The 140686-nt window shown below is 47.3% G+C and overlaps 6 protein-coding genes, 1 long non-coding RNA gene and 1 other non-coding gene across 9 annotated transcripts; 5 read left to right on the top strand and 3 right to left on the bottom strand.

Moving 5' to 3' along the window:
- The first annotated feature begins 10690 nt into the window (after positions 1-10690).
- LOC122212544 lies at positions 10691-10797 on the top strand. Its single transcript, XR_006199213.1, has one exon. It is a non-coding gene; the product is annotated as a U6 spliceosomal RNA (small nuclear RNA).
- Positions 10798-24808: 14011 nt separating this feature from the next.
- Positions 24809-33353, top strand: IL19 (interleukin 19). 2 transcript variants are annotated; one of them, XM_042925795.1, is made up of 6 exons: positions 24809-24905; positions 27116-27262; positions 27424-27489; positions 30186-30338; positions 31284-31358; positions 32834-33353. In XM_042925795.1, exons 2-6 carry the CDS (start codon positions 27119-27121, stop codon positions 32927-32929), a joined length of 534 nt encoding a protein of 177 aa, XP_042781729.1. In that variant the 5' UTR covers positions 24809-24905; positions 27116-27118; the 3' UTR covers positions 32930-33353. The 2 variants fall into 2 exon arrangements, with proteins under 2 accessions (XP_042781729.1, XP_042781730.1); XM_042925796.1 differs by lacking the exon at positions 24809-24905 and adding an exon at positions 26244-26317.
- A 13518-nt stretch (positions 33354-46871) lies between these two features.
- Positions 46872-49410, top strand: IL20 (interleukin 20). The gene is made up of 5 exons (XM_042924777.1): positions 46872-47030; positions 47325-47390; positions 47485-47637; positions 48223-48297; positions 49333-49410. Exons 1-5 carry the CDS (start codon positions 46872-46874, stop codon positions 49408-49410), a joined length of 531 nt encoding a protein of 176 aa, XP_042780711.1.
- A 21413-nt stretch (positions 49411-70823) lies between these two features.
- IL24 (interleukin 24) lies at positions 70824-75352 on the top strand. Its single transcript, XM_042925126.1, has 5 exons — positions 70824-71047; positions 72174-72236; positions 72896-73054; positions 73726-73800; positions 74733-75352. Exons 1-5 carry the CDS (start codon positions 70877-70879, stop codon positions 74814-74816), a joined length of 552 nt encoding a protein of 183 aa, XP_042781060.1. The 5' UTR covers positions 70824-70876; the 3' UTR covers positions 74817-75352.
- Positions 75353-76431: 1079 nt separating this feature from the next.
- Positions 76432-91704, bottom strand: FCMR (Fc fragment of IgM receptor). The gene is made up of 8 exons (XM_042925193.1): positions 91540-91704; positions 84053-84388; positions 83165-83296; positions 81990-82212; positions 80427-80557; positions 79876-80031; positions 79576-79634; positions 76432-77244 (listed from the first exon to the last, which is right to left on the bottom strand). The coding sequence occupies exons 1-8, from the start codon at positions 91574-91576 to the stop codon at positions 77068-77070; spliced, it is 1251 nt and encodes a 416-aa protein (XP_042781127.1). The 5' UTR covers positions 91577-91704; the 3' UTR covers positions 76432-77067.
- Positions 85376-102566, top strand: LOC122211783. Its single transcript, XR_006198833.1, has 4 exons — positions 85376-85875; positions 93708-93745; positions 93979-94028; positions 102281-102566. It is a non-coding gene; the product is annotated as an uncharacterized LOC122211783 (long non-coding RNA).
- PIGR (polymeric immunoglobulin receptor) lies at positions 97100-115891 on the bottom strand. Its single transcript, XM_042925192.1, has 11 exons — positions 115749-115891; positions 107271-107367; positions 106214-106558; positions 104192-104845; positions 102579-102911; positions 101690-102013; positions 100593-100764; positions 100125-100246; positions 99366-99497; positions 99184-99242; positions 97100-98156 (listed from the first exon to the last, which is right to left on the bottom strand). Exons 2-11 carry the CDS (start codon positions 107311-107313, stop codon positions 98061-98063), a joined length of 2280 nt encoding a protein of 759 aa, XP_042781126.1. The 5' UTR covers positions 107314-107367; positions 115749-115891; the 3' UTR covers positions 97100-98060.
- Positions 115892-126952: 11061 nt separating this feature from the next.
- On the bottom strand, positions 126953-138521 carry FCAMR (Fc fragment of IgA and IgM receptor). The gene is made up of 7 exons (XM_042925745.1): positions 138483-138521; positions 135522-135594; positions 133895-134038; positions 130616-130954; positions 128737-129496; positions 127991-128109; positions 126953-127388 (listed from the first exon to the last, which is right to left on the bottom strand). Exons 1-7 carry the CDS (start codon positions 138519-138521, stop codon positions 127207-127209), a joined length of 1656 nt encoding a protein of 551 aa, XP_042781679.1. The 3' UTR covers positions 126953-127206.
- Positions 138522-140686: the final 2165 nt, after the last annotated feature.

The raw sequence follows: 140686 nt of genomic DNA, 5'->3' as shown, positions 1-140686 counted from the left end.
AGGCAGGGGGCATGGGTATCATGAGTGAAAGGGTGCATGACGATCCTGGATGACAGGAAAGGAAGGCAGAAGGTTCTGGAGACAAACTTCCATGACTCCTTATGAACCCAAGAGTAGGGTCTCGTTTAGGGGGAACAAGCAAAGCTGCTCTCTATTCCTGAAAAGCAATCATTAATGTGTGCTTTTTTAAAAGTAAACTCTATCCCCAATGTGGTTCTTGAACTCATGACCCCGAGATCAAGAGTCACACCATCTTTATGTATGTTGATAAAGATGTCCCTCAAGGTGGCTCCATGGGTGCTGCTGCCTGCAGACCAGGGCATCTTAAGGAATAGAGAAGAGAAACAGATGTAGCATCTTCAGGCAGAAGATCTGGGCTGGATTACCTGTCACTGCCATTTTGTATCTATTTAACCTCAAGCTAGTTCAATATCTTAAGGATGCTTTCATTGAAAGGAAGGGATGATGAATGACCCCCAAATCTTTATGTGTGATCCCATATGTAGCAAGCTCTGGGATCTGTCATGTCAGCTATACTTGGTCCTGGTGAATGTGGGTGTAGCGGGGAGGATGTGAGCCTCTGGAAACACTGTTTGTGGGCCTGGCCTCCATTGGTTTGTCTTGCCACGTCTTCACTTTCACTCAGCCTCAAAGAAAGACTACTGGCCAGCTGAGTAGAACATTCTTCTTCTCAGTCCTCAGCTTTGGTAGAGACTTTAAAACATGATTTTATTTTTCACCTTGTCTCTGAGAAATTCTGCAACCTATCCATTCCCAACCTCTGAATATGTATCTAGTTTTAGAAGAATCACTAGAAAACATGAATCTTTGCTTTGTTTACCACCTGTTGAAAGTAGCGTGTGAGAAGATAAGGTTCAATGAGCAATTGCCACTAGATGGCACCATAGGAGTCTCGGTGCATCACATGAGACCTGCTTTAGACCAATACAGTAGCTATATGGAAGCAACCCACGTATCCATGGATAGATGAATGGATAAAGAAGTTGTGTTTCTCAGGATCCACATAAGAGTGAAACCATATGGCATCTGTCTTTCTCTGTATGGCTTATTTCACTTAGCATCACACTCTCCAGTTCCATCCACGTTGCTACAAAAGGCCATATTTCATTCTTTCTCATTGCCACGTAGTATTCCATTGTGTATATAAACCACGATTTCTTTATCCATTCATCAGTTGATGGGCATTTAGGCTCTTTCCATAATTTGGCTATTGTTGAGAGTGCTGCTATAAACCAATTTGACAATAAACTTCATATATTGAAAAAAAAAAAATAAATAATAAAACAAAATTCAACTACATACTGCTTATAAAATGATCAATGAAATAAAAATGACTCAGAAATATTGAAAAAAAAAGAAGTTGTGGTATGTATATATACACACACAATGAAATATTACTCAGCCATAAAAAAGGATGAGATCTTGCCATTTGCAACAACATGGATGGACCTTGAGGGTATTAAGCTAAGTAAAATAAATCAGAAAGAGGAAGATAAATAACATGATTTCATTTATATGTGGAATCTAAAACAAAACAAATCAAAACAAAAAAAGTGAATAAACAAAGAAAAAGCAGAAACAGATCCATAAATTCGGAGAACAAACTAATGGCTGCCAGATTGGAGGAGGGTGGAAGGATGGGTAAAATGGATGTAGGGGAGGGGGAGGTATAGGCTTTCAGTTGTGAAATAAATAAGTCGCAGTGATAAAATATACAGCATAGGGAAGATAGTCAATGGTGTTATCATAGCATTATATGGGGACAGACAGAGCTACACTACACGTGTGGTGAGCATAGCGTAATGCATAGACTGGTTGAATCACTATGTTGTGCACTTGAAACTAAAGTAAAAGTATGTGTCAACTATACTTCAATTTTTTAAAATATAGTAACTGTAGGACTGGGATGGGGGTGGTGGAAGGATATATTTCCTTTAAATGACTTTCAGGATACTTCCCTTTGTTTCTATATTGAGAGGAATCTCCCCAGATCAATCAGTGGTTGGTGGGTTGCAGCTCAGCAATTGCCAGGTATGGAATCAACCATCCCATCCATGTTTTTGGAAACCTTACAGCTACTTCACCTGGGGCAGTTGCCTTCAAGGGGTCTTCTTCTCAAGACCCATCACAACCATTCTTTGTTGCCACTAGACTTATTAGTGGAGTCAAATAGCGTTCTTTAGGGGGGAATAGTACAAACTCTGACTCAGAGGAAGTAATTTATCTGCTAAAAGAAATACAAGATTTTATAATACAAATTGGCAGAAACCTGGGAAATATATGTAGAAGTGTGTTCTATGGGCTCTAGACCAAGGATGATAGAATATAGAACTGGATCAGATCAAATTTATTGGGTGCATTTATCAGACACTCTGTTTAATGTGTTAGTTCTTGCAACTGAAGGTGGCAAAAATTTCTTGGTTGGCTGACAGAACCTTGGACTCAATAGTGGAATGTGCTTAATAAGGTTGGAATGCTAGAACTTCCCTGACATGACGTAGAAGAAGGCATCCAGGACAGGAAGAAAGGAATGATAAAGTGACCTTATCGCATGAGATCTGCACACCTACCCCCCAAGCACATCAACCAGAGGGCCCAGAGGACAAAACATTGAGAAATGCATTGCTGATATTAGCACTTGCATCTCTAAAAGACTCTAGGGGCGCCTGAGTGGCTCAGTCCATTGGGCGTCCAACTTCAGCTCAGGTCATGATCTCACACTCCATGAGTTCGAGCCCCGCGTCGGGCTCTGTGCTGACAGCTCATAGTCTGGAGCCTGCTTCAGATTCTGTATCTCCCTCTCTCTCTGCCCTTCCTCTGTTCATGCTCTGTCTCTCTCTATCTCAAAAATAAATAAAAACATTAAAAAAAATTTTTTTAAATAAAAGACTCTACAGTGGTGGCTGTTTTTCTCTAAGCCAGATATAGTGGTGAAGATACCTACATTGAATTGGGCCCGCTGATGTCAATGGGAATGAAGGGATTCCCACATAGCAGAGGCCAAATGACAGAACTTAGCCACCAAAGACAAGGGGACATTTACCATAAAAAACAACATGAACGTAGTGGTAATCAAACTGTTTTGAGACTAGGAATCTTTAGTTGGACAACTGATCATGGTGCACCTAGGAATGAAAAAGATGGATAGACTACCAGAATGTTGTTTGATCTATATAAAAAGACTGGTGGCCAAAAATTTAACTTGACTGTCCTCTCATCCAATTTCTAGACCCAAGTCAGTTACAGATGAAGAGTCCCTTGGTTGGAGGGGGACAAAATGACCTATCTTGTGGACTTCAGTTAACATCTTTCTCCAGTTATTCCAGTGCCTGTTTAATGGATCTGTATATAAAGTGGCTGTAATGGCAGGGATGGGAGTATGTGTAGGCTCAACAACAGGAACTTGCCCTAATCAAGGTTTTTCTGCCCAGCAATGCTGCTTAATGCCTAACTTGCCAGTTACGCAAAGCCCCTGATATGACACCATTCCCTAATGAGCCCAACCAGCCCACAGGGGTGAGTTGACTGTTCCCTTCTGTCATGGAGGAGAGCAAAATTTTTTCCTCCTTGGAGGAGATATGTATTCTGAGTACACGCTTCCTGCCCAACAATCTTCTGCCAGCATCATCTGCGATTACAAAATATGGCATCCTGTATGCAAGATTGTTTCTGATCAAGAAAGTCATTTCAGCAATGGATTCATGCCCGTGGAATTCACTGGTATAACCACATCCCCCACTACCCAGAAGCAGCTGATTTGTAGGAAGATTTAACGGCCTACTGAAGGTATGGTACCAGTCGAGAGATTATATCCTGAAAGGACAGTTCTTCCTCAAGAGACGTAGATTATACTTAGGATCATAGATAAATATGTAGTTCTGAATGTCCCATAGCCTATCTACATGGGTCTGGGAATGAGAGGTAGAAGCGGACTGGCTCTTCTCACTACTAGATCTCAGAGCCTGCCCACAGACGTTTGGTTTCCAATCCCTGTGACTCTGACCTCTGTTCGTTTGGAGTCTTGATTCCCAAAAATCAAACGCTTCTTCTAGAGCATATATCAATCCTGCGTTGATTTGGAAAATGAGACTGCCACCTGATCATTTTGTGTTCCTCATGCTACTAAACCCACAGGCGAAGAGGAGAGTTACTCTACTGGCTGGGGTGATTGATATTGATTAACAAATAAAAATCAGGTACTGCGTCTCGATGGGGAGGATTATATTTGGAATCCAGGGCGTTCTCAGGGGTGACTTTAGTATTTTCATGCCAACAGTAAAAGTTAATAGAAGATGACAATTTTCCCACCCACCCTTGCCAAAGACATATCCAGTGATGATTCAGACCCTTTAGGCAAGATGGATTACCCCACGATAAAAACAAAAACAAAACAAAGAAACAACAAAAAACCAACTATCTGAGGTACTGGATGAAGACAAAGGAAATATAAAAATGGATAGTGAAAGAAGGAAGTTGTAAACATCATTTGTGGCCTCACGCCCAATTACTTGCTTATTACGTATATATGTGTGTTTATATATAATTGTATATATTATTTTATTGTTCTCTCTCTTTCTTATCCTTACTATTTTCTCAAGTGTTATTGGAAGTTAATTTTATAATTGCATTTTTAGAAAACATATGTCCAGATGAAATTGAATTTGAAAAATAACAAATGTTGCTCAGAGACAGGGGTGCAATGGTAGTCAGGACTTTACAGATTTGAATTTGGTAAGAAGGCAACACTGTCTTAGTTTGTAGGCAGAAAAGTTGCCTTTTGGGGGGAGAACAAAGGTTTTTGGGGTAATGTCAAAGTTCAAAATTTGTAGAGTAGTGTTATGGATGCTGAATAGCCAGCCAAAGGAATGGACTGTATCAGTTATTATGTTATTGCCTCTCAGTTTCAAACCGGTTTTTAAAATGGGAAAATGACTTTATTTTGTCTGGTGAAGTGGGCAGGCATGTAGTCTCAGAACTTCTGGGATTGCTTCATGCTGGCAGCCTTGGTAACCTTGAGCACCAAGGATCCTAGAGCTGGGACTCTTAAAGCCATATTTTGCTTTTCCAGTTGGCTCTGCCATTTGGTCACTAGATGGAGACTACAAGGCTGGAGGAGAAACAAGAAGTGTGCTCCTTGCTGTATATTTGCTGAGGGTTTTTTGTCTGCTTGTGTTTCCTATAAGTATTACCCCAGCAAAACTTCGTCATCATAGCATAAGCATTTTCTCCCTGGAATGGCAAAGGAATCCGCTTTGCAGTTATTCTAACACCTACGGAATCACCTTCATTGTGTCTCCTTGGGGACACCAACAACAGCCAGCCACTGCCCTTCCACAAAGAACTGGGTCCCAGTGACCTAAGTCCCCTCTTCTGAACTCAGACAACTAATACTGGCTGAGCAATGCCTCCTACTCAGAGGTCTGAGTTTCAGTTCCTCATGGCCTATCTACTAGGTTTCTAAGTTTTAATAATTTAATCTTTGTTTTGCTTCCTCAGAGCCCTGCAGTTGCAACTTCCATGATATTTTACAACTCTCTTTTATCCCTTTGTTTACTGTGATGGTTAGTTTTATGTGTCAACTGGGCCTGGTCTATAGTACCCAGTTATCTGATGAACACTAATGCAGGTGTTGCTGTTAGGATATGTTCTAGATGTGATGGACATCCACAATCAGTTCCCTTTAGATCAAGGACATTACCGTCAATAATGTGGGTGGTCCTCATCTACTCAGGTGAAAGACTCTAGGAGCAAAGCCTGAGGTTTCCTGGAGGCAGAAGAAATTCTGCTTCACGACTGCAACCTTAGCTCTTGCCGGAGAACTTCCAGCTTGCTGACCAGCTCTACAGGTTTCAGATCTGCTAGCCCTCATAATTATGTAAGTCAGTTCCTTGAAATAAATCTATTAAGAGGTTTTGGTTCTGCTTCTCCGGAGAGACATACTGGTACAGTTATCAAGTCAGGATCTTTGGATGTATTAATATATATTAGACTCTCTGGATCCAAATAACGGGCACGGTTTTGGTCTTCTGAGGGAACCTTAACTTATTCAGTGATGCAGAATTGGTGCAAGTTTTAAATAAAGACTCCTATTCTAAATGTGAGTTTAAAAAGCTAACGTGGGTATATATTACAGCCAGTAAATAGAACATTGCTTAGTCAGAGAAAATAGACGACAACGTAGAATGTGTTGGTTAGAAAACTTAGCAAGAGACAATGATGAACATGCAGAGCCCGTGGAGTGTAATGGAGGGAAACAGCTGTATAAAAACCAGTTAATAGAGCCATAATTAGAATACACTTGAAACACACAGATTTGAAGAATAAGTGCTTTCTACAAATCGTGTGAGTTCTCTAGAAGGACAGGGTTATTCTGGAGCAGAAGGAAAAAAGAGCAGAACACCTTAGGTCATATAAAAGATTAGAAGTTGGAAAAGAGGAAACCGCAGTAGATCGGAGCAGAAGCTACTTGTCTGAGACACTGGTTTAGAATCCAGTTCTTTAGGGAGGACGTTCTCTTTATCTATTTCTATGTAACAAATCATGTAAGAACATAGAAGTTTAAAACAATAAGCTTTCATTTTGCTCACAAATCTGAAGTTTGGGCATGGCTCAGTGCAGACAATTTATTTCTGTTCCACACCATACTAGCTATAACAGCTAGCCTGGGGTTGGCAGATCAACTTTCAAAATGTGTTACTCATATGGCTGGTGCTGGCTCTCTGGGAGCTCAGCCAAAGTGATGGGCTGTGAGCCTTCTCTCCATATGGGCCTCTCTCCAGGCAGTTTAGGGCTACTTATGGCAGAATGGCTGGGATCAAAGAACAGGCATCTTAAGAAACAAAAAGAAACTGACAGGGTCTGAAAGTCTGAGCCCAGAAATTGGCACAGTGGTGCTTCTGCTGCAAGCCACTAGTCAAGTGGTCACAGAACCCAGTTTCAAGGACAAAAGATATAGATCTCTCTTCTCAGTGGGAAGAATGTCAAAGAATCTGGGGCAGGGTCATGTTTTAAAACAGTAATAGTAGAAGAAGCAATCAAAATTTTACTATTAAGAATACCTACTTGGCCAAGTTAACTGGTAACTTGGCCAAGGTAACTGGTTACCTACTGGTAAGTTAACTGGTTAAAGTACAGCCCCTTTTTTGGGATGGCTGGCTGGCTCAGTCAGTAGAGCAAGCGACTCTTGGTTTCAGGGTCGTGAGTTCAAGCCCCACATTGGGCATGGAGCTTACTTTGAAGAAATAAATAAAATATTTTTTAAAAGTATACCCCCTTTTTAATTGTTATATACATGGCTTTCTTGGTGACATCAATCCTACCTGAATATCAACATGATTTGGGGGATTAGACAGCAAAATGGGAATAGCATAAATCCTATGGAAAAATAGTCTTAACATTGACACCAAGGCAAATCATAATCAAACATAGCTTAGAAGGAATGAGGTAAAAAAAAAAAAAAAAGACAAGTTATGTACAGAGGAACAAAGATAAAAATGATAGCAGATCACTCATTGTAAAGAGTGCAAGCGAAAAGACAGCAGAGCATTATCTTTAAAGTACTGAAAGCAAAAAAAGTATGCGTCAATCTAGAATTCTGTACTCAGTGAAAATATTTTTCAAAACAGAGGTAAAATAAAGCTTTTTTCAAAAATGCAAAAGTTAGAAGAATTTATTGCCAGAAGACCTGCATTACAAGAACTGTTAAAGTCTTTCAGGCAGGAGAAAAATGATACCAGATGGAAATCTGAATGTACACAAAGAAATAAAGAGCAATGGAAATGGAACTACATAAATAAATGTATCAGATTATTTTTTTAAGACTCTCTTTAAACAATAACTATTTACAAAATAGCAAAGATGTTATTTTAGAGTTCATTACATCAGTGCAGGTAAAACATGACAATAATCACATAAAGGCTGGGAAGGGAGAAACAAAGTTTGCTACTGTATGGTTTTATAGTTTACATGAAGTGATATAATATGATCTGAAGGAAGCATGTAATAACTCAAAGAGGTATGCTAAAATCTAGGCAACAACTAACATAAGAAAACAAAGATTTACACGTAATAAGTCAACAAAGAAGATAAAATGGAATAATAATAAACTCAATGAAATCAAAAGGAGGCAGAAAAAGAGGGGGAAGTATTAACAAACAGATGGTACAAATAGAAAACAAATAGCTGAAGGGTAGACTTATACCTAACCATATCAATAATCACATGAAACGTAAATGGTCTAAATACCCCAGTTAAAAGGGAGTACTCATCAGATTGGATTTAAAACAAACAAACAAGGGGCGCCTGGGTGGCTCAGTCGGTTGGGCGTCTGACGTCGGCTCAGGTCACGATCTCACGGTCCGTGAGTTCAAGCCCCGCGTCAGGCTCTGTGCTGACTGCTCAGAGCCTGGAGCTTGTTTGAGATTCTGTGTCTCCCTCTCTTTCTGACCCTCCCCCGTTCATGCTTTGTCTCTCTCTGTCTCAAAAATAAATAAACGTTAAAAAAAATTAAAACAAACAAACAAACACCAACCATATGCTGTCCACAAGGAACACACAAATAGGTTAAGTGTAAAAAAAATGTGGAAAAAGATATACTGTACTAATACTAGTCAAAAGTAAATTGAAGATCACATACACACACACACACACATGCATATGTTTTCTGACCACAATGGAATTAAATTAGAAATCAGTAAGAAAAAGACATCTGAAGAATCCACAAATATTTGGAAAGTAAATAATGTACTTCTAAAACAACAACAACAACAACAAAACCCTGGATCAAAGAAGAAATCAAAAGAGGGATTAGAAAGTGTTTTGAACTGAATGAATACAAAAATACCACATGTCAGAATTTGTGGAATGCTAATAAAACAATACTTAGGGTGAAATTTATAGCACCAAGTGATTATTTGAAGAGAATTTCATCAGTTTACTAAAGGCCACCTATGAAAAACCTACAGCTAACATTATACTTAATGAAAAAAGACTGAATACTTTCTCCCCAGTATCAGAAACAATACAAGGATATTCCTTCTCACCACACATCTTTAACATTGTATTTGAGATCCTAGTCATTGCAATAAGGCAAAAACATAAATAAAATAAGGCATCCAGATTGGAAAGGAAGAAGTAAAACTGTCTTTATTCATAGCCTACATAGACAATTCTATAGAATCTACAAAAAGGCTATGGAACTAGTAGGTGAGTCAAGCAAGACTGCAGAACACAAGATTAATACACAAAAAAATTGTGCTTCTAAATGTACAAAAATCAATTGTGTTTCTGTATACCAGGAATGAACAATCAGAAATTGAAGTTGAAAACTGCAATTTACAATAGCATAAAAACGTGAAATACCAAAGTTTAAATTTGACAAAAAATATGAAAAGCTACAGTGAAAACTAGAAAGCAGACCTAAATAAATGGAAAGATGTACCTTGTTTGTGGATCAGAAGACTCGGTGTTATTAATATAGCAGTTCTCCCCAAATTGATCTATAGATTCAACAAATATTAACCAAAATTCCAATAGATACTTTTTATAGAAATTGACAAGCTGATTTATGAAATTCAGGGACACTTGGGTAGCTCAGTCGGTTAAGCATTCGTCTTCAGGTCAGGTCATGATCTCACAGTTCGTGGGTTCAAGCCCCACGTCAGGCTCTGTGCTCACAGCTCGGAGCTTAGAGCCTGCTTCAGATTCTGTGTCTCCCTCTCTCTCTGCCCCTCCCTCACTCACGTACTGTCTGTATTTCTCAAAAATGAATACACATTTAAAATATTTTTTTAAATAAATAAAATTAAAATTAAATTTATGAAATTCAAAGGACTAAGAGTAACTGAAATAGCTTTGAAAAAGAATAAATGTAGAGGACTAACATAACCTGACTTCAAGACATATCATAAAGCTATAGTAATCAAGACAGTGTGTAAAGATAAACAGATCAGTGAGACAGACTAAGGAGTCTAGAAATACATCTATATACATATGGATAACTGATTTTTGACAAAGACGTAAAGTCTTTTCGTGAAGAAGGGGTAGTCTTTTCAGCAAATCGGGCTGTAATAATTAGACATCTATTGTTTTTTCAGGGGGTGGGGAGGAGCACCTGGGTGGCTCAATTGGTTAAGCGTCCAAATCTTGATTTCGGCTCAGGTCATGATCTCACGATTGGTGAGTTCAAGCCCCACATCACTGTTAGTACAGAGCATCCTTGGGTTCTCTGTCTCCCTCTTTTTCTGTCCCTCCCCTGCTCACTCTGTATCTCTCTCTCTCCAAAATAAATAAACATTTTGAATAAATAAATAATAAATTTTGTTCCCTACTACACATCATACACAAAAATGGATCATAAATTTAAGTATACAACTTAAAATTATAAAACTTCTAGAAGAAAACATAGGAGAAAGCCTTTGTGATTTTGGCTTAACCAAGATCCCATAGATACGATGCCAAGAGCACAGTCCATAAAAAGAATAAGTTGATAAATAGGACTTTGCAAAATTAAAAACTTCTGCTTTTCAGAAGTCACTTCTAATAAGAGAATGAATGTAAAGACCAGCCACAGAACGGGAGGTAATATTTGCAAAGCTCATATCTAATAAAAGACTTGTATCCAGAAAACATAAAGTGCCCCCTAAATTTTATATTAAGAAACAAACAATTTGTGCTGGCTTCAGAAGCACATATACTAAAATTGGAACAATACAGAGAAGATCAGCATGGCCCTTGCACAAGGGTAACATGCAAATCTGTGAAGTGTCCCATTTTTGTTTTTTTTTTTTATGCCATGACCTCACAGGGCAATAAAGGGTTCACATTAAAAGAGAAAAACAGAAATTGTGGTTTATACACACAATGGAATACTACTTGGCAACGAGAAAGAATGAAATATGGCCTTTTGTAGCAACGTGGATGGAACTGGAGAGTGTGATGCTAAGTGAAATAAGCCATACAGAGAAAGACAGATACCATACGTTTTCACTCTTATGTGGATCCTGAGAAACTTAACAGAAGACCATTGGGGAGGGGAAGGGAAAAAAAAAAGTTAGAGAGGGAGGGAACCAAACCGTAAGAAACTGTTAAAAAACTGAGAATAAACTGAGGGTTGATGAGGGGGTGGGAGGGAGGGGAGGGTGGGTGATGGACACTGAGGAGGGCACCTGTTGGGATGAGCACTGGGTGTTGTATGGAAACCAGTTTGACGATAAATTTCATATTTAAAAAAAGAAAGAAAGAAAAACTGGGGGCGCCTGGGTGACTCAGTCCCTTAAGTGTCCCACTTTTGATATCAGCTTCAGGTCATGATTTCACAGGTGTGAAATTGAGCCCGGCATCGGGCTCGGTGTTGAGCTCTCTCTCTCTCTCTCTCTCAAAATAAATAAATAAACATTTCTAAAAAATAAAATCTTTAAAAAAAAACAGAAAAGAAACAATTCAATTTAAAAACAGAGCATAAAATTTGAACATATTCTTCACCAAAAATTCTTTAAAAACTAAACAGACATCTACAACATGATCCAACCATTTTCCCAAGAGAAAAGAAAGCATATATGTCCATACATACAATACAATTAATTACAATGAAAATTGCCGTTTCTCAGTTGCAATAGGCCCAAAAAGGGGCTCAGTAGTGCTTTCACTCCATGTGGCATCAGCTGGGGTGGCTTGAAGGACAGCTGGGGACAGGCACAGTGAGGGTCCTCTGACACAAGCTCATGAAGTACAAACTCTGAGGGTCTCGTAATCTTGCCTCATTTCATCCTGCCTCCCTCCGCCCCACCCTACTTCCAAGCTCTACCCATGTTGATCAACAGGTATTTCCCAGACTTACCATTCTCAGGCATCTCCAGGTCTCGGTCTAACATGGTTTTTTCTTCTCTCTCCTTGACTAACTCCTATGCATCCTTGAAGACTCTGTCAAGGTGTCACCTCCCCCAGGAAGCCTCCTCTGATACCCCCTATCCCCACACACTTCAGTTTGCATTAAGTAACCCTCCATTATATTCCCACAGCATGTGTTTCCCTTCTTTAAAGCACTTCTCCCTCTGTGATGGATTATTCCTTTTATTTCCCTGTCTCTCCCACTAGACTCTCCACTCTTTAAGAGAAGAAACTTGTCTTCTCAGTGTGTGGGATATGGTAAATGCTCAGTATGCTGAATCAGTGAAGGATGTGACTATAAAAAAGATTCTGTAAATGAAAATGGTGTCAAAATACCAGATTAGCAGCAGGGCCCAGCACCTGTAAAAGGCCTCAGTGAAGCAGGTTCTCCTGGACCCAAGATGAGTTGAGTTCAAGTGTATAAAGCATTCTTGAGCAGTGCCTCATGTGCAGTAAGCAGGTCTTCAGAGGAAGAGCTGACCTTGTTAAAAATTCTTTCTGCTCCTCCATTAAGCGTTTCCCTAGAATGAGACCTTGAGTGAGTGACTTCAGCACCTTTCCACCTGTTACTCTTCCTCCTCAGGCTCTGGGAGTTCCCTGAGGTTAGAATTCCCGAAAGAGGAATCCTCTGGAAGAGGAAGTATTCAAGGCTTACAGTCTGGGTGTGTCTTTCTCTTGGCAAAAGCATAGTCCCTGTGCCAGTGCCGTTGGCTTCTTTCTCCTACTGGCTTCCATTGCAACAGGTGGATGCGGGCATTGCCACCTGCCAGGTGTTTCTGAGCTTCCCCAGGCCTGGCAGCGCTGAGGAGAGGCAGAAGCGAGTCAGTGACACCTGTCCCTGGTATCTGCCACCCTGGAATCAGCACCCACCTTCTCTTTGGGTCATTGGGGTGCAGTGGACCCTCTGGAATGAAAGCCAGTTACCCCTGGGGAGAAGGCTTGGTCTGCGCCTCACTTTGGAGGAAGTGCCAGGTTCTTCAAGTTCCCTCAGGCCTGACTCTTGCCCTGCCTTTCTGGGGTGACCGAGTGCTGAAAAGTCCCAGATTCCTCCTCATACCATTCCTGCCCCACCCTCCCAGGAATTTGGGGAAACTTGAGCATGGCAGTTTTAGCCTGAAATGTGATTAATATTTGGTGTTGGGAAAGCCAGAATTCCGAGCTAAGCTTGAAATTTTGGGGATGAGGGGAGGAAAGGGGAATTTCCAAGATGGCCCTGACAGGAATGAGGGCAGGGTCCTGGGTAAGAAGCTTGAGTGCAGAGAGGGGGTCTGAGAAGGGTTGATGGGGAAACACCCCAGGATAGAAGGGCTGAGAAGGAAGGCATGTGAGAATGGCAGACGTAGGGTCTTAAAGAACCATGCTAGGGGCAAAGATAGAGGGAGACTCCTGAGGAGGGATGCTAGAGTCTGGTGGGTGATCTGGAGGAAAGAATGGAATTTGGTACTTCTGTCCTGTGTTTTCAGGTCAACCTCACTTTCTCAGGAGCTCTTCTCTGATCACACAGGGTCTCCCAGGGCAACACTGTTCTAATCCTCACCCCACGCCAGAGTCAGACTCTGTGGGTGCAGACCCCAGCTTTTCCATGACTAGCTCTATGGCCCTTGTCCAAATATTTAAGCTCTTTTCCCCTAAATTCCCTCAATCTGTGTAATGTGGCCGAGAATGGTATCTCCTCACAGGGCTATAAAGAGGAAATAAAACAATACATTGAAAGTGTTTAGCTCAGAGGTCAGCTCTTGAGTGGTAAGGGCAACGTGATGGCAATGACTGGTTAGCCATCTGTTTCTTCTACCACTGAGAGGCCTGTGGGGAGCCAGGGCTGCGTGTGTTGTCTACTACCGTGTCCTCAGAACCTAGCACAGTGCCTGGCACATGACAGGGGCCCAGTGGGTATTTGTTGAATGACTGCATAAGTGACTAAGGTGAGCTCAGGTTAGGGCCCTTGTGGGGGTTGGGGCACAGGGTTATAGGTCACTGTGTGTACCCTCCATTTTTCTCTCGGTGACCCCAAGTTAAAACAAAAACAACAGACATCGAGGTTATTCCTGGATAGAAGGCCTGTGAGCAACCACTTTTCTTTCCTTCTTTTTCTCTGTTGTCTCCACAATTTTTCCCTAGCAGAGCAAGGATTATTTTTCTAATGGTTAAAAAAGAGAAAATGCTCGTAGAGCTTTGTTTCCAGTAGAGCAGAATGTCTTCCCCCTCCTCTCCCGTCCCCTCTTTCCCCACCCTCACCGGCCCACACTGGTAAGGACGCTTGTTTTTTAAAAAACTCATGTTAAGGGACACCTGGGTGGCTCAATCAGTGAGGCGTCTGACTTCAGCTCAGCTCATGTCAGAATCTCGAGATTCGTGAGTTTGAGCCCCACATGGGGCTCTGTGCTGAGAGCTCAGAGCCTGGAGGCTGCTTCAGATTCTGTGCCTCCCTCTCTCTCTGCCCCTCCCCTGCTCATAACCTCTCTCTCTTAAAATAAAATAAAATAAAATAAAATAAAATAAAATAAGATAAGATAAGATAAGATAAAATAAAATAAAATAAAATAAAATAAAATAAAATAAAATCTCATGTTAATAAAATCCTGAAGGTGGTACAAAAAAGAAAAAGAGGGTGAGAGAGAGAGAGAGAGAGAGAGAGAATGCTGTTAAACAAACCTAACACTGAACAAGATCTGGAAGGGACAAGACGGAGAAGCGACTGAAGGAAACACGTGGGTAGGTAATTCGGGGAATGGATCCTGTTTCTGCACTCCTGCCCATCACCCTCTCAGCCCCCCAGTGCCCCTTGGGGGTCTCACTAGCTGCTTCCTAACAAGGGAATTCTCAAAGCACAAAGCCATGGGGATGAGGCTCCTGCTTTTCTTAAGAAGGATCTGACTGAAGCAGGATCTGACTGTAAAAGGATCTTTGTGGGGGCACCTGGGTGACTCTGTCGGTTAAAAGTCCAACTCCTGATCTCGGCTCAGGTCATGTTCTCATGGTTCGTGAGTTCAAGCCCCACATTGGACTTTGTACGGACATCGTGGAGCCTACTTGGGATTCTCTCTCTCTCTTTTTCTCTCTCTCTTTCTCTCTCTCTCTCCCTCCTTCCCCTGCTCATGCTCTCTCTCTCTCAAAATAAGTAAAGAAACTTAAAAAAATAAATACAAGAATCTCCATGTGTTTAGAGGGAAAGAGTATTTTCAGCCCTAAATCTTATGGTGCTCAGCAAGGAGCATGAACATGTGTGGCGAGGAGTGAAATGTCTCCTGGTGCCCACCAGGACACTGCCACTTGGTGGCCATAGAGTATTAGTCTCCAGAGACCCGCCACCCAGGCTGGGGGAAGCACTAGGGGCTGCCTGTGGGGGAAGGAAGGAGAGTGGTCTGGAGGGAAGGCACCTGGGCTAAGAGTTGGGGTGCTCATGTTGGAGGGCTGGCTCGACGTGGCTGCATGACCCTCCAGTCACTGAGCCTCAGTTTCCCACCTGGAAAATGATGATGGGAACATCTTCCCTACTTTTGAGGAATCTGGAATATAAGCAATACCACATGTGAAAATGCTTTGGAGAGTGTGAAACGGTGACAGACTTCCGTTGGTGAAGGGGAAGGGTGTTGGTGGAGAAGCGCAAAGCATGGGCTCCCCTCAGGGAGTTACGCTCCTGTTGCTTGCATTTTGAAATTAGAAAGTGTCTATTGAGTTCCCCCCGTCAGCTAGGAGCGGCCCTATATATTATGTAGTTTCGTCCTCATTTGCCCCAAGTTCTAGATGAGAACACTGAGGCTAACAGAAGCCAGACTTATGGGACTTGCCCACAGTTGTACAGCGGGCAAGCCACAGAGCCAGGTCTCAAATCTGGCCTGTTTTTCTCAGTCTGACTCAGAGTGAGCAGTTTGTGTTGGTTTGCCCAGGACTTTTCCATCTTTCAGACTGAAAATTCCGTGTCCCAGGAAAAGTCTCAGTCCCAGGCAACGTGGGATGGTTGGTCAGTCCAAGTTCGGGGCTTATTCCATAATTCAGCATTGTTTGACTCCTGGTGGGGTTTTAGACCCATGGAAGCCAGAAATTATTCACCTGCTTCTTCCTGAGGGAGGGATGGTTCAAGTTCCCCACCTTGGGAAGACCCCTCTGCAGGTAGGACTAACATGAAGGAACTCAACCAAGAGGCCAAGTGGCGGCTCCCTCCCAGTATCGGACTTGTGTCTCTGTTTCTGTGACTTCCACCACAGAGCATGTTGTAGCTTGCTCTTAGATAAATAGGTAGAGAGAAAAGGCAATTCTTCCTTTCCAGATGAATGCCCCTCCCTGGGCACCTTGTCAACCCTTACACATGTATGCAGCACATGATTTGTAACACAGGGCAAGAATGGTCAATCCCATTTCTCCCAATGAGGAAAGCGAGGCACAGAGAGGTTCACTTGTCCAAAGTTACAGAGCCAACAACTGTCAAAATTAGACCCAAGCCACGTCTTTTAAGGTTTAAAATTTAGAGTGTATGGACTTCTGAATGTTCATAGGTGGACATCAGAAAGGTTGTATGTTCTGTACATTGGAGGGCTTCATTCCATATACTTCATGAATTTCTCAAAGGAACATAGCAGACATCTTGGATCTGTAGTCTGGGCATGATTAACTTTTTCTGTGCTTAAACATTGATGGTGCTACAAGCTTTAGGGATGGCAAGTTACTCTGACACTTACAATGTGCTTCAGTGTTATTGTGCTTCAAGTGCATTGGACAAAGCGATTAATTTTACTTGGATACAACTGGTTACATTGAATTTTTTTCTCTTCTTGTTTGATAATTCTTTAATATCTGTAAAATATCATGTTCACAATTTTTTTCTTCCGGTACCACATTTGGTTTAATCTCCAAGATAGGTGCACACACCGAAAGAGAAAGAGCTATACAATTCAACTCTTCCATGGCGAAGGTTGCTTGTCTCTACATCTTCCCAGGGGCTGATTGTCATGGACACTGGGAGAGAATCATGTAAAGCCTTTGGGCCTGACCTCTCTGATTTTTCTACGTTAGGACTTTACCTAAGGGGCACCAAAGAAAAGTGTTTCTATGGAACGAATCCAGGAGCCCTTTCCTACTGGGCAACCCACTTAGTGGGCAAGCTCTTTGCATTAAACTCACCCTTATAGGTGCCTGTGGGGAAACACAAAAAAACTCTGCAATCGTGTATGCTTTTGGAAGTTCCTATTATCTGCCATTCATTCCTTCACTCATTCAATAGACATTTATGCAGTATCTACTACGTGTTACATTTTGGATGCAAAATAATGAACAAGACAGACAAGATCTCTGACATTATGGAATTTATACCCAGGCAAGAACTTGACCTTATGTTCTCTAACTGAAAGACGGATTTACCAAAGGAGAACCATCCAGTTGCTAGCTGGAATGCAGTCCTCTGATGAAGGAAACAGTGCTGAGAGGAGACCAAGCAGAAAAGAGTGAAGTGGGGGGGGGGGGGGGGCAAGAGGATTTCTGGAGGAATTGTAACATGCTTTAAATTTGAGCTTTCAGCTGAAAATCCTAGCTCACTTCTAAGAGATACCAACGGCTGGCTCCCACTCAACATGCCAAATGGAATGAATCCGTACCTGGAATATGGTGGAGGTTTAACCCAGCCACTGGAGATAATCCTCTGGGATTAGTAAATTTAAGCAAAACCTCTGGCTTTCTGGATAGACCGGATCCTAAGAGTTGCGATAATACCACAACAGAGTGCTACTGGCTGGGGTCTTCGTGCCTGCCTGCTCTCCCACCTATATTCAGAGTATTTCAGATCCATCAGCCTGTTAACTTTGTTAACTTCATTAACTTTGTTGCCTATTAACTATAACTATGCAGTAAGCCAACAGCCACCAGACCAACCTCCTCCTCCCCTCAGGTCTCCTGAGAAGAAGCTCTCCCCAGGAACTCCCTGGATCCCAGTGCCTGTGGGAACAGCTGTCTTCAGATGACATGGTTCATTTTACCAATGAGGGAAAAACCACATCCGATTTCTACAGAATCAGTTTCTGCTGACACGCCTGGATTTGTTGATTGGGAAGGGTGCTCTCAAGCCATATTGTATACTATTTGCTGTTCCGCTTTTCTTTGCTTGGAGGAAAGAGGTGCCTTTCTTTCTTTCTTTCTTCTTTCTTTGTATGAAGTTTCTGTATTTGTAGGAAGAAGCCAGAAGTGGTAAGTGATAAAGTTCATGTGAAGGAAAAGAGCACTGGACTGAGAGTTCAGAGATATGGGTCCCCAATCTACCACTTTTCAGCAGACAAGACACTTCTTTCTTCTCTGAGCCTCAGCTGTTTCCTCATCTGCAAATGAGAAGCCCGGACCAGATGCTTCTTCATGGCTGGTAGAATGCAGTGGTTAAGAGTGGGGGTGCTGCCTCAATGGCATTCAACTCCGCCACCTACTCCCCAGCTGCCCTTGGGCGAAGCACTTGTCAGGGATCAGCTTCCACAGCTAAAACAATAGACACACAAACATAGCATGGACCTCGTGGAACAGGTAGAACTTCAAAAGGGATAGTGCATATAGGTGCTTAATACCGTGCCCGGGGTGATAAATGTGCTTAATAGTTGTTAGCTACTCTTGCTAATCTAGCTCCTTCAGTCTGTGAATTCTGAGTTTGGACCATGAGAAATGTAAGGTAATGCAATGAAAAGCACATCAAACATTTGAATCTGATACTATTCTTCTGGTTCTTCCTGGAGCAAATTGAGACAGAAGGGCCAGAGAGCAGGACTTTGCCTTCTCCCAATGGCTCATGCCTCCTTGGGTAGACTTTTGTGACAAGTTGCCTCAAAAGAAGTGCAATTGTGATATGTTTATACTGGTGGGATGGGGCAGGGAAGCAAGCATATTTATATGGGGTGCTGTACAAGAACTACATTTTTATCTTCTATTGTAGTTAGCTGATAGATCATTTCTAAAATGAAGAGTATGAAATAGCGATAAATGCGTGTCCTTTAGAATTATGGAGCTGTGTGGCAGAAAAGGAAGCTAAATGTTGACAGGTGTTGCCTACAGGGCATAGGAATAGAGGGTAGAGAGAGCTGGGGCAACTGTTTGCCGTTTTCATCACATATATGCCTTCTAAAATTATATACGCAGAAATCTTTGATTAAAAATTAAAATTAAATTCCAAATACAAATAAATGAAATGTATTATCTTAGAGTCTGTGGTCAGTGGGGATTTACTGCTTAGCTAAGGAAGTTTAAGCTTTGGATCTCTCCCTTACATGTGCTCCCTCCAAGTCTCTGGAAGAGTCTTAGCAATGTATCCACATGTCATAGGGTCTTAGAAAATTCAAGAGAGGAAGGTATGTTAGCTGTAATCAGTTAAGATCAGTGTCCTTGTTCATTCTGACTTCCCCTCCTGGCAGGTGATGTTAGAGAAGCCACAGTATGTGGGAGATCTGGCTAAGGAGCAGTTGATTTGGGGATGCATTTGGCTTTTAGCGATATATATTTCCATGGCTTCTAATCACATCTGTGTGTGGTTAAAATTTTGCTAGCCATCCTGGTGTGAGAACAACACCCGGGACAGTCCTTCCACCCACAGTGTCGACTCTTGTTACTGGAAGTATGCAAGCAGTAGAAGAGAAACAAGGTTTGAGATGTATGGAGACAGAAGGAAGCATATTAAAAATTCTTCCGGCCATCAGACTGGAAGCCAAAGATTGGGTTTGCATTAAAATCAAGTCAACATAGAAATACTTATTCAATAATAAATATGATTAGAAATGAATCACATACTTTTTTATCTTCTGATGGGAACCTTGTAAAACAGAAATTATCAGAATTTTCATGTTTGTAGGGTACGAACCTGTCACATACGTCATGCATTCCACCTATCATCAACAAAAACCCGATTCTGGACAACCATATCAGAGGAAATACAGACTTATCTTTTTATTCTCTTCATAGAAAATAACACTCAAAAAAAAATCATTGTTGGGGCGCCTGGATGGTTCAGTCGGTTGAGTGTTAGACTTTGGCTCAGATCATGATCTCACAGTTCGTGAGTTCAAGTCCTGCATTGGGCTCACTGCTATCAGTGCAGAGCCCGCTTTGGATCCTCTGTCCTCCTCTCACTCTGTCCCTTCTCCGCTTGCTTTCTCTCTCTCAAAAATAAATAAAAGCATCAAAAAAATATTATTTCCAGAGAAGAAGCAAACAAAGAGATGTTACATAGTTAATTTATAAAAGTGTTCAGTTATCTTCCTGGATTTCTTCGTATGTGGTACCTGTCAGCTTTTAAAATTTGTAATTTGTTTTTTCTTTTGTCATTCTTTTTTTTTAATTTTTAATGTTTATTTATTTATTTATTTATTTAACATTTATTTATTTTTGAGACAGAGAGAGACAGAGCATGAACAGGGGAGGATCAGAGAGAGAGGGAGGCACAGAATCCGAAACAGGCTCCGGGCTCTGAGCTGTCAGCACAGAGCCCGACGCGGGGCGCGAACCCACGGACCGCGAGATCATGACCTGAGCCGAAGTCGGACGCCCAACCGACTGAGCCACCCAGGCGCCCCAATGTTTATTTATTTTTGAGGGACAGAGAGAGAGAGCGCGCAAGCAGGGGAGGGGCAGGGAAAGCAGGAGACACAGAATCCAAAGCAGGATCCAGGCTCTGAGCTGTCAGCGCAGAGCCTGATGCAGGGCTTGAACTCGTTAACTGCAAGATCATGACCTGAGCCGAAGTTGGATGCTCAACTGAGTCACCCAGGCGCCCCTCTTTTATCATTCTAAATAAAGATTCACTTTCGTCTCAGTTTTTTACTTTTATTTTAAAGTTTCGTTTCTTCAGAAGTACTCTCCCTCCCTGATCGTATGAGCTATAGGCCTCATACAAACTGGGTCTGGCCCTGGCCGGGGTTGACCATCTATCTATCGAGGGTTCAGTGTAAGGTTGCCAGATTTAGCAAATAAAAATACAGGAGCCCAGTTAACTGTGAATTTCAGACGGAAAAGCACCGAAATGTGTTTATCTGAAATTCGAAGTTAACTCGGCATCTGGTATCCATTCAGTGGGAATATGAAAGAAAGAGGAATCAACTCAACCAGGGTGGAGGTAGGCAGGGTAGAGGAGAGAAGGGGGCAGAGGGAAAGGAAGAAGGGAGAGACTTCACACAGGAAGTCACCCAGAGTTAAGTCTTGAAAGCTGGATAGCATTTGCAAAGCAGAAAAGCAAGGGGAGTGCTTTCTAGGTGAAAGGAGTCAGTGAGGTGTCTGTCTGGGGCTCTCAAGAGAGATGAGGTTGGAAATGTGGACAAGGTCCTGATTGTGATAGTTCTAAAGTTCTATGGAGAGAGGCTTACCCTTTATCCTGGAGGCCCCTGGGAGGCATGCTGGAAGTTTTAGACTGAGCAGCACCAAGACTGGGTTTGCATTTTAGAAAATCTGGCTGCCTGGGAGATGATGGGTTGTTGGGAATGAGACCAGATCAGTGATCCAGGAAAGGAATGGGGAGGCAATGCTTGGACTCTTTCCATCACCCATCCTTGGTTTCTCCTCTCCAGTCTCTATAGAGGTTGTTTCATGCCATTTGACCCGTAGAATCCATTGGCATAAGGTGGCTCTAGATCAGCAGGACTTGACTGAGAGCCCTGCAGGTGAAAAAGAAGGCGTGGCCAGGTGTTTGTAGCATAGGTGCCCAATTTGTCCTTCCTTCCCCCACTAGGCAGGATCAGCCAGTTCAAATTTCCTTAGGTCATGGACTTCCTAGGAGAAGGCAAGTCTGTACAGCTTGCCTTGGGAGAGTTACATCACCTCCCCTGCTAAACAAGCTTGAGGTTCCCCATAGCTTTGTGTTCTATTCCACTCCACCTGCTATTAAAATGAGAGGGCAGCGTGGGGTTAGAAAGGGCACTGAGCTAGAAGCCAAGAGATGGAGGTTTGGGGACAGAGGGACACTTCCTTGGCATGTGGCAGGAGGGCTGGTTCATGCTTCCATTTGTTCATGGCTATAATGGGAATGCTGAGCTGGGTGCTCTCTGCGTTTCTCACTCTTCTTTCTCTATCCCAAACAAAGGAGAACATTTTTAGGTTTAAAGTCCCCAAGAACTGGGAGATTTATCCTTTTTTTGCTTTATCTTCAAAGCTATATACAAATCCCAAATGTACCCTTACAATCCAAATGTATTTATCAACACATTTAAGCATTTATATTCTTTCTGTGTTTAAGTTCTTATTTACTTCCCAGATGGAATATCTATTCATCAACATCAACATTTCTTTCTTTGGCAGATCATTTCTCTATCATTCTTTCTAGTGTTGTAAAGTCCTCACAACGATATGCACAAAGTTATTCATACTGACCTAATCCATTTTGTCCAGATCACTCAGTAGGGCCACACGACTCAACACCATGGAGCCTCACTGCCGTAAAAGGCAATGGGCATGGTGCCCTCTGGAGTTGTGCAATGCTTGGCTCATTTTTTGTCTGAGCTCCAGGACTTAGCACTCAGAGGAGTGGGCTGACTGCACTCTTTTATGGAGAAGAAATCGCCCTTGCACTACCATGAATGGTTCATGATGTTGGAGTGGATAGTGGGTAGGGACAGGGGATTGGAAGGCATGAGAGAGCTGTGCCCAGCACATGTCAAACTCAGAACATTGTCCATTCTGGCTCAAAAGCCTTCCTTCACATGCTTTCTGCTTCCCCATGTACCAAATGGAAAATGGAGCTCTGGTATTCTAATGGTTGAGTCAACTGGTTCTAGAAGACCCAATTCTAAGCCTAGACATAGCTCTAGATTTATGGATCAAATCTATAATTTGACTGCTGTCCTGGAAGGGATACCATTCCATTTCAATCTATATTCTTACTTTTTATATTAACTGTTAGGCAGCAAGGCTTAGGATGGAGGAAAATAATTTCTTATTGTCCCTCTTCACTCCAAGTTTAGGGGCTCAAAAAGGGATTGTAAAATTAAAAGGCAAAGTTATCATTTTTTAATCTCCTATTATGTATACACCAGACCCTGTGCTAAGGGCTTATATATTTAATCACTCAATCTCCACACCCTGCCCACATGGTGAGTATTTAGTAGGCACAATTAACACCACTTTGCAGATGCATACACAGAGGCACAGAGATGAGCTGGCTTGCCTTCATTCTGACATTCAGCCTAAGCCAGGCTGCCTGCAGAGCAAGGTCCTAGCTGCGATGATAACGCTGTGTGCCGGAGGGGAGCTATAAACATATCACATATTTTTCCTTCCTTTGCAAGTTTCCTGATATGACATCTCTGCCCTGAAATGTAAGCTGGGTCAGGACATTCAGTCTGAGCACAAGGGGATGAATACAGGGTGAGAGCCAGCACGGACAGTTTTGCAATCATCTAGAAGGTGGAGCTGGGTCACCATCTGTGAGCTATGAACCAGGCAGCTCAGGCTGTGCTGGGAAAACAGCACCCACCTTCCTGTCCACCCCTTCTGTGGGGAAGCAGGGATGTGAGGGTGGGGGCGCAGAGCTCTAGACTCAGAAGAGCTTCTTTCTCCCTGTCGGAAGGAACAGAGAGAAACCTATTAACTCCCAATGAAGGTGTCTTCTCCTTTTCCAGGCACCTGGCACACAGCATCAGAATAAATAGTATTTATTGAGGACTTACCATGGATCAAGTCCATTAGCTCATTTAGATCCTCATAGTTCATGTTAACTATTTTATTGAGCTTCAGAAAAGTCTCAACTGGCTCGTCTAGTGTCCAACAGAGAAGAGGGAAAGTCAGGACTTAAATCTAGAGCCACACTGCGGCCACATAAATCTGCAGCCACACTGTGGCCACAAGAATCCACTGTTTCTTACAGCACATATTATTTCATTGAGTCCAAGATGTTGGACAACAAGATTTTTAGCCCCCAGAACTCCTTTCCCTTGCTCTTACCTCATAAAAAGTCCCCAGGCTTCCCTGTCCCTCTTTCTTCTCTGCCAGGGACTCTTTCTCTTCTGCCAGTGATCTGCCCATCACTCCCCAGTCTGCTACATGCAAGGTCTGCTCCAGCCCATTGTCCAAGGAGCCCAGTGGGTCTCTTATAATTGCACCCCATCCTAGAATCGCTTCATTTGGTAGAAACAAGTTCTGCTCAGTTTGGGATTTCATGTTTGGGGAGGGAATTTTTTATATCTCTTCTTTCCCTCACCATCACTTCAAACCCTGGTCCTTGGAGAAGTCATGGTGTAGAGTGTGTACAAATAAAGTGATTTAGATGGGGGCTCTTCTCTTCCAAGGGCAAGGACTCTAGGCTCTGTTCTTGACCCTGCCCCTGGCTGCTCAGCCCCTCTACGTCCTAGCTTCATTTTCTCCCCCCTGCACGAATCAAAATGAAGCAGCTCTCCAAGGGAAATGACAAAGAGGGAAGAGGTAATGTCCAAATACATGGTTGCATTTCCGAGGGGAAGAAAATGTTTCTCATAAAGTTAAACAAAATAACGCAGGCAGAGCACTTAGCTAGCGTCTAGCACAAGGAGGTGCTCAACAGCTGTACGAGGCATCTGGCAGATGGAGTGAGCCAGGACCAGGGGCACCTGTAGAGTCTCCTGAGACTGGCTGCTGTCAGGGTGTGGCCATCAGGAGAGAACTTTCCTGAGTTTGCCTGCAGGGTACAGTTGGTGGTGTGCCACAGCAGTCAAGAAAGTGACCTAACTTGGATTTTTCTGCCTGGACACAGAATTGCAAGAAATTCTCATTTGCATGGAAATCGGGAGTTTATTCTTCCTAGAAGCCGCATGTCAAGACCCAGAAGAAAGAGGCATTTCTTAATAATGATTAATCAGCTATATCTCAAGGAAGCAAGAAAAGAGAACAATTAAGGAAATGAGATGCTAAGGAAACAAGGGAGAAAAAAAAAAAAACAATTTCCCAAGGGGGGGACCCACCCAGTAAACCTTGACAGCATTTCCTTGTATCCACCTGCATAAAAGTGACCGGCCCTTTCCAACTGGCAAAGAGCACCGAGACAGAAGACACAAGAGCAGCCTGGGAGCACCCACTGAGAGGTGAGGTTCCCCTGGGCCCTCACTGGAGGCTTTTAGCCAAACCGCCCTAGCCCTCGTCCCTCACTGCTGCAGACAGGTGACCCGTTGTCATTGTGTCTGGCCTGTGACGTCCTAGGCCCTGGTATTTTGTGGGATGGGGAGGGCTACTCCGTGCAGAGGATAAACCTTCTGGTACCTTATTCTCAATAAGAAAAGATAGAGAATGGGGAAGAAGGAGGGCAGGAAGGAAGGGAAGGGGCAGGAAACTAATATTTACCTTTTGTTCTAGGAGCCTGTGCTGGGCACTTGATTTTTTTTTTTTTTTTAAGACTTTGCAGTATTAAATAGCTTTTTAAATGTAAAGAGGTTCAGTGGGAGCCCATCGGAGAGGTGCTCCTGTCTGTCTGCTGTGAGCAGATCGGCTGGGATGTCTGGCCGAGGCCCCGACAGGATGGTGCTGTAAGTGGGATGGTGTGGTGGTGAGGACAGCTGGCTTGTCCTCCAGTCCTGACTCCACCACTGGTCGCTGGATGCCTATCTTGGGCAGCTTTCTTCAGTCCTCTGTCTCAGTTTCTTCTTGAACAGAATGCAGGCGGAGATAACCTGCCTCACAGGGTGGTTGTGAGCATTAGATAATTATGGAAAATGCTTGGCACAGTGCCCAGCACATGGGGCACATACGAGAAACATCAGATACTACTGGGATGTGAGTCTGCCAAGATGTCTGGGATGGCCTAGGCAAGCTAAGGGAGGCATCTTTCTCCTCTGCACAACGGGGTTCAGGCATGGGGTGATCGGACAACGTTCCCCTGCTTCTGAGAGGTGCCTTGTCAGGAGAAAAACTGGGCTCTCCTCCTAGCCACTTGGCTTTCCAGAAGCATCCTAGTTGCCTTGAGAGGAGCTAGAGCTGAGGGGGACTCTACAGTCTTGCCGGCCAGTGGCGGGGGGCGGGGGGGGGGGTCTCTTTTCCTGTTTTGCCAGAAGAGAGGCTAGAAAAAGAGGAATCCAGGCCTTTGGCCGATGCCTGCCCCTGGGTGAGGCCTCATCTGACACCCGTGCGCTCACGGGGAATGACCGAACGTGGAGTGGAGAAGACAGGAGGCCAAATGGTTTTCTAAACAGGACTTGCTGTCTCTTGGCCTTCTGGAGCCCAGGAATCCCAAGGGAGACTGGGGAGGGGCGGCGGGGCGTGGGGGCCGCCGAGGCTCGCACCCACGCACATGTGCTTCATAGCTGTGGCAGTGGGAGCCAGGGCGAGGAGTTGGGTGCGGGGGCTCTGCGGTCCCCCCGGCTGGCGTCCTGTCTCCCGCCCTGCCACACGCGACGCTCACGCCGGCGCACACGCAGCTTCACGGAGCGCAGCGCGGGTCGAGTCACACGCCGCGTCCTGAGGCTCCCCTTTAAGACGAAGCCCTGGGCCGGTGCCGAGGAAGGTCAGGGAAAGAGAGTCCACAAGCTGGGCGATCACATCGTGTGCACTTTTCTCAGCGCGTCTGGGTGACACCGTGAAAGGGGTTTAAGGGCAGAGGCAGAGAGAAGGAGGAAGGCAGGGAGGGTGATGGGATGAGGAAAGACGGCGCGTCCGAGCCTGGCCCTGCCGAGGGCTAGCTTAGCTGCGGACATGTCCCTCACAGCCCCTGGCTCGGTGGGTGACAGGGCGGGAGCCCCCAGTTTGGCCTCCTCTCTCGCTTCATGGTGGCCAATGGGTTGTTCTCCAGAAGAAGGTGACACCTTCAGAGATGGCTTCAAACGAATGATTTTAAGCGGATACACGTGGAGGGTTTATACTAAAAGGGTGTCGCCTATTTCGGGAGCAAACATAAAAAAACCAAATGTGCTTTTAGGGTTTCTCAGATCTGTTGCCTAATCCCTAGGGCGTATTACCAACCCTGTTTTTCCTATTTAATTTATTAAAAACAATGCTTTTCAACACTGTTGACAAAATGAGCACGTTGAGTCATAATGAAGTGATATCCACACGAATCTACTCTCTGGGACTTGAGAGAGCACTGTCGTGTGCTTTCTGGGGTGAAGGTGGGGGCTCATTCAATTGATTCAAGAAAACCAGAGGAGGAGACACATGACCATGAACACCACAAGGCTGAGGTAGTGAGTCTTGTTTTCTTGGTTGCCATCTGGGTTGCCTTGCAAGGTCCAAAGGACAGCTCAGTCAAGGGTCTCTACTGCTTTCCACTCTCAGCTCGGCAGTTGACTTCCATCCTTTCCTGCAGGATATGAAGGCACAGCGTGTTTCCCTCTTGCTCGTGGCTGCTGTGCTCTTCCTGTGCTCAGTGCATGCCCGAGGTCTGAGAAGATGTCTGGTTTCCATGGACATGCGCCATGTAGTAGAGAGTTTCCAAGAAATCAAAAAAGCCATCGTGAGTATGGGCTCAGGGTGAAGGTGTGGGCAAGGGGGTGTATCTCAGCTTACATCTTAACTTGAAGAATGAGTTCTTTTTCATTATTTTTTGTGCCTCGGGGGGGGGGGGGGACATGGAATATTCATTGCTCGTGTCTGTTCGTCTGTTTCTCTCCATAGCAAGCTAAGGACACCTTCCAAAATGTCACCATCCTGTCCACATCGGAGACCCTGCACAGAATTAAGGTATTGGCCCCAATCTGCTTTTCCCTGTATTGTTATTTTTATGGAGAAGTAGCTCCAGGCTGAGAAAGAAATCCCCACCCTGTTTTCTCTTGTCTAATCTCCTGTATTTAATACTCTAAATATTCCCGGTTGCTCACTTGCCAGCTGATGCGTTAGGGCACCCTTGTGTCTCAGGGACGTGGAAGCCTCGTAGGAGGGATCGAAGAAGGATTACTTACCTAGAGAGAGATTGGGGGTACCACACGCTCAGATGGGACAGGCTGTCTGTGGCTCAGGTGATTCTGGAAGGTTTCATGGAGGAGGTGAGAAAATGAGCAGTGACTTAAAAGATGAGTTGGCTGCGGGTCAGTGGAAAAGGGAGAAAGGAGTCTGGAGATCAGGGAGAATATGTGTGAGATCAGTGAATGTGTGTCAGGGGGCGGTGAGGTAGCCAGGTTTGTGGCGTGAGGGACACGCAGGTGAATGAGGTGAATGGAAGAGGATGAGATACACTAGAGTCATTTTACCAAGAACCTTAAAAGTCAGGCTGAGCGTCGACCTTGTAATAATGCAGGCAATAGGGAGTCACTGTGGGTTTTTGAGCTGAAGACTGTATGACCCCAAGACCTTTTAGAAAGGCAGTCTGGTGATGTTCTTTACAATGGAGAATGTGAGGCAGGGGAGGCAGTAAGGAGATCAGCCCAACGGTCCAGATGAGAGGTCTTGAGGGTGTGTTAACAAAACAGTTGACTTATGAGGTGAGAATTCGCTCTACAGAAGGAGCCACTGGGAAGTGCCTTTAAAAATGAACTCCTCCAGGGACGCCTGGGTGGCTCAGTTGGTTAAGTGTCCAGCTCTTGATTTTGGCTCAGGTCACGGTCTCGTGGGATCGAGCCCCATGTCCTGCGCTGATTGTGCAGAACCTGCTTGGGGTTCTTTCTCTCTCCCTCTCTCTCTGTCCCTCCCCTGTTCATGCTGTCTCTATCAGAATAAATAAATAAACATTAAAAAAAAAAAAAAGATCTCCTCCAGTCCTAGTAAGCATTCTAGAAAGATCCAGTTTTTTTCAGATATTTACCTCCCAGAGAAGGACAGATAGCTGCAATGAGTTACTCTTTTTTTTTTTTTTTTTTTGGCTTCTCTGAGTGAAATGGTTCTTCTAGGAAGTATTGGGCCTGACTTATTTGTAGTAAACAGATGTAGCCACTTACTAAATACTATTCCAGTCAACCGTATAAGAGATTCACAAGATATCCAAGCTGGAAGGGACCCAAAAGGCCACCTATTCCAAAACGAACATTTTCAAATGAGCAAATTGATAGATAACTTGGGCAAAAAAATGACCAGTCGGTGGTTGAGCCAGTGGTTGAACCCCCAAGCTCTCTCTGTCTCCAGATTCTTTCTCTTCTCAAGGTCTAGAAATAGCTGATGTTGGCATAAGGAAAGGGGTCGGTTGGGAGGCAGGTCTTTATCATGTTTTCTCCTTCTCTCCCTGGTCAAACAAAGGTGTGCAACGTTTTGCCCCTTTGGTTGAGGGAACCAACAGGAGAGAAGGAGGAGAAGGGTTTTGCGTTGCAGGTAGAGCTTGTCGTCTAGGAAAAGCTGCTTGCGGGGCCAAGGAAGCTTTGTCGCTTTAATGCTAATGAAGATAGATGCACTGTTCCACACTCTTCCCTTCTCAGACTGAGCTACAAATCTCCTGCAGAGCAGCTCACTGACTGGAGGGCAGGGTGTAAATTGCTAGAAGAAAACTCAGCCTAGCCAGCTGCTCTGAGCTGTGTCCTAGGAATTCAACACCGTCACCCCCCCCCCCCCCCCGCCCCCTTAGAGAGATATGCACTCTGCCAGCTGCGGACCTGCCCAGATGTGCATTTCTGCAGCTGTCAGTTTCCATCCTTGCAAATCTAAGCTCCATTCAAATGATCCCTGCAGTTTAAAAAGAACAGACCTGTGGTGGGGTGGGGGGCATCTGGGTGGCTCAGTAGGTTGAGCATCCGACTTCAGCTCAGGTCATGATCTCATGGTTTGTGAGTTCAAGCCCCATGTCCGGCTCTGTGCTGACAGCTCCGAGCCCGGAGCCTGCTTCGGATTCTGTGTCTCCCTCATTCTCTGCCCCTCCCCGGCTCATGCTCTGTCTCTCCCTCTCTCAAAAATGAATAAACATTAAAAAAAAATTTTAAAGGACAGATTGGGGTGGTGGGGGAAGCAGAACAGGATAAATGCAATGTCATTACAATGGTAGGAATGTGTGCCCAGTGCACACCCGGTGTGCAATAGCTATTGATAGTTATGTATATATATGTGTGTGTGTGTGTGTGTGTGTGTGTGTGTGTGTATTTATATACATGTTGATGGATGGGAGATGGAACAGAGGAGCAAACTGAAGCAGAACATAAGGAAGTACTTTTCCAGAAAGCTGCCCAGGCATGGATCCTCTCAAAAGGCAGGTGCCTAATTCTGTGGCTGGGCTCCATCACTTGTTACCGTACTTCCTGGCCATCAGAAAGAGGAGGTGAACCGCAATCTCTCCTCAGTGCCTTCGTCACAAGTAGCTTTGATGTGGTAAGAGGAGTGGGATGCTCTGAGACCGATAGGAATTTGAGAAACTTCACTTTTAGCTGTTTCATTCCTTGACGCCCCTACTCAAAAAGGTTGCTGTGGCCCTAAGACAGTAAGAGAAGAGGGCTTCTGGAGCTCTCTCTAATTTGTGTCTGTAGCCCTTAGATGTATGCTGTGTGACCAAGAACCTCCTGGCATTTTACGTGGACAAGGTATTCAAGGACCATCAGGAGCTGAACCCCCAAATCTTGAGAAAACTCAGCAGCATTGCCAACTTTTTCCTCTACATGCAGAAGGCTTTGCAGCCATGTGTGAGTTGCCACATCAGGGCCCGGAACATCTGTCCCCCGTCTGCCCCAGGACATGCTGGGCCCAGTCGGCTCTCTGACATGGCTCTTGGACCAAAGGAAATCCCCTGCCCTATCATCCACGGGGAGAACTGTCCAGAATCTCTTCCTCAGGACTTCCTCCCCTCTGATACCCCATCAGACCCGGTTTCCTCACAGATAATCCTCCTGGGGTGACCACTTATATCAAAGTACTCTTCAAGTAGTCTCAGGGCTGGCTTGTGAGAGAGGCAGGCCCTCGAGTTCAGGCTTATCATAAGCATCTCCCTATCTCTGTAGTTTCTTTGTTTGGGACCCTTTGGGGTTTTCATACCAATTAACCTCTACATTGTTCCCTCCTATAGTCCATCCCCAAGGGTTACCTATAAATTCATTGTGATCTGTTAAAAACAAACACCAGAAATAAAACTAAACCCAAACGAACCAACGAAAACTTAGACCAGGAGAAATCCTGGGTTCTAGCGCTGTCCCTGCCAACGATCACCTGCGGTGACTTTGTGGCAAATCACCTCTCCTTTCTGTGCCTCGGATTCTAAAATTGTGAGAAGAAGTCATGACCCCTGCCGTACTTGCATTAAGATTCGTTTCATCAATTACTTCCTTAGCTAATCTGATAAATACTTAGGGCCTCCCCTGTGGGGTGTTGCATTCACAGAGTGGTGACCAGACAGATTTGGCGCCTACTTCCCTGGCCCTTCCCGTCAGGTGAGCTGTAAACCCAGAAAAAGAGCAAAAGCCCTGGCAAACACAGGGTGACTCTACAAACAGACTCTACTCCCCCTTACTGCTCCAACCTGAGTTTACCTACCGGACCCATGTTGGGGAGAAGGAGGAATGTCACCCAGCAGGCGGAAAGAGCGGGCTGGGTGGCAAGGTCCTCTGATGGGTCCTTCCTTCTCTCGATCACAGCAGGAGCAGAGGCAGTGCCACTGCAGGGAGGAAGCCACCAACGCCACCAGAATCATCCACGACAACTACGATCAGGTAAGGATGGGAGGGGGAGGACGCGGAAGGCGGAGGTGGAAGGTGGCACCCTGGCTGGGAGGGGGCCGACCCTTCGGCCCCCACTCCCCCCGTCGCTCATGGACTCAACAAGAGTTTATTGCCGGTCTTCCCCATCCTGTGTGTCAGCAGAGTGTGTTGGTCTTACCCCCTTTGCTGATTTGCTGGGCCCCCCTTCTCCATCACGCCTCCACAATCTTCTTCTGACCTCACATATCAGAACTAACCTGCGTTCAGTTTTGAGGGAAAGCACACACTACCTCCGATGGGTGTGATCCACAGAGGGAACAAAGATCCCCAGCGAACCGTAAGCTGCGGTGCACGGAACATGTTACCTGCCAGGTGTCACTGTGGGAGGTGACTGCCGCCAGCACCCTGGGGGCGACAAAGAGCAGTGCTTCTCCGGTACGCGCAGATGTAGAATGCACATCTCATACAGAGGTAGAGGGTACAGCCTGTGCTCCTTACAGGCATCCTCCGGAGACTTTGTCAAAATCAAATGCAGGTTCTGGCTTAGGAAGTCTGGAACGAGGCCTGAAATTCTGCATTTCAACCACCCTGCCAAATGATGCCAATGCTTTGAGTCAGAGCGAGAAGGCGAGAGGCTGCTCACAGCCTCCTCGTGGAGAGGCTCCATAGAATAATATTGTACAATGGCTAAGACTTTGTATTGTTCTTACCACGAGCCAGCTGTTGTTCCGACACAGTACAGGTATTAACACATGGGTTGCTCATAACCGTGCTGTGAGCCATTATCTACATTTGACAAATGAGGGAGCCGAGGCACAAACAGGTGAAGTAATTTGACGAATGTAACCACTGCAGCCAAGTGGTGGGTAGGACTCGATCCCGTGCTCCCTGGCTCCACAGGATATACTTTTGGATCTTACCATCTCCTTGCCGTCTGCTGGAAAGGGGCGGAATATGTCAGGAGACCCGAGTTCTAGTTCCCGTTCTGCGACCGACTGTCTGTGTGACGTTGGGGAGGACACTTGTCCTTAGGGGCTTTGGTGCCTTCGTAGGTCAGATGGGGACAACGTGTTACCCTACCCACGGGAGAGCACCGCTGGGGTTGAGACTTCCTCAGGGAGAAGTAAGGCAAGCTGATGGGAAAAGGAAAACAAGCAAAAGAACTGGCCAGTAAGGCCTGTGTGTGTGTGTGTGTGTGTGTGTGTGTTTCTATGAAAAAAAAAAAAAAAAAACACAGGAAAAAGAAAAACAGAAGGCAAAGAATGAAGAGTTTTTCATTTTATTTATAAGTTGCTGACATGATATAACCGCTTGTTTGGGGGAAACAATTTGGGTTGGCTGCTAGAAAAATAATTTGGGGTGTGAACGCTCTGCCAATATAATTGATGAATGAAAGGAAAGCCTCACGGGGCCTGGAACATGGGGAAAGCGTTGCCGACTACAAAGCCTAGAAAGGCAAGTTCTGACGATGATTTGCCTGGTTGCAGCTGGAGGTCCGATCAGCGGCCATTAAGTCTCTGGGAGAACTGGACGTCCTTCTGGCCTGGCTTGACAAGAATCATCAAGAAAATTCTGCTGCCTGAGGACCCACCTGGGAACCTGAAGGCCCAGGGAGGAGCGCGCCCCCCCACTGCCAGGCTTTCTGAGGGGAGGGAGAAGGGGGAAGACCCCGTTTTTATGCAGATGAGGGTGATTTTGAAAAGACCTCCCTTGAGCTTTCGAATTCTCTCCCCTGGGGCTGGGGTATTGCAGGGAAAAATCTAGGTTTCAAGGATCTGATTGCACTCGCCAGGCCCACCGGCTGGGCCCGGGGACTGCTGATCCCACCTGAAAGTAACCAAATGGTCTGCTGTCATATTTATGATAAATAGGTCTGCCGAAACGTCCCGAGGGCCACCACGGAGGGGATGGGTCGGCTTCCCCCTAATTTATTGTGCAGTTGTTTTTCCCATGACTGTGATGGGAACAGAACGATACCTTGTAGTGCATATTGTACTGACCGGTTTTTCCTGAATAAACTCCGTCCTCTCTCAGTTAGTGGAAGTGTCTTCTCATTCATCGAGGGCCAGTCAAGGAAGCGTAGTGGTGAAGATTAGAAGTGAAAGAAGCCTTATGGGGCGCCTGGGTGGCTGGGTGGGTTCAGTGATGGCTCAGGTCACGATCTCCCAGTTCGCGAGTGCGAGCCCCGCATCTGGCTCTGTGTTGCTTGAGATTCGCTGTCTCCCTCTCTCTCCGCCCCTCCCTTGCTAGCTCTCTCTCTCTCCCTGTCTCTCAAAATGAAGAAATAAATACTTTTAAAAAAGTGAAAAGGCTCTTAAAGAATGCACATAGGTGGGGAAACTGAGGCTAGAGAAGGCTAAGAATCACTGAGTCCCAAAGTGAGTCAGTGAAGAGATGGGCTCCACACTGGGTCTCTGAAGCCTCCATCCAGCACCTGTCCTCCCTCCACCAATGATCAAGGAGATGGATGTGGGGCTCCGACCACCAGCAGGTTGGTATCTCTCCTCTTCTGAGCTCCATTCTCCTCTCTCTCTCTCTCTCTCTCTCTCTCTCTTCCCATTTCTTTCTTACTGCTCCCAGCCTAGATACCTCTTCTCTGACCCTCAATTCACCCTCCATGGGTATATATGTTGTGCTAGAGAGAAGGTGTTTCCAACAGAGGGATGACTGTCCCGGCGAAAAAGTACATCAAGTATTTCAGCAAGTACAGCCCAGAGCAGGGGGTATCGGGCACCATCTTCTAGAAGGGCATTCCTCACATGGCTAATGGCAGTAACAACCGTCACTGAGCACCTGCCATATGCCAGGTGCTGAAAGAAGCACTTTATATGCACTACCCTGGGTCAGCATCTATGGTGGAACTGGCCGGCTGAAGCATCCTTTCTTCCTGAGGAAGAGATCTCACAGAACATGCTATAGTGCACAGAGCAGGATCTCTGCAGTCGGACGGACCTGGTTTCAATCCTGTGTGACTCTGAACAAGCTACTTAAGGTCTCTAAGTCTCAGTGTCCTCTTCTGTAAAAGGGGGACCATGACAGCAATCTCCAAGTGTTGCTGAGAGCACCAAGTATGGTGAAGGGTCCCCAGGAGCCCCAGCAGGGCGGGGGCCACACAGCATGGTGTAAAGAGTGCCAACCAGGAGTCATGACCTGGTGTCGAGGCTTCTCCTGCCATGAACTGCCCAGGGCAGGTCACTAAATTTCTTTGGTCCTTAGTTGTCTGGAAGGTGGACACAGATCCCTTTAACAATCTACTGCATGTGATCATTCGAAAGCCAGAGCCATAGGATGGTCTAGAGAGCCCTACTGTCTGTACACCCTGCCTCCCCAGCTCCGTTTCCTCTGTGTCCCTAGTGCTGGTTGGGGTTCACTCCCACCCAGCCACACTGGCCTCCTCTGCGTTCTTCAGACACACTGGGCACGTTCTCATTTTAGGGCCTTTGCACTTTGTGGGCACACACGCATGTAAACGGAGGTAGGGTTAAAAAAACAAACCCAGGGGCGCCTGGGTGGCTCAGTTGGCTAAGTGTCCGACTTCAGCTCAGGTCACGATCTCGCGATCTCACGGTCCATGAGTTCGAGCCCCGCGTCGGGCTCTGGGCTGATGGCTCAGAGCCTGGAGCCTGCTTCCGATTCTGTGTCTCCCTCTCTCTCTGCTCCTCCCCCGTTCATGGTCTGTCTCTCTCTCTGTCTCAAAAATAAATAAATGTTAAAAAAAAAAAAAACCCAATGTTATGCTCTGATGGGATTAATAGGCTGTTAAGAGAAAGCAGGACGGTCTGCAGAGGACTCCACCTTTCAAGGTGACCTCGGATGAACATCCATCCTAAGCCAGCTGGACAGCTGGATGCGGGCGGGACCAGCTTCGTCATAGCATTTCTGATCTCGCGTGCCCACTCAGGGGTGCACTTGACCCCGGACAGCTGCACAGCTTGCAACTCCTCCTCCTTTAAGCCTTCGTTAAAAGCTATCTTATGTTATCTTCTATAAAACCCCTATTTCCACCTTCAGCACATCTTACACCCCTTTCCTGCTTCCCCAACGTCCTATTTTATTATCCATTTCCCCGCTCAGATGTAAGCTCCAGGAGGGTGAGGATAGTTTGGTTTCTTCACTGCCTGGCACTTAGTAGATGTTAAATTCACATTTCTTGAATAAATGATCTATACGAACTTAATAATAGCAAACATTTATACAGTGCTTTCTGTATACCAGGGAATAGTCTTTTTTTTAATACAAAATACATGTCCTGTATTATAATATGAATATACATGTTTTATTTTATTCTCACAACAATCCTATAGCAGTTCTGAGAAGGAAATGAAATGAACAAAAGGCCACTGCTTTGAATCCTAGCAATACAGATCATTAAACCCGAAGGAGGAAACCGGGGCACAGAGGGGTTAAGTAACTTACCCAAGGTCACACAGCTCACAAGAGCCAGAGAACCTGGTTTCAAGAATGAACTATAATGTCAACGACACTGTACACATGTTGGATGCTCACCACGTCCCAGGCACCGAGGTGAAAACTTTACATATGCTTTTTCCTTTACTCCTCACGATGCTTTTCCGAGGTAAAGATTACCGACCAACCCAATCCTACAGGTGAAATCTAAAGCTTGGTGAGGTTCCTCAACACGCTTTGGTTCACGCAGCTGGTTGTGGAGCTGGGATCCAAGCTGAGGGCGTCTTGCTCCAAAATCCGGGCCCTCAGTCAGGATGGAATATCCCCGCTGATGCATTTGGCATGCGTGGTGGGAGGCTGCAAGCGAAGGCCCCGCACCTGCGTTCCCGCAAGGTTGTAGAAGTAGCAGACGAGGAGGAGGCGATGGGGCGGGAGGGGGAGGGAGAAATACGGAAGTGCCTTCCATCTTTCCTTCCATAGGTCTTGTCTGCTTCTTTCACCTTTCCACTTCGCTGGTTCACCTGCCCTTTCTTTCCTTCCAGACTCGAAGAACGTATCCTGACTCTTTTGTAGCCCCCGGAGGGCCCGGAACAGGGCTGGATTTTTATTTTTGGCATGGTCGTTTTCGTCTTTTCGTTTTCTGCTTTCGCAGAGCTGGTGCCTGAGAAATATCTGCTGATGTCGCTCAAGCCCCAGAGGAGCCGAGGATGTCAGAGGCGATCGGTGTGATCAGTCAAAGCGTCTGAGGCTCAGGAAGGTGGGAGACTTGCCCAAAGTCACGCGGCTAAGGCATGGCAGATCTAGACAGTAAATCATGGTGTAGTGCTCTCTGCCCTGGCTGCCGGGGGAGTTCACTCTATTTTGGCCAAGACCATATAATCCAGGGCCTAGATTACCGTGCTGGATGCCAGCAACACAGATCATTAAACCCAGATGTACAAAAAGGGGCCTGGGCTGACTCGCAACAATCCTGTGAAGTCACACACTACTTAACGGTCCAACACTGAGTGAAAAGGCAGAGGCTGACTTCCGAATGTGTTGCACGATGTTCCCGGTCCAGCTGAGGGTCTGGGCTCCTTCCTGAGGACACTCTCTCCTTCTTCCATCCTCCAGAGCAAATCGTGGGCAGCCACACATGCTCTGGGCAACCGTCTTTGAGAACTATGGTCTTGCCCAGAAGATTGGCCAAAAGGTTAAGAGGATAGACTTTTGTGTGGAATCGTGCTCCTTCCCCTTTCTGTGTGACGCTGAACAATCTACTTAACGCGAGCGTCAGTTTCCTCATCGGTGCCAATGAAGGAGAAAGCTGCTTCGCAGAACTGTCGTGGGGATTCAGAATACTGTCCAAAGCAGATGTGTACAATAGATGTGTAGCAGGTACTCATTAAAAAGGATGGTTGAGGGGTGCCTGGGCGGCTCAGTCGGTTGGGCATCCGACTTCGGCTCAGGTCATGATCTCACAGTTCGTGAGTTCAAGCCCCCGTCGGGCTCTGTGCTGACAGCTCGCTTCGGATTCTGTGTCTCCCTCTCTCTCTGCCCCATCCCCACTCACGCTCTATCTCTCTCTGTCTTAAAAACAAATAAAACATTAAAAATAAAAGTTTAAAAAGGACGGTTGCTCCTATTTGAGGATTCCCAATTGCTCTAATCTGATTTCCCAGAAAACACTGTCATTTCGGGAAAGCCTCCTTCTTACATGTTTTTTTTAAACTGGCAAGTGAGACAAGAGGAGAGGCTGTGTTTTCCTCTGGGTCTGCATCTCCAGGAGGCTGTCAGTCGAGTCCCCAAGAAATGACTTGCAGTTTCTGTGCAGCCGGCCAGGCTCCAGCTGTCTTCCTGAATCTCTCTGCTATTCAGATACCCTCCTGCAGGCTCGCCCTTACTCCTCTTTCTTCAGTCACAGATTTACCCCAATGTGGGACCCCTCTCTTAATCGGTCCAGACCTCACCTCATTCATGCCCAGCGCAATCGCTGGTACATACAAATCACATGCTATCTCCCAGACAACCGGGAATGAATGCGTGATCAGTGGCAGAGACAAACTCATTCCGGGAGGTAGGTTCAGGGGCCAGCATATTGCGTTTGGCCAAGGAGTTGGGGGAGGATAAATTTTTAAACAGCTGTTATGAGCTCTAGAGCATTCTAGAGAGAGCCTACACGTCCAGTTCTGTTTCTGAGAGCCAGCCTCAGACCTCTGCCATGGAACCACCATCCGTAGGTTCGAGTGTCATAAAAGAAGCCTCCTCCAGGCAGGCACAAGGTTTGATCCAGTCACCGTGCCCGGAGAGGGTTGAGGATCTAGCTTTTACCTGGAAGAACGTTTGCCCCAGCATGCTCTTAGTCTGGATACCTCTGTCTGGTCACTTTCCTAGGCACTAAGTAGACTCCGTGGCTCAGTTCACCGTGCCCGGAGAGGGTTGAGGATCTAGCTTTTACCTGGAAGTACGTTTGCCCCAGCATGCTCTTAGTCTGGATACCTCTGTCTGGTCACTTTCCTAGGCACTAAGTAGACTCCGTGGCTCAGTTTCCTTATTTGGAAAATGAAAAGAATAATCATATCTACGTCAAGGGTTGCCTGAGGACAGAATGAGTTAACATTTTATGAAGTATTCAGTGCCTGGCATTCAGTGAGGGCTACAAACAACAAAAGAGCCATTGGTCATGCTCTGTTGCTGTTCTATCTCTGCCCTGGCCTAGGCTTCACTTCCCAAGAACCATAGCTCCACCCTTGGGGCAGAAAGCAGTCTTCCTCTTGTTCCTTCTTCTCCACCACACCCTACTTCCATTTGTGTTCCCTGGGACCCAGGTCCCAGGTCTTGACAAGTCAGAGATCCCTTAGGGCCCATCTCCTCTCTCCAGACTGCTCTCTTCAGGGACAACCAAGCCGTGAACAGCCGCACTCAGGACATAAACATTCCTTGAGTAAATTAATACATATATACGGAGCAAAGCCGATCTCAGATGTCTAGGCAGCTCCTTCTTGGAAGAAACCTATGGCTTTGCTTTTTGGCTTTAGGACACTCTTGGGTTTCCTTGACCTCTAAGGACACATCTGTTTGGTGTTCCTGTTTCTAGCCTAGAGCGAGGAGTCAGTTTTCCCCTTTGTCTGGCCTCCCTGGCTTTGGTTTTGATTTTGCCCAGATTGTTGTCTTATGGTCTTTAACTCCACATCCTGAAGCCAGAAGGTCAGTGTCTCTCATCACTTTCCTGGACTGGCCAGCCCTTTGGGTATCTTGCTAACCCGGGTCCCTGCTCATCTGCAAGCATCATGGTCTTGACTGTGCAGGCTGTGGGGTGCTGTCTGCTCTGACAGGGCCAGAAGTAGCACCTTCCCTCTCGGGCAGGGAGTTCTCAGTTTTGTTGGGCCAGCAGTCCTGTGAGCAGGGAGAAAGAACTCCAGAAGTACCGACTCAACCTCTTCTTCACTTCCTCAATGCCTCCAAATCCCCCACATCTAGCCCGAGAAGAGCATAGTGCAACTCTGGATGAGCTGCCCCTTGGCAGTGACCTCTGGAGGGACTGGGTTGAGGAAATGGGATTATACCCAGGGAGCTAGACATGATGTCCAGTGGAACAGTTATTCGATATCAGAGAGCTTCATCTCTGTAGGGAACCAGAGCCTGAAAAAGCATTTTGAATCCAAAAGTTAGGGGAATACATAGGTAAGCAAGTCTGATGTGTGCAACATTGACCTAGATGTCACCAAAGGAAACCAGACATCGGTTATTAGAAATGGAAGGTTTCAGAGTGCACTTCCTCAGACTGATGTTCAAATCACACTGTCTCCAAGAAAACAACTCAGACAAGAAGTAATCTCTACCCCCCAACCCTCAATGCCCATCGTGAGCACAGACTGAACTTTCTAAGAAACTCCTGACAACAAGCAGTCTCTCCCATCATCTCCAGAAATAGCTTTCTTCTTCTCTCACTTCACGTCACAATCGGGAAGGTGAGGTTGACATACCCATGTGCCTTTGTTCTTGCCATTAGAGCCGGGGATCTCAACCTTCTGTGTGCTTTGGACCCCTTTGGCACACAGCAAAGCTTGTGGACCCTACTCAGGATAATGTTTCTAAATGCATAAAATAAAGTACGTGGAATTATAAAAGAAATCAATTATATTAAAATACAGCTATCAAAATATAGAATGACAATAGGCAATATATAATAAATGTGCTTCTTTATTAATGCATTAATTAATAAGATCTAGCAGCAGGCAGGCTTACAAACTACCAACATCCCTCTTATTTATTTGTTTGTTTATTTATTTATTTAGAGATAGAGAGCATGAGCACAGGAGGGGAAAGGGGGTGGGGGGAGACAGAATTCCAAGCAGGCTCCATGCTATCAGAGCAGACCCCAACACGGGGCTCAATTTCACCACTGTGAGATCACGACCTGAGCTGAAATCAAGGATTGGGTGCTCATCTGACTGAGCCACCCAGGCGCCCCCAAACTACGGACATTCCTAAGTAGTGATGAGTATAAATGTTATTTTGAAGTGTCTGAAACAACTCTAATGTGATACAAAAATATTTGTGATTTCTATCAGTGACAAAGTCACCGGTACTTCTAATACTATTGTGATTTATATTTGTTTCCCATGCTCGTAATCAAAGAGAATGTTAAATGTTAATTAGAGGTTTGTGAAAAGAGGTGTTTTTTCCCCATCCGCCTTCTCCCAGGTTAGGATCTCCCACATTAGAGGTTCTGTTCCCCTACAATGCTCTGGAATCCCACAAGAGGTTCCAAGAGACCATGTCTTTTCACTGGGGTACCTTGGGGTCATCCAGCTCAGTGCTGGATTCCCCAACGTGGGGAATTAAAAGGCAATGAATGAAGTTCGTCTCTAGTCTCCTAGATGAGGAAACTTAATTCAAGGCCATGTGTGGATTTTTTCCTCCCAGATTCCAGTCAAAGCGAGGCTTCTCCTAGGGACTCCTGCTTTGCAGGCAGAGGCTGGGAGGAATTAGCCAATACTGGGGACCCAACTATGTCATAGGAAATCTCGAGAGCAAGGGTGGCAGCGAGTCAAGTGGGTTAAACAGAGCATGTTGGAAAAACGCAGGAAAAGGAAATGACGTCACCCACTTGGTAGGCTCTGAGGACAGGGAACTGAAAATGTACCCTTCAGAGAGCAGTCAGCTGCCCCGCCCATCTCCATCCGGCAGGCAGGCGGGTAGCAGGGGAGGTACCAGGGGCTGCAGGCCCGCAAAGCTCCCACATTGCAGGCCCAGGAGTGAGAACAGTCTCTACTTGCCCACTCAGGGAGCTAAGGTTCTTCCTTCAGCAGAACCTGAACACCCAGCGTTTCCGTGCAAGGTGATGCAACTCGGCAGGAAGCCATGTGCTAGCAACTATGACGTTGTTGCAGACAGGAAAACCCTGAGCTGTGAACGCAGGACTTGCCGTGGGAAAAAAGGAGCGGCTGGGTTTTAGTCCTGGTTTCTAGAAAGTCGTTTCCTGCCCCAAAATGGCTTGGTTGGGAAGCTGAATTTATTTCCTAAGAAGGGATTCTTTTTTCTCTCCTCTGCCCAGCTTACCTTTACAATCACACTGGCTCTGATTATATGCTGATTCCCGGTTTTGAAACCCTATCTCCCAGTGTTGGCTTGATGCGCTCAGGAAATGTACCCCCCATTTCTCCACCACAGCCGCATCATCCCCCAACTACTTTGTTCAGATCACTAACAACGTGCCAGGCACTCTGCCGCCCTTGAAGCTCTCATGGTTGGTACAGTTACCTTCCCCCACCATGATATTTCACATTTCAAAAGGGCTCCTTATTGCTTTACTGTGGGGGGGGGGGGGGGGAGGGGGGCAGGAGGGGGGGTAAAGAATTAAAGTATCAAAAGGCAGAATTGGAAAGACCTTAAGTCACTTAATGAATTTCTTCATAATTTACAGATGAGGAAACTGAGGTCCAAAGAAGGGAAGCAGTTTCCCCAAGACCACACGGTGGGCTGAAGATAAAGCTAGAGCTAGAACACAGCTTTCTGGACTCCAGGTCCACGTTCATTTTCCTTGGCATGAGATCCCTGATGCTATTTCCAACTTGATCTCCCACCTGCCCCTCTACACGAATCCAGCTCCTGCCGGCCAATCTATTGCTGGTGTTCAAAGACGTGGTGAGCTTTGCTGTGCTAGTTCTCGCTGTGGCGAAAGCCCTTCCTCGGACCCTATTCGTCCTCCCTGTCTTCTCCGCCTCAGGTGGATTTTCTAGTGTGCCTATCCAATCACATGGCTCCTTGCTGAAAGCCTGCATAACTCTCTGCTATTGGATTCAATCCAAATTCCTTAACATGACCAATATTACTTCTGACTTCAAACTGGCTTATCTTTTACCCTCATCTCCCCATCCTCCTATCTCTCTCTGATTTTAGGCCATTTGGTGATGACTGATTGCTTTGTATGTCTCCATTTTTAGGTTCAGCCAAGCCTAAGATCCTGTGGCTTTGGGATACAACATAAAGAAAAAAATATTGAAAAAAAATTTTTAATGTCTATTTATTTATTTTTGAGAGTGGGGAGAGGGGACAGAGGGAGAAGGAGAGAGACTCCCAAGCAGGCTCTGTGCTGTCTGCGCAGAGCTCCAGGCAGGGCTCGATCTCATGAACCATGAGATCATGACCTGAGCCAAAATCAAGAGTCTTGGCCAGTTAACTGACTGAGCCACCCAGGCACCCCCCAAAAAATGATTTTATAAAATTTTTTTAATGTTCATTTACTCTTGAGAGAGAGAGAGAGACAGAGTGTGGGCAGGGGGAGGGGCAGAGAGAGAGACAAGGAAACACAGAATCCGAAGCAGACTCCTGGCTCCTCGCCATCAGCACAGAGCCCTGATGAGGGGCTTGAATTCACAAACTGCAAGATCATGATCTGAGCTGAAGTCCAACGCTTAACCAACTGAGTCACCCAGGTGCCCATTGGAAAAATGATTTTAATCGTTATGTTCATTCAATAGTCAAGTATTAACTGAGCACCCACCAGGAGACGTTGAGTCTTGGAACCACAGAAATGAACGTGGAGTCTCAGGCTAGCGAGAGATCTAGATATGCAACCAAAAAACTGCAATGAACTGTGATAAGTACAAAAGAAGTATATGCAAAGTAAAGCGGAGGTCCACCAGTGAGGGACCAATTTTGCCCTGGGAAATGGGAATGGAGAGAGAGGTTAGGGTGAGGCAGGTACAGTTTTGTAGAGGAGGAGAGTTGAATTGGTGTCTGTACAGAGAGCGGAATGGGATCTAGTCAATGGATTTAAAGAGAAGAAAGTATTTCAATGTAGGAAAAGGAGAGATTCATTTATTGCAGTAGAATCAGGATTGCACATGAATAAGTTTAATTAATCATTACAGGTGACTTCAAACAAAGCTATTGGGTCCTTCTTGCTTAAAGGAAAGGAATTGACTGGCATGGGAACGGCTTATATTATCGGAAGGTTTTGACGTCAAGTATTTTTGTCAGACCGTGTTTCTCATTACTTTAATCATGGTTATGGATGATCATGAGAAATAGTTTATTTAGCATCAATGATGAAAAAACAGGCATGAGTTCAAGAGATATTTAGATATTCGCACATATTTTCAGCATTTATCAAGCATTACAACGAAAAGTTAGAGTCTTCATTTTAAAGGAAATTCTGGAAAACATTAAAAAGAATGCTCTGACCCAAAAGGTAGAAAAGCAGAGAATCATAGTGACATTGAATATAATTGGAAAAGATCTTGTACGTTACCTATTCTATTACTTTCATTTTACAGATATATAAACTGAAATCCAGAAAAATGAAAGAATATGGGAAATTCACCCTGTAAACCATGGACTCCCTGAACTCAAGTACAGGATCTCAGAGTCTTAGATATTAAGATAAGAGCTGAGAAGAAATATAGTATAATCTCTACTATCTTGATATTTTTCAAAGATTGTGTATAGTTAATCCCAGGTGCTTTGATTTAATCTTGCCAGGAGGTGTTGTCCTACCGATGGATTAGTCCCTAAGAAAATCTTCCAGTATCCTTAGGGAGAAAAGGCTAAGATTCATGAAGAAAAAGGGCGGCAATATTAGACTCTCTCATGTGCCAAAGATATATCTGTGATTGGAAGTCTGAGAAGGAAAGGATTGGTGCGGCCTGGAATAATTCAAAACTAAAGAATTGGGATCCACTCTTTGATGATGAATGGAGGGAAAGAAGGGCAGCCATTGGTGAAGGGAAATGGTGGAAATAACAAAAGCAAAGGAGAAACGGCAGGAGTGAGCCCATGGTGTCTGCGCTGGGGAGAAACATGGTTAAGGAGAAGTGGATTTAAAGTGGGGGTGGGTGCCTGGCTGGCTCAGTTGGTAACACATGAGACTCTTGATCTTGGGGTTGTGAGTTTGAGCACCATGAACAGCACGTTGGGCGTGGAGATTACTTAAAAATAAAATCTTACAAAATATGAAGTAAAAAAAAAAAATAATGAAGGAGCAAAAGCAGCTTTTGGACTTCTCTTCCAGTTATGTAATTCAGGGATCTTTCCTGTCCTGATTACCATTTTACCTTCCTTCTGGAAGGCAGGTGGGAAGAAAGAGGCACATCTTTTTTTTTTTTTTTTTAATTTTTAAAAAATATTTATTTATTTGTTTGTTCATTTATTTATTTATTTATTTTGAGAGAGAGAGAGAGAGAGAGAGAGCACAAGTAGGGGAGGGGCAGAGAGAAGGAGACAGAGGATCTGAAGCAGGCTCAGCACTTGAGCACAGTGCCCAATGTGGGCTCGAACCCATGAACGGGGAGATCATGACCTGAGCTGAAATCAAGAGTCGGTTGCTTAATTGACTGAGACACCCAGGCGCCCCCCAGGCATATCCTCTATCTAAAAACTATAACTAGATAAACTATAACTTTGTCTAAAACTATAACTAGCAGTCTCCTAGGAAGGAAACTTTAGGAGGAAAGTGTTGAGGTAATGCAGCCTGAGATTAATCTGCCTTAGAATGGGAGGAAGTGCGATGCCACCAGAGAAATTCCAAGGGAGTTCCAGCCCTCACCTGCAGGAGTTCACTTCCTTTCTGTGACCTGTATATAAAACTGGAAGCCTCTTGGCTTGAGACAGACTCCTAGGTGAGCAGAAGCAGCAGCCTTTCCTGAACTCAGGTAAGAGAATTCCCTTTCTCTACACTACTCACACAGTTCTGGAGGTCAGCCTGGTTCTTCCAATCATTTACCCAAGTGTGTTCAGGGCCACGTCTAAAGGAGCCCTTTCCAACAGTACAAAATATCCTGAGGATAGAGAATTATCATGTTTATCTTCACACACCAGTACCTAGCACAATATTTTAGATGGTGCTCAATAGGGGTGCCTGGGTGATTCAGTCAGTTGGGAGCCCGACTTCAGCTCGGATCATGATCTCATGGTTCGTGAGTTTGAGCCCCACGTCAGGCTCTGTGCTGACAGCTCAGAGCCTGGAGCCTGCTTCAGATTCTGTGTCCCCCTCTCTCTCTGCCCCTCCCCTCCTCACACTCTATCTCTCAAAAATGAATAAAGATTTAAAAAAAATTTTAATTAAAATAATCATTTAAAAAGATGGTGCTCAAGAAATGCTAATCAAATTGTTGAATTTAAAGTATATTTACTATATACCCTCTATGCTCAAGGCAGCTAACAGCATTCTCTATTTAAAATTAATTGATCACTCGCTATATTTTAGGTGTGTAAATCATGCATCATTGTCTTTAAATGTCAAAACAAGCTTCTAGGGTAAGTGTGATTGTTTCATTTGGGGGGCTAAGAAAACAAAACTCAAAGAGGTGAGTTTACCTGTCCAGAGTCACATAGACGTAGGGTGACTACCTCATTCAGGTTTACCTATGACTTTTCCAGTTTTAAAACTAAAATCCCTGTGTCCTGGGACACCCCCCTTCCCCCCCTCCCCCGCCGCCCAGTCCTGAGCAAATAGGGACAACCTAGTTTGATGGGAACTTGTAGCCAATATGTCTCAGCATGGCACTGGCAGATTCACTCGTTATTTAAAATGTTGATATGTGGTTCATCATGGATATGTTTTTCATTAATTTTGATATCACATGAAAATATTATTTGTCTTGTTGATTGAGACTTTTAGTGCCCACTTATATTCGGTGCCTGAGATGAGTACTCCATTCTCCTTACACTAATCCCAGCTCATTACAATTTATCTTCAAACTCAGGAGACACTATAAAGTGCCCTCCTATGGAGCCGTCTATTCCAGGAAGAAATGAGTTCCCTTCCTGCCTTTCTTCTCTTTCTTTTGGGACCTGGGCAGAGCCAGAAAGAGCCCGCTCTTGCGTCCCTCTCCGGTGTGCCTGACTATAGTCTTCCTGTAGAGGGCGCTGTGGAGCACAGACACCTCGGGAGAGAGAAGTGCTAGGTGTAACTGGGCTGATTGCCCATCAGATCTTGCCTTTCCCTGGCAGTAAGATTGTTATGAAATCATTGACTTTCTATTTGCCTTTGGGGCTGAAATAAATCTATTATCCCGAAATAACCAACCCGATCCCAGACAAATACCAAACAGCTAGGCTCTTCTGCCCTGGGGGTAGCCATAAAATCCAGACAATTTTCCCCCAAGTGTTTTCGGTGGCTCAGCAACAGCTTCTGTAAGGTTCTGTTTTCCCACAGTTCCCCTGTGGGCTTAAGGGGACCAGAAGAGTGAGCTACACTGGCATTCTGGAAGGGAAGACTGTATACGTCAATTGGGCAAAACAAGTTTTAACATTTTCCCCGAAATGTAATCCTCTGTCTACTCACTGCAAGTGCCTGCTGCTCCAGGCCTTACCTGCTGGGCAATGACGATGGGGCTGGGATGGGGACAGAATAAAGGAGTCGGGACCTGTAGCACCAGCTCACAGACCCTGAACGAGCAGCCGAAGTCTCTCCTTCCGGGACAGCAGCTCAGCAGCTTTTCTTAGTAAGTTAGATGAATGGGCCAGACCGTCCAAACCCAGACAAAGCTATTGAGTTTCACAAGGGGACACCTGGGGAAAGCATGTCCCTGGACTGAATTGGCTTCTTCAGACATGACATTGGGAAAATCAGTAAGTCATGCTCTTTCCTTTGAATTCCTAGCTCCCGTGGTCTTCAGATTCTGGCACAAGATGAAAGCGTCTGGTCTTCCCATCTGCCTTCTCTCTGCTGTGTTTTATCTCTTCTGGACACCTTCCGCTGGGCTGAAGACACTCCATTTGGGAAGTTGTGTGATCACCACAAACCTTCAGGCAATGCGAAACGGGTTTTCTGAGATACGGGACAGTGTGGTAAGCGAAGGAGGCAACCCCTCCCTGCCCCTGTGGCTGCCTCTCTCCTTCTCTACTTGTCCTTCTCTGTCCTCTGGGAGCCCGGCAGTAGCATCACAAAAAGAGACAGGCTGGGGACCCCATACCAGGAGGATGCATTCCCAAGAAAGAGCTGTAGTTCAAAACTGAAAAGTGTTTTGGCAAGAGACGTTGTCCACTGGGCTGTGGCAAGGAAAAGTTGAGAGAGGTCTTGATGTCTAACACCCGGCAGCAGTCCCTGACCTGTCCTTTCCTGCCTTGCCTTCTTCCACTTAGCAAGCCAAAGATGAAATCATTGACATCAGAATCTTGAGGAAGACTGAGTCTTTGCAAGACACCAAGGTATGTGCTTGGTCCATAAAACTGTGGGAGGAAATATAAATTGGAGGCATCTCCACCACCACGGGTGCCACCAACATACTAGTCTCCTTTGTAGCCTGCAGATCAGTGCTGCCTCCTGCGCCATGTACTGAGACTCTACCTGGACAGGGTTTTCAAAAACTATCAGACCCCTGACCACCATATCCTCCGGAAGACCAGCAGTCTTGCCAACTCTTTTCTTACCATCAAGAAGGACCTCCGGCTCTGCGTGAGTAAAGGTCTTGGGTAAAAGGACCCATCGCCGCACATAGTTCAATGACTTAGCAACCAAGCTCTTTCTTATCCCCATTTACTGGCTAGAAAAACTGAAACCAAACGTTCTCATAATCGGTATTGTACCATGTGACAGGTCATAAGAACTCAGTTTTGCTGTCTTTGGGGTATAGGCCCTATGCAAAAAGTCTACATAACTGCAAAATGCTATTTCATGTTAATGATAATTATCTATTATCCATGAATTACGCGTTACACTGTAGGTGAAGGGTCCTACAGTACATTAGTGTACCCTCAGCCTCTCAGCGGGCCGTGGGGCTGAATATCAAGACAAGGTCTGAATAGGACCTAGGTATCCAACAAAGAGCTCCCTATGTGAGCCTACAAAGCTGGCCTCCTCTTCTGGCTGGTGAGTAGTTTACTGATCCAAAATGATGAGGTCTGAAAAGGCTTTCCATAAGAATGGAGTAGGTACAGGAACGCAGGTGAAAGAGTAGAATTCTCCTTACTTCGTGGCAGTGGTGAGGGCAGATAATCAGAATCTTTAATAAAATCCATCATTCTGCGGCATTCTTTTCAGCATGCCCACATGACATGCCCTTGTGGGGAGGAAGCAGTGGAGAAATACAGCCAGATTCTGAGTCACTTCGAAGAGGTATATGCAATTTGGGCCTCGGTAGGGATGGGTGTGTTTTTCGAACTGAGATCACCACTGGGTGGGATAGATATTCATACCGGTAGAAATCCTGTAGCCCTCAACAATTGCCCTCTGAGGTCATGTGGACCATCCCTCTGCTTTAACCCAGGGGACACCCATCCAGGCTCTAGAAGGGTGTGGTCTCTGGAAGACGCTCTGGGATTCAAGAGGGCATGGCCTTAATTCCATCAAGTCACTCCAGAGACATCTGTGTCTTCCAGCTGTACAAACAAGAAGCAGTAGTTTTCCAACATTACCCACTTATACGTACCCTCAAAAACAGTCACAATTTCACACACGCCCATGCCATGCTGTTCCTCACCTTGGTGCCTTTGCACATCTGCCAGGAAGGCTTGAAGTCCACTCCTCACTGACTAATTCCTACTCATCCTTTAAGACTCACCCTAAGCATCACCTCCAGGAAGGTACTGGCTATGTCTCTCAGAGGTAGGTGCCTCTTCCGTCATCCTGTGGAGACTCCAGCCTCCATCCACCACACTACATTTTAGTTGTCTGCTTCTGTCTCCTTCACTCGACTGAATTCCCTGTGGGTAGGCATTGTGCCATTTATCTCTGAATCCTTAGCCAGCCCAGTGCTTAACACAATAAACATTTGCTCGGTTAAAGTTGCACAGTAGGCAACTCCTAACACACACACACACACACACACACACACACACACACACACATCTTTCTTTAAGAAAAAACCCAACCCAACAGTCTAATTACTTTGATCTCTGTGATTCAAGACGCTTGGGTTATACTCCAAACTCTGCCACCTTCTGGGCTTCAGTTTCCCTATGCAATGGACTCCAGGATTTTCCTTCCTCTTGTGAGATCTTGAGATTCCATAACGTCTTTCACGCTCCCCATCTTGAAGAGAATACTGGGCTCGCAATGCCCAGCAGACCTACCAGTGAAAGGAGAGCATTAACCCGGGAGTACATGTTGTCCCTTTATGAGATGCTCAGCACAGAAGTGTGTGTCTTTCAGCTTACGCCTCAGGCAGCGGTGGCGAAGGCTTTGGGAGAGCTGGACATTCTCCTGCAGTGGATGGAGGAGCTGGCCTAGGAGGAGGGTGACGACCCCGCTGGCAATAGTGCTGGCCAAGAGTCCCAGTCCTCGGTACCCGCGAAGGCGTGACCCCCAACCACCGTCTCGCTGCTGTACAACGTAGTGCTGGCCACTGTGGAGATTATTTATTTATTTATTATTTGCTTCCTTATTGTGGTTGTCCCCAGGAGTTCGCACTCTGAACGGAGACCATGGTTTTATAAGATTTTGATGAGATCTTTTCCACCGTGGGGTGTATTTATTACTTAATATATTTATTTATTTTTGCTATTTAACTTATTTATTTTTGTATGTGAAGACAAGACTTAAAAAATTCACGGGTTATATTTATCACCTATGAGTTTTCGTACAGTAAACAAACCCTCTAAATTCCTGAGGGGTGGCTAAGGGTGTTATTCATTTTTATTAAATCAAGGACATGTGTATCTCACTCTGTGAGATATTTAGAAGTGAACTAATGGCTACTAAGTGTGGGCTGTAGAAGAATTTCTGATGTGAAATTGTAGACTTGTCTCACAATTACTGACCACCTCCACTCACCTCCCCAACCCCATACTTGCTACGGAATCTTGTATGGCAAAAATGCACTTCTACAAATAAAGTTTTCTTTGCATGATAAATATCTTCTTGGAGTTTGCGAATGCTTCAGGAGCAAAAACAATGGCGCGGAGAGCTTGAATCTCGTATCACCTAGGGACTTCTTGCTCCTCTGGGGAAGAAAGATGCCAGTGGGAACCTGGACCTTTTCCCTGCTACTGAATGCATCCCCAATTCGATTCTTAATTCACTCACATCTCTGATGCCATGACTCTGCCCTTCACATAAAGGGACGATGACTGAGTGAAGGGCTTCAGTTATCCCTGCCCTCCCCTTGTTAGCTTTGAGCACTGTCCTCTCTGAAACTGCTTTTCTTTCTCACTTTGGGTTTTGCGTCAGGAGACGATTGCAACACAAAGTACGATGGGCAGGAGGTTCTATTATAAGGGTTAAGAACACACAGGTGCAAAGTTTAATTACTGAGCCTTGCCCAGAGAGGTTCGTGAACCTTCTCTTGAGGCTCTTCCACTTTGTATTCCAGCCAGCGCCCAGGGTCTAGCTCGTTTCTGGGTCGAGTCTTTGTCTTTATGACCAACTACTAAGTCAGCATTCTCTGTTCAGGTCCCTTTCATATTGCCCTTCCCTGGGCTCTTCTGGCATGGGCTTCTTGCCTCCTTCCTCCCCACCTTGCTTGGAACTGCACCCCCAGTGGCAGTTTAGTTTTCCCACTTTCATGAAAAGCAGACTAATGCTGATGCCCTGGTTCCCAAAGCCAGCTCCCCTCACTGCCTCGGGTTTCCGCTCCCAATCCTCAGCTTGGGTCTTGATGAAGTTTAAATGACTTTATTAGTTTCTTTTCTCATACAATTAACAACTACCCAGCAGAGAAAATTTGGCAAATACAGAGAAACATAAAGAAGATTGTTTAAATCACCTAGAATCCGCTCTTAAACATTTAGGTGTATTTTTCCAAGATCTTTTTTCTTGGATCCAAATCATGACTCAGCCCTCATTACCTGAGAGATTTGGGCTGTAAAACTTAACCTTCTTGGAATTTAGTTTCTTCCTCTGGAAAACAGGATGATAGTGTCTACCTTTCAGAAGGATGGAAGACATGGGTTTTTTATGTTCCTTTGAAAACAAGACATCTTCTGCTTTCATATTCCACATAATTATCACCTATTTGCTATCAGATTTTTGCTCCATCTCACCTGTCTTCTGTCATATTTTCTAGTTGCATGTGTCCTGGTTTTCTCTGACCAGTCTGACAAACAATTTAGCTTCAACTCTCCAGGAATAGCCAAGTGCACTGAACTCAGTGTTAAAATCACGATAACCACCTCCAAGAAACATTGGAAAGCAGTGAGGAGGTCATTTTATCTGCCAAGGGTGTGAGTTTTCCAGATGGGTGCGTTACAGGTTGACCCACAGCTAAGGATGAAATTTCTCTACTGTTTGTTTTCTGGGAGACATTTCTGACTCTTCTGGCAGTCTGGGCCATGGGAAGCCTGGGTCTTTGGGGACTGCAAAGTACCATGTTCGTACTGACTTGTTACCTCTTTGTCTGTTCCTTTTCTCAACAGGACCCTGGTCTCTTCTCTTCTTGACCTGTCATAGTACCAACAACAGCAAATTCAGCAGTGAAGAAGTCAAGTCAGGTTGTGAAAACCTCAAGGGAAAATTTCATAAAGGTGGGGCCATTGAGGGACAGACTCTAAAGAATGGTTTATAATGGTCACTTCCAACTCCAACAATTAAAATGATGATTATTATTATTTATTAAGTACTCCTCATGTGTCAGGCACTGTACTGGGAATTTCACATATATTACATTGCTTAATTCTTAAGACAACCCCGTGAGTTAGATAGTATTATTACCAGTTTTCAAAGGACAGAGTGCTCAGAGATGGTAAGTAATTTGTATAAGGGGGCAGAACCAAGAGTTGAATGTGAGCACTCTGATCCCACAGCCGTATATGCTTCTCACTCTACTGTTTACTTTCCCAACAATGACATCTTGTGTTCAGAGGCACAGTAGGAAGGAAAACCGTGTTATGACTTCATAGAGATATGAGTAAAAATCTTGGCTCTGACCATCACTATCTTGGGCAGGTGACATCACTCTCCTTGGTTTCTTATTCTGCAAAGTGTGGGTTACACACTTACCACACTGTTGGTGTGGACACTAAACGGGATTGTCATAGCTAACTTGAACAAACACTTATTATATATTAGGTGCTGTTATAACTGTGTTGTAAGTGCCCACTCATTTAATTTGTATAAGAGCATGATGAGATAGCTGTTGATTATTCCCATTTTACATATGATGAAGCTGAAGACCAGAAAGCTAAAGTATCTTAAGTTCACACAGCTAACAATGATGGAGGTAAAATATGAACACAGTAGGCAGACTGGAGAATCACGCATGTAACCACTTCACCTTGCTGGTTGGATGGGAATGTCCAGCAAATAGAGCACACTTAGCAGAATCTCTGGCTGTAGCAGTGGTTCTGCCTTGAGAGGAAAGTGATGAGCCTTCCTGCCAAGCTGTGGTGCTGACTTTAACTTCCTGGTGCTACTTCCTGCTCTTTATGACATCTGTGTTGAACTTCATTTTTCCATGATCGAAACCTTGTCTCTTCAACAAGCAGAATGTAAGTTCCTTTGGAGGTCACAAGGCAAATGTGCTGAACCTCATGTTGACCTGTCAGTTCTAGTTACTCTGCCTCTCCGGGCCTCCGATTCTGATGAGAGACTGAATACCCAAATGGAGAGTGGCTAGACAATACGTAAAAATAGAATTCCAATCCACAATCTGCAGCCCAGGAAACCGACCCATTTCTGATAGTACCCAGCCCAGGAAGCCAGTCTTCTATCTATAAGTTGGATTTGTATGAAGCCAGACTACTATCTGTCTATCTATGGAAGCCAAACCATAACCCCTGTAACAATTGGCCCCAAATGGTCAGGAATGATTGGTAACTGACAGCGTCCCTACTTTTTGTCCCACTTTCAATGTAGCATGAGTCAGAAAAGCTAAATACGCACTCCTAAGTAATCACGTAGGATTCCCAGCTTCTAGCTGCCCACCAACAGCTTCCCCATTCCAAAGCATATCCAAAGCCTTCCTTATTTTCTACTTTAAAGCTTTCCCACTCATGCAGTCCTGTGAATCTGTGCCAAAACACAAGTAATGGTAGATGACTTCTTTGCTATAGCAAACTCTGAATAAATAAACTTTCCCTGTTTTCATTTGGTCGGTCTTCATTTATTCCCACACTGCATTTGCAAAATGAAAAGAATTGAAACAGATCTAGAAATTCTAGTACATCTAGAAATCAGATGTACTACAACTGACTCAGAGGATCAGATGTAGCTTCAGCTGCCCTTCATTGCCAGAAAGAGTTTGCTGGTTCCTGTATCACTAGGTTTGGCTTCAGAATTTGGGGTTAGCACATCTGATTGGGCAGGCTGGAATGATGCCCCAGATGCATCTTCCTTGCCAGGAAGGCTAGGAAAATCTTTCCTCTGTTGGGGGGTGGGCTCCTTCTCAGAATGAGTGATATCTCCCAAACCTAGAAATGGGATCTAGGTGCAGGGTAAATCAAAAGAATAAAAAAGTCCACTGTATCTCTTATTCCCATCATAGCTTGGAGTTGCCCAAATTCTTTATTTTCAAAGATCCAGGCCTTCTCCCACATAGTCTAGTGTAGCTTTGTCTGCCCATCCCTCTCCCAAAAGGAAGTAGACAGAATGAACCATCGCCCTGGTGGACTCAAGTTCCTGAAGGATAGAACTCTGTCTTTTCAGCTTTTTAGCCTACCTTATCTCAGCATAACATTACATCCTTGATGAGGATTGAATTCAAAAACAAAAGGCTGGAACATGTATAAAGACAAAACTTTAAAAAGTACTAAATGAAATTGCTGTTTCTATGTATGTTGGCTCCCACCTTTTTTTTTTTTTTTTTTTTTTTTTTTCAGGAGTTAAATGCTTTAGCTTTTGCTAGAACACACATAACCCACCCCACAGACTGGGCTTTGCCAATAGGAGGCAGCAGAACAAATGGTAAAAGGATAACTGAATACAGCCACTCCCCTACTTCACTGGAAGATTGGGAGGAGAGGAGGTGACACCCTCCAGTTCAACTCAACTGTCCTGAGCACGATGAGTCAATTGCTTAACGGGAAGAAGGTAGGACTCAGAAGCCCGGGGGCAGGAAGCCCTGGATTACAACTAGAAATGCTAAGACCTTTCAGAAAACATTATTTGTCTGACTGAATGTTAGAAGTGGGAGAGGATATAGATCATTTTACAGGGCGACTGGGGCTCAGAGAGGAAAGTGACTTGCCAAAGTTTACACAATGAGTTATGGCAGAGCTGGCATTAAAACTCAGGTCCCTGTACTTCCAAGATTACTAAACCTCAATTCGATTCAAGAAGAAATAAGTCATCGATAGTGGAAATGAAGTAAAATGGCCTTTATTCATAGATGATGTGCATTGCCTGGGTAGAAATATATCTACAAAAATCTCCTAGAACTAATAAAGTTTCCTTTGGTAGGAGAATATAAGATCAATGTACAAAGATCAATTGTATTTCCCATGCCATTAACACACAATTAGAACTTGAAATTATATATATATATATATATATATATATATATATATATTACAAATAATACTAGAAGTCAATAATGTGTAAGTAATATATATGTGTATGTATCTATTACATATGTGTGTACATTAAAATAATATAATAATATATATAAATAGTATATAATATACACACACACATATATACACACTAGTGACCAGAGCAGAAAAAAATCTGAAACGCTTGGGGATAAATCAGGCAAAAGATCTGAAAGATTTCTGTCTTGAAAACTACAAACCATTGCAGGGAGCAAGAAAAGATGATCAAAATAATGGAAAGACATCATATTCAAGGATTGGAAGTCTCAATATTATTATTAATATTTGCATTGATCTACAAATTCAGTGAAATCACTATAAAATTTTCAGCAGCCTTTCTTTTAAGGTAGAAATTGATAAATTCACTTTAAAATTCCTACTAAAATACAACAGACTGAAAATAGTCTTCTGAAAGAGAAGAACAAAATTGACTGATTAATATTATCTAATCTCAAGACTTATATAAAGCTATGGCCATTAAGAGCATGTGGTATTAGTATAAAAGTAGATCAATGGAACGGAAAAGAAAGACTAGAAAAAGACCCACACATTTATGGGCAATTGATTTTTAACAAAATTATAGAGGCAATTCAGTGGAGATAGAACAGCCTTTTTTAAGAAATAGAGTCCTAAAATAATTAGGTATTTTATGGAGAAAAATGAACTTGGACCTATACCTTACTCCACATAAAAAAATTAACCCAGGGGTGCCTGGGTGGCTCGGTCAGTTGAGCATCTGACTTCGGCTCAGGTCATGATCTCACCATTCGTGAGTTCGAGCCCCGCGTCGGGCTCTGTGCTGACAGCTCAGAACCTGGAGCCTGCTTCAGATTCTGTGTCTCATTCTCTCTCTTCCCCTCCCCCAGTCGTGCTTTGTCTCCCTCTGTCTCTCAAAAGGAAATAAATGTAAAAAAAAAAAATTTTTTTAATTAACCCAAAATGGACCATAGATCTAAACACACAATCTATAAAAAAATTAAGCAAGATATATGATGAGACACCGAAGAAGATACACAAACAAACATACGAAACGCATGAAAAGATGCTCACCGTCATTTGTCATTAGGTAAATGCAAATTAAAACCACAATGAGATACTACCACCTACCAGTTAGAATGGCTAAACGTCAAAAGATTGGCCATACTAGGTGTTGGAGAGGATGTAGAGGAACTGAAACTATCATATACAGCTGTGGGGATTGTAAAATGATAAAAAACACCTCGAAACCGGTTTGTAAAAGGTAAGCAAACATCCGCCGTATGACCCAGCCAATCTACTTTTATGAATTTATCCCAAAGAAAGCATATGTCCGTACAAAGACTTGCGCGTGAATGCTCATAGCATCTTTTTTTAAAAAAAATAAGATCTTGAAACAACCTAAATGTCCACCAATAAATGAATGGCTAGCGTGTGGATGTGTTTATTATCGTGATGGCGGTGATGGTTTTACGGCTGTACACATAAGCCAAGCTGATCAAACTGTACATTGTACATATGCACAGTTTATCGTATGACAATGATACATCAGTGAAGCTGTGACAAAATAATTCAATTTCAGGCAGTTTCTCTTTCTAGGCACTGTGGAGGTTACAGGCATATAGGGAGAATGAGGGAGGCAGGGCAAGACACTGTCCAGCAATACGTAACCCAATATGATTAAGGAGAGACACTTGTGTGGAGGGACCAGAGAAGGCTTTCCAAAGGAGAGATCCTTGGATTAGACCTTGAAGGATAAGCAAGGATGCCAGCAAGTGGCATGAGAAGACAAAGGACCTTGAAGTCCCGCTACTCCAGGGAAGTGGTTGGATCTTGTGCTAATATCCACATTTCTTTTTGCTGGTATAGTATATGGCAGTTTAAAATACCCTTGTTTAACTTATTTTATTTACTTATTTATCTCCCACCTCCTATCGAAGCGATTTAGCGTGGCTTATAAAGATACTTCCAATACAAGATTGAAAGAAAGTAGATGAAATCCTTGGAACACGGACCACATAATGAAGTTGAACTAGGACTTTTTCCACAAAAGACGGATCATAAGTTTCTGAATCATAAGTTGCTAGAAGGCTCTAAATTTGGCTCCGTGCTTTATACAGGCTGGAACAAATTGGGAAATGATTATTACAGACTCACTAAGCACTTGGTCTAGGTTATCTCATTGAACCCTCACAGACCCTGTACGGTGGGGTGTCCCTCCTCCCCACGACAGAGGACAGAGATTTTTCCGAAGCTGTTGGGAGCTGATGAATATGTGGAAGTTTCTTCCTCCTCATCCGTTCTACGTGAAGAAGGAACTAGCTGTTGGCCTTTAAATGAAACTTCTCACTGAGAAGACTCCAAGAAAAATTGGAAAAATCAGGAAGTCCGACAAGGTATTGGAAGGTGTTAGGGAGTTAATAGGACAGACATAATTACAGAGTCGGGGTCTGGGTAATGGCAATCCACTCAGTGCTGGGCTCCACACTGGACATGACTTTCCCCGCAGGGAGTTCATCTAAATTGAGAAACGTTAATGAAAGGTTGGGAGACTGAGAAGGTGTGTGGAATTCAATACAAATTTACAGGATGGGGGCCACAAAATAGGTGCTCAGAGCCTCCCGAAGAAGCGCCTTCCTAACTCCCTGCTGAGATCCCAGGGAGAAATCAGCTTTGAATCATCTCAATTTACCAAAGCATTCTGAGTAATTGAAGTAATCTGAGGTAACCAATCCCTTACACCTCAGAGGAAAATGATATTCTAAGCTTGAAATTATCTTTATAGTTTTTCAAATACAATGACTGGAAATGTTCAGAATAGGCAAACACATAAGAACGGAAAATAAATCAGTGGTTTCCAGGCACTAAGGGCAGGGGGAATGGGGAATGACTGAGAATGAGTAGGACGTTTCTTTGTGGGGGGATAAAGATGTTTTGGAATTAGATATCAGTGCTGGTTGCACAACTCTGGGAATATACCCAACACCACTTTTAAAGGGTGAATTTTACGGGACATGAGTTACATCTCAATAAAGCTATTACATGAAGACAAAATAAAAAACATTTCAGGTCAACTAACGTTAGCAGAAAGCAGGAATAGCTGTTTAAGGCATAATGATTTCAGCACAAAATGATCGGGCTTATTAGGAAATGATTTAGTTCTCATTTACTTTCATTATAAATGTTAATTAAAAAAACCCAGCCCACTCAATGAATTCTGGTCCTGAGGTTTCCATATCATATTCTCACATGATTTCTCTTGGGGCTGAACTATTTATCATTTTTTAAAGCAATTTTGCAGGCATTGTAAACAGACGATAGAAACTGGGATTAACCACAGTATATTCTATTGTTTCTATATGGGATACTATTATAAACACTATTTTTATTCCTCCTAAGTGGAAGAGCATATAGATAAAGAATAAGAACTTATTTGTATCAATCTCAAGCTTTTTTATTAATAAAATGTATTAAATATGTCATGATAATAAAAATATTAGTAATATTTTAATAGTAGCTTTTTCAACTCTTTTTAACATTTATTCATTTTTGAGAGACAGAGAGAGACAGAATGTGGGGGAGGAGGGGCAAAGAGAGAGGGAGACACAGAATCTGAAGCAGGCTCCAGGCTCTGAGCTGTCAGTACAGAGCCCAACGTGGGACTCGAACCCAAGAACCGCGAGATCATGACCTGAGCTGAAGTTGGATGCTTAACTGACTGAGCCACCCAGGCGCCCCTAACTCTTTCTTATACATACATGTCGAGCTCTGTCTTCTACGTGCTTTGCATGTATGTTCTCATTTAACCTTCACAAAAACCTGTGATGTGGGTAGTTCCTTTTTATTCTCACTTCATAGATGAAGAAACTGAAGCATAGAGGAATTAAGGGACTTATCCAAGGTCACACAGCTAGTAAATTACAGAGCCAGGAATGCAAACACAAAGTGTGAGTCCATGGCTGCATGTCTTCAGGTGCACTGTGCCACTGACTTTCATACACTCAGGCTTGGAGTCAGAGTCCTGGGGTCAAGTCTAGGCAGCGCCATTTACTAGCCCTATGAGCTTAGGCAAATCATTAAACTTCTCTTTGCCTTGGCTTTCTTTTTTTGTTTTTTAAGTTTTAAAATTTACTCTGAGGGGGTGGGGAGTGCAGAGAGAGAGAGAATCCTAAGCAGACTCCATGCCGCCAACGTGGACCCCGACGCGGGGCTCTGTCTCACTAACTGGGAGATCATGACCTGAGCCCAAATCAAGAGTTGGATGCTCCACTGACTGAGCCACCCAGGCGCCCCTGCCTTGGCTTTCTAATCCATAAAATGGAGAGAATGATGTCTGCTCTGTCCCGCGGGGTTTTCGTGAATATCCAATTGTGGAAGAACTTTGTAAACTACAATGCAACAGGCTGGCTTGTTGGACTAGAGTTGTGACCTAACCCCAACCCCTGCCTCCCCAAAGAAATAATGAATTCCAGTTCCAGGCTACCAGAAGTTGCCCCCAAACAAATCGTCCACGGGCACCCTGGTGTGTGGCCAAGAATGGCTTTCAGTACAAATTGGGAAAGCTGTTTCACTGAACTCTGTAACACTTTGGGCCAACAATCCCATTAGTGGTGAGTGAGAGCTTTCGACATTTTTTGGCTGGGGCACATTGGCTCTGAGAACCTGGGGAGGAAAATCCCATTGTCACCATCACTGGGGCAGCAGCCAGAGCTTATAATAGCTGGCTTGGCCAGCCCAGATGGTACACACTGGTGCATGGATGTGCTTAGGAGACATACTCCGTTGGGAATTCTCAAGACCTTCTGGAGAGTGGGACTGTGTAAGAACCTCCGATGTTTACAGGGGTATTTGGGACCACAGAACTTTGCGGTACTTAATTTCTAATTTTTTAATTTTTTTTAATGTTTATTCATTTTTTAGAGACAAAAACAGAGCATGAGTGGGGGAGGGGTAGAGAGAGAGGGAGACACAGCATCCGAGGCAGGCTCCAGGCTCTGGGCTGTCGGCACAGAGCCCGATGTGGGGCTCGAACCCACGAACTGTGAGATCGTGACCTGAGCTGAAGTTGGATGCTCAACCAGCTGAGCCACCCAGGCGCCCCTAATTTCTAATTTGTAATCACAGTCACTGAACATGAACATTCAGGTTTTGCTATTCCCCAGGTTATTTTTATTACTATTTATTGTGGGAAAGAGGCATTCACTCAACCAGGCTTAAGCTGTTAGATCCATTACACCTCTTTTCTTGTAGGGCTATCTCTCTGGCCTGGGAAAAGGAATGGTGACTTTTCAAGGCAGGAAATACTCCCCAGAGGGAAATACCCTCTCTTCATTTTCATGAGTCATACATGAGGATATTTTTCGGAAGTTGATGGCAGAATGGACAATGAGCCCCACCCACTGTAGCTGGAAGCAGCTTCTACTCTTCATCAGTCCTTTGGCTTTTGATGATTCCTTGGATTTGACTGTTTATCCGGTAGGGAAAAGCTGGAGATAAGGAGCCACACACATACACATTTTTTTTTTGGTTTAAGACCCCAAGTCATTTTGCTTTTCAAGCACCATATGCAAGCCCTTTCAGGGACACAGTTTCTAGTTTCTCATATTCCGGGGCAAGCTCAGACCTGCCAGGCCTTAGCCTGCCTTTTTTTGCCAGGTTTAAAATCCAAGCGGTAAGTGAGTATGTGGGTAGAAGTGTATACGTGTGTGTGTCTGTCTGTGTGTCTGTCTGTTGTTGGCTCGTCCAAAACTTTTTACTGGCACCTACAAGTAGAAGGGTCCTCTCCACCGCCCCTGCCAGGAGCGCAAGGCTCTCTCTTGCAGGGAGGCTTTCACACTTCTATCCATCTTGCATTCTGGAGCTGTTGTCCCATCATGTGACTCCCGAATGACTGAGCAGTCGGTTCCTGGAGCCCAAAGTGGTCAGCGTCATGCCACAACCTGACCTCATCCTGCTGAATGCATCGCTTGCTTCGTGCTTTAGGAGAAAGCAGTGTTTTCCATCAAAGGATTTTGGAGAACCTCTGACTTATAATGAGTTGTCTAAATAGCTTATAGACTACCAGTTTTTCCTAGCTCAGGGTCTAAATTCATTTTCTGTGGGTTGGAAGGGTCTTTAAAACATTTCAGTTCTCTTACATTAACCAGGTGGGGCTAACCAGGTTAGGCTAAGTTATGCTGCAGTGATAAACAACGCCTTCGTTTCTCTCAGTGTCTTATTACAACAGAAGTGATTTCTCACTTATTTTGCACATTCAGTACATGTTAGCACGAAGCTCCGCCCATCATGAACACTCAGGGGGCCAGGCTCAAGAAAGAAAATGCTTCTACCCTGTAATGCTGCCGTCTCAACACAAGCAGGACATGACAGAGTATGGAGCAGTATGCACACGCCCAAAGTGACACGTTTCTTCCACTTCAAAACAGTCACATGGCCCATCTAACTTCAATGGAGCAGGGAAGTGTGATTTTCCCGTGTTCTAGGAAGAGGGAAGCTGTAACTATGAGGAACGACTGGAATGTCTGCCATACTTTACTTTTTAAATTTTTTAATATGTATTTATTTTTGAAAGAGAGAGAGTGGGGGGGGAGGGGAAGAGAGAGAGGGAGACACAGAATCTGAAGCAGGCATGGAACTTGAACCTATGAACCATGAGATCGTGATCTGAGCTGAAGTCAGATGCCTAACAGGCTGAGCCACCCAGGCGCCCCTTGTCTGCCATACATTAAGGTGGATATCCAATTTATTTTTTTTTTAATTTTTTTTTCAACGTTTTTTACTTATTTTTTTGGGACAGAGAGACAGAGCATGAACGGGGGAGGGGCAGAGAGAGAGGGAGACACAGAATCGGAAACAGGCTCCAGGCTCCGAGCCATCAGCCCAGAGCCTGACGCGGGGCTCGAACTCACGGACCGCGAGATAGTGACCTGGCTGAAGTCGGACGCTTAACCGACTGTGCCACCCAGGCGCCCCCAGGTGGATATCCAATTTAGAGTGCATTCAGAGATTTAAAATTTTAATTCATGTGCTGAGTTAACCCAACCAAATGCCGATTTCGAATCATTCTGAACAGTTTCATATTGAGTATCATAGTCACTATTTATTTATTCAGTAACCTATTCTTCTTTGCTGAGCAGTGTAAGGAAAAGAGAAGGATACAAGATCTATCGCTTTGCCCTCCCAAGACCTTAGTTCAGGAGAGAGAGAGAGAGAGAGAGAGAGAGGGAGAGAAACTTATTTCAAAATAAGTGTCCTTAACAGGATGTGTGTGTGTATTATATATGTGTATATATATGCATATACATGTGCAATCTGCTTTTGACAATCAACAATATATCATGGCCATCTTTCTATCATCTTTCTATGTCAAGGTGATAGGTGGTGGTTAGGGTTTGGCAGGTGGTAAGGACATCCCAGATTGTGAACAGAGGGGCGGAAGCCAGAGGTAGGGATGAGCAGCTCAGTTGGGCTGGGATCACAGTGTGCAGAGGTGTGGGAAAACGAATGGACCAGGTCTCAGAGATTGTACATTTCCAGGTCAGGGAATTTCAGTAATTTTCAGTGAGCAATGGTGAAAACTAATGATTTATTTAAATTAAAAATAACTTAAAATTTCTTTAATATTTATTTTTGAAAGAGACAGAGCACGAGCAGGGGAGGGGCAGAGAGAGGGAGACACAGAATCCGAAGCAGACTCCAGGCTCTGAGCTGTCAGCACAGAGCCCAACGTGGGGCTCAAACTCACGAACCGTAAGATCATGACCTGAGTGAATGAAGTCAGATGCTCAACCGACTAAACCACCCAGGAACCCCCAAAATAACGCTTAAAGAACCTTGCACTTATATTCAGCTTGTATAAACTTGGAAAATACAGAAAAGCTATAGAGAAGAAAAGCACCCATTATCTCACCACTCAAAGATAATTCTGTTAACATCTTTGTATTTATAGCTCTTGGTCATTTTCAACATATATGCCCACTTTTTTGTAAAAAAAAATGGGATCATACTGCATATATCATTCTGTTTTTAAACCTGAAATGTTATAAAAATTTTTAAGATGGTAAATATAAATTATTAGTGGCTGAACAAGCATTCCATTACATGGACTTTTACCCATAAATAATCAGTTGAGAATCACACAAAAGTAAAAAATCAATTTAATTTAATTTATCCCCCCCTTAAATGCATTCCATTTACCTGATTTTGAAATTAATAATTGATTATAGAACAACCACATTTACTGGACGCTCAGTAAGTGGAAGTGCTAGGCACCTGATGGGATACAGAAATGGAAAAGAAGAGTGATGGGTGAGAGTGGGGAAGGGAGAGTGTTCTTACCAGAAACCAAAGATGATTTGGGGTTTGAGGAGGAATATAATCGACTTGTGCATTTAGAAGGATCTCCTAGAGTAGCAAGCATTCTGTTTTAAAGAGGAATGAGACAGGAAAAGTCTGTAAGACTCCCTTTTTCCTCACTTTCTTTTTCCCTTCCTTTCCTCCTTCCTTCCTGCTTCCCTCCTTTCCTTCCTTTCTTAAAACAAAAAACAAAAACAAAAAACAGAAAACAGAAAAAACACCTCCATTTGGAAAAGCCACTGGGGATGTCAAAGAGTGACACAAGAAAAAGGACAATCCTACACCTGGATCTATTCAAGAGACCGTAACTATCATTTTTCCCAACCTGTGTACTGTCATGTCTTTAAAGTATTCACGTCTTTGGGACTCAAAGCTGATGTTTTGCAGGCTGTGGGAGGGTACAGGAGTCTGGCTTCTGGGAAGCAGGGGCAGTTCTCAGGACTGGATGTCTCCTGTGGTTCTGTTTCCTGTGGTTGGCCAAAAACCTTGGCTTAGAAAGTGAGGACCTCCCTCTTCCTCCCACTTGTCCATTCTTGCCTGAAGCTCTGAGGGATCAGCAGCACCCCAGGCCCTTTTTCATGCTCTTAAGTGGTATTGAGATCGCTGTTCCCCGTTGATTTCCATGAATCATTAACCAAAAGAACTATCTGTGGTGGTACCTCTTCTAGCAGCTTCCAGATCCTTCTTTTCCTTGGTCCCCTACAGTAGTTGTATGGCCATGGGATTTGTGAGGGTCACAGTGGTCTCAGGCAGGTACCCTCCCTTTGTTTTTGCTGATTAACTCCTGCTCAAGCTTCAAGCCTCAGATGAAACATCACCCCTACTGGAAAGACTCTCCACCCCTTCCAGCACTGTTCCAAGACTATGAGAGATTCTGCCTCATGTGACATGATGTGTCCATGAGGTCCATCCTTCTGTTCAGGGCACCCAAGACACAGTGTGACAGTTATTCCGTTTCGTAGTGTATCTCCACTTTACTGATACATTAGAGCCCAGAGGACTTCATCTGAATTTATTTTTTAGCAGCTTTATTGAGATAAATTTATACACCCTAGAGTTCACCTAGTGAACGTGTACAATTTGGCAGCTTGTAGAGCGTAACTCCATAATCAAACTTTAGAATATTTTCTTCACCGCCCAAAAGAAACCTCGAACTCGTTAGCTGTCACATCCATTCCTCCTATCCACCCAGAAGCCAAATCCAAACCCTAGGCAACCACAACTCTCTTTACTGTCTCTATAGATTTGTCTCTTCTGGACATTTGTATAGAAATATTGTTATGGTAATTCTTTTTTTTTTTTTTTTTTTTTTTTTTTTTTTTTGTATAGCCTCTTCTGGCACTCAGTAGTGGTTAGGAAATGTTTCTTCGGTAAATGAATGCACGACTGCGTGATTGAGAAGTTGCACGGAAGGGTGGTACAGGGCAAGGAGTTGTGGACTAAAAGCCAGAAGATCTCTAATCCAGTCTGGTTCTGTTGTTTATTTACATGTCCTAGGGAAAATCATTTGACTCTTCTGACTCTTAGTTTTCTTTTTTTTCTTATGTCTATTTATTTATTTTGAGAGAGAGAGAGCACATGAGCAGGGGAGGAGCAGAGAGAGAGGGGGAGAGAGAATCCCAAGAAGGCTCTGTGCTGTCAGTGCAGAGCCCAATATGGGGCTCCATCTCATGAACCCGTGAGATCATGACCTGAGCTGAAATCAAAAGTCAGATGTGTAACCCACTGAGCCACCCAGGCACCCTCTGACTCTCAGTTTTCTAATCCACAGAGAAATAATACCTGTCCTCCTTATCTCAAAAGGTTACAGTGAATGTCAGATGAGAACATTTATTTGGCAGCATTTTGTAGATGTATGCATGCTGTAGAGATGTAAAAAGAATTTGTTTGCTTTTACTTTAATCTCTTGAAATGTCTATGATAATAAATCATTTACTCCATCAACTAAAGAGGAGAAGGTAGAATGGCAGAGTGCCAGTCTAAGGGGGTTAACCCGTGGACACCCATGTTTCATGTCTGTGTCTGGAATGGTAGCAGCTGAGACAGAGAAAGAGCTGACAAAGCTCCCAGGTATCCCACATGTATTACTGCATAAGTTTCCCAGCCAAATAGGGAGATAAGAATCATCTTAAGAGCCAAGATTAAACTCAATTCACTGGAAGAAAAATGGTGATGTAACTTTCTTTTAGCTCCTGGTTATCAGGAAATCCTGGTCCGTGGGCTCATCACTTCTCTCCTGCAGGGCATTTCCACCGATCAGAAAGAGGGGGTATTCAGGTGTAAGAGTGAGTTCTTTATTGCTTCACCTGGGCAATGTTGATGAGACCCTTCTCCATCCCAGTTCAGTCCCTTTCTCTCCCTATAGATGTAGAGGAATTTATGCGAGATGTGCGGTGGGCGTAAATTTATTTCTCAAACATAAAATTGAAACTCTGCGGAGAGATATACATGACAGAGGTGATACGAGACAAACAGAATACACCCTCTAAATCTCTAATAAAGAATTTTTTGGGGCGGGGGAGTGGCCTTGTAAGTCAAAGTTTATTCTCAAAGGACCTTTTCTCCCACCCAATGTTTTTGTAAAAGAAATTCCCCAAGTTCCAGAGAGTATGGAGGTTAGAGAGATTAGAAGAACCTCTGGTCCTAGTCTGGTCCAGGATGGAGTTTGGGTAAAAATACATGGATCTAGACCAAAGGACCAGTCCCACTTTCTCCAACCTTTTGAAGTCTGACACTTGGAGCTTCCCCAGGGGTGAGCCAGTGGGCCAGCCCTTGCCCATCTGCTCCCTCCCAGGAGCCTTGGGGCTCTGCCATCCAAGTCGCCATCTTGCTTTCTCCACATCCCTGACCATGTTATCTCTCCACTCCCCCTGCTCCAGGAAGGGCTCCCTTCTTATCCTTCTTTTGTGTTATTTCAGCTGTTTCCCACACAGCCACTATTTTCCTCTGATCCAGATTTCTTAGCCTCAGCATTGTTGGCATTTGGGGCCACATAATTCTTTGTGGGGAGGGGCCATAGGACGTTCAGCAGCATCCCTGGCCCATTCTACTCCATGTCTGTAGCACCTCCACATCCCATACTTCCCAGTTAGGACACCCTAAAAATGTCTCCAGACATTGTCAAATGTCCCCTAGGGACAAAATTGTACCATTGAGAATCACTGCTCTAATCCTTCTGCTTCCACTTGAAAACGCTTGTTTGTTATGCATTTACTACATGGAAGTATATATTTATTTTAATCTATTTTAATATATTTAAGAATCACCTCGGAGGGGCACCTGGGTGGCTCAGTCGGTTGAGCGTCTGACTTCGGCTCAGATCATGATCTCACGGTCTGTGAGTTTGAGCCCCGCGTCGGGCTCTGTCCTGACAGCTCGGAGCCTGAAGCCTGCTTCCGATTCTGTGTCTCCCTCTCTCTCTGCCCCTTCCCATCTCATGCTCTGTCTCTCTCTGTAAAAAATAAATAAACATTAAAAAAAATTTAAAGAATCACCTCGGAGTTTCTTAAAATGCACATTTTGGTTCAGTAGTCTGGGGGGAAGGGTTTGAGATTCTGCATTTCTTTCTTTCTTTTCTTTTTTTTTTTTTTTTTAGTGGGGAGAGAGAGAGAGAGAGAGAGAGAGCATGAGCAGGGGAAGGGCAGAGAGAGAGGGAGAGAGAGAATCCCAAGCAGCCTCCAACTTATCAGCGTGAAGCCTGACAGGGGGCTTGATCCCACGACTCAGATCATGACCTGAGCCAAAATTAAGAGTCAGATTCTTAACCAACTGAGCCACCCAGCACCCAATATTTTGCATTTCTAATGAGCTTCCAGATACCGCTGTTGCTGTTGGTCCACAGACCACACTTAACAGGCTGTACGTCATTGTGTCTTTGTGGCCCTAGATAGGACTTGACTTTATAGATGAGGAAACTGAAACACAGACAGCTCGGAGGCGACTCAATCATGTTTTGAACCCGAGTGTGTCCGTGTGCAAAGCTTGTGCTTATAACCAGCAACCTGAGTTGACATTGGGCCAAGGTCCCTGAGTTCTCTCTTTGTCATCTCTGCCCAGGTAATCGCGCTATGTTAAGCTCTGGCACGTGTTTGCCTGGAATGTCCATATTATACGATTCCTTCCTTAGACAGAATTAGCTACTCATGACCCCAGGTGGATATCCTGGAACCTAGCGCAGTATATTCCATGACCTCACGCCTCTGTTCTAGCCTGCCCTGCTAACAGCTCATCCCTCCTGCCCCCCTGCCTCTCAGCAGACAGTCGCTAGCGCTGTCTAGTGAGCCCCGGGGCTCACTTTCTCTCTCCGCTTCCTGCTCAGCTGTCTGTCTCTCCAGTCCTCTCCTGTCTCCCCCCTTGTCTACTGTTGCTGCACTTTAACTTTGTGTTCTTTGCTGTCTCCTGGACGCCCCTGGGCATCTTCTTACCGTAGTAGGGAGGAATTTTTAGTAATGCTCTGGATCCTGGAAGGGGAGGAAAGGGCGTGGTGTGGGCTCCTGCCCAGGACCAGAGGGCAAGATGTAGGTCCTCCAGGAGCGAAGGACTCAAGCTTGGTCCTCCTACAGGCAGCAGCAGCAGACCAGGGATTGCAGAAAGGATTTTGTCTGCTTAAGGAAATAAACACCGTTGCACGTGTGATGAAGGGAAGGGGTGCCGGTGCCGGAGAGATCGGGAAGGGTCTGCCAACTGGAGAGATGGGGAAGGGCCAAGTCCCCCAGGGCCCCCTGTTCTTCCTTCTCCACTGAGCTGCGGAAAATTTTCCCGCCCCTCATGTCACTTCCTATGCCCATGTCTCTTGCCTGAACCCGGGTTTAAAGCTGTTTGTGCAGCCGGGTGTTGTATGTAAGCGATGAGTCACTAAATTCTGAACTCAAGTTACTCCTGAAACCAATTTTGCACTGTATGTGAACTAATTTAAATAAAAATTTGAAAACAAAACAAAACAAAAAAAAAACAGATAAAGCCTCTCTCTGCAAAGGGCGAGAGCGTAAATATTTTGGGCTTTGTGGGTCATAGGATCTCAGCCACAGCTATTGGTCTCTGTCACTGAGCACGAAAGCAGCCATAGAAAATATGTAAGCAAATTGGATGTGGCCGTTTCCCAACAAAACTTCGTTATTCATGGACACTGAAATTTGAATTTCACATTCTTTTCATGGCTCAGTATTTTTTTCAATCATTAAAAAATGTAAAAACCATTCTTAGGTCACAGGTAAGCTGTTCTAGGCTCATTCTTTGTCTGCCGTTTGTCATTCCCTGATGCAGGGTCCAGTGTTGCCTACAACGTGTCCCAAGGACATGGTCAAATACCCATGGGAACTGCTGCATAAAACAAAGTTCAGCGCGGGTCCCTGCCTGCCCCCACCCCTCCCAGCCCTCACGGGAGCTCTCAGTGTCCACTACTCTCAGGAGTGAGCCACGTTTCTGAGAGGGGCTGGCAAGTGCCTGCCTTCTCTAATTTACTCACTATGAAGTCTCTTGTCCCTCAGGACCAGATTCGGTGCAACATGCTTTGGGAACACCGCTCCAGTCTACCCATCACTTAAACATGGACTAACTGATGTCTGAACGCCTTGCTAGCCGGACATAAGGTTGGGTTTCTTGACTGTGCTGGTGTTCCGGACATCCCACACTGTCACTATGCCCTGGGTGATCCCCGGCCAAGCAGCACAGGCCGACGCTAACCCACCGGGACACCAGGGCCCCTCAGCTTTCCAGACCTGGCCGTGCACACACTTCTTTATTCTTCCTGCACCTGAGAAGGGACCATCGGTGGCCGCATGTCAGGAAACACTCTGAGATTCCTGGCCCTGAGCCACCACAGAGGTGCTCATAGGCTATCCTGAGTCTCTAGGTTACTGTCCCATCATTAATAGGGCATAATTCCTGAAAGAGTTTGGAGTACGGAGACTGGGGTACTCTGCGTAGCAATAACGTATTTACATGTGTGTGGAATTTACAAAGCATCCTGTCATTTTCCCCGTTTCCTCCTTGCACCTGCCCTCTGGGAGAAGTGGGACAGGTTTTTTTGTGTGTGTTTTAATTTTATAGATGCAGAAACTGAGGCTCAGGGTAGTTGGGAGACTTGCCCCTGGTCACAGAGCTGGTGGCACAGCCAGAACTCAGCCCGAGGTCGAATCTCACCTCAGGGGCTGTTTTTCCCCACATCCCCATTGTCTTCAAATGAAGGGTGAGTAGGCGGTGAAGTAATTCTCTAGGAGAGCATGACCAATTTCCCTTTCTCCACCTCCCCTTTTTCCTCTGCCCCTCCCCCCAGCCCCCATATATATGATCTCCACCAAGCCTTGCTAGTCTGCACATCTTTACTTTAGAAACGGCTTTCGGGGCTGGGAGAAGAACCTTCCACCCACAGTTACACCCCAGTCGGTGAACGGTGAGGGTGCCTGTCCAGCTTGCCCCTCCATAACAGGAGCCAGCCACCCCCAAACAGCAAGCCCTCAAACGTCACTTCCAGGACCTGGGGTGAGTGATGGGGGGGTGGCGGTGGTTCCTGAGTACTTAGGCTTCGAAGAAGCATTAGACCGCTGCCTCACTGGGAATGGGTCCTGGGGGATGGTGAGGAGCTGCATTCTCCTGCTTTAACACCAAGAAGGATCTGGGCTGGATGGAAGGAAGGCCGGGAGGATTGTGAGGTCCAGAGACGAATTGTCAAGAGAGGCTGCAAAGCCTGCAGTGTTTGAAGGAACAGACTTTGAGGGAGACACTGAGGCACCGACCTGCACGGCAGAGGATATCGGGCATTCGTCCTGGGCACGTGTTAGTCGTCATTCCAGACACAGGTCGGCTCTCACCTTCCTGTGCAGTCTAGGGCTAGAACTGAGTGGCTTCAGGTTTGAGACCAGTGCCGGGAGTAAGATAGGTTCTTAAATGTTTGTGGAAGGAAGAAAGAAAGAAAGAAAGAAAGAAAGAAAGAAAGAAAGAAAGAAAGAAAGAAAGAAAAAAGAAAGAAGAAAAGAAAAGCAGGAAGGGAGGGAGGGAGGGAGGGAAAAAGCGGGGAGGAAAGAAGGAAGGAAGAAAAGCAAAAGGCAAAGGAAGCAGGGCGAAGAAACTCCGTGCGTTCGGTTATGATAAACAGATAATGGGTCACCATCGTCTAGCTTGGGGCCTCTACACAGTCATCCCAAATGGAGCTTCAGTGGGAGGTTTTAACGGTGATTCACCTGGAGATCTGATTCCTCCCTCTCATTCAGTTACCTGAAAAGTTAATTCTTAGAGTCAGGGGTGAGTCGCACATTCGAGGTGGCAGAGTGAACGTGTGCCCCTAACCTGCTGTCTGTGCCCCTTCCTACAGGCCAGGGTCAATCCCTGGACTCCCCCCATCATGGGGAGCGAGGATGACCTTCTCCTGGGGGAGGAGTAAAGACCCGCTCAAGTGTGCCTCGTGACTTCAGGGCAGAGCTCAGACAAACAAACGCCTAGTTAAGGTCCCTCTCCTTCAGAGTTCAGGCTCACACGTTCTTTGGCACATTAAATGCCACCACCACCCCTGCCTTCTTGGTCAAATTCTGACGGGCTGGTTGTTGGCTGGAGAGAACGGACATGGGGTGAGGAAGGAGGTGCTGGGTGTGTGTGTGACATGGGTGGGCATGGTGGGGGAGGGCAGAGAGAGAGAGAGAGAGAGAGTGAGACCAGAGGGTACGAGATGGAGGGACAGAAAGACCCTCGCCCCACCCCAGCGCACAGCAAGGCTCCATGTTTAGAATATTCTAACACTAGGAACTTACCCTGGTCTCAGATTTCACATCTGTGTGTCCCCGAAGCTGGCTAAGGTAGAGCCAAGGGGCATTACTCTGGGAATGCCGCTGCTGGGCAGAAGTCCTTCCTCAGTGGGATGCCTCCCTTTCTTCCAGCAGGATCCACACCTGGTCCTTCCTTCCCTGCAGATGGGCTTTCCAGTGCTGAGGACTTCCCTCCTCTGCCTGAGTCTGATCCTACATCTTTGGAGCCAGGGGCCAGGCATCCAGGGCCAAGAGTTCCAATTCGGACCCTGCCGGGTGGAGGGAGTCGTCCTCCAGGAACTGTGGGAGGCCTTCTGGGCCATGAAGGACATTGTGGTGAGTGAAGTGTTGTTCTGGACCCAGCCACAGGGGTTGCCGTGAGCGCCGGACGATATCTTATGACTATGGAGCCCTCTGTAACTCACTTATTATTTTCCTATATGATAACTCAAAGTCAGATGCATCACAAGCCCACATTCGCTCTTGCACATAAGGAAACAGAGGCTCAGAAAGATGTGGTCAATGTCTAGGAAAATAAACACAGCCCAAGGGGGATAGAGAAGGGATCCTGATTCACCTGGGTGTCATCTACGGCCCAGGGGGACAGGGGACTTCACCAACCAGCAGTCGTGGGAAATTCTTTGAGACCCACTGAAGTTTTTATCTGCCAGGCTCCTGCTAGTCTGTTCCCACCTGCCAAGGCTTTGGTTAAAGGTAGAAAGAATGGCAAATGCTGAGACGGGAGGGGGCGGCTTGTGAAATGTGACTGTGAATTTCACCAAGTCCCAAAAGTGACCCAGTACTCACACTGGCAAATGTGCTCCTTAAACAATGTTTTGGATTCCAGGTAGAAAGAGGGAGCTCGATGAGGCAGCCTGGGGGAGGGGAGAGTGAGGACTGGGGACAGAACATCTAGGTGTGATCTTGACCTTGAAACTGGGCACAGTGCCCCTCCCCCATCAGGTTCCTTGTTTGCACATTGAGGAGGCGGGAAGATGAGCTCTAAAACTCCTTTCTCGCAAGGATGATTTGACTATAATCCAAGATCTGGAGCGGGAGGCGGGGCTTCAGAGGAAGCTCCAAGGGCAAGAGGCAGCTCGAAGGTGCAGCCCCCACCCATGCCAACCCCTATGGAATATGGAGGCAAAACCCTGCCCCTAAGTCATTCATAAACCAAAGAGGCTTATTTCTTCCTGACCAAAGGAATCCAACAGGTTCCTGGGCTGTGAGAGCTCCCGGGATTCCATCCGCCCCGGGGATTAAGTATAGTGATTTTTGTGGCTAGAAATTTGTACCCTCACCCCAGGGGCCAACTCAGCACAGCCCTTCTTCGGTCCTCCCGTGGTCCTTCTGGCCTCTGAGATTTCAGACTGGATAGATTTGGGGGGTCAGCGTGCATTCGCAAGGTTGGTGTCTGTGCTGCCCCCGAAGCTGGACACATCTTTTCTTTCTATTCCCAAAGCAAGCTAAGGATAACATCACGAATGTCCGGCTACTACGGAAGGAGGTTCTGCATAACGTCTCGGTAATCAGACGCTGGGGAAAGACGATGCCTCTGTCTCATGACTTGTCTTCTATAGGTAGTGGTGAGGGGTGGTCTAGGGGAGGCTGACAGAAACTTCTCTTCTGCCTGGGCGTCCACTTAGGTCTCTTTGGTTCCCATCCTTCTCCCCCACTTTCTTTCCCTCACCCGACTGGGCGGTCAATGAGCACATGTACTGAGTCCGGATCCCTGCGAGGTGTTGAGCTCCACTCTGGAGCTCACGGGAGCTGGAGTGCAATTCCCGTGTTCCAGGGTGTCAGTTTTGTTTTCTCACTTGTCTTTCCAGTCCTTTCCCTGGACTCTCAACACTGAACCACCACGTGTCTTTCAGGGTCCATCACTCCCCCCTACAGCATTAGAGAGGCCATGTGGTGTAGAGGAAAGAATATTAACCAGATGGGGAGTCAGCGGTCCTGGGACCTAGGTCTGGGTCTGTGGTTCCTGCTGTAAATCGAAGGCACCACTCTGCATGCCCCCGAAGACTCCTTCAGATCTAATGTTTACTAACATCTCCTAGAAGATCTCTTTCTCTCTGTGCTTACCTTGCCTCATGTGGCACGTGGGTTGTGCATCCAGGGCCCGGGGTGGGGGGTGGGGCGGGGTGTGTGCAGAGGGCTCTTCGTGACTGAGACCCTCCCCAGAACGCTGAGAGCTGTTACCTTATCCGTGCCCTGCTGAAGTTCTACTTGAATACCGTTTTCAAAAACTACCAGGATAAGGCAGCTGACTTCAGGGTCCGGAAGTCATTCTCCACTCTGGCCAACAACTTCGTTGTCATCGTGTCAAAACTACAGCCCAGTGTGAGTAGAACAAAGCTGGGACCCGGTGCCCAGAGGAAATGATGCCCTTCCTCCCCTCATCTTTTTTTTTTTTTTTTTAAATGTTTATTTATTTTTGAGAGAGAGAGAGAGCAGGGGAGAAGCAGACAGAGAAGAAGACACAGAATCCGAAGCAGGATCCAGGCTCTGAGCTGTCAGCACAGAGCCTGATGCGGGGCTCAAACTCACAGACCCGTGAGATCATAACCTGAGCCAAAGGCAGACACTTATCTGATTGAGCCACCCAGGCGCCCCTCCCTCCCCGCACCTAGTCCTGTTTATTCCTTAACAGGGATTGAGTGCTGTGGTGGAAAAGGGTGCAGGCTCTGGATACTACTAGTTCTGGGTTCCAGTTCAGATCTGCTTCTAACCAGCTGGATGACTCTTTGCGAAGAAGTCAACCTCCCTGAGTTTCACTTTTCTTACCTATAAAATGTAGATGATCACCCCTACATGGCAAGATGGCCGTGCAAAAGAGAGGAGTCAGCCCCCACCACGGGTGGGAGTTCGGCAGTGGCGTGGCTACCTTGAGAATGTGGGGCTCAGGGCCTGCCTTGGGAACCCCTCTGGCATCACTGGGAAGGAGTGGGAGGGGCTTGCCTCTGCTGCTATCCAACACTTGAACTTGACACAATTTGTTTTCTATTATTTAGCAGGAAAATGAGATGTTTTCTGTCAGTGACAGTGCACGCAGGCGGTTTCTGCTGTTCCAGAGAGCATTTAAACAGGTAATCGATGCCAGAATTTGAGAGCCTGCCTATCCACGAATAGACTAGACAGAACCGTCACACGAGGGTGCCTCAGAGGCCTAATGCGGAATTCACTGCAGGTGTCTCCACCCGCCGTGCCCGAAATCTACCTAATTTAGCACAAGCACAGGCGTATTTGCATTAGTTATCACGTACTTTGCCCAAGCTCCACAAGCTGCATGGTCCATGTTTGTGCCACTTGTCACGTTAACATGATTTTCTATCACCCTACAAGATGATTTCATTATCAAGGACTCTCCCTGTGCGTTTTATGAATACCTGAGCTAGGCAATTGGAGTCGGAAGGAGGCCCCCTACCCCCCCAAACACAGACTTCCAATCTCCAGTATTTTCCATAATGCTCCAAAGTTCTAGTTTGTGAGGAAAAAAAAAAAAAAAAAAAAAAAAGGCATGGGAAAATCTATTCCTGTCTCCCAAATAAAGACTAGAAAGAAAATCCAAATTTCATCCCCAGACCCCTGCTCCCAAAATATGATTTTGATCACTTTTTTGAGGAACAGATATATCAGCCTAAAAATAAATGGTGAAGAGGAATAACATACAGAGGAAAGGGGCCACCAGGGCCTCAGTTTCTTCATCTGCAGTTAGACTCAGGAGGGTATCGAGATCCATCCCGCACTGGGGTTCTAGAGTTCTTATTATCAGGAACTCCAGTGTTTCTCCCTCGTTCCTTACCCATTGCTACGCACTGGTCCGTTGGTACTCACTGCCTCCCCCACCCCACCCCTGCCAAGGAATAAATGACGGGGCAGGGAGTGAGCTCAGCAGAGGCTATCCCAAAGGTGATACAGCCCATGACTCGGGGTCAGGCCAGCTCCAGGAGTGGTGTGTGGGAAAGAAATTTATTCTTGTGGCTAATGTGGTAGATCTTCCAATGTCCTTTCTCTTTAGTTGGACATAGAAGCGGCCCAGACCAAAGCCTTTGGAGAAGTGGACATTCTCTTGACCTGGATGGAAAAATTCTACCAGCTCTGAATGCCGAGACCAGGAAGGCGCCTTGTTCTCCATGTCATTTCCAACGTTCCACGTCCCTTCATGTGATAATATTCTCTGGGCACATCATGTCCTTGATGACGGGTTGCATTCTTGGCCGGGCTTATCTTCAAATACTTCATTCTTTAAGTGGCCCCAAAGATAGCCATGGAAGGTTCCCTTGGATGCTATGAGTAATCTACAAAGTAGACTCCTATATTTATTACAACTCTATTTAATTCCAGTCAGTGTTTTAACTGACGCCATATTTATTTGTCAGACTGTAAGTTCTGTGTAGGCAGCAGGGACTGTGTCCCATGCTTGTTTTTTATCCCCCACGATCCTTGACACTGTGGGGCAGTAGATGAGTGCTCAGTAAATGCTTAATAAACTGGATATTTTGTCTGTCTTTGAATTGTTGAGGAGCAATGAGGGGAGCTGGGATATGAAGTTGAACTTCAGGGCATGGAAATCATATATTTTTTTAAATGTTTCTTTATTTTTGAGAAAGAGAGACAGAGTGTGTGTGTGTGTGTGTGTGTGTGTGTGTGTGTGCGTGCACATGGGGGAGAGAGAGGGGCAGAGAGAGAGGGAGACAGAGGATTCGCAGGGGCTCTGTGCTGATACAGCAGAGTTCAAACACACAAACCTTGAGATCATGACCTGAGCTGAAATTGCAGGTTTAACCAGCTGAGCCACCCAGACACCCTGGAAATCATATTGTCATGAAATCTGCAGAAACACAGCACTGGGGAGTGGTGAGGAGCACCAGTTTGAAATGTCAATGATGAAAGACATAAGGCAGGCTAAGTGCCCAGCACAAAGTAGGCTCTCCCTAAACATTTCAGTTCTCCCAATTTCACCCCCACCCATCCCTTCTCTTTGGGGACCCTCCTTCCATATCCTACTCATTCTTATCCACCGCTTGAGAGGGTGCCATTATCAAGCTGACCTTGCTTAGATGCTGATGGCGTCATCACACCTGAATATACTGCCCAATCTTTGATGACAATCCCTGTTGATTAAAAAGCAGGGAACTCAATTCTAGCAGCCTCTTCTTTCTAACTGTGGGCAAGTGCCCGGTGAGGCTGTGTTATGCATCCAGGAAAGCTCTTCTTAATAGCAAGACTGTGTGTTCTCTAGCCTCAAACCCTAGCTGAACTTTGTAGTGGACTTTAATCCAAAGATACAATGTCTGCCTATGCCCTTGCCAGAAAAACTTAGGAGAAAGTATATATAGGAGGGGAGATGTGTCTTCTTTCACGACATTAAGTGCTATTACACAGCGCCTGGCCCCTTAAGAATCCACTCTCCTGACCCACCTTGCTATAAGCTACCTGGCAAAGAAATGAGGTGCGTTTCTGAAAGCAGAGAGATGTAATGGTTTGGGATGGCCAAACTAGCCCGGCACTAAAGAAAGTGCACAGATATCAGTGCTAGGCCATGGAAGAAAGATAAGGAGATGATGACACAAACTATCCTATTTTCAAACGAGGAAAGACACTGATCAGGGTACTTATGGGCATCAAAGGAGGGAGACAGTAAAGAGGATAGATAGGTAGGTAGGTAGGTAGGTAGGTAGGTAGGTAGGTAGATGGATGGATGGATGGATGGGTGGGTGGGTGGATGGATGGATAGATAGATAGATAGATAGATGGATAGATACATAGATAGATGGATAGATAGATGGATAGTCACTAACACAAGCATGGTTCTGAAAATTTATAACCCTTTATTGTCATCTCAAAATGAAATGTCTTTATCATAGGACTCAAGATGAATAGAAGCTCACTAGTAAGAGCCAGCCCTACGATCAGGGCAAAGATGTTGCCAGGGGCATTTCATACCAGGCCCCTTCCTAGCTCACAGGCCTGAGGCATGCCCTCATGAGGCGGTCTGGGGGCCTTTGACTGGTATGAGGCCCAAGACTGAGCAAGTCCCCCGAAGCAACACTTATGTCTATCCTCCAGTCTGATGCCATGTGTCTAGAGCCAGGGCAGCAAAGACCCTGTGATCAAAGACACTCTGCAAATCCCATTGGCTTGGAAGGGGAGCAGGTAGCATGGGGACAAATACTCTGCCTGCCCAGAGCCTACCTGAAAACCACAGAGGGCTGTAGAGGTGTGCAAGAAGAAACAGGAGAGGGTACAGAGCTATGTTCAGGAGAGACAGGAACAAGACTTAAGGTTAGTGTGGGAGGTAATAAGGGCTCCAAAAACAGAGAAGGTATTGGAAACCAGCAGATAGACAAGACTCATTGGCACCAAGGTCTGGGCCCAGGGGGACAGTGGGACAGGTGAGTCAGGCAGGGAATATTGACATAGTCATCTGAATCAGTGTCCTCTGCTTTGGCAACAGGCTTGTAGTAGAGGCTCACATATTCACAGCTGGTCTTCAGAGATGGGGCATGGAGCCAGAGAGTTTCCATTACCTGGGAACAACCAAAGAAGCATCACTGAATCTGGGTAGGGCGATTTTGGTATCTCTCCAGACAGATTTCCACAGTGGGCAATGGGGGGGGGGGGGGGGCGGAGTATGTACATGGTTGCTGATTTCTCAAAGACAAAGACACAGAAGTGGCTGAGCTTCGCCAAGTGGCTTAACCTTGGGGAGTTTCAGGGTGGCATCTCACCTCAGGTGGCTGGAAAACACTTAGCTCTGATACGGGCAAGAAATGCCTTAAATGGGGCTCAGGCTAAAATCACACGGTTAAGCCTGGGGCTGAAGGAGACTCAGCTGCCAGAGGAGTTTCCCTTCTAGGATTAGACGGGGTGACTTGTGGAATAAATATGCATCTTCTTAGGGAGTTATTCAAGAGTAGGGTGAGTCATCCCCTGCAGCTCCGTAAGGACTCACAGGAGCCGTGATGTGGCCTAACAGTGCATTCCAGGAAAGGGCTGGGTACTGAAGAGGAAGAAGGAAGCGTGCCACCTGGGCACAGTGCTGCTCCTCTTCCCCAGACAGAAACTTCAGGATCCTCTGCTTTCAGGATGGGTCAGTTCTTGGGAGGACAGGGTTGTGCCATGACCCCGCACTGTGCCATTATTGTAGCATCCACCCACGAAGGCTTCAGTAGGGGGAGTCACCTATTGCAATACAAGTCCTAGAACCAGGAGTCCGGCCCCATGAACATAGGAGGCGCCCAGGAAGTTCTAATGGGAAGGAACTATAACTTTGTGTACTTTACCAGAGAGGGAATGAGCTGCAGTGTGCTTCAAAAATTTGTCTCCTAAGGCGTGTTACAGTTCACCGTTTGAGATTAATTTATTCTGCTTGAAAAATTAAGATACTCCTTCTGAAAGCTGAAATAGTGAGCCATTAACCCTACACACCTCGTTGTGGACTTGTTTGGTCAAGATTTTTCCCTAAGAGTGGGACTGAGAGTCCCAAGCAGGGAGGAAGGATATGATTTGAGCAAAATACAGGCCCAGGTGAGGGTGTGTGTGGCCACAGGGAAGTTCAAGGAAAAGGGCTAATGTAAGGGAAGATGGGTGCTGCTGGATCATACCTAAACTACTGCGAACCTTCTCTAGGAGTGGGTAAGGGCAAGGGCAAGGGCAAGGGCAAGAAGCTAGAGGTAACTGTGGCAGAGCAGTTGCTTGTTGCTGGGTATCACTGTCCCTTCTTAGCAAAGCACACAATTGCTCAATTAGGGACTCTATTTCTCGGTCTCCCTTGAAGACAGGTGTGGCTACATGACTAAGTTATGCCCAGTGGGATATGACTGGAAGTTATGCCCAGTGGGATATGACTGGAACCTCAGGGTCATGGTCTTAGGGAAGCACCTTTCTCTTTCTGCCTCCTATGGGCTGGAATGTAGACATAATGCTGGTGATTGAGCATTGACTACGGACCAGTCAAGACTCCAGAGGAGGGCAGAGCAACAAGACAGAAGATGTTTGAGTCCCTGGATGACCCGGTGGCTCTGGCCACCTCTTCCTGGCCCCTGCCTTAACTTGGGAGGAAAATAGCCTTCCATCTTGTGAGCCCTGTGGGTTAGGGTCTGTTGCATTGGCTTAGTCTACACCCTAATTAAAACAGGAACATTTGCCACACTTATTTTTTTCCTGGTTCCTGAGGCAGTAGTATTTTTGACTACTACGGGCTACTCCAGAGAAGAAAATATTTTCTCTTCTTAATTTGGATAAACAAAGATGAATAGACAGTTTAAACACCTTTTACCCATCTGCCAATGGCCATCAATAGAAAACAGCAGTTCCCTACGTCCCTTCCTAGATTTCCACAGGAATCCTCCTCACCCAAGGGTTGAACCCTATGTACGTCTTGACATCTGCCAAGTCATCCTCGAGGCCAGGCTTCCTGCCTCCAGTGATGCGCAAACTACCTCCTCTCATCCTAGAGAGTTTACTAGAAAGCTCTCCCTCATATTAAGGTAAAACTGGGTAGATTCTACTCCCTTAAGACCTCCTGGAAATCGGAGCTCTTCCACCCCAAAGCCCTCCTCTGCAGGAATTGCCATCTGTCGCCTCTACTAAGCATCCATTTATACCCCCACGGTCATGCTTGGCTAGATAAGCCAGGTAATGAAGTCCACGACCGTTGTTGGGCAGTCAGTCTACTCACACCACCAAAGGACGAAAATCTTCCCAGACTGAGGGCCCAGGAGCTGCTGGGAAAGCCATGCCCTTCATCTAACAGGCAGCTCGAGGAACCGCCCCCCTCCTCCTCCCCGGGCCAGACCCGGGTCTGGGGCCGCCCTCAGGGCAGCGGCTACCAATCAGGGGTGGGGGGCGGAGCTTACCTGCGGCGCGGCCGGGGGTGCTGACGCTCCAGGGCCTGCGAGAGGAGCCTCCCGCTCACCTAAAGACCCGGGGAGACAGAGGTGAGGGCGTGGCCGCGGGTCCGGCCCGCCCCCGCCCCGCCCCGCCCCCAGGCCCGCCGGAAACCCCGGGCGTGGGGCGTTCCCGGAGGCGCGGCGCTCGGGCGCAAACTCGGCATCTGGGCGGTTTCCGCCGCTGCACCGCGCCCGCGGGTCCCGCTCTGCCCGGCACCTGCCCCACCCGGCGGTCGCCGTCCCCAGCTCGCCCAGCCGCCGGCTCACCTGCAGCGTCCGCCGCCCGAGCACGCCGCGGGCAGGCGCTGTAGATGTTCTGGGAGCGTGGCGGCTGCGACGCGCGGCGCCGCTGCTGCGGGGGCCGCTGGGACGCCTCCAGGGCGCGCATCCTCACCGCCACTCGGCGGACCCGCCTGGAGAGGGCTGCCCGGCAGAGCCGCGGGGAAAGAGGAGAAAGGCGTCAGAGGCCGGTGGCCACCCCTCCCGGCCCTCGGGTCTCAGGAAATTAAAGGCGGTCTCTCTCCGCGGTGCTTGGCCGTGTCTGACGCGGAGATGCTCTGAGTGCTTGGGCACAGCCTTGTCCCCCACTGAAGACCAAAGGGCCCAAGCCACCCTCCCCGTTCTCATTTCCAGACATTGACCCCTCATCCCACATTCCTCACGTCCCTGGCTGCTCAACTAAAGCTCCTGCGTTTCCAGGCCGGGGGGGGGGGGGGGGGGGGGGGGGGGGGGCGTAGGGGGCGGGGTTCCAGCGGAGTCTGAAGCTCAGGCCCCTTTGGGAAGCTCACCTCGCCCTAACCGAGCCCCGAGCCGCTCACCTTTCCTCCTTTGAATGGCCCTTTTCACCAACAGTCCAACTAGCGTCAGCAGGATGAGGCTCAGGGCGGTGGGCACCAGGATGTGAAATCCTTGGTCTTCCATCCCAGACACCGGGCCTTGGTGGAAGGCTCTGAGGAAGGAAGGAGAGGGAGAGAGACAGTAGAAGTCTGGGAGTCTGGGAGGGAGAGAGGTTTAAGGCAGCGCTCCTCAGTAGCCAACTTTTGGGGAGATGTCTCACAGGTTTGTCCCTTTTTTTTAACACCCCCCCCCCCCGCCCCGCCATCTGCCCCAAAGAGTCCTGTCTATGGAGTCAAGAAATTTGGATTCAAATTCAGGTTCAGCTTTCCACTGGCTGTGTGATCTTGAACCAGTCTCCCAACCTCTCTGAGCCTCCCATTTCCTGGGAAATGGGTACAGTAAAGCCTATTTCACAGAAGTGTTTAAGGCTGAAACAAAATTGTAGATATAAAGAAGTTAGAACACCTGGTCTAAGCAGCGTTAGTAAATGTCAGTTCCCTTCTAAGCTTTTGCACCTCTGTTTCCTCACAAGATTATTGCAAATACTAAATGAGTTAAATTTCTTTTAAGTGGAAGAGACACTGTTCTCATAATGCTCCCTCTTGCTTATAAGGTCTTTCCTCCGTTTCCTCTACAAATTGAAACCTTACTTTCCTTAAAGGGTCAACACGTAAGTTCTCTTTTTTTCTCCAGTCATGGCAAACTAGAATCAACTTTTTCTGTCTGTCCTCAATTCTTGTGTTTATATTGGTTACAACCCTTTTCACAGTCAGACTTGTATTAGTTAGTAAGATAAGACCTGGATATTGCATGTTTTCATCTTTCTTACATTTTCAATGTCCAACACATGGTAGAAACTAAGAGAATGTTGGTTGAATTGACTTGCATTCTCCACTGGTAGGCTGGTGTAGTTTACTGAGCCAGGAATCAGGAGTCCTGGTTCTATTTCAAACCACAACGTTCTCATGACTTCAGTTGCCTCATCTGTAAAACCCAAATGATGCTGGAGGTCCCTTTTCTCACTAACATGTTTGTCTTTGGTTAGGCAAAATAATTCCAATTATTATAGGTTTTCTTTGGCGTCTGCTCTAATGCTGCCCCCTAGTGGTCCATCGTCGCACTTTCCTAGGTGCTCCCCAGGCTTTAGACCCGCGCTGTCCTATAGAAATACAGTGTGGTCACATATGTAATTTTAAATACTCTAGAAACCACACTGAAAAAGTAAAACAGTGAAGCTAAATTTGGTAGTTAACAGTTTTATTGTTAATTTTATTCTTATTTAGTTCCCCATCAAAATAGATTTGAATGAACGCTGAGTGACTAAAAGATTTGGGTCTCATCTCTGCAGGGTGTCCTGCTGGGGCATTGAGAAGTGCGTTCTTGTTATTGGACTAATAAGTTAATGCGCTACACTCATAGGTAGGCTAGACACAAGAAGGGTCTCTGTTGGTGGACACTGCAGGAAGATTTCAATGGATCTCCTAACTCTAGGCTACTTTGCCTGACCTCTAGCCCATCCTGGATGGTGGAGACCTCTTACTTACCTCTGCCTGTGAAGCCTGCTGTGGTAGTTGTAGCTGGCCGTCTGGAGCCTACGAAGCACCCCCGGAGTTGAGGTCTTTGAGGTTGTGGTAGATGGCAGGAAGGTTGGGGGCTTGGTAACTGCTACTGAAGATGCTCTGGAAACTCGAAGGTGGTGAGAGATTCGGGTGGTGGGGGACGGGTGGGTTGCTGGAGGAGCCTCAGTCCTTTGAGCTGGTGGGGTAGCTGCAGGAGATGGCGGGAAAGAGTGACCTTCCAGATATACATTCTAGTCACCAGTAGGATGGGGTCACCCTCTCTTTCCTGAACACACTCTCCTTTCCCCTGGACTCCCTCTATTGCAGTCCTCATGGCCTGAAATGCCTTCTTAGCATGGCCTCTCCACCTAGTACCTTCTATGTATATTTGCCTCAAATGTCATTTCCTCCAGGAAGCCTTCCCTGACTTTCCAGGCAGAAGAGCTTGCTCTCCTCTGATCGTGGGAAAAGGCCTGTTTGCACTTCCCTCCCCACTCTGCTTTATGCTGTAGTTGTGTGCTTGCCTGGTCTCTTCCATCCCACAACCTTGGGTATAAGATATTCTCAGTTAAACGATCCCTCTTGGCACCCAGAAAAGTTCTGTAGTGTCACAATGTTCAATTGATGTATCTACCTCATAAGATAGATGTGAAGATATGATGTAGATAATTGCATGTTAAAGATGCATTTAAAACAAGAAAAAGGTATGGAAATGTAAAAGTACCATTAGTATAATCATCCGACTTTTTATTGCAAAAGAGAGTTGTTAAAATCACTGTGTGCCAGAAAATGAAGACAGCCCTGTGGGGAACAGGAGGCATGACCATCTCTGGCTGGAAAAGATCTGCCCAGTCTTGGTTCCCCAAGTCATTCATAAAAGAAGTGGGTTTTGTGAATGGAGCATTACTTGTGGTGCCACCTGGTGGTGATGTGTAAGTTCTGCAATTCGTGCCAAGTGCCCAGGCTTTGGGATGGGCTTGAAGGACATAGGATGCTAATCTCTGGGAAGTACCGTCTCCCAAGACAGGGAAATACACATCTGAGACTCAGCTGTGCTTTGCCAACCATTCCATGAACTGAACACATATTCCCCCCTCCACTGTCACAATGCCCCCACATCATCGCACCCACCTCTCCTACCTCAGCTTTGGTGAACTGACCTTTAGGTATGAATTCAAGAGAATCGGCATGTGCAGGCATCTGGAACCAAGGGGGCATCGGTCTATGTAAAAATTTATGAAACCATCTTGGAGGCTCAGGCATCAGCTCGTCTTCCCAGAATGGGTCATACTCTATCGAGGCAAAGGGAATAAATACACTGGGGTGGGGGGGCTCTCGGAGGAGACTGAGACCCCAGGAAGGGATGTTGGTATGAGTTGAAGCTGACTCAGCCAGGGTGGATGGCAGTGGGAGGACGAGGCCAGAGTCCACCAGGAAGAGCAGAAAAAGAATGGGCTGGAGACTTCCCTGAAAGAAATGCTCTTTCACCCTTGCTCAGTGGCCACTGGGATTTTAGAATGGCTGTTGAATTAGTGGTTGCATAGGAGTTAAGAAGTCAGTAGAGGAATGGAGAAAGGTGGGATTTGGGAGACATATGGAAAGGATCATATCATAAAATACCAAGTTTGACCTACAAATGTGACTTGAAAAATGACTGTCTTTCCTTGATAGTTATCCCTGCTATGTCTCATGGGACAGCTATGTAAGGCAGTTATGTCCTTTTGCTTCCAATTTCCTCCCATCTCAGAGCCTCTCCTGTACCTTAAACCCTCATTCCCCTCAGACCTTGGGTAGTGCGGATAGAATACAATGCAAGGAGAGCGTTTATTTGTTCCTTTCAAATGGTTTGGGTCAGAAATTTGGGGGACTGTGAAGTTAATTCACTGTATGAGGTTTCAACTATGCAAATCCCAATTATCTTTGGACTGGCTAGCATGGTAATAGCATGAGAGTCTGTAGGACTACTGTAGTTCAGTGGTTCTCCCAGCCTTCCCGGGTGGTGACATTTGCTAGGTGCACTGAGCCTCCTTGGGGGGGGGGGCACCTACCACTGTGGACACTCAGGGTGACCTGCTGGGTCTTGCCCCGGTCTGTTTTCATGCCTGTCCCACAGGCATAGACTCCGCTGTCACTCTTGGTCAGCTCTGTCACTTCCACTAGGAACACATTCTGATCTGGATATGGCTTCAGGGTGACTCGGTGCTTGTATTCTTCCTTGACGAAATTCTTGCTGGACACGACGGTGGAACATACTCCAGATTCAGCCACTTCCCGGCACAGATACAACCTCACATGCTTTTGAGGAAGCGGGCACTCAATGGTAATGGAGCTACCCAGAATTCCCTCCAGCTTTACTTCTGGGAGGTTCCTCAGAGCCCCAGCCACTGCAGGGAGAGGGAGTTAATGTACAGGAAGCCCCATTTCCAACCACATCCCCAACTCCCGCCCTATTTCCAACCCAGGCCCCGGCCCAGTCTCACACTCATCTCTCTAGCTTCAGCCTTATCCCCATCATCAGCCCAAGCCTCAGATCACCTTAGCCTCGACCTTCTCCTGATCTCTAGCCCTAGCCTCATCCTCAACCTCCTCCTATCCCTAACCCTATATACATCCTCAGTCTGACTCCATGTTCTTCCCTAGCCCTTTGCCCAAGCCTGACTCCCAGCTGGACCTCTCTCAGCCCAAACCTTAACATAACCCTCACCCTCATTCGAAACCAAACCCCTAAGATCTCAGTTACCAAACCCCTAAGAAGTCAAAGCTACTATCAAAACTTCTGTCCCACGCCGAGGAGAGATGATATGCCATAGCAACCCCAATCAGCACATAGCACCCAACAGATTTCAGGGCGGTGTTGGGAGGCACAGTGCGATTTTGCTGCAAAAGCTTTCCTGTCTAGTTTTGTTTTGCTCAGATCCATTCAGCCAAAACGACTGCTCACCCTCAGTTTTGTTTGTTAAATCATTTTTTTTTAAGCATTTGTTGAATGCCTTTTATGTGGCAGGAAGATGGCTGGCATCCCTCCCTGCACAGAATGAATCATTTAGTGGGCAGTACAAATGGACGCTCACTACAGAGTCATGCGATACACCCCACAACAGAGATATGCAGGGAGGCTTGGAAGCAGTGAGCAGAGAAACTGGATCCAGGCTGCTGCCAAGGGATGGTGTAGTTTGAGGCAGGGTTTCTGGAAGAAGTGATGTCTAAGTTGTGACCTGAAAGACTGAGTGTGGAGGGCAACTGAGAGCATGATGGTCTTCATTGAATGAGGGAACGCAGATGGAATGCAAGGGTGTGTGTGTGTGTGTGTGCACATGTGCACAGGTGTATACGCATTGTATGTGTGTTGGGGAGGGTGGGAGCAGGGAGGAATAGAATAGAACAGAATACAATACAATACAATACAATACAATACAATACAATACAATAAAAGTTTATGCTTTGGCTGAGAGAAGGCAGATCTAACACAGTTGAGTCAGATGGGAAAAGAGGGTAAGTCCAAATATGATTAATTATCAACTAAATGGGTCCCAATAAGTGTCTTCATATTTCTGGAAAGAGGGGCAGAGGGTGAAGTATGTGTGTTGGAGTGGGGCCAGGGAACTTGGGTAGAAGAAGAAAAGACTCTTCCAGGCAATGAGCACAGTCCTCAAAGAGGCTGGGATATGAGAGAGAACATGGCATGTTCATGGAGAGAAGTTGACAGACTTCTTGAAATTCATCCCCTGACCACACATTAAGAATAGCTCCAAGGAGTTTAGTAAGATAAGGAAAGTCAAAGAAAGAAGCAGGGCTTGAGGTTTCTGGACAAGCAGAGAGAGCTGAAGAGGACATTCCGGAGGGAGCAGAGAGTGTGGACACCAGTGAAGAGGTAGAAACAACCATGGGAGTATGAGAATGGGGGATAGGGGCTGGAAGGGGGAACGTTTACAGGAGTGTGTTCAAGTCTAAGAGTGTAACTGGTGTTAACATGGTAGGGATAAGAGGAGGGTCCAGCCAGAACATGTAATATCTAACATGGAAACTTGCACACAAATAATCCAATGCTGTTTCAAATCTGCTGGAAACCTAGGTGTGCGAGGCAGCCTCATGACTGGAACATGGCAATGGAAGGGTGACCCATTCAAAAGACAAAGACCCAATCAAGGGGGTGGGGGAATTACCCTGTGTGTCCAGACAGCCCACACCTGTGTGTAAAGCCCAGCATCTGAGAGTGAGCATGTATTTTTGGACCAACCCAGCCAGAAAGGGGCATGAATGCTGCTTTCCCAAGAGCAAGATGCTACAATATGGGCAGGAGCAAGATAGAGCAAAGGGAGGTCATCACACCTCGAGTGACCTCACTCTGCTCAGGAATGAGCTTCTGGTAAACCCTTGGCTTACCCAGATCCCCTGCGGTGGGCTGCATGTTTGTGTTCCCCTAATATTCGCGTGTTGAAGCCCTAACCTTCAATGTGATGGTAGTAGGAGATGAGTCCTTTGGGAAGTAATTAGGGTTAGATGAGGTTAGTAGAGCCCTCATAATGGGATTAGTGTCCCTCTTCTCTCCATGTACACAAGAAGAAGCCATGTAAGGACCCAGAGAGATGGTGGCTGTCTGTAAGCAGGAAGAGGACCCTTACCAAGGACAGTATTTGTCGGCACCTTGATCTTGGGCTTCTAGTTTCCAGAACTGTGAGAAATGAACTCTATTGTTTAAGCCACACTGTCTATGATGTTTTATTAAAGCAGCCAGAAGAGACAAAGCAAGGCATCCTTATTGTCTAAACCCTGGACAGATGAAGCACAAGAAAAGCTGCTGGGTACTCTGAGCTCTGGTCCCAAGGAAGCACTAGTTGGTGAGATGAAAGGACAAGACCCCAGCTCTCCTTGGAGTTCACAGTAGCTTCTAACCCGCAACCAGGGTTTAGAAAAGCAGATTTCCCAAAGAGAGAAAAGATAGATGTAATTTCCTGGTTTCGAATTTATGCCCGGTGTGCACATGAGGCATGTTGGAGAAACTTAGTAGGATGCTGGTGACCTGATCTTACCCTTTGGCATGGTGATTACATCTGTCTAGGGTGGGGCCTATGAATCTGCATTTTAAAATAAGCTTCCCAGGTGTCCTTGAATTTTTGCAATTCTGAACTACATAACTATATTTCCATATGATTCTGGGGAATAAAAGGAGGGGTGGAAGTAGGTGTCTAAGGGACCCAACCCCTTTAATATTGGTGTTTTAAAGAGGCTACTTAGTAAGTGACATTAATCTCTAACTTGGTGACTTGATTTTCAGTGGCGATGGTAGAGGACAGGGGTATAGGTGATTTAAAAGGTCACTCTCGATATATAGTTAGATATAAATATATATGTTTGGAACATGGGAGAAAAACACATCATTTCCATGATGAAAATTATGGTAAATGCTCCAAAGGCCTTGGCTGGGGTGGTGCCTTGAAGATGGACTTCGGATTCTGTTGAGCAGTGGTTTTCCGGCTGATGAGAACCCTCGCAACTCAAGTCACAGCAGAATTCTTTCTGGAAGAAGGAAGCTGGCCTGCAACTTTTTTTTAGTGTTTATTTATTTTTGAGGGAGAGAGCATGAGGGAGGGGCAGGGAGAGAATCCCAAGCAGGATCCACACTGCCAGCACAGAGGCCAATGCAGGGCTCGAACTCATGAACCGTGAGATCATGACCTGAGCCGAAACCAAGGGACGGACGTTTAACTGACTGAGCCATCCAGGCGCCCCTGAGACTTTTTTTTTTTTTTTTTTTTAATTTTTTCAACGTTTTTTATTTATTTTTGGGACAGAGAGAGACAGAGCATGAACGGGGGAGGGGCAGAGAGAGAGGGAGACACAGAATCGGAAACAGGCTCCAGGCTCCGAGCCATCAGCCCAGAGCCTGACGCGGGGCTCGAACTCACGGACCGCGAGATCGTGACCTGGCTGAAGTCGGACGCTTAACCGACTGCGCCACCCAGGCGCCCCTATGTTTACCAGATGGAGTGTGAACTTTTTTAAAAGATGAGAAACGTTCTACTCAACTTCCTACTCCCACATACACCAACATGTGTGTCCAGGCAGACTGTCTGCTTTTTGTCCTGTCGCAATGAATAGAGTGTCCCCCCTCCTCCCCAAAGCCAGTTCTTCTTCCTGTGTCCTGAGTCCAACCTGCTCACCTTCTTTAGAACTTCTCTTCCACCCTGATCGCTCTCTCCTCGCCGTGTCATTTGGTTTCTTCTTTGCTATCATTGCCATGGCTTACACACTTGCTCTGATATTGGCCATATTGAAAAAACCCTCCATCTACCTTTTGCCTCCCCTTCAGATGCCACCCCTCTTCTGTTCTATTTCTCAAATGAGTCATCAAGGTCACAGAATCCACTTTCATACCTCCCACTTCTTCCACCTATGCCTGTCAGAATTGTGTCTCCAACATTCCACTAGAACTGCTAGTCAAGGTCAGCAAAAATTTCCTAGCTTCCACATTCGATGTCTTTGTCTTCATTTACTTGCCCTCTTGGCAGCATGTAAGGGAACTGAGCCCTCCCACCTTGAAATGTTTACTTTTCGTGGCTTCCCTAACTCCACACTCACAATGACTGCTCCTTTTCAATCTCCTTACTTTCCTCTCCTTCTCTATCCACCTCTCAGTATTGGATTGCCCTAAGGTCTGGTACTTATGCCTGCCTGGTCTCTTCTCAGTCTTTCCTTCTTCTCCCCACATTAGTTCATTTACTCCCATGGCTTGTAATGCCAACTGTATGTAGTTTTTTCCAGAACATTTATCTCTAGTCTTGTCTTTTTTACCTCTAAACTCTAGAATCACCTTTCTGATATCGCCACTTGGACTCTACTTGAATATCTAAGATGTATTTCAAACTTACCATGGCAAAACAAATAGACGAACAAAAAAAGAATTCTTGATTTCTCTTCCAAAACCTGTTCTAAGCTCTTCCTGTTTCAGAAGAGAGTACTGGCATCCACCCAACTGCTGAAACCCAAAACTCATTCCCATATTATATTAAATAATCAAGAATAAATTTTAGGGGTGTGTGTGTGTGCATGTGTGTGTGTGTGTGTGTGTACTGGGTCACAACATCACGCATATGTATTATTACTTTTATGGGTCAAGGTGAAAAAGCCTACATCATGTAATACATTTTTGCTTTACTGTGGAACTTCCCCTAGGGCCATGTGGTCTATGGTTTGTGCCCCATGCACTGAGCTCTTGGAACAAGGACAATTCCAATATTTGTACAACCTGGGGCAGAAATACAAATAAAGACCCCAATATCATATGTCTAAATATTTTAAAATCATAAATCAAGATAATAAACCGATGAGTAAAGTATGTCCTATGACCCATCTTGACAAATTCACACACCTTAGATGTCCACTCAGAAATATTTCTGTGTTGGGGGCACCTGGGTGGCTTAGTAGGTTAAGTGTCCAACTTTAGCCCAGGTCATGATCTCATGGTTCATGAGTTTCATCCCTGTGTCAGGCTCTCTGCTGACAGCTCAGAACCTGGAGCCTGCTTTGGATTCTGTGTCTTCCTCTCTCTCTGCCCGGCTCCCCCTCATGCTCTTTCTGTCTCTCAAAAATAAATAAACATTAAAAAAATTTTAATAAAAATAAAAATAAATAAAACATTTCTATGTGGGAAGAATGTCTCCAAGTTTCCTACTCCTAGCATCTGTCCTATAGCCCCTTCTTTTCTCATCCCAACTCCTGCCAACACCACAAGAGTCCTAGTACATATATAGCAGATAATCCAGGTTTCATGTATTAGCTCTGCCCATCTCATTCCAAACATCCTTTTATAGAATAAGATAGAATTCTAGGATAGAAGACCCAGTATGGAGGCTTATACGGTCATTGAAAGTGGGCCCAGAGTCATCTGGACAAGGAGCTCGAGGTCTAGAAGAGGAGATATGAGTGTGGGCTTGAGGAGGACAATCCCCTTGGGCCTGTGAACTCCTCACTCTCTGAGGATGGGCACAAAGGGAGATGGACTGGATCCAGAGCAGGGACCCCTCTGGCCCAGCTAGAACAGTGGTATTGCTCAGGACAGACTACAGTGCTGCAGTTCAAGTACCCTTAACTCCTAGAGATCTTCTACCGCCACTGAACCACTCTTTCTTCTCAAGCCTAAGTTTAGTTAACCATCCACTGTGTTGACATAAGTCCTCTCACAGAGTCTGACATTTCATTAAAACTGCATTTCCTTGGACTTTTAGGGTGTTTCAATCTTTGACTCAACAAATGTTTGACTTTCTTCCATATTCAAGCCATTAGAAATAAAGCAAATATGAATAAAAAATCATTTTGACCTTCAAGGAGCTTACCAATTAATCAACAAAATAAAGTGAATACATGCCAAGTCACAATATAAGGCAGAATGAGGTCAGCTCTTGGGATTCAGAACACAGGGTTCTGGAAAGCGTACAAGGAGGTGGAGGTTGAAGTGAATTCTGAAGGGCTCATAAAAGGTGGAGATGAGAGGAAGGATGTTATCAGCAGAAGGAATGGCATGAGTAAGAACATGGTGACAGGAATGTCCAGCACATGTTTAAGGAGGAGTCCTCTTTGGCTGGAGGTTAGGGAAGCACAGGGGAGTGTGGTAAGCTCAGAGGGTAAAAGGGGAGCACAAGGTAGGAGTTTGTAGGCAGTGGGAGCCATTGAAGGTTTCTAGGAAGGGCGATCCTATGATTAGAGTCAAGCATTAGAGAGAGTAATCTGGATTCACCAGTGGGTCAGTTTGGAGGAAGTGGGATAGTTATGAGATGACTTTGAGTTCTGTTCCTTTCCATTCCCTCTGTTACCTCTCTAGTAGAGGCTGCTTATCCCGGTCATGCTAATCCAGAAATTACATGAACTGGCCATTAATTGGGTCAAAGTCTGGGTGGGAATAAGTGGTAAGAGGTGGTAAAAAAATCATTCTGGCATTTGCACCTGATATCAGAGATAGTTAAGATGGATAGAATAGCTTGTTTGGATGAGGGCTAAAAAGGAACTTGAATTATGGTGCTAGGTATGTTGCATTTCAGCTCTTGGTGGGAGACTAAAGTGGGGGTTCCCAGAAGGCAGTTATTGGGATTCAGAAGACAGGGCTGAAGATATTAAACTTGAGGAATGGATTAGGGTTACTGAACTGATGAAGGAGTCCTCGTTTAAAGCTGAAAGTTGAAAATCAGCAGTGAAAGAGATCCAAAGAAAGAGAATGTGGAGGTAAGAAGAAAGAAATTTGGAGGCACTTGCTTTATGATCCCATATTATCAAACTAATACGCCAGGAGAGGTAATGCCTTCAACACTAGTGGGTCAACACCTGAGCCTCACAGATGTGTCTGGACTGGAGAGCGGGGCACTCACAGAGAGTGGGGAGGACGTCCAGAACTTCACATGGTCTCTATCCTTATCCTGCCCTGAGTAATTATCTGCAAATAAATCCATCCAGGAACATCAGGGCTAGAGATGGCCAGCAACTCCCCTACCTGTGGACAATTCAACCTCATAAAATGTCCAAGGTGTTTTCCCAGGGCACTTACCTGGCAGGAAGCAAAGTGACCAAAGCCAGAGGTCCATGGCTCCTTCCAGAGCAACGTCCCATCCAAAAGCCCCTGGAGATGGGGACAGGGACCCACTGCTCACCCAGGAACCCTTTACAATCTGGAGCTTGAAAGAGATTTCTGGCCCCCACGAGGAGCAAGACTTGAAAATGAGGAAATGACAACTTGTTTTGTTTGCTAACTAGTTTTAGACTAAAAAAGAAAATACCAGCAAACCACAGCGGAAGTTAGGAATTGAGAAAATATGTTATGTTGAGCACGAATGGGTCACCAGGGTTCAAAGGGCCTCTAGGTAGGTAGCTCCAAAAAGCTATTAGAAGCTCTCAGGCATGATATTTCTTAGCCTTGGGCATGTTTTCTTGGAAGGGCCTCCCATGCATTATGAATATTCATTGACTTCTGAGACAGAGTCACTTGCCTTATCCCTGTCTTCAGGATAAAAGAGACTTGTCACCAATTTTCTCCATCTGAGGAGGACTGTATGGGTAGAAACTTTGTCCTGAAGTCAGAAGATACTGGTTGTAGCCCTTGAATTTACTTGGCAAATAATTTTGTGCACCTACCATGTGGGAATACTAACCATTGGTTTTGAGGAATTCACTCCCTTTCTCTGAGCCTAGATCTCCTTATCTAGAAAAGGAGGGTGGGACTCAATGAGCCTGGCATTCTCTCCTGTAGGTTACTGTTCCTGGAGTCTTAATTAACCACAGTTTGCCCAGAACCTCAGATCAACCACCCTTCATCTCTCCCAGCTCTGCCCCTGAAGGTGCTGCCCTCTGGCAGGGGCCCAGGCAACCTCCCAGTGGCCACAGAGGCATGCCAGACGATCACGTGACAGTGTCTGAAGTCACAGCAGCCTGGCAGAGCTAGGCTCCAAGCCCCCCGAGGGTCTATGGGAAAGGGCCAGTGACTGATGGAGAAGGGAGATATGCTGAGGCCATCAGTCACAAGGTATCACAGAAAGAGCTCTGGGTTCCCGTCCGAAGACATGGCTTCTGGTCCTGGTTTGGTGCTTCCTAGCTTCGGGCCTCAGTTTCCTCATTAATAAATAGGGGTGGTCCCTGCCCTGCCTACATCACAGGGCTTACATGAAGCCCAGCAGAAACCATGGCCATGGAAGGGCTTGAAGGACTTTTAAATGTGGAGGTGCAGCATGGAGCAGTCACTTAATCAGCAGATCCCCAGGGCTTCATTCCCGATGGTACATTGTAGGCACCTGGCCAACATCCTCATTTCCAGGGGCTGCAGCCTCTCGGGGGCACCGAGGACTGAGGCCATTTCCACCCCCTTTCTTACCAGACTGATCACATGCTCTCCAAAACACAAAACGACAACATCCGCAGGAGAAGTCAAACGCGAGGCTCAGGGCAGGTGCAGAGGAAGTGTGGGGGGGGGCGGGCAGCCTGTCCTACCCACCCCTATCTGGGTTTCCATCAGCGCAGGGCCGCTGCAGTTCTGATTTCCTCCAACCACCAACTGGGCCAAGGCGTCGGGGGGCAGCCTCAGGCCTCTGGTTAGAGTGAGTGACTGCCAGAGGCCTCGGTTCTGGTCAGCCTCCACCCTTCCCACTTGGAGGGCTCGTCCCAATTCCTCACAGCTGTCCCACAGCCGGGCTCTGCCATCTGCTGGGCTCAAGACCTGGGACTGCCTTGGCGAGAGAGAGAATAAATGACTGTGGTGGGTGTGTGTGTGACTGTGGGTGTAAGAATGTGGGAGTAAGATGGGTAGGTGTGTGTGTGTGGCTCGTGAGTGCGAACATGCTGTGTGCGTGCACACGTGCGTCTATGGAGACGTGGGCTGGATGTGCTGTGGCTGCAGTGCTGGGAATGTGTGCAATGAGATATTTTCACATCGCGGGTGGCCCAGATGAAACCCTTAGTAACATCACACTGGGGTTGTTACGAGCGGGAATTGGGGGGGGGTCTCAGAACTCCTGGGTAGGAAGTGAACGCTTGAAATCTGAGGAATCAAAACTCCCAGACCTGGGCGATCCAGTCTCTACCTCCAGTCTCTACCCCAAGGTCTCAGGGTAGGCTGGGTCCCCAAGGGAAGGCTGAACCCTGGCTAAGTGGAGGAGTTTACTGTCTTCATTCTCTTCTCCCTCTTTTTTCACCAACCAAATTTTATTTCTCTTTTCTGACTCACAGGGCGGCTGTGTTGCCCTGGTGTTCCCACTTGGGAAAAGGTATGAAAAGCTGAAGCCCACTGACAGGCAGGGGACTCAGTGGCCTAACATCCTCTGGGGCTAACGCTTGACCAGAAGGGAGGAACGCAATGGGAAAAAATTCAGAGTCTGATGACAGGAAAGTGAATACAATAAATAATACCAGATACACTGGGAACTGTCCTAAGTCCTTCAGGTGAATTCATTTAGTTCCCATAATGACTTGGGTTTTTATTATCCTCCCTATGTTACAGATGGGGTAAGAAAAATATTTCTCGTAAGGTTGTCGTGAAGACTCCCTGAGGTAAGCATCACAAAGGGCTTGATACGATGCCTGGAATATAGTGTGAGTTCAGTGGAGATTAGCCGTCTCCGTTAAGGGGAAAGTTGTCATTATGGATTGTGCTTGGTTGTAACATCACCCTCGTTTGACCTCCTGGAGGCTGTTTGACCTCTGAAACAGCCATCTCCTGGGCCTTTCCAGACTGAGGGTTGAGATCCTAAGCGGCCCTCCCCGGGACTCAACACTACTCTCCGCAAAGACAGATCATGAGCATCCCCTCACCTGCTAGATTCACCAAGGAGCCCACTCAGGTAGAGGTACCCGGCTCAGGCACCCTGCGGTTCCCACTTTCCAAGAACTTGGACGAGAGGCTTGCCTGACCCAGACTGAGCCACTCCACAGGAGCAAGGCTTTGGGAAGGTTAACCTTTACTGTGAGCCTATTCATGGCCTTCTGCTATAAGAAATGGTAAGACTTCTTACCTAAATATGGCCACACTTCTATTGGTATTCTAAGGTTAGAACCCAAATATGTAGAATTTTGGATGAATTTTAATGCGATTTATCAGCAAAAATCTGGAGTTTAGAATATTCACCTCCACACATTTAATCAAAGACTTTTGACTCCAGTGAGGGTGGGTCGGCTGCCCATTTCTTTATCAGCCTTAGGAGAGGCTTACCAAGCCCTCAGAACTCCTGGAATCTAAGAGCTTGACCATCTTCTTTCCCTTCCTATTTCAGCACCCTAGCTAGCTAGGAGCCATTGGTCTGTTTTATATCTTTTCTTTTGGTGGCCCCTTAGATATGTGGTCTTTCTAAGACGATCTCTTACTATGTTTCTTATATAGACTCCCTAGTAGAGTTCATTATTTCAGAGAAGCTTGTGGGGTCGGTGAGGAGGGGACTGTACTTGTTTCTCTGCTTTGGGGACCAGATTCATTTACTGCTCTTAGGACAAATGTTCTGTCTTGACTCTTGGGAAAGTCTTAGACAAACGATATGTATGTATTTGTATATGTATATGTATGTGTATACGAGTGTGTATGTGTATGTATATATGTATATATATAGCTTTACAAACCAAAATCAACTACTGTAAGCAGATTCTTGGCCACTATTGGGCCTTAGTAATGTGTAATCATTATTACCTAATAGATTTTTTAAAGGAAAAAAAATCAAAATAATTCAGGAACTTGAGGAAGATTTTTTTTTTTTTTAATCATCAGAAACAGTTAAGTAGTCCTCTGAGTCATTGCTCGGCACTGATCATTGCTATTTGGTTTATCATTAACCCCACAGTTGATTGTTACTCCCAAGGCCTGGGCTGAATATTGTCCCTCTGAAATTTATGTCTACCTAGAACCTTAAAATATGACCTCATTTAGAAATGGGAACTCTGTGGGTGTAATTCATTAAGATGAGGCCAAACAGGATGGGGGGGAGCTAAATCCAATGGCAGGTGTCCTTGTACAAAGGCCGTGTGAAGACACAGACAGACACATCAAGAAAAGGCCACGTGAGGATGGGGCAGAGACGGCAGTGATGCAGCTGTGAGCCAGGGAACACCCAGGATTGAGGGCGGCTGCCAGATGTGAGGAGAGAGGCCCAAACAGCTTCCCCCTCTCAGCCTCCTGAACAAACCAACCCTGCGGACATCTTGGTTTCAGACTTCAAACCTCCAGAACGGCGAAAGACTAAATTATTGTTATTTTAAGTCACCCAGTTTATGCTGGTTTGTTATAGCAGGCTAGGAAACTAAAACCCTCCCCCAAATTGTTGACCTTTTAAGTTATTAGATATCCCATTTCAGCCACAGACCAGCTTCCTTATTCATGGAAGGATTTCAGGTGGGCTTTGGGCGGTACATTATTATACTTGACCACCTGTTTATAACATCAGTTAAGAATAATACAGGATTGTCTACGACTTTAGTGGCATTTCTTGGTCTTTGATTCTAGGGAATGGGATAGGCTGCCTGAGCCCCGGATTGGCTTGCAGGTTATTGGCATTAATATAGAAGCTGCATCTAAATCTTACTGCCCCAGGAAAGATGCTTTGGTCGGAGAGTAGCTTCCAGGGGGAAAACATAGGTTCTGATGCACCTTGTGGTTTTGGTTCTCCTGGAATGATTTGCTGTCATTCCAGAAGAAGCTAAATATGCATCCCCATTACAGAGAACAGAGAGAAATAAATATTCCTGATGACCATCTCTCTGGGCCAGAGTACAGCCCAAGACTCTGATCCAGATCAGGGTCCAGGAATCAGGCCTGGACATTGCGGTTGGTAGAGCAGGAGGGGAGACTAAGGAGGACTGAAATCTGAGTCTGGTCAATGGCAAGCTTGGAAGCACAAAGCATCAGAAGCAGTATGATCAAGGCCCAGGTGGAAGCAAATTCTCTACCCCACATAAGGCAGGATAGAAGCCTGGGAAGAACTTTCTCCCAGAGAGAACTCTGATACACAGAGGCCCTGAGGAAGAGTCTGGTGTGGTGTGAGGGGTTGATACGATATGATTAGGTTTAGTGCCAGAACCTAGGAATGGCCTTGGCAGACAAGGGGGTCCTTTATCTAATCACTGTCCCCCAAGAGACTTTGGGTCAATTATTCTAAAAGCTAAGTTATCATTTAACTAGCTTCTAGCTGAAATTTCTGTGGAAGGAGTTTACTCATTTGGTTACTTGAGTTTTGATTAATAGCCTCTCTATCTGGAAGGATACCCCACGAAGATATAAGATCCAAGGTCAAGAATTCCATGGATACTTAACCAAGATTTTTTCTTAATGCCTAAGAGAAGCACAGTTATACTTGCTTTCAGTTTATTCCATTATAAATAGTCTTAATTAAGTTCTGTAACACAGCGTTTCAGGTTCTTGATGATTGGTGTAGACCCCAAACAATTCTTTTATTGATCATCTTGGTCCCACTTACAGGCAGTCTCCTAGCCCCCTTCAGTCCAGCGTTGGAGGTGGGGGGAGCTTTGGTTTAGGCACACAGCCTGGAGTGCCTGAAAGTGGTTACCAAAGCAAAACACCCTGAAAGGGTTACCTGGGAAATAGAAGGTATGGGGACAAATGCAGTCTGAGCCTCCTTGGTGGCAATCATGGTCTTTAATTATTAATTAAATCACACTTTTGATTTGGAAGCAAGTTTCAGCTGGTAGGTGCTGGTTGAAGTACAGAGCTCAGAGGGAAAAAGACCTTAAACCTTAGTTCTTTGGAGTTCAGCCCCTCCCCAGCATCATCAAACACCCTCTTTCCTTCCTTTGGTTCAGAGCTCTTCGAATAAGTGGCTTTATGCGTATTTGACTACTCTTTTATCCCATTAGGTCCATTTGAGTGACAGAAAAAGACAGAGTCCTCTTCCCCGAGGTGGGGCTTGCTAAAGACTAGTCTCCATTACGTTTTTCTCTTCCTCCTCCTCCTCCTTATTCTAGAACTCTGCCTCCATCAGGAGTGCAAGCGTCCTTGTAGAGAGACTCCTGGTCAAGAGGACAGGTAGAGGTACCAAATCTAGTTTTGACACTAGTTTATGCTACATGGTGCCCTTGAGCAAACCTCTTTACCTCTCATGTGTGAAAGGTTTGCATGTGTGTGTGTGATCCCTTGTGTGTAAACCCACGTTACATGATCCCTAAGGCCCCAGGACTCCAGACAGTTTATGATTTCTCTCCCACGATGGGCAGAGGTGAGTAGACCTGATGAGGATTTCAGGTCTTGGTGAGTATAACTGCACCAAGAGGAGCTGCAGTTTCCAAGGATTCCGTGATGTTTACAAAAATGCTGCTGGCCGGGGTGACGGCCTTTCTGTCCCAGTGTCTAGAAGGCTGCCTTGGTTCTGGTGAATATCCAAATATGTATTTTCAATGAAGGAAAGAAGAAAAGATGAAAGAGAGGGGGAGATGGAGAGAAGGAGGGGTGGAGTGAGGAGGAGAATCCCTTTGAGAATCCCATGCAGTGAGGGGGCACGCAGTGAGGCACCCTGGAGCTGAGGGCCCCGGGGATCAACATGATTCTGAAGGTGATTGTCATGGATGGTGGGAGGGCACAGCTGGTGCCTAGGCTTCACTGGGTGCCCCCTGGATGTCGGCAGCCATGTTGTTGGTCTGGAGCAAGAAGGCAGTGTAGGCCATATCAGCTTCCTCCTTGGAGGACTAAGGGGGCAACAGGACAGGAGTCAGTGTTTGGGGTGTTGGCTCAGCGGGTGGGGGTCGGAGGGAGGGTAGGCACTAAATATATTGAGTACATAATCCTGGCTTAAGCAACCCCAGACTGTGTTGACCTGCTGCTCTTAATCTAGCTCCCCATGCTCACCAATGATGCATTTTGAGAAACGGAAAGTTGCAGTTTCTAAAAATATCTCCCTCTGTCTCACTACCGCCTTCCGACACATGGAGTGGAACCACGCTTGTTGCCTGGGCCTGTCCCCGGAAGCTCTGCCCACACAGTACATGGGCAAGGTGGTCTAGGCTGATATCAGCCACAGGACCACTATCTCAAAGATGGAGCTTTGCAACGACACAGGGCTGGAGGGGAAGCCCGTCTTCAGGACTAGCTTATTCCCCTAATTGTTCCAGATTCAGGGTCTCTGCTGCTTCAAGGCAGAGTAGATAGGATAGCAAGCATTTACACGCTGGGGTTAAGGAGGCACAGCGGGTGGGAGGAGGGTAATATGTGACCCAGAGTCAGAAGTCACCTCTGGTAGGATTTCAAGTCATATGGCATGTGGTTGGAGTGGGGAAGGGCTTCTAGTGACTATCAAATTGCCTGCTGCCAGCAAATGTCTTTTAGACTCAGGCAAAAGGCTGGTCCTGAGAGCAAACTCTCAAGGGAAGGTGGGTGGCCTGAAGTCCACAGGTTCCACAGCTCAGGAAGACAATTCACCTAGTCACTGCCATTTGCCATTTGACCTTTCTTACTCTGTGGCTCAAGTTTCTGCGCACTTCCTTCTGAACCCCCAGTCTCCCTCCCCGCTGCATGTTCACGGCCTATAAATGCAGCTCATCTCCTGCACCTCAGCCACATTAACACCACGGCCGGTAGGATACGTCTTGCCCTCAAAAAGTTGACACTATCTTCCCTATTCAGACATCAGCCCCAACTCTGAGATATCACTACAGACCCTCATGCTGCACTTCCTTGTCACACAAGTGGGGCCGCCATCTCCCTCCTCACTCTTACCCTTTTGGGCTTCTTGGGTTCTTCCGTCTCCATGGTATTCCCAGTGGTGGCGCTGAACTCTATGTGAAGAGCAAGGTGGGGGGATTAGCCTTCACTAGCCTCATATTCCCACCCCAGAGGCAGAGTCAGGTATAATCCTTGCTCTCCCAGGGGTTGGGCATTCCCTCGAGTGAGGGACATACCATCTTTTCCTCCAAGAGATGTTTCCTGAGTGACTTGAGAGGCTCCCATGTTGTCATTGGCACCAAATTCCCTGGAGTTCTCGAAGTCCGACATGCTAATGTCTGTCCTGTAGCTTCTAACCGAAATCCGGTCTGTCCAGGAGAAAGAGGAGTCGGTGTAGGCACAGAGGACAAATGTGAGCAGGACATGCTGCCTCTGAGGGAGCCCCAAAGGATAGCTGGAAGGGGCAGCGTGGCAGGTTGCTCACCTCTGACTCTGACCCAGAAATGATCAGTCTCCTTCTCCATCCCTTCTCACAGATAATCAAGACTCAACAACCCCTGACCCTTCAACGCACAGTGTCTCATTCTGTCCTCACATCAGCCCCGTGAGGTGGTTATTATTACCCCTGCCTTGAGCCCTAAGGAAACTGAGGCATGAAATGGGGACACCCAAAGTCATACAATCAGTCAGTTCTCAAACTAGGGTAGAAGTGTAGTTCTTCCTGAGCTCCTCCTCCTGCCAATCCTGCCTCTAAACTTGAACCCCGAGCCATCAGAGATGATGTTCCAGAGATAGCAGCACTTTAATGTACATTTTGGGTAGGAGCTTATCTTTCCCCATCCTGCTTTCCCAGAACCCTTTCTTGGAGCCTATGAAAGAGAAGGAACTGTAGTAGCCCCACCCCCCCACATATACACACGAAGGGCAGATAAAACCCCACGGAGGTCCAAGGGCTCAGGGTTGGAGATGGGGGGCAAGGGATCTCAGGCACTCACCAACATTCTTCCTGTGCCGTGCTCTGAGCACCCCCACTACCACGGCCCCCAGTGCCAGCACCAGGCCCAGGGGCACCAGGGTAGAGACAAGAACTTTGGAGCTCCTGCCTTGTCCCGCAGAGCTGGAAGAAAGACTGAGTTAGTCACTGGAAGGGAGACATGGGGTCCCAGGATGTGCTGACAGGTTGAGTCTCACTAGCTCCTTCTTTCAGTCCTTCTCTTGACGTGGCCCCCTAGCTCTACTCTTCTAAGGATACTTCTCAGATATGGCAAAAGCAAAGACTGGGCCTTCTCTGCGTCCCAGGCCTGGGAAATGAAACTGAATGGTGGATGCCACTCCAGCCACATGAGAAGGGCAGAGGACCCTCCTGAGCACAAGCCAAGACAGTGAAGCCTTCTCCACTATTGACAGGTAGACAGGCTCTCCTCTATGGTCCCTATGGCCCAACCTGAGGTCCTTGTCCTCACCTGTCCGTGTCCACGGATGCTCTGCTCTCACCAGCGAGGTCTCCAGTATCCTTCACTGGTCTGTCCTCCACAGAAAGCCTGGGATCCTGAATCACTTTGTTCTCAGTCTTCCTGACACTTGACTCTACTTCTTCACCAGGAGCAGCCCTCACTTGGCTGACATCTTGGGACCCTAGAGAAAGACGAGTGAGACTGAATGATTGTTCTTTGTCAGTTTTCACTCCCTGGAGTTAGGGAATCCGTGGAGTGGGACTTCATTAGCAATCATAGAGTCAGGGTGAGATCTCAAGGCTGTTAGAGTGGAGTCCAGGATGACACTAGAAAGAGAGGAGTGATGGTCCTCTCTAGCTTGTCAGACGATCTCTGTCCTGTTCACACCAAATCCATGTCCATCTACAAGGATCCATGGCATAGACCCGGCTCTGTTTCAGGGCTAACCTATCATTTGGAGACGGAAGTTTTTCTCAGCTTTGAAACCCTGCCCAAGGTCTAGGGACCACAGGACTGGGTGCAATAGTGCTGCCCCCTGGTGGTAGCTTGGCAGTAGGTTCCTCAGTGAACCAGACCAGCTGCACCCAGACACAGTAGGATTTCTAGGGGGACTAATCACACCCTCATTAGGAATAAAACATTTTATGTGACATTTTAAAAAGAGACTTAAGATGCAAACTTTCTAGAAGGGATTGCCTTAATTTTCTTTACCAGATCTTGTACATGAAGATATCTGATCCTCTTTTGACAGTAGGCTTTGGCAGAGCATACTGCATGTGGTAGTGACTTTGAAATTTCTGCATATAGAACGTCTCTCCTATAGAAAGGGCTTCAAAATGGCCTGAAGGGACAACTACGGGACTTGTCTTGAAGCTGAGGTCATATGGCAAACCTATTAATATTTATTTATTTATTTTTAGTTTGTATGTTTATTTCAGATGCTCTTTTTAGAGGGTTAAATGAGACTATATAGAGGCTAAATCTCCCCCTGCCTCTAGTCTCTTATAACCAAACCTAAAGGCCACCCCTGTTGGAGAAGCCTGTAGGCAGGAGCCTTTCTCTGATGTCCCCAGGGGGGTGCGTAGGCCTCGCCCTCAGAGACTTACCCCTTACCCTCTCCTCGACTGCCACATAGACAGCCATGGTCTCCCCGTATCGGTGGCCTTCCTTCACCCCGCACCAGTACCAGCCTTCATCCTCCTTGGCAACTGGGCTCAGGGTCAGGGAAATTATCTGGCTCTTCTGGTCACAGTTCACGAAGGCCTGGCTGGGGCCATCATCTTGGGTGGGCAGGGTCTTGCACCCTTTGTTACTCCACTTGCACCAGTATTTCTCATAGGAGTAGTATTTGCACGGGAAGTGGCAGGGGAGCTTGAAAGTCTCTCCCACCCAAGCAGTGACGTTCTTGGGTGCCTTGAGGCTCGGTTCTCCTGGAGCAGGGAGGGAGGGAGAAATAGGCACACAAGTTGGCATTGGTAATGCTGCAGGGAAGTGGCTGTGGTGAGGACATTTGTCCACAGCCCGTGTCCTCTCTGGATAGCATTATAAGTAAATACATGATACTGAATACATCAAGAATGCAACCATGTGCCTATGTAATGATTATTGTTGATGACCCCCATACATTAATCTAGTCTATCATAAAACACAAACTCTTGACTTCAGTTTGCTTTCCTTGTTCCTCTCTTCTCTTCTAGACTCCATACAAAGAGCTGCACTCTACTTCAGCTGATGCCATATATACTGTGAAAGAAGACAACGTTCTTGATAATAAAAGGTTCTATGTGTGGTGGTCTGGTGAGTGTGGGGTTTTCTCAGGAAAGGGTGGTTGTTACAATTATGAAAACATGACATCTCGGCAGGGGGGCTCTCTCCCGAGGTCTGTCCCATCAGCATGGGATGAGATAGAAAGAAGAGTGGTTCCGGGTGATGTTGCTGTTGACTGGATGATCCTGGGGATGCCTCCCCTCTCTTTTGCCCCAGTTCAGCTCTTACCTTCGACAATCTTGAGCTCCACTGTGGACCTCCAGCGAGTATCGCCACTGGTCAGACACCAGTAGAAGCCAGCGTCCTCATTGGTGAGCTGGTTGAGTAGGACTGTATAGGTGCCATTGCCTGGCTCTTTGTATAGCGCGAGCCTGCCCTCATACTGTTCATTAACCAGCCCCTCACTCTCTACCAGCTGCTGGCAGCGGCCATTTTGAGTGTCTTCCCAGCGACACCAGTACTTTAGGCTATCTGTTTCCTTAGGGTTGTAGGGGCAAAGCACTGCCACGGAGCCTCCGACCACACCTTTCACCACAGAGGGACTCTGGGGCATCGTGGTCTCTGCAAGTACAGACAGAGATGGAATTTCAGAACATCAGCAACATGGTCTTGGCAGTCTCTTCCGCATGGTCTCAGCCAGAGTGGGGAGTGAGGTTTAGACTATTTACCTCACTCTCCTTAGAAAATGAGAAAGACTGTCCTAATGTCACAGAGCCTATAGCTGGAGCCATCCAACCAGACTCCAGTGATCTTCACCACTAGCCTGGGCATCTCATTTTCTTTTCCCACCTTATTCTGGGCAGAGAATAGAAGGAGTTTAAGGAGAGGCCATCAGTCCTTGAACTCCTTGGGCTTCTTACAAAATCTCTCCCTATGTAACTATTTGTCAGTTTATTAGCTCATACCATAAAAACGGTCAGGTGGTTTTTCTCCAAATTAAGAAAATAAATTTAGAATGGTATGATTTAAAATATAAACTATGTAGCACAGAAGGTTTAATTGGTTAGGACCCTGAGGGCCATCTCAGAAAAGGATGGCCATTCTCCAATAAGCCAAAGCTGAGGTTCAATGGGGATGCTGAGCTATGAAGATGCTGAAGAATGTGATGAGGACTGAGCTGGCTATAAAAATGATGGGCAGAGAATGTGAGCCCCTTAAGGAAAGGTCACAAGAGCAGGGACACTGAACTGTAAGTACTGGTTTGCTGTTTCTCATGAGGGTAACTTTATACAGGATGCTCCCAGGTGAAAGGGAGCAGGGATTTAATTATTTCACTACCCTCCTGGATTTCCAAAGTACAGCTGAGTAGGCCAGATGGTGCAGAATAAAAAACAACCCTATGAGATGTTGAGGAGGAAATTTAGAGGCTGGGGCATTGCCTTCCTGGGAGAGCTCTGAGACCAAGAGAAGCCAAACTTTCTCCCATTTGAGTGTGAAGGATGAGGTGCCATTCTTCTCAAAAGACAAAGAGAAGGGACAGGTGGCCCCTACAAGCCCAGGGTTCCATGCTCAGTCCTTATTGTGGCTCTTGGAGACCCAAATGATCTACAGGTTTTGCCTCAGTCAAGTGCTTCACTTTCCTTTCTGTTAATCAGGGACAGCCACTGAAAGGCCTTTAATAACCTAATTAGTCATTACACAAGTAATAGGTAGTAGGTAACACAAGGCAGAGGCCATGTTTTCTAGCTCTCCTATCCAGCTGTCCATGGGGACATGCAGTTCAGAGTTTGTCAGGGAGCAGACATTGTCAACTGACTAATCGATACTGGATAGACTCATAGGGTGGGAGCCAGGTGCCCTCCTGCTGGGATGACTCTTCCCCTCCCAATCTCAGGTCTCACCTTCATTGACAAAGAGTTGCCATATCTGAGTGGGTGAGCCTTCATGAGGTTGGCCATCAGAGTGGGCTCCACACAGGTAGTACCCTGCATCCTCTTTCCTCAGGCCAGTGATATGCACACTAAAGAAGCCTTGGCTCCTGGGAGTGAGCAGGATCCTGCCCTCAAAATCCTTAGACTTCTTCCCCAGGGTGTTGATGACCACGTCGCAGTCTTCCCCTTTGCTCATTCGGCACAGAAATTTGGACACATCTGCCACCTCAGAGCCCAGGGCACAGTCAAAGGTCACTGAACCCCTCAGGTCTCCATAAAGCAGTTCAGGCTCAGGCTTCAGCACTTGGAGGTCAACATTGTGCTTATCGTTACTGGAATCATCCCCAGCCTGGCAGACGTATATCCCAGCATCGCTGAGCTGGATTCGTTTGATAATGAAACTGAACGTTACTTGACTGGTACCATCAATATCGATGTCTGTTCTGTTGCTATAGTTGGGGTTCACATACCCACTGGAGTCAGTGACTAGGACACAGAGCTGGCCTGTCTTCTTGCACACAGACTTCCTTTTCTCAGAATTTTCGGACTTGAAAGGGCAGTTAATGGTCACTGTTCCGCCCAAGTCAGCTATGTAGACTTCAGTGTCATCTCCGACCCCAGGACCTGCAAGACAAGGGACAGGTGGCAATTTGTGATTTCACTCTCTTGAAACATAGGGCCGGTCAGCATTCCCAGTGAGGGCCTGGGTGTGCCTCTCACCTTCAGAGCTCTCCTCCCCAGAGGGACACTGTCAGAATATGTCTTCCAAGACTGAGCCTCATTGCTGTCTCCTCCGTGAAGCCTTCCCTAAACTGACACTAATCTCTTCCTCCTTTGTGCTCTCTTGACATTTATAGCTGTATCTCTTTTACATCTGATCTTGCATATAGTTAATTATGTTCCCCACAGCGTGGAAGTCCCTTGAGAGCAAAGACATCCCTTACACACGTTTGACTCCCCTGCAGTGCCTAGCACAATGCCTATACATAGGTGCCAAAATTAACATGTGCTAAAATAAACAGAATGAATATAAGTAGAGGGTGATGGATTTCAGTGTGTTGTGATAGAAGTTTCTAAAATTTACAACAGTCCAAACATGGAATGGGCTGCTTTGTAAAGGAATGAATTTTTGCCATTTGAAATGTATACTCATGGTCTCCAGTGTTCTGGACATCCTGTATAGAGTCGACTCCAAGCTCTCCTCAGCTCTTAAAATTCTCCCATTTTATGACTCTACATGACCACTTGAATGAACTCTTCATTTAGTCCACAGATAATAATAGGCACATCCCAAAGGAGCAAAACACATCTTTGAGAACCCCTCCAGTTTTCCTCCCTTAAGACCTATTTCTCTCTTAATTTCTTCTTGATTATCTAATACGCCTTGGTCATTGAACCTGGCCAGAAAGATCTTTCTTATTTTTCTCTTTTCTCAGTTAGAACAGGCTTGGTCAGTGGCCCACTCCTTCAGAGCCCTGGTCTCTGGGCAAGAACTGATCATTTAATTTATGCTGAGGGTGTTGATGGACTAATGGATCCCAGGTAAGAAATGCATTTTGAAAGAACCCTTCTGGTGTCGTAAGGTCTTGATCTGAAGGTGCAACAATGGCAGGAATTTAAGAATCTCTACAAATCTCTCCCTGCCTTTTCTGTCTCCCTCAGTTCAAAACCCCTTTGCTCCACCTGCCACAAACCTGGTGACAGATCTCTTCCTCCTGATGCTCATCTAAGCTATAGTCTTAGTAAAGCCCTAAAATGTGATAGGCCTTGAAGACCTAAAAAGTCCCCCCACCACCCCCAAGTAGGTCCTATAGGTCTCATTTCCATGTTCTATTATGTAAAGTCCTTGCCTCTGGAAGGAGGACACACAGCCTTCCCATCCCGGGCCAGACGCGCTTCCCTCTGAGGAAATTCTTCCTGAAGCCCTCCAGTTGCTCCTGACATGAGCCCCTCTCACTTTCCCAAAGGAGCCCAAGGAGCCTAGATTCTTACCCTGGCCGACCTCCAGGCTCACATCAAAGTTGAGGCCTCGGCTACTAATGCCCAGACCACACTTGTAGCGTCCAGAGTCATTCTGGGTGAGATGGCCAATGTTGACCACAAATGTGCTGTTCTCGGGGAAGTTGGTGAGCTTGGCTCTGCCCTCGTAATCCTTGGAGATGTAGCCCTCCGAAGAGATGAGGGTTGTGCAGCGGCCCTTGGCTCCCTGCCGGCACCAGTACTTCCGGGTATGCCGATTGACAGAGGTGGCCGGATAGTAGCATGTGATGGATGCTGAGCCACCTTCCACACTGCTCACCTCCTGGGGACCAAATATGGGACTCTTCATAGAGACCACTGTGGGGAGAGAAGACACACGTTTTCTGAGGCCCGAGGAGGTAAAGCCTGCTGAAAGGATCCTGACGGCTCACCCCGAGGAGATGAAATTTTCCTCCTGACGCATGTACCTTCAACGGGTTATTTGCTATGTACTACAGCTGGATAATTGTTGTGATTGGGTATAAAGATGGATTAATCAGTATTAAATTCTAACTGTAACTCATTAAAAGTAATCACTGTAAGGACAATGGAACGGCAAACTTATTTAATGATAGCCTTTTTCATAAAAAAGCCACTTTGTAGGATGCTATGCCATTGCCTTTATTATCTATTATTTTCTTATATTTCTAAAAACACTTGGCAGATCCTTTTTTTTTTTTCCCCAGCAAAGATACTGACAGCCAAGAAGGATAAGTCATTTCCCCCAAACCCCATAACAACTCTTAGAGATGCCTGGTTTAAGGTCAAGATCTTTTTTTTTCCCCCTCCTGGTGAAGACCTTTCACCAGACTTCCTGGCCTTGAAGCGAGGAATTGCCATTCCTGTCCCTGTCCACCCCCAACACTTGGTCATCCATCTATGTTCAGACATGACCTTGCTGTATCATCTGTGAGACTTCCTCCTCGAGGGAGTGCAAATTTTGAGAGTGGCATCCCTGCGGATAGAGTTGATTTTAGTGCTCCCAGGGAAATGGATCCTGGAGGGCTGGGCTGGGGCCTGACAGACGCACCTGGGAAAACCGCCAGCAGGCAGGTGAGGAAGAGGAGCTTCATCGTTGGTGGCTCTCACGGGGCTGTGCCACCCAGGCCAACTTCTTTCGTGGGAAGCTGAAAGACAATAGCACAAAATATGAAGCTCTTGCGTCTTCCAAGACTAAGTTGGCCTTAAAGTTCCTGCAACACCTGTTTGGTCTTGTACCTCCAGTAACTCACATAAATTCTGTTGAAGGAATGAATGGCTCCGCCTTCCCCATTACGGCTCAAAGTCCCATTATCCCCTAGTACTTTTTGTTCCTTAACAGTCGTGTGTAGATTTTTGTCTTCTCAACTATGCTGCCTGCTCCTTGGGGATGGGGACACAGGTGCCATTGTTTCTATATCCCCGTCTGGGAGGCATGGTTCTGGGCAAGATCCATAAGGTCTCAGGAACAACTTGCTGGATGATTGGTTACTACCGAGTGGCCCCATCTCTCTGTTTCAGCTGCACTCCCTACATCCCTGGAACCTTTTATGGTGTGTTCATATATGTAAACTGAGACCCATAAAGGAGGCCTGGTAAGGATTAAAGTTGTAAATGTAACAATGGTGGTGTCTTACCATGATCTCTTTCCAGGCACTGTGTTAAATAATGTATGTGTATTATCTCATTTAAACTTAATATCTCCCATTTGCAAATGACATATCGGACAAAGGGCTAGTATCCAAGATCTATAAAGAACTCACCAAACTCCACACCCAAAAAACAAATAACCCAGTGAAGAAATGGGCAGAAAACATGAATAGACACTTCTCTAAAGAAGACATCCGGATGGCCAACAGGCACATGAAAAGATGCTCAACGTCACTCCTTATCAGGGAAATACAAATAAAAACCACACTCAGATACCACCTCACGCCAGTCAGAGTGGCCAAAAATCAGGAGACTATAGATGCTGGCGAGGATGTGGAGAAACGGGAACCCTCTTGCACTGTTGGTGGGAATGCAATTTGGTGCAGCCACTCTGGAAAACAGTGTGGAGGTTCCTCAGAAAATTAAAAATAGACCTACCCTATGACCCAGCAACAGCACTGCTAGGAATTTACCCAAGGGATACAGGAGTACTGATGCATAGGGGCACGTGTACCCCAATGTTTATAGCAGCACTCTCAACAATAGCCAAATTACGGAAAGAGCCTAAATGTCCATCAACTGATGAACAGATAAAGAAATTGTGGTTTATATACACAATGGAGTACTACATGGCAATGAGAAAGAACGAAATATGGCCCTTTGTAGCAACGTGGATGGAACTGGAGAGTGTGATGCTAAGTGAAATAAGTCATACAGAGAAAGACAGATACCATATGTTTTCACTCTTATGTGGATCCTGAGAAACTTAACAGAAACCCATGGGGGAGGGGAAGGAAAAAAAAAAAAAGAGGTTAAAGTGGGAGAGAGCCAAAGCATAAGAGACTCTTAAAAACTGAGAACAAACTGAGGGTTGATGGGGGGTGGGAGGGAGGGAGGGTGGGTGATGGGTATTGAGGAGGGCACCTTTTAGGATGAGCAGTGGGTGTTGTATGGAAACCAATTTGACAATAAATTTCATATATTGAAAAAACAAAAACAAAAAATAAAATAAAATAAAATAAAATGTTATCTTGTATCAACAACAACAACAAAAAAGAAATGTTAAGTGGTAGAAGAAAATCATAGAATTTGACTTCACAACACCGAAGTCTGCCACATCCTCCAAACACAGATAAAATTGTTTATTTAGAAACACTTAGTATATCTCTAAAAGTTTCCTGAAGTTTGTAAAAATACACTGAGCTGCTCTTAAAAAAATTAAAGAATGAAAATAAGCAATAAATAAATAAATAAATAAATAAATAAATAAATAAATAAACTTAATATCTCCCTCTGAAATGGATGTCCTTCTCCACATTTTACACAGGAAGAAATGAAAGCTGCAATTTAAGTGCTTTCCCTAAGGAGTTAAGTGTGAGGGTGGGCAGGGTGAGGGGTGGGGAATGGGCAAGATCTGAATGCAACCTCCTCAGACTCCAAAGTCAAAGCCCTTCACTTTTCCCAATGTGCCGCGTTGCACCTCAACATGGCAGCAGGCTTATCCTCGTGCTCATTCCTGTCACTCGTAGAGCCCCCGTTGCTTATCAAAGCATTGTCATTTATCTTTTTACTGGGGCTTTATAACTTCCCTTTAACTAAAACAGAATGGATATAATTACAAGCATTTTATGGATAAGAGAATCAAGATCTTGAGATGCTGAGTGATAGGCCCAAGATTTCCCAGGGACTTGGCTTCTGTGATCCTACCTTGTGGCTTCCGTTATCCTGCCTTGTGGTTCAGGGCAGATGAAGCTGGAGAATCCAAGGTAAGGCCACTTGGAGGGTTCAGTGCATGCAAACCTTGCCACATCTGTGGATGTAGCCCTGGGTTGGGGCAGGGAGTGTGGTTTGAGGGTCCCAGGGTTCAGTCTTAGGACCCAAACTGAGGCCCAGAGGAGGAAAGAGGTGGACAGAGGAGTCCCACTTTCCCAAGGATTTCAACAGGTTTAACCTTTGGAGTGGTTTGACAATGAGAGCATTAAGGGAGAAAACCATGTCAACAAGCACAGGGCAATAATGAACACCCATAAAGATAAGGAAGCTCTAAGCAGTTAGGAGCCCAGGGAGTGATCTCTCAGGCTCCCCTTGCCACCTTCACCCTTGTTCCCGCTCCCCGAGACTCCCTTCACTAGCCTGAGCCAAAGGCAATAGAGTTGTTTATCTTGGTTATTTCTTTTCCGTGGGGGAATTTCCCAGCCAGGAACCTTTTTATTTCCTTGTGGAGACAAAGGTATTCTGTTTCTCCAGTTCTTTGGAAGAGTAAGGAGAGTGGGTAGGGAAGGAGGGGACAGACGGGGGTGTCAGGTGACAGCTTGAGGTTCTCTTGATTCCAGTTAATTGCCCCAGACCTTCCACACCAGGCCAATGGGTAATTTCTGGGGTAGGTCCTTAGCCAAATGCTCAGGAGATGCCGACTGGGGGAACCCGGAGTGGACACTACAGGTCACCATGAGAGAGACTCCCAGGCGGCACCAGGTGGCAGAAGGCTGGGAAGTCTGTCTCTTCTGGAAGGCTTGGGATGTGCTGGCTGCAGAGTCCCAGGGAAATTACTCACCTGCCATTTGCACCGGCTTTGGGTGCACTGACAAAATGCCACATGCTTTAAGAGCCTAAGCCAGCAGTATTTTCCTTGGTTCTGGTTCCTCTTCTCATCTCTAGATAAGCAATCTCCCTAATATGTCTGTGAGACAGGAAGGGGTCTTCCCATGGGCTGAGTTGAGGGGTGCAGTTTCTCCTCTGGATTGATCAAAGCGATTTGCTCTGGGTCACAGAGAGGTAGAGGCCAGGTTTTCCCAAGTGGGGGTCCCCACTTCTGCTCCAGGCTTCCTCTCATTTGTCACATGCTTGGATGGCTGCGAATGGCCTCCCAGAGAGAGGATATGCAAGCGGACCCTTTACGCTTTGCACAGCCTCGGGCCAGGGATGAGAGCATCGGGCATGCACAGCTGGAAGGGCAAACCTGGCCGAGAGTAACCTTGGTGAGGAACACACAGTCTGGTTGCAGGGTAGATCATGGGCGTGCAAGGGCACCCCCACTCGGAGAAGCAGGAAATCGTCTTTGTCCAAAACTAAACTCGAAGCACGCTTTCTCTGCTAGAAGCTGAGGGGGTCCTGGGCTTTGAGAATCATTAGAGATCCCTTCCTCTCAAAACCAGACATTCCCCCCAAAGCGCATCAGGTCTCAGGGATGCCCCAGTCATGGTGGTTGGAGTTGGTTTAAGGCAGTTGCGGAAGGAAAGAGCATAATATTTATTGGCCACCTACCATGCACCAGATGCTTTGCTAACTGCTTTTCTTATATGACTTCATCATCACAGCATCTCAAGAGGTAGATCGTCGTGTTGTAAATGGGAGCTCTAAAGGTTAGAGAGATGCTTGGCCCCAAGACCCACAGCAGAATTGGATCACTACCCTATTATCACTCCTTGGATGAACAGAGGGACCTGTCCTTTGGGGATCTACATAGGCTAGGATATCACGATGAAGGCATTTTTTCTCATCCTTAAAGATGAGAAAACCACTTAAAGAGGAGTGGTTTTGTTTGGTTTTACTAGCTAGGCTAGGATATTCTAAATCATTCTCGTGATACCCAGTTACTACCTCTGACATATTTATAACATGCCCACACAGTTGTGGATTGGGGCAGGATTTTCAGCTGGGCCGGAGAACAGAGTTTGTCTCCTAATAAAATTACTCTAGCTGGCTCCCCTTCGGTTAGAGTGGCTGAACTTCAGCTCTACTGGCTTGGAGTCCAAACCTTTGCCCATCGAATTCATAGTTTCCTTTTTTATTCAGAGGGAGACGGATCTCCCAGACCAGGTCCTAGCGTGGCTGCTGGTGAACCACATGCTTCAGTCACTCTGAGCTCTTCATCTGTTTAGTACGTAACAGGGGGCCCCAGGGCATGAGGCTTTCCTTGGCCTGGACTGAGTGGCCCCTTCCCCTGCCTCCAGGAGAGGCACTGCCTGAGTCCATTCGGGACCACCCCTTTAATCTCCCTTGAGTGGTGGAGCCGAGCACATACTAGAGTGATCCCGGAAACCGTGTTATCACTGAGGGAGGGAGAGCGGTCTGTGTGCTTTGGAAGGGCCTCGGATTTGAAAGGACAAGTGGGAGTTTATGAGAGTTTACGTAGTTTATGTAAGCCCCGGACTGTGGGACAGTCTCCAAGCAAAAGAAACGTTCAGGGAAGCAATAAGAATTCCCTTCTTGCCCATTAGAGGGCAAGAAGATGGGGAGAGAACAGCCAAGGGAATCAAAGAATGTACGAGCTGGAAAGATCCAAGACTTTCTATTCCCATCCCTGTCGTTAAAGCAAAATGTAAGCGGAAATTAGACATTTGAAATAGCAGCTCCATGAAGCTCTGGGAATAAGCCTCATGGATTTCCAGATGCCCTTTTTGCAAAAACTTAGAACCCTATTATCGATTCCATCCCATTCTGCCTTGATGCATAGACGCTTATCTCACAGGCTTTCTCAGATAGCTAGCTCTGCAAGGCAGGGGCCAGCTGAGATCGGCCTCCCCCACACAGAGGGGCTTGCATCGCAGCGTCTGGCAAGACCTGGCTGCTCAGCAAAGCCCGATGGGATCGGAAATGGTTACATCCCCATCCCCTGTGTGGGAAGGGCAGAGTCAGGGTTGGTTTCTTTCACTTTGCCAAATGCCTTCTTGGTTCTGGGCTCGCCAGGGACAGTTGCATGAAAAGGGGCCTGGAGGATGGAAAAGAACCCAGAGGTCCTGAGTCCTGCTCTGTCACAGGCTACCACAAGAGCTCTACCACTTGGGCAAAATATGCCGGCTCAACTCCTTCATCTGTCAAATGAACATCACCGTGCCTCAACTCTTCTAGAGACAAAGGCTTCTGTGGGGTGGAGGACGATGGAGGGGATAACGGGACATGCATATGGAAGTGCTTTCTATAGTATAAAGCGCCCTTCAACTGTAGGAGGCAACAGTCAGTTTAAGGATAAGAGAGTGCGGGTCTGCGCACCTGACTTTCATGGTTGCCGGGCGCTTGGAGAGCAGCACAGATCATGGGCTCTGCAGCTTGGTTATCAGCTCTCGCACGCGGGGTCTGTGTGGTCTGGGGGTAGGGGATTTAAACTCTTTGAGCCTCAAGTCCTCATTTGTAAACTGGAGACAATTGTACCTAGTATAGAGAATCGCTATAAGGACTAAAGGCCACAACACAGATATGTAAAGTCCTTAGTATGGTGTCGGGCTCAAAATATGTTAGTTCCTTTCCCAACTCCTCTCTAAAATCAAAACAGTCCGTGTGCCCGGATGACTCAGTAAGTTCAGTGTCCGACTCTTGCTTTCGGCTCAGGTCACTATCCCAGGGTCATGGGATCAAACTCGGGCTCCACACTCAGTGTGGAGCTTGCTTAAGATTCTCTCTCTCTCTCTCTCTCTCTCTCTCTCTCTCCCTCTCCCTCTCCCATCCCCACCCCCACTGGCACGTGTGCTCTCTCTCTTTCCCTCTCTAAAAGAAAAAAAGTAATAAAAATAAAATCAGCACAGTCTTCTCTTTTTCACGTCCTAGAGTGACAGGTGAATAGAAGCCTCTTCACTGGGCAACCTTTGAAGACGGGGGGTGAGCTACCCAGATTGGACCAGCATGGCCTGAAGGAAGAGAGTAGGTTAGAAGCAGGTGATATAATTAGAGCTAGCACATATGGAGTTATTCTCAAGTGTTTTTACATGTGTTAACCTCACTTTACGTTTTGCAGCCACCCTAGGGAGGGAGAATAAAACGGGCAAACCCATTTCACATATGAGACAATTGAGGCACAGAGAAGTAGGAGATTTGCCCAGGGTTACAAAGTTGGTAAGCAACCGCCATGGGATTCAAATTCAGGTTCTCTGGACCAAAAGTATAAGCTCTAAGTCACTATGCTGCACGAGGAGGGTCTTGACATTGAGGGGAGCAGTCAGGAGAGGAGGGAGGAGGAAATCCACTCTTAAAGAAGTTAGTCCAGTTCTCTCCTCTCCACTTTTCACGGGAAAGATAGTTCCTGGGAAGAGACACTTGAACCCAGAGGTGGGTGCCAACAGAGAAATTTCTTCCTGAAAAATAATAATAGCTGCTATTTACTTAGCATCTACCGTGTGTAAGTCATGTTATGTTTGTTTCCGATAACCAGACACATTGCCCCAAATTTTTTTTCTAGGTGACTTTGGAATCCCAACCCCAACCAACCCAGAGAGAGGGCAAGACATATGTGAAGAGGGTCTCTGCTGAGCACCTGCATGCATAATATTACTCTCTTTTTTTTTTAAGTTGGGTATTTTGTTTTCTAGGTGATGGCAAAATGTCCCCATGACCATGTTACAATGACTGTACCAAAATGTTATCATTCACACTCGCTGGGTGATTTTACACCGCTCACATTAACTCGGGGAGTCTTCGTTTCCTCGACTATAAAGGGGATTGTGATACCTATGTGGCCCGACCACCTGGATTTGTCTCAGGAGGGGAGGAGAGGAAGCTGCAAAAGCCCGTGGAAAGAGGATTTGCTATGTGCCAGTCGCTATCTTCGCGCTGTCAATAAAATACAGCCACTGAGGTCTAGAGGCGCTAAGAGAGAGGCAATGATTACAGAGCCAGTGGCTCCCCTGACTCCTGGTTCATTGCTCTCTCTGCTACATCTCCACATCCAAGGCCAAGGAGAAGGACGGATGGATGAAGGGTTCCGGAGCTGGCTCCGGTGGGCAGATCGCTGCCTTCTACCCTAACCCATGAATGGGCACATCCCCTCTTCAGAGGTGGAAGAAGCTAGAAGCCCCCCAGTGAAGAGGCAGAGTGATGGCGGAGGCTCTGGTGCAAAACAGCACCAGCAGCTCAGGTGACCCCAGTCCTGGGGGCAGTTACATAAGCAGAGCTGGGGGTGCTGGGAAGGGAGCTCGCACAGTGCAGCAGCTTGCGCACGACGGTTCGGTGGCCGGCTGGGGACGCCGTCAGGATGGACAGCGGGAGAGCACGGGGGGCGGCGGGGGGGGGGGGGCCTCCTGGCTGCAGGGCCAGCAAGACCATCAGGACGCAGAATGCCGTCTGTGCCTGGAAGGGGGCTCTGCCCACCTTGCCCACTTACCCCGGGGGGGACCTCATTTGCCCCACCATGGCGAGGGCAAGGTGATAGGATGACACACATCATGCCTCCGTGTGGCAGGAATCACCTGGAACAAAGCTAGGTTGAACCCGGAAAGGGTCCCCGAGCTTCTCCGAAAAAGGAGCTGCGCGTACCCTCCCCAGGGAGCTGGATGTGGAAAGCTCCGAGCCTAGAGGAGTACCCGCTCTGTGCCGGGCACTCTGCATGCGGTCTCTTACCCAGGAGCGCCTGGCGCTCGGTTAAGTCCCTGAGTAACGGAGCTAAACTGAAAATCACCAAGCTCTGGTTATTTTTGCTCTGGAGGTTACAAAGCAACTTCACACGTATTTTCTCGTTTGCACCTCACACACCCGAGGGATAGGGATTATTTGTATCCCCACTTAACAGATTTAGGAACCACGGCGCAGAGAGCAATCACGTGACTTGCCCAAGGTCACACACTACGTGTGTTAGACTGTTGGTAGGGAGTTCTGGAGGCACGCTTTAGAGCAAAACTACACATGCTGACCACAGACACTCCTTCTGCCCACCTGCTGCCGTTTCACAGACATGGGGAGGGGGGTTCCCCACACACGTGCGTCCTCGCTCATCTCTCTCGCGCACCTCTGCTCCCCGGCCACGTGCTCAGCCGCGCAGGCTGCGCCCCGTGTCCCCCTCACCGCACTCTCTGTGGGCTGGCCGTTGTGAATGTAGAGGGTTTTCTGAGCCGCAGTCCCAGTCCCTTCCCAGAGGGCATCGTGCTGCAGATCCCAGAACAGGCACACTTACTTTAAGCCACTGTCTTCTCTCCTGGCAACTCGGTTTCAGGGGCACAGCCTGCCGGCCAGTCCACAACCTGGGGCTCTCCAGAAGTTGCCAGCAGGACACTGGATGCGGCTGCCAAAACTGAAACTGTGTGCGGTGCTTGACCCACACCTGGGCTCTTAAAGGGACACTCTCCCATAGGCATGGCGGCCAGCCAGGGGCACGTGACTCTCAATGATCCCTTGCTCTCCTTTCCTTTTGGCTTTTCTGACTGGTTCCATTTGCTTCCCCTTGACCTTGGGGAGACTGTTAGCAGGGAACCCTCCATTATTGCAGCTGCAGGATGCGAGACAGAGTATCAGGCATGAAGAGCCTATTCTGCCTTTTTCTAGCTGCAAGATCCTAGGCAAGGCCCCTTCATGTTTCTTCCCATCTGAAAACTAGGGATAGTAATCCCAAACCTGCAGGTTGAGGGTATAACCAGATACCCCCGGTCCAGGTGTGGAATGAAGTTGAAGTGCATTTGATGGGGCACAAGTGGCAGGAACGGCTCTCAGTCCATGGCCTCTCATCTCTGCTCACTCTGGAAACCCCCCACACACACTTTCTAGGATACTTAGCCTGGATTAAGTCCACTCTTTACATACATCTTCCAAAGAGCCCCCTTCTACCAGCCCCAGTGCTCTCAGGAACTGTGGGGGCTGCGGATCTTCCCATTCTACTCCCCACAGGGATTAAACACTGGCTGCTTCTGGGCTCCCCTAAAAATGGCGGACCACGGAGTCCTGTTGGGACCCACGCTCTGAGCCACAGCAAAGTCGGTGCTGATCTACTGAGCTGGTGGCAGAGGAAAACCTCCTTCCCTATCTCAGTTAGTCCTTGGTGGTCTTCCGGACATGACCCGGTTAGGATTTCTGGGGTGCCCCAAATGCAGTGCTGTGTCACACAAGTGACGCCCAGTCCCCAACATGCACACATATGTCCCCCCAACACCCCTCACCCTACCCCCCCCCCATAGAATCCTGCCCCATCCTACCTGTGCAGGACTGACCCAGGCTCTCCCTACAGCGTCCTGCAGAGCAAACCCCAGAAGGGGAAGGAGAAAAGGAGAAATAGAGTCCCGGTAAAAACACACGGCAGTTAGAGCCCCGGGTCTTATGTTAGCTAACCACTTACTCACGAGTGAACATGAACTGGCAACCAAGGAGTTGAATGGCCACAAAAGAAACGGTATTTTCTAGCATGGAGCTTCATTTCTGACCCCAAACCTACAATCTGACTAACGTAAGAAAAAAAAATCACCTAGTCGTTTCCAGGCAAACTGGGTTCGATTCAGTGATCTCTCTGTCACTTCACTCTCGATTTAAAACTCAATCTCATTCTGGATTTACTTTCCTTTTTTGTCTCCCTTCTCTCCTCTGGTTTTGTGTGAAGTCTGGGCTAAGTGGGCACGGGCAAGGGGGCGGCTTATGTCAAGGTTCCTGTCGAGGCAATAGAAGGAAGGCCCTATTATTTTGGTCTTGCTTTGTTGTGGTTGTGCGTTGGCCTCATGCTGGGAAGGAGAGAGCCCTGTCTTCTGAAATGTACCTGGTACTGAGGATCCGTGGCCTTTATCCCCGCTCGTCCTGAGGCATCTGTGGTCCACTCTGTGCTCCCCTTGTCTCTACCTCTGGGCTCCTTCGGGTAGGACCCCTGCGACCTCTCGGCCCTTCCTTGCCTTTCCTGTGGACGCAGGGCGAGTTGGGCTCATCATGAGCCTCCTGAGGCCTTTGGGAGATCCCGTGAAGCAGAGCCTCATTCTCCCCTAAGCCCCTTGTAGCCTTCTGCGCCCCACTGCTCCCATGTAGCCAGAGTTGCAGTGAATTCTGGCAAGACTGCAGACCACCGAAGTTCTATACAGGACAAGCAAGGTGCAGTTCCCCCGGGCTCTGGCACCTCCAGCCTGTTCTGGATATCTCCATCGCTGTCCGTCTCCTCTCCCCAGCTGCAACCTGTGAATAAGCGCCCCCCCCCCCCGCCCCTGGTAGCGGGTGGGAGGGCACACAGGTACCCCAATAGCTATGCAATCTTTCTCCTCCCCGGGTCCAGGGTCGCTATCAGTGGGAGGATGTGAGGGAAGATGGAGATAGTGTGGGGACAGGGATAGGACAAGCCTGCTTCTGCCAGATTACAGCTCCTTTCAAACCTTTGCCATCTTATGCCTCTCTCCTTTCTGATTCAATCATCAGATATTTGTAGGCTTTTGTTTTCTTGTTTCTCATTAACTCACTTCCCCCAAAGCAGGGCATATCTTGGGTCTAGTTGTTTGAGCTGGAGTGGGGGTTAAGGGGAGCCCACTGAATACTAGGACGGAAACTTGATAAATGTAGGCTTGCAGGGAGGGAGGGAAAAACACCCCTAAAACGGTTGCTTCTCAGGCTGCCTCCGGGGCCCCAGATCTCCCACCCAGTTTCCTTATTCTATACTGGGGAGAATTTCCTAGGTTGTGTCCTGGTGTGTGCTCCCAGAAGTCCCCAAAACCGTCTTAGCAGATCGTGTCAGGCGCACACACACACACACACACACACAGCCCACCTGGCCTACTGATCCAGCTTAGGGGAAAGGGAAAACGAGAAGCAGAACCCAGGGAAGAGCCAGAAAGTCAAAACCCTGCGTCCTATTTTGGGCTCAGCCACATGTTAGCGGTGTGTTCGGAGCCACCTAACTTCCCCTCTCTCACTGTGGCTTCCCCATCGGGAGCTCAGTGGCCCTAAAGCATAGCCCCTGCCTCCCAGTCCCGAAGGCGGAGGGACTGCCCATCACTCAATAATAACAATGATGACAGCAATAATCATACCTTTCAAAACTTACATCACGGCATCTACTTTAAAGTTCCCCCCTCCCCCCCCCAAAAAAAAGAGAGAGGTTAGAGTGGAAGAGAGCCAAAGCATAAGAGACTCTTAAAAAATGAGAACAAACTGAGGGCTGATGGGAGGTGGTAGGGAGGTGGGGATGGGGGATGGGTATTGAAGAGGGCATCTTTTGCGATGAGCACTGGGTGTTGTATGGAAACCAATTTGACCATCAGTTTCATATATTTAAAAAAATTAAAAAAATAATAAAGTTCCCCCCTCCCTCTTAAGAGACTAATAAGAGAAAAATATACTAATAAGAAGAACTAAAGCTTCTTATTTGACTTTCACGCCCCTGGGACTCAGCAGGAACTGGTCTCAGAACACACGTACGTGTCCTGGTTCCGGCCCTGCTTCTAACTTATTGAGTGACCTTTGCCAAATCGCTTCCTCCTTTAGGGCTGCAGGTGTTCCTTCTGTTAAATGGGAGGGCTGGGCCGTGTGGTTTCCAAAACTTCTAGTCCTCGGATTCTGTGTTTTGAGGGAGCACTGCATTTGATTCCTGTGGCTATTGTAACACTGCCATAACTGTGGTGGCTTAAAACAACCACAACGTGTTCTCAGTTCTGGAGGCCAAAAGTCTGAATCAGGAGTGGACAGAGCCACGCTCCCTCTGGAGGCTCTAGGGGAGAATCTGTTCCCCCCCTTTCCTGGCTTCTGGTTGCTGCCGGGTTCCTGGACATTCTTTGGTCTGTAGCTGCATCATGCCCCTTTGGCCCTTGTGCTCATTTTGCCTTCTGTGTGTGCCCGCAAATATTTCTCTGTTCTCTCTTACAGGGACACTTGTGATCCACACGTAGGGTCCATTTGGGTAATCCAGGATGATCTCTTCATCTCCAGCATCTGGACTGAATCACATCTGCAAAGACCCTTTTCCCCAATAAGGTAACATTTACAGATTCCAGGGATCAGGTGAACACGTCTTTGGGGGGGGCATTTTGCAGCCTTACTGCAAGCATCTACTATGCCCCTGACCAGTTTGGGTGAGGTCCAGGGAGATTGGGAACATCAGGAGAGTGTGTCTCTGTTCCCCAAGGGCATATGGTCTAATTGAGGAGTTATCATCCCATACACCACTGCCAAGGATCAACACCAGCCAGGTGGTAGTCGGCATGGAGAGGCAGTAAAGCTCTGGGGAAAGCTCACAGGCTCCAAACCCAGAATGTCTGGGGTTCACATCCAAGCCCTGCCACCTGTTGGTCCAGGGGACCCTTGACAAGTTACTTAGGGTCTCTGGACCTCAGTTTTCTCATTTATCAAATGGAGCTAATTATACTTACACTGTGTGTTTGTGACAAATACCAAGTATAATGTGGGCAGTGACTGGCTTCTAACAGGTGCTTATGATTCAGCTTCAGATGAATGGGACAGCATGGGCTTTCAGAACAAAGAGAGATTCCCCACTGATCAACGAGCACCCAAGGGCAGAGAAGTGGAATGACTTGCCCGACTTCACACCTAATGGCATAGGTGGGTCAGGAACCAAGGTCTTCCAGCATTGGGAAGTTTCCTCCACTTCCCAAAGCCTTCACTCCCCAGATGGATCTTTTGAATCGTGTTTCCACGGGCTGCAATGGACTTCGATTTGCATCTTCAACTGATTCAGGGAAGATTGGAGAGGACCAAGTACACAGCTTCAACCCTGCATCCTTGGGTGGATGCTCCGAGACCCTGGGAAGCCACCCATGGAGAAGGGGAGGCCTAAGCCATTGCATCCTTCCCCAGACTTCCCCTGCCCTTCTGCACTCCTGGCCGCTGCGGATGGTGCTTATGAATGCCGATTTTGCCAGACCGGTGAGATAAGAGCGGACAGATGAAACAGCCTATCGCTGCTGTTTACCGCCAGCTCTCTGCTCCCCTTTGCAGATCTTTGTCTGAGTCAATGGTTAACCCCAGCCTGGAGTCGATGTTTACTCCCAGGTCAGCCAGCCCTGAAATCCAACATTCCTCTGCAAACCAATAATATGGTCAGTTGAGTGTCGATCAGGAGAAAACAGAATTGTGACAGCAAATCTACCGAACTAAATATCAATCCCTTCTCTCCCATTTTTTGAAAAGATAGTTGCTATTTGGGATCATTATGTCCTAGCAGCCCTACCGTCGCCATCAGGGGGTAACACTCTATATTTCCTGACCCTAGCTGTCCTGCCTTGGCAGGGATACAGCGTGTACTCTCCCTGCCCTGGGCTGGAGAGAGGCCATGGGTTGGGGACTACTGTCCTTGGTGCCCAGCTGAGTGCTGCTGGCTGGGAAGGTGGTCCCTAGTGTGGCCACTGCCTAGAATCCCACCGAGAAAGTAGGGACTGCAACAGTCCAGTTGGCTGAGCTCAGGTGGGGGGAGCTCACCCCCACCTGGGGTGAGTTTCTGAGTCCTTGGGGGACTCCTTGGGGGAGTTTCTGAGTCCTTAATTTGGAGGCCTGAGCCTTTTCACAGGTGAGCCTCCCTGTTAGGGAGTAAGTAGCGGGGGGAATAAGCTGGAAACGCTCCAAATCTGCCTGGCTGTGGGGTGATTTCATAGGAGCTCCCCAGGTCCTTCTTAAGAAGCGCGGAGCATGACATCTGTGACTGGCAGCATCGTGCCAATGCCAAGAGCAAACTTAAGGAGGCAGGCCGGGTAGTGGACGCAAGGAGGGTGGGAAAGAAGTTCTGGTCACCGGAGAGTGTCGGAGAGGGCGGCTTACTGGCCACATGGACCCATGAGAGCCTCAGAGCTCCTCTTTGTTCTCCGTGAACTCACTGGGCCACCTCCTTCTCCCTCATTACCTGCCTCGCCTTGTCATTGCCCAGGTGTCTGATCCCTCACCTGTTTTCCTAGTTCTGTTCACCCCCAATCAGAGAGTGAAAAACAACATTTCCTCAGGGGCTTCTGGGCTGGGGCGTCTTCGTCATTTGGGTGGTGGAATAATGAAGGCAGGAGCTGTGGTGGGAGCCCCCCGAGACCGGCTGCGTCTTGCTCTGAGGAGCCTGTTGTGAGGAACAAGGAATAGCGAAGCTAGGCTGGAAAGTTGGCCTTGGTCCAGAGGCTCTCTGAGTTTCCGCCGGCCGATCCCAGGGCCCCAGAGACTTTTCTTCTCTGGTTCTGAGAGGCAGGAACAAAGGAGCAAACCTTTTCTGAAGGCACCAAACCACTCTCTCGCCTTCTCCCACCTCCATACCCTGGTCAGGGAGAGGCGGAAGGAGGAAGATTTTTAGAGTAGATATCCAAAGTCAACAGGTAGAGTGTCAGGTAACAGGGCCCAGCCCCTCTCATAAGCCACTGGGGTCCTCCCGAACCTCCTGAACACTTGTCGTTTCCTTGTTCCTGGTCTGGCCTGGCCTTCAGCCCAAGGTTTGCCTGTCAGACTGCCACCGGAAAAATATCCCCTGTGATCCCCGGCAGCCCATGCCCATCTGAGCCTCTGCATTCCCAACTGCGCGAGGCTGTATAATCGCTTCTTTCTGGTGATGTATACCGTAATTAATTTTTAGCAGGCTGCACTGCACGGGTGGAGCGGTGTGCTGGCAAAATGGAGAGTTGAGGCCAAGTGCATTCACAAACCCGTCTGCACTTCCCATGCCGGGCCCTAAGAAAGCAAACTCCCTGGTGCCCTTTCCCTGAACTCTTGTCTGGGGAAAAGTACGACATCTGCACTCATGGGGGGAATCAGAAAATGCTTGGGCCACGGCGGTCCTGGCTCTCCTCCTCCCAGCTAAGAGACTCAGGTTAGGGAGCCAGGAATTAGTGAAATTAGGGAAAGATGTGGCCCTTGTTTGACCTTCTCCTCTCAGAGCTGAACTGGGAGACCTAGATCAAGGCAGCAAACAAGCCAAACTCGGGAACTCAGCCAGAGATCTGAAAAGGCAGAACACAGAAGACTCCAGAAGCTAACCAGGGAATGTACATCCTCAACAAAATGGGGCCAGGGGGCAAAGAGTGGCCTACTGGCCTGGAGCCTCGGTGTTCATGATTTCTACCTGCCTCTGGAAGTGTGGCACAGTGACCTCTCCTGCCTCTCTGCTGCCCTTCTGGGTTTCAGTTGGCCCCTTGGAGAGTGGGTAGTGTGACAGTGTAGAGTGCTGACAGTGAAGGGGGGGCCAGGGAGGGCTGGTGCCTGCAACCCAAGCCGCATCCTTTAGGGGGAAGTGGAGAGTTTGGTGGTGGCTGGACCCCGCCAGAGGGTCTGTTTCCTTTTGAGTAGAATCTCCATCTCCACCCGTCTTGTCAGGCTCTTAGCCCTGGAATATCTGTACCAGTGGAAAATAACCACACAACTCATGTTTACTTGCCTTAAGTGCTTTACAGGTTTTTCCGTGGAAATACCTTCCTCTTTGTGTCTGACTGATGCTGTCAGTAAGCTGATTCTGTCTGTCCGAGACCACACTGGCTGCTGGAGGAGAGGAAGAAACCCCCAGAGTCCTAGAGGAGAACGGTGACAAGTTGGCTGGGGGTCGAGCATTTGCCCTGGGTTACCTGAGATGGACGGACATTCCCGCAGCTAATTGAAGATCTGAGCTCTGTTTGTACAATGCCAGCACGGACCTCTGGGCAGCGACTGAATTTTTAGCGCTCATTTCCAGCTCCCTGAACTTTTATACTTCACTTAGCCAGGACAGGAGTAAGCCAGCTGGGTGACCAAAGAAAACAGATTACTGGAAATGGTTATAAAAACTTCTATACACTGGGCCTCCCAGAGGAAAACAAGGAAGGTTCTAGAATATTAAACAGGAAAGGACCTGATCAGATGCCAGGCCATAAATCTAAGTGTCGAGCAAGGCAGTGTGGTGCACCGATCAAGGATTTAAGCCTGGAGATAGACTGCTTTGTGTCCAGTTCCCGGCTTGCCCTTTCCCGAAGAGCGTAACTACTTACTTCCTCTGGCTTCGGCTTTCACATCTGTAAAATGTGAATCATCATACCTGCCTTACAGAAATGTGGTATCAGATGCGAGGTGAAAGCTGAGGGTAGCCCCTTCTGTGCAGAGATGCTAGGGAAGGAGCAGCAGTGTTAAGACTTGTGCCCTCACGGGGAGAATCTGCTCGATCGTAGGAAAGTCAGTGCTTGCCTGTGATGAGGTTTTTGGGGCGATAGCGGGGTGCGTGGGGTCCGGAGCCGACGACCAAGAAAGAATTCTTGAAGACACCTTTAGTGCAAAAAGGTGATTTTATTGAAGCACGGGGACAGGACCCGTGGGCAGGAAGAGCTGCCCTGGGACCATAAGGAGAGACTGGCTTCTATACTATGCGGTTGGGAGAGGTAAAGTCCAGGGGAAGTTTCCAGTGAGATTTTCACAAGCTAAAGAAGACTCACAGGATACTGGAGGCCTGGTTCTCGTCAGGCTAGGGTTGCTATTCCCTCTAGCAAAGCATTAGCACTAAGACAGTTAGGAGTTCCTAGAAAAACAGTTTACTCTGCCGGCCTCAAGCATTTGCCAATGGGCTGCAGGTTATAAGGAAATTAAGTTCTATCCCGGTCTCCTCCTGCCTTTGTTTCCCACATCACTATGGAGGGGTGATGGAGACTTAGGTCCAGCAGGACTATGATCTCTATCAGTTAACCATTTGTTTTTTTCCCTTTCCTTTGTTTTTAGGCAGTCAGGAGTGCCTGGGAAATATCACACATATCCCACCTGGGTGGGGGGCGGGGGTGGGGGGGGGGGGGCAGTGTTTGCGGCCTGTCAGCTTGCCTTAGGCTCCCTCATCACCTGTATCTTGGATTAGAAATTTCCATGAAGAAGAAACAAAAAAAAAAAGAGAGAGACTTCCTTGATTCCAGCCTAGTGATGGATGTTTCCCTGCCTCGCATCCCAGTGATGTATCGTGCTAACGGGGGATGGAAGAGGAAAAACAAATCACGGACAATACCGAGTGGTAGAGCCCGCCTGCTCTGTCTGTCTTACTCCCGCGTCACACCAGGTTATCAGGTAGCCGATAAAGAAGAGCTGTAAAGACATGGGGCTCCCCCATTTCCTTCCAGGTGAGAATTTCCCTCAGATCTTATCTCTGCCCGGCTCCGAACAGTAGGCCCTGAGACTCTAATCTTGGCTCTGCTCTGACCCTTTGAACTTGCACTAGCTCGTCCCCTGCCGGTGGACCTCAGCTTTCCCTGATGCACCTGGTCCTACTTCTAGAAGCCGCTCCCGACTCCAGCCACTCGGCCAACACCCTTGCCGAGCCGGTCCCCTCTTTCCCCAAGATGGGGCAGTCAGGCCGGGTGCCCCGACTGCTGAACCCCAAGCAGAAAGTGTTACAGGGATTCGGCGAAAGGAGAGGTTCCTGAGCAGCGTGGCAAGGGCAGCTTTTGAGGAAGAATGAGGGTCTGATCCCTCACATCGGAGTCTTGTGTGCTAGTTCAGGGCTTGGCAAATCGTGGCTCCGGAGTCAGATGCAGCTTGCCACCTATCTCTGTAAATAAAATGTTGTTGGCACACTGTCGGAGTCATTGTTTCAGTGCTACAACAGCAGAACTGTGGTGTTGCAACAGACGCTGTGTGTCCTACAGAGTCTAAAGTGTTTCCTATCGTGCCCTTTACAGAAAAGGGGTGCTGACCCCTGCCTTAGTGCATCCAACTTCCCCAAGCAGTAAGTGATCTGAGGATCCCGGTCCAGTGAGATTGCTTCACCAAGACACAATAGTCCAAAACACTGGCAAAACACTCATCATGTCCCCACACCCCACGGCTATTTGCCATGCATCTTAGTGGATTAGAGGCTCCAAAAAGTCCTACGCAAAAGAACTTGTTTATTCTTTAACCAGCATTTCCCAAACTTGTTTGATCTACTGAAGCTTTTTTTTCCCCCCTCAGAATACCTCTTAACAATCTTGAGAAGCTAGCATTCTGTGGACGCCCCTGGTAAACACCAGTTAGGTGGGGTGATCCTGCACTGAGTGATCCAGGGCAGGGGGCGGGAGGGTCTCAGTCTGTCCCCACCTCTAATAAGCCAAACGACCTTAGCTGTATTACATACCCCCCCAGGGCCCGCTTCCTTATTGGTTGAATGGGTTAATGTGGCTGCCTTATCTCTCTATCTCTTACAGGTTTTTCAGCATTCATGAAAATGGTGTGGAGCGAGCCCATGGTGGTGTCATTGATTTATTTTTAACGAGTTTTGCTTTGATACATTGTTTAGCAGTGAGGAAGTGGAGAAAGCACTAAATCAAGGTTATGAGCTCTCTTTTCTGAGCCTTCGTCTATTTCTAACTGGGTTTAAACAACTTCCTTCTCCCCCCGCAAGGCTTCAGTTACCTCACCCTAGAGTGGTTAACTTCTAAGGACCTTTTAGCTCTGAAATTCTGTGATTCTGTTTGGTCAGATGTTTTCAACTTCCCTACATAACCAAAACATTGGGGTCTCTCTCACCAAACTTGAAGACTAAATCTCCATGGTTTTCTGGGGAGAGTGTCCGGGTTCAGCACCAGCTGTGAGGATGTGTTAACAAAGTGTCTCTGGTGTTGCTGACAGTCTAGAAGGCAGGACTGATCCTTCTGGAAATGTCCACTTGACAATTCTCAACTTGACATTGGAGCCTTCCTTTTCTTTCTCTTCCATTGCTCGAAGGCTGCTTTGCCCAAACATGAAGTTCAGACAGTCGGTTAACAGATTCGGCAAAACAAAAGAGCTGATATAATGCCTGAAAGACAGTGGGACCAAGGATGGAGTGAAAGTTCCCCAATAGGCATGGGATGAAAAGGTTATAAAAGCAGAATCCACATAAAATTCCTTCTGGCCACCTTCTCTGTCTTCCACCCCCCTCCTTGCCCCCAATGGTCATTTCCCAACTTCAACAACAGTCCTTGATCTCAAGGATTCAGAAGCAGTTGAACAAGAGGAGCTTTATGAAAAAGGTGAGAATCTACTGAAAAATACCCTCCTCGCCCATGAATTTAGGAAAATCCCAGAAAATTTTGCCTAGGTCAAAAGGTCTGTGGCATGACGACAATGGGCCCAAATGTGGGGGGATGATTTGAAGAATGGGGGTTGTGCCTTTTCGTTTCTATGGAGAAAACACCTGCCTATGGAGTCCTCCGGGGGACTGGAGGGAAGTGAAGGGGGACTCAGAATACCTCGGAGGCCACTGAGCCCATGCCCTCTGGTCAGCCAGCCGTTCAGCACAAATACTTACTGGGCACCCTACTGAATTGGAAGTTCTCTGGGGACATGGTGATGTGGATCAAACACAATTACTGCCCTAAAGGAGCTTAGAATCTTCTTGAGAAGGCAAGCCTCGTGTACATGAATATGATTAAATAAATGTGTGCAGCAGGCTGAATGCTAACAGACCTGAGAAAAGGGGATGCCTAGCAAGGAGTAGGAATGATGGCTAAGAATTCGTAGCACTTGGAAGCCTCCTCTATTTTCAAACTCCCGGAAATGGAAGTTCCACGCTCTCCTAGGTGACCTCTGCCAATGTTTAATAAATCCTTTCTTGCAGCCTCCTTTGAGTCATATACCACCTTTGGCTGTGGGAAATGCTTGACTTTCCTAGGCCCAAGGACGGCCAGCCTCTATTTCCCCAGTCCATTTGCTTCCCTCTGTATAGGCGGAGGAAGGATGAAAAAAGGCTGAAGTCATGGCGTTTGGTCCTGGCTCTCTTTCCATGGGGACTGAAGAGCTTATTGTTCTATTCCTTGGGGGCCAGGGTGCCTCTCGGGGACAGTCAGACGGGCCCGAGGAGGAGACTCGTCCCGGAATATCTTCCTCTCTACGTGGGGCAGCTGGTCTGGCTGGAGGCTCAGTTCCAGGAAATGCGTCATCTGAATCAAGGTGACCCCCGCTGTCCTTTCTGTCTCCTGAGCTGCACAGACACAGAGCATGCCGTGAGGGTACTGAGAACTGAATGCGGTTCCCTGAGTGCCCCACCCCCCAACCCCTACAACCTCCTGGGAACTTCCTGACACAGATGAATTGCAACTGAGCCCTTGGATTGAAAAGGATTGGGCCAGGCCTTCGAGGTCCTGGGTGTGAGCACCTCAGCCTCTTCCACTTGGTCCCGGAACATCTCGCCCTCTCTTCATCAGAGCTAAACACCACGGAACACTCCCTTGAGGAGTACTGAAACCTAGCCGGAAGAGGCTTTTGGCTGGGCCATGAGGCAGAGGGTGCAAATGTGGTCTGCTCCCCGCACCTGGTCCCTGTGCTCCTGTTGCCTGCTGCCGGCATGGCTCATGCAGTTCCCACGCCCACCGTTGGCTTATGGCTTGCCATCCTCTGAAAGAGCTTCTCCTTCTGCCCGGGGGTGCCTTTGAGGCATAACTGATTTTCCCATTTCATTGAGAAACCAAGGCCAGGACCGGTTAAATGGCTCTGTCTAGAATTTAGCACTTTTACCAGTCCGGACCCCACCCAGTCCGGAGGGTGTCCGGTGGGAACGAGCACTCCCTCCTCGGCTCAACTCACAGGTCCTGTTTATCCGGAGCCTCCTTTGCAACAGGACGAGAGCCACAAGCGTGAAGGGGAAGAGCACCGTAGAGACAGGAGTCAGGATCCGAGAGATGTTTCTCTCTCCTGGAGAAGCCCTGGAGTGGAAGTAACAGGTGGGGATGAGAAGAGTGCAGGGGAGGGCGGGCGGGAGCTGGACAGGAGACCGAAGGCCATTCGGCCCTCGCCCCTCACTTTACAGGTGAGAAGCTGAGGTGAGGGAAGTCGGCTCCCCTTATTCCCACGGCAGGTTCGTAGCAGAGCTGGGACGGGAGCCCCCGTCTTGTTCCTACTGCACCGAGTGTGAGGCAGGTGGGGGCCACTCTGTGTCACCGTGGAAAGAGGACTGAGTGAGAGGCAGGGAATCCACCCTGGGCATGGGGCTCTGCCCCATGGTTTCACGGTCTTCCCCTGTGGCTTCAGCAAGTACCTCCCCTGTCTGGAGCTTTTGTTCCTCACCTTTTACAAAAAAAGTCCCAAAGGTTCCACCTAAATATTCTGTTACTCTTTTGTTTTGATCTTTGCTTGAAAACCACATGAAAATACTCAGGGTTTCTTAGCAAGGAGCCTTGAACAAGGGAGGGTCTGTGATGTTTATGGGCCTTGCCCTTTGCTGTCCTGAGGTGACAAAGGGAGAGAAGTGAGCAGGCGGAGGGGGGGCGCAGAGGTCGGCCCAGGGAGGGGCATGCCTGGAGTAGGGCAGAGAGGAGGGGCTGGGAGTTTACCTCTTCATGGAATACCCCTTGCCCAGGCACCTCCTGGGCCCAGCTGCCGGGGCCTGGCTCGGCGTTGCTTGGGGATCGCTGTGTCCAGCAGGCGTGTCTAGGTCCCCTTCGGTAGCTCCCTCCTCAGACGCCACCTGTATGCTGGAGGGCCCCAGGGTCCACACGCCTGCAGCTGGGGTAGTTCTTTCAATGGAGCCCAGGGCTTGGGGCTTAGCAATGGCTGTTGCTTCTTGCAAGATTTCCTGCACCCGTTTTTCTGAGACCAGAGTTGTTGGCCTGATGGTCCCTATGACCTTCCCAACTACATCCAGAGCTGTTCTGACCCTCTCTGCTTCTTCTTGTGGCCTATCGGCCTCAGTAGTTGTTATCTCCCTCCCTTCCTCGCTGGGCCTGCCCGAATCCCCTACCGAGCCGTTGGTGTCCCACACCCAAACACCTTCTGTCGTATTGGACATATCTCCGATGGTTGAAGCCGAACTCTCTGGAATGGGGACTGTTGTCCGGACAGAACTCTCTACCCGACTACCTGTCCCTAGAGCTGCTGCCCCAGTTGTTCCTGGGGTCTGCCTGCCCTCAGCGGAAGCTGTTGTTTTCCTGGTTCCTGGAGTCAGAGCAACTCTGTGGAATCCTGTCCCTTGTCTTTCTGTCATCCGGGAGGTTGCTGGGGTCCATCTGTTGGCCGCCGGTGTTGCTGTTCCAAGGGATGCCACGAGGAGCTCACCAGCAGCCAGAGTGGGTGGGGGGACGGCGCTGGAAAGACCTGTCAATGGCGGAAGGAGACCGCATAGGAAGGCTATCCCAGCTGCCTACAGGATTTAGCAAAAGATCCCAGGCTTAAAGTGTTTGCCCCAAGGAATGCATCCTCATTAAGCAACACAGTCTTGGGTCAATATGTTGGATAAAATAAAAATAGGGGAAAACCAGGTGGAATCTCTAATCTTTTTGCAAATATTGACATTTTATGGTCCTTTCTCTCTCTCTTTTTTATGCCCACAGTCTCTACTGAGCTGTCCTGCATGCCCATACTGGCCTCTTTCCCACAGCCCACCACATACTGGTCCTCAAATAGAGCAGCCAATCTCAGCAGACGGTTAGAGTGACATTGAACAAGACAAATGCAATCCCAGGCACTGCCTCTCTCCTGGTCTTCCACTGCCTGGGCGCCCTTCCCCAGGCTCTGGGTGCCCGATCCTGGGTCCCTGAACCTGCCACACAGAGCATGGACCTCGAAGCTGTCAGATGTCTGCTAAGGGGCTCGGTCTCAGGAAGAGCCTCTTTTGTCCCGCATCTCTTACCTGCTCTGCTTGTCTGAACAAAGAGACATCATGCGCCTAAGAAGCCATATTATTCAATTCAACCTCTTGGAGTCCTCTCCAAAAACACATGCCACAAAATGTGGGGGGACTTGGGTGAGGCAGTCTGCATGCATTCATTTTGGAAGTGTTTCCTAATATCTACCTTCCCGAAGGTAATTTCTTTCTGAAATGAAAGCCTACTTTTTTTTTTTTTAGTTTATTTATTTATTTTGAGAGAGACAGAGACAGAGCAAGCAGGGGAGGGGCAGAGGAGGAGAGAGAGAGAGAAAGAGAGAGAGTCCCAAGTAGGCTCTTCACTGCCAGTGCAGAGCCAGACATGGGGCTTCAACTCACGCAACTGTGAGATCATGACCTGGGCCGAAACCAAGAGTTGTATCCTCAACCGACTGAGCCACCCAGGCGCCCCTGAAAGCCTACTTCTTAAAGTCCTTGCCCCACCCCCAGCTTTTCCTCATCGCTCCCCTCAGGTTTAAGGGCCTCTGGGACCGGACAGTCTTCTCCCACACCTTCTCCTTCCCAGCATTCCCCTCACCAGACTTGACCCACCCGCCGTCAGCCCGTACCTGCAGAGACGGTCAGATTCATGCTGAAGAAGAACATGTCGTTTCTCTTCCCAATGCCACAGCGGTAGCGGCCCACATCATCCGGGGACAGTTGGGACAGCCTCACCACAAACAAGCCTCTCTGCGGGAAGTCTGCGAATGTCACGCGGCCACGGTAGCCAAGATGAGAGTAGCCGGTGGTGGACACAATGGTGTGGCAGAACGACGTCAGGGGGCTGAGACGGCACCAGTACTTCCGCTCGTATACGTTGATGGCCAAGGGGGCATAATGGCACTGGATGGTGACAGTTCCCCCCGGCTCCCCAGACACCAGCCTCGGGCCCTTCAGTGCGTTTGCGTCTGCGGGCAGAGAGAGGGGAAAAAATGGTCAAAGGGAAGGGAGATTCGCGAAAGGTCACCATGGGGAGGTACGAGCTCCAGACTCTGTCGGAATTAGGGAATAGGCCAGAAAAACACCTTCGTGAAAGTGAGGCGAGGAAGAATCAACATAGAAATGTCAGAGCTTAGCCCCTGGATCGGGAGTACCCCAAGATACGGAATGCAGCTGTATCCAGGGCCCCATGTGAGAGACAGGAATGCAGGAATACTCTTTCCAACTGTTAGCTGGCTCCTATCATGTGCCAGACTTTCTCCTACGAGTCCGTCCGGGGCCTGGGTCAACATCTGACAAGAGGGCTGCAGTCTGGTTGGTGGAGTGAATACACAAGAGATAGTTCGATGGTAAGAACAGGTTAGCGTGCTTTCCCCCGAGCGGAGAGGGTGCCTGAAACACCGGTATCCCGGTCCACTTGGTGGCTACATCCCCAGACCGGTGACTGGGGATGTGTTCGCCCCCCGCATTTTCCGGCAGAGGGTAAACAACCACATGCCCCCATCAACGCACAGCTGAGCGGGCCTGCGAACACACCCGCTTTGGTAACAGGTGGAAATCGTGGTTGAACCGGCCCACGGCCTGTTTACTGAATGACATTAACTCGCTCTGGGGCGAGCAGAAACAAGGCTTGTCGTGTCTCTCACTGTCTCTTCACACGGCCTCTGCTGCTTGATGAATCGCAGGCATAACCTCACTCATGGTAACTCTCACGGTCTCCCTCGGATGGGGAAAAAGTCCTGCCTGGCCCAGGGCGGTAAGGTCAGTCCAGTCCCACGACTGGCTGCCGTTCCAGTCCCTTTGCTCTACTCCTTCTACTCAAAACTGGTGTTTAGGCCCATCGGGGACTGGGTACAGAGGAACAGAGGGGAAGGTGAGGCGCAGAGCTGTGCTCTGTTCGCCATGCTCTCTGGGCACACGGGCGGCCAGAGCTCTTCCTGGGACTTTTGCCTCCCAGACCCTTCCATGGCCTCTGGCTGCAGTTCCCTCCTGGCAAGAACTGTCTCTCCGACTGGCCTTTTGTGCCTCCCCCCCACCACTAAACCTATGACGGCTGGCCACCTGCCCTTCCTTTTGGGGTCACAGTCCTTTCTGGGTGGCCTTCGTGGAGGAGTCCCCAGGCCAGCTCCTTTCGGCAGGTTCCAGGAAACGCCTTTGTTCTGCTGTCAGGAGAAGCTGGGACATAGGAAAAACTCGCTGAGTGTCTTCCTACAGATTCCTTCTCTGAACTTGGCTGAACGGGAGGGGGCAGCGATCCCTCCTGTCTCCCCAGGCAAGTGGAGGAGGGCACAACACATGGACATCTCTCTCCAAAGCGGCTCTCCCGGTGAGCTCTGCTGTGGGCTCACGATTCTTCAGATGGCTACGCGGCGGGCTATTGCGGGGACAACCGGCTTTATAACCGCTCTGCGCGTTCCTGCCCAGGCAGCAGAATATCTTGCTTTAGGCTGTGGGTACCTGGCGGGTATCAACTCGGTCGGTGTCTCTAGAGCCTCGGAAGACAAGTAGGTTCAGTTTAATACCCAAGTTTAATATCCTGTTGCCCGTAGTGGCCACATAATTGCAAAGCCCAGCGCTAAACGAAAATGCGGAGCCTCTTGTTGCAAAATTATTAACCCCTTGTTCACCAGGGTAATAGCAGAGCATTAAACCCAGCCCTCTTAGCTCGTCGAGCTGGCCCTGCCTGTTGCGTATGTCCGGAGGGCTAATTCTAGAAGACTCAGGGCCATAAAAGCCACGACTATATCAATATTCACAGTAGGTTTAATTACATGACGCATCACCAACTGTGCCGCTCTTAATCAGGATAAGCGGCAATTTATCATTAAGAGTCAAGAATATTCAGTTACAAACAAGGACCATCTCAGGACAACATTGGCAGTGCCCTGATAAAGTGTTCGTGCCCTAGCTTTCAGGAATTCTTGTGATCTACTTGTGGCACACACGAGATAATCTTTTGTATGTCTCTTCCACGAATCGGCAAGACGGGGCAGTCCAACCTCGCTGTAGAAAGCTGATTGAGAATCCTTAACCAGGGCCTCCTGGGTGGCTCAGCTCAGGTCATGATCTCATGGTTTGTGAGTTCAAGCCCCACATTGGGCTCGCTGCTGTCAGCGCAGAGCTTGCTTTGGATTCTCTCTCTCTCTCTCTCTCTCTCTCTCTCAAAAATAAACTTTAAAAAAAAGAGTCTGTAATCAGCTCTTGCAATGAACATTTTTTTTCTTTTATTAATACCAAATTTAACTTGCCCTTAAGAACTCAGTAGATTACTGATCAGTAGCTCCTAGTTATACATAATTAAGGTATATATGTTATATTATGTATAACTTGGAATGTATTTGGTATGTATTATATGTCATTTGGATTTTTTTTATTTTTTAATGTTTTATTCTTTATTTTTGAGGGAGGGAGACAGAGAGATAACGAGAGAGAACACAAGCAGAGAGAGGGGCAGAGAGAGGGGGAGACAGAATCCGAAGCAGGCTCCAGGCTCCGAGCTGTCAGCACAGAGCCTGATGCGGGACTCAAACCCATGAACCGTGAAATCGTGACCTGAGCCGAAGTAGGATGCTTAATGGACTGAGCCATCCAGATGCCCCCATGTCATTTGGAATTTTTATTAGTCACCTATGGAAATTAAAGAAAGAGCTAGCACTTTAGATCAACGTGGTGCCCATCTGGGGCCCCTGATGCAGATTCTCTGCCCTTCAGTGGAGACAGATGCCCTGAACTCATTCACCCACCATTTCCCGGCAGTCGTCTGTGGCTATGGCTTCTCCCAGAGAGGAGCAAGTTGGTTGGGGGGGGGGGGGGTGGGCTGCAGATGTGGGGCAGCCATGGACCAGAGACCGACTCTGTCCGAGAGAGCACAAGAGGTTTGAGGCAGGACAGAGGGAGAGTCATTGCACCTGCGATGGATGTCTTCCCTCTCCCGCAGAGGGGTGAGAAAGGAGTGAGTGTTTCCTTGGCCCAGAGGCGGGGTGCAGAGGGCAGAGAGACGGTCCGCAGGCATCTGAGATGGGGTCTTCTCTGTGGAGGGGTCAAAGCAGAACCTGGGGAGAAGGGAGGAGATGGGCCATCAGGGGACCATTTAAGTTCACAAATGCACCCACCAAAGAAAGAGCCAGCTCTAAACTCCTGCCAGGCCAGAGAGCTCCAGGCCACCCCAGCAAGCAAGAGCTCCCTGTCTATTGCCTCTCCTCCCTTTTGCTCCTGGGACCCTGCTGGGGTCCCGAGCCCCAACTGCCAACATGGGGAGGAGGCAGAAGAGAGGAACAGAGAAGACGGCCACCGCGTCCCCCCTGCAGCGTCTTCCTGACCGTAGGCCTTGGGTAGGTGATGGGGCATATCGTTGAAGGAAGATTAAAGGGCCAACCAAAATATTTAACTGCACACTTAGAACTTCAAATTTAGCATTCAAGAGTGAAAGAAATTCAGTCAGAACTCTCACCTACACTAATATGTTAACAGAAAAATCATGGGCCTGCCTGAGTTTTCATCTGGGGGCTTTGGTTTCTACGGAAAAAATTTAAAGGGGCTGGGGGGAGATTAAAATAAAGAGATGGTCTGATTATAGTACAGAGTTCTTGCTCCTGTATTAGCTACCCTTGATTCATTAAAATTCTGATTTGTTTGGGGTGCCTGGGTGGCTCAGTCTGTTAAGCATCTGACTTCGGCTCAGGTCACGATCTCGCGGTTTGTGAGTTTGAGCCCTTCGTAAGGCTGTGCTGACAGCTCAGAGCCTGGAGCCTGCTTCGGATTCTGTGTCTTCCTCTCTCTCTGCCCCTTCCCCGCTTGTGATCTCTCTCTCTCTCTCTCAAAAATAAACGTTAAAATAAAATAAAATAAAATAAAATAAAATGCCGACCAGAGCACATAGGGCCATTTGTCATCTGAGCCGGATCTATACCTGGCCAGGCTCACCACACCAGCCTGCCAGCACCTATTGGCAAGATTCTGTCTTTCATCCACCCGCCCTTAGCGCAGGGCATACAGTCAGCCCTCCATAAATGTATGTTGACTAAATCAGTAAATGCATAGATGTAAATTTTATTGACCCATCTCGTTTCTTTGTCAACTCCAAACTGTTTCATGTAAGACAGATCTGCACCTTTAAGTCCTTAGTACTGGGCCTGGCACTGAGTGTTTTTTGAATGAGTGGGAATGAGCCCTCTGCCTGCCGTCTTTTATACACAAGCCCTGGAACCCTTATCTTGCAAATGCAGCCGACTTTCAGCCATCAACTTGAATGGAAGAGAGCAGAGATATTGGGCATAGCAAGACAGTGAATCTTCTAGAAAAGATCAAAACAGGCATACGCCCTCTCTCTTGCCTCTCCCATTCCCCCTGGGCCTAGATCTGACCACTCCCTGGATCCACTGCAGGGCCTTGGATCCCCGGAGAGAAAGCCGGGGTATGCCCAAAACTTCCGTGGGAGCCCTGAACGCCACCGAGGGCCCGCCAGAAATCTCTGCAGCCTGGAAGTCAGGGGGATCATCCCGCAAGCTCTGAGTCTGGGCTGGGTTTGGGACTCACCTTGCAACAGGCACAGCGTGAGGAAGATGGGCAATTTCCATCCTGCCCTCTGCTTGGTGACCTGCAAAAAACACTGCAGTGGACAAAGCCTGAGAGCGTGCGGAGCAGGGAGACCTGGGCCGAGCCCCTTCTCTCTCCAGGACCTCAGTTTGCTCAGCGCTGCGGCTGGATGGGCTACATCCAACCAAGAGCGGGGTGGGAACTGCCCCCTCTGAGACCAGCGTGACTCCATCTCTCACTCCTAAGCACGCGCGTTTGGCCTGGGTCACCACCACCAAGGCTACAACGTCCCTACCCTCGGGGTTTCTGGGTTCAGAAGAGGTGGACTCCCCCTGTAGGATCCCAGCCCCCGCGCCCGCCTGCCAGCGTGGAGCTCCGAATTTTGGGGGAGCCACAGAGAGTGGAAAGACCACACACTTGAAGCTTACACCTAGCTCGGAATCGGGGGGGGGGGGTGTCAGTCTCCTCTCCAGGGAAATGAGCAAATGCGTAAGGGGGTTGTTGCACAAGTGAAACTCGATTGTGTCGGAAGCGCTGGCAGTGTGCTCCATGCAGAGCAGCAACCTTCCCCCTTCCCCCTTCCCCCCTTCTATTTTGCAGAAGGAGAATTGATTCCTTCAAGGGAAGCCTTCTGTTTCACTGGGCGTGTACCTCCGGTCAGTAACAAGGAGTTAAAAATGAGCTATCGGGGGTGGAGGGGGGGGGGGGGCGCCTGGGTGGCTCAGTCGGTTGAGCCTCCGACTTGGGCTCAGGTCATGATCTTAAGGTCTGTGGGTTCGAGCCCCACATAGGGCTCTGTGCTGACAGCTCAGAGCCTGGAACCTGCTTCGGATTCCGTGTCTCCCTCTCTCTCTGACCCTCCCCCGTTCATGCTCTGTCTCTCTCTGTCTCAAAGATAAATAAACCTTAAAAAAAAAAAATTAAAAATGAGCTGTCGGAAAAAGCAATTGTCTGCGTGACTGTCCTCATCTGTCTCTTCTCCACAACGTCTAGAAAGCCCTCCCTGTCCTCCCGTCCACACTGATCTCCCTCTGCTCTGGTCTCTCTCCTGCCGGCCTGGGGTGGGACACTGCGTGTCATCTCTGCCCCCAGGCTCTGGAACAGGATGCAGGACGGTGTAGGAGCACAGCACACAGCTATTGTGAACTGACCACTCCCGTAACAGACACCATACTGATCCCTACTCAACAGTCTTCCCTTGTCTGCTGATTATAAAGACAGAGATTGTACATTATACTTCATTTGTATTCCTCCTGGGGTTTTCAAGGATGCTTTTTGATTAATCAAAAATCTGTGCTTTGAATCTGTCTACTGCCTACAGTTCTTGGGACCTGTAAAAAAAAAAAAAGGCAAACTAAAGTTAGCCATCACTGTCTCCTTCCTCCTCTAATCCCTGCGTCACTAATGTTGAGGATTGGAGCAGATAGTCAGCGGTCTGGGCCATGGGCAGGAGACGCTCACCCACCCCCTCTGGCCCAACTAGACAAAGCCATGCAAGGCCGCTGGCCAGGCTGGGGCATAGACTGAAAGAGGAGAAAAAGGAATGGGGGAGGCAAGAAGTAGGAGGCAGAGAAGAAAAGAAGGGAAGGGAAGGGAAGGGAAGGGAAGGGAAGGGAAGGGAAGGGAAGGGAAGGGAAGGGAAGGGAGAGTAAAGGACACGAGCATCGTAGGCTCCATGGGTTGGCCCTGCAGCTGCAAACTGTCCACCCCAGCTCGGCTCTGCCCAACCAGCCCCCCGCCAAAGCCTTGGCTTCTCTATCCAGGCAGAGCCCCGAGACTGGCTGGGGTTGGAAAAGCCCTCGGGCTTCTCATGCCTCCTCCACGATGCCCCCATCTTGGGCAATGCCATGGCAGCCATAGGCCCTCTGTGCCGTCCAGAGCTTTCTGGCTGCCTGCCCTCCCCCAGAGGCTCTCCAGGTGTGCCTGCGCCTAATCTGTTTGTTTGATTAATGTCCACCAAGCCCAGGTTCCTAGGGCTGGTTTTTCCCAACGCACTAGGTGCTGACACAGCACAGGTTGAGGTCAAAGTCTGTAGACCACACCACCCGCTTCCTCTGGAGTCCCCTGGGGCAGCAATCTCTAGGCAGGAGCAAAAGCCGCCTGGCCTCCGAGGGGCAATGAGGAAGCACAGAGTGTGAGATAAAAGGCCTCCAGGGTGCTATTAGCCTTGATCCGAGGCTGAAAAGACTAGATTGGAGGAAATGTCTCCAAGTCCCCCACCCTGCCAATGACCTTCAGAAAGCCTTTCTCCAGGATACAGAGGGCCCTAACTCAGCAGCCTGGGGCTACAGGCCTTTGTTATAATGCACAACATCTTAGGGGGTGAGGGCCACATGGTGGGGGGGGCACTCTCATCCTCTGGTCCTGCCAGGAAGGACATCTATCTCATCTTCAACACAGGCTGCTCTACGACTCCCCGGATCCCTACTGGCCAACCCCTACCCACCCCCCCACCCCCCCATCCCCCCACCCCCTACCAGGCCCACTCCTCTCCTATTCCCTACCCCTGGGGCAGCTGACAAGAAAGAAATGAGCCCCTATGGTACAGAGAGAAGTGCACAGAACCAGGACTCAGGAGCTTTTGCTTTGCCTGTGGCTGATGGAATGACCTAGAACAATGCATCCTTGTCTCCACTATAGCAGAAGAACTTTGTGGATCTCCATGTTTCCTTCTCTTTCTGACATTTGTTGGTTCTACATTACTTAGGGCCTCAAAGGAATCTTTCACTCTGGTGGGAGGGAGAGTCGAGGGGACCAGGAGAGCCGGGAGGTGGGAGGGCGATGCTGCAGCCTGGACCCCACAGACCTTTCCTGGCCCCCTGGGAGTGAGCCCGGCCTGCTGTGGGGAGGGCCCCTGAATGCATGCTTGAGAACTGCTGCAGAAATTCACCACCCCCCACTGGGAGACAGGACCCCAGCCTGGGGTGGGGGGGTAGGCGGAGGGGGGAAGCCGCATCTCACCTGTCCTTCTCCGGGCTTAGCTGAGGCTTCTCTATCCATCTCAGCCCAGAAGTAAAATTCACCCGGACTTTTCTTTTTCTCTCTCTCTTTGAGATGCTGGTGTTTGGACACCTTCTAGCGTCTTCCCTCTAACCTTGAGACTGAGAAGGCAGCACCGGAGCGCTGGAAAGCAGCTGGGGCTATAGCCCCGGAAGACACAAGTGCGAGACGTAGTTGTGCCCCTCGCCCCTCCACACCTGCAGCGAGTCAGGGCACATCGGGCCTCGGCTTCTAGTTCTTCTAGGGGGGAGCCAGCCCTGGCTCCTTGTGGTCCTTCCTGTCACTTACTCTTGAAGAACTCTTCCAGGGGTGGTGACAGTGGCATCAAAGAAAACACACGGATCTCCGTTCTTCCACTTCTCATTTCCCCTCCAGTCCAGAGCCCCAGATTTTTCAGGATGCCCCAGTTTAGCTGACCCCTGTAGGGTGATGATGAGACAATCTGGGGAGGGGAGAAAATTCAGGAGAGGAATTCCCCTATGGTCTGGCTGGGCAGCTGGTACCTTCTGCTGGCCTGACCCCTTAGGCTCCCAGGGAGAGCCAGTTCGGGTCATGGACTCCCTGCTCAACTGCATGCCTGGCAGTCACTAATTCATGCTCCAGCCAAAGCACCGTCCAGGAAATGAGATGACCTCCACGGAAAGAGAGCACTGACACATGGGGCTCATCCCGAAGGAGGAAGGACAGCCGACAGGCTTAAACATAACCCCAACGTTTTGCTTTGGGAAATATGTCATGGGTGGGCTCTTTTCCTCGTAAGGGATGTAATGCCTACCTCTGTTGGTTCTAAAAGAAGGTCCTCACCAGGGCCCCCGGAGAGCACCCTTGTGCCAGGTAGAAAGGACACGTCTCCTTTAGAAAAATCAAGGCGGTTGACATCTTGTTGCACAATAATTAGAGGTGGCAGCTTGTTTGGCTCATGCATTCACCCTTCCACGTTGGAAGACAGTTTGGGGGTAAGAGCTGTGTCCCCGAGAGCAATAGGAGAGGACAGAAAATAATACCGTGGGATGTCTAGGGTGTGGCTGGGACAAGGTGGTCTCATGCACGTGTGTGTGCCAGATTCTGTGTGCACGGAGATGTGTGCTGCTACGCCGGGACTTGGTTAGAAGCTTCACATCTTCACCAACACCTATCGCCTCTGATATAAGTTAGAATACATCTACAGGGGAAAGGGCATCCCCTTAGCCGTGGCATGCTTAAGTAGCGCACAACCCGAAACACTGTGCATGGCGGCCCTGCTTATCCCCGGAACTGAATGGTGGAAAGAGAGGGTTAATGCTTGGCCAGATTTTCCATTCCCAGCTCCTTCCGGAGCATCGTGGTTGATCACATAGACTTTGGAGTCAGACTCCTTCCAAGTTAATATACCAGCCCTACTTTTTACTAGGAAAGCGATATGGGTAAGATTACTTATCCGTTTTACCCCCTGTTTTCCTAATCTGAGAACAGGAGCTAATAGCACCTACCTCATAAATTATTTGGTGGATTAAGTGTGACAATCCATGTAATTTAACGTTCCTGGCATGTAGTAAAATATCGGTAAATGTTAGCTGATAATATTAATAGCTTAGCTTACAGCGACAGAGAGCAGGTGTCTATGGATGATCAAACCCTCGAAAAAAAGTCCTTTTTGGAGGTTTTCATCTATTCAGAGGCCTACCACTTTCTTTCTTTATTCTTTCTTTTTTTCTTTTCTCTTTTTGGCCATTTGATCATTTTGGCATCTGAAAGATTAAAAATAAGTCCATTTTTCTCAGGACATGTTTGGATCGATTTTGTATTTTTAAATAAATGTCGGGGCACCTGGGTGGCTCAGTCAGTTGAGTGTCTGACTTCAGCTCAGGTCATGATCTCGTGGCCTGTGGGTTTGAGCTCCGCCTTGGGCTCTGTGCTGACAGCTCAGGGCCTGGAGCCTGCTTCGGATTCTGTGTCTCCCTCCCTCTTTGCCTCTCCCCAGCTTGTGCTCTTTCTCTCTCTCTCTCAATAATAAATAAATAAACTTTAAAAAATTATTTAAAAAATCAATAAATGTTAGTCAAATCGTATTGTTTTATAAACAATGCAGTCATTTTACATCCTTAAGGATACCTTTTTCTAGTTTGTCTCCTTTTGAACACTTTGGAGACTTTTTGATTACTGAAGACATAAGCCATAATCAAGTT

Source organism: Panthera leo, chromosome F3 (assembly GCF_018350215.1).
Source record: "Panthera leo isolate Ple1 chromosome F3, P.leo_Ple1_pat1.1, whole genome shotgun sequence".
NCBI lineage: Eukaryota > Metazoa > Chordata > Mammalia > Carnivora > Felidae > Panthera > Panthera leo.
This window is presented reverse-complemented; position numbering and strand designations above follow the sequence as displayed.

Excerpts from the sequence above, each read along its gene's own strand:
- PIGR (XM_042925192.1), bottom strand. The coding sequence starts at position 107,313 with ATGAAGCTCCTCTTCCTCACCTGCCTGCTGGCGGTTTTCCCAG. Across the intron at positions 100,247-100,592 it reads GCATCCGTGGACACGGACAG|CTCTGCGGGACAAGGCAGGA; the intron begins GTGAGGACAAGG and ends TCTTTCTTCCAG. Across the intron at positions 98,157-99,183 it reads AACCCAAGAAGCCCAAAAGG|TCCTCCAAGGAGGAAGCTGA; the intron begins GTAAGAGTGAGG and ends TTGCCCCCTTAG.
- FCMR (XM_042925193.1), bottom strand. The coding sequence starts at position 91,576 with ATGGACCTCTGGCTTTGGTCACTTTGCTTCCTGCCAG. Across the intron at positions 82,213-83,164 it reads TCTTGAATTCATACCTAAAG|CTACCCCACCAGCTCAAAGG; the intron begins GTCAGTTCACCA and ends CATCTCCTGCAG. Across the intron at positions 79,635-79,875 it reads TCGGGCGGCGGACGCTGCAG|GTGAGCGGGAGGCTCCTCTC; the intron begins GTGAGCCGGCGG and ends CCGGGTCTTTAG.
- FCAMR (XM_042925745.1), bottom strand. The coding sequence starts at position 138,521 with ATGGATAGAGAAGCCTCAGCTAAGCCCGGAGAAGGACAG. Across the intron at positions 129,497-130,615 it reads GAATCTGACCGTCTCTGCAG|GTCTTTCCAGCGCCGTCCCC; the intron begins GTACGGGCTGAC and ends CGCCATTGACAG. Across the intron at positions 127,389-127,990 it reads GCTCCGGATAAACAGGACCT|CTCAGGAGACAGAAAGGACA; the intron begins GTGAGTTGAGCC and ends GTGTCTGTGCAG.
- IL19 (XM_042925795.1), top strand. The coding sequence starts at position 27,119 with ATGAAGGCACAGCGTGTTTCCCTCTTGCTCGTGGCTGCTGTGCTCTTC. Across the intron at positions 30,339-31,283 it reads AGAAGGCTTTGCAGCCATGT|CAGGAGCAGAGGCAGTGCCA; the intron begins GTGAGTTGCCAC and ends TCTCGATCACAG. Across the intron at positions 31,359-32,833 it reads TCCACGACAACTACGATCAG|CTGGAGGTCCGATCAGCGGC; the intron begins GTAAGGATGGGA and ends GCCTGGTTGCAG.
- IL24 (XM_042925126.1), top strand. The coding sequence starts at position 70,877 with ATGGGCTTTCCAGTGCTGAGGACTTCCCTCCTCTGCCTGAGTCTGATC. Across the intron at positions 71,048-72,173 it reads GGGCCATGAAGGACATTGTG|CAAGCTAAGGATAACATCAC; the intron begins GTGAGTGAAGTG and ends CTATTCCCAAAG. Across the intron at positions 73,055-73,725 it reads TGTCAAAACTACAGCCCAGT|CAGGAAAATGAGATGTTTTC; the intron begins GTGAGTAGAACA and ends TCTATTATTTAG.
- IL20 (XM_042924777.1), top strand. The coding sequence starts at position 46,872 with ATGAAAGCGTCTGGTCTTCCCATCTGCCTTCTCTCTGCTGTGTTTTAT. Across the intron at positions 47,638-48,222 it reads AGAAGGACCTCCGGCTCTGC|CATGCCCACATGACATGCCC; the intron begins GTGAGTAAAGGT and ends CATTCTTTTCAG. Across the intron at positions 48,298-49,332 it reads TTCTGAGTCACTTCGAAGAG|CTTACGCCTCAGGCAGCGGT; the intron begins GTATATGCAATT and ends TGTGTCTTTCAG.